The sequence below is a fragment of the Thunnus maccoyii genome, chromosome 6 (genome assembly GCF_910596095.1).
Source record: "Thunnus maccoyii chromosome 6, fThuMac1.1, whole genome shotgun sequence".
In the NCBI taxonomy this organism is placed as follows: Eukaryota; Metazoa; Chordata; class Actinopteri; order Scombriformes; family Scombridae; genus Thunnus; species Thunnus maccoyii.
Window position 1 is genome coordinate 4,739,816 of NC_056538.1, and position 112,260 is coordinate 4,852,075.

At 39.6% G+C, this 112,260-nt stretch overlaps 1 protein-coding gene across 2 annotated transcripts; it reads left to right on the forward strand.

The window, feature by feature from the left end:
- Positions 1-2,840: 2,840 nt before the first annotated feature.
- On the forward strand, positions 2,841-98,775 carry sorl1 (sortilin-related receptor, L(DLR class) A repeats containing). Of its 2 annotated transcripts, none has more exons than XM_042413562.1 (48): positions 2,841-3,217; positions 23,393-23,509; positions 27,198-27,332; positions 30,989-31,150; positions 32,141-32,208; positions 41,612-41,792; positions 57,188-57,289; positions 58,290-58,459; positions 60,728-60,920; positions 62,526-62,643; positions 67,382-67,455; positions 68,927-69,015; positions 69,626-69,804; positions 70,993-71,179; positions 72,285-72,413; positions 73,076-73,161; positions 73,956-74,128; positions 74,392-74,523; positions 75,427-75,518; positions 76,602-76,848; positions 76,992-77,130; positions 77,249-77,422; positions 77,549-77,662; positions 77,778-77,900; positions 79,479-79,598; positions 79,940-80,065; positions 80,678-80,788; positions 82,353-82,484; positions 83,135-83,266; positions 83,424-83,558; positions 83,818-83,970; positions 84,828-85,007; positions 85,332-85,460; positions 85,681-85,807; positions 86,051-86,220; positions 86,806-86,918; positions 87,816-87,920; positions 88,073-88,139; positions 88,378-88,460; positions 88,560-88,650; positions 88,764-88,954; positions 89,375-89,494; positions 91,182-91,346; positions 91,698-91,872; positions 92,129-92,235; positions 92,636-92,828; positions 92,941-93,153; positions 94,700-98,775. In XM_042413562.1, exons 1-48 carry the CDS (start codon positions 2,897-2,899, stop codon positions 94,765-94,767), a joined length of 6,711 nt encoding a protein of 2,236 aa, XP_042269496.1. In that variant the 5' UTR covers positions 2,841-2,896; the 3' UTR covers positions 94,768-98,775. The 2 variants fall into 2 exon arrangements, with proteins under 2 accessions (XP_042269496.1, XP_042269497.1); XM_042413563.1 differs by having other exon boundaries at positions 84,831-85,007.
- Positions 98,776-112,260: the final 13,485 nt, after the last annotated feature.

The following is a 112,260-nucleotide window of genomic DNA, read 5'->3' on the forward strand; positions in this document are numbered from 1 at the left end:
GATCTCAAAATTGTTTGATTTTGTGTCATTTTTATATCAGTATTTAACAGTGGCATAATTTATGCCTAGAGCGCTCAATTTTCCCTATCCCCATGCTCATTTTACCCCTACCTTGGGGCAAGGTGTGCCATAGGACTAATTTTTTTTGATGGGTCATTGTTCTAAAACCATAATAATTAGATAGTTTGTTTTAATTTCCATGGGTACACAACAACCTGAGGTATATATAGTCACTATTATTTGAAACAAATACACTTATTTTGTGGTAAAATCATCAAATGTAAAATTGGCTCATGTTACCCCGTTCTCCCCTAATGTAATACTGTAATAGGGGATGCATCATACAGCATTGCATCATATAGCATTTGCAATCAAATTATGTTGTGTTTTTAATCTCAAACACAAATAAAGGTGATTAAATATATTATGCTAGAACCGTGTTTATGTGTAAATTCTCAGAAGTTCTGTTCAGTCTTGCAAAGGGGTGCAATGTTGTTTTTACATTGGAAATACAGTATGACCTGCTACCCGGATAGATTTAGCAGATGGTTGGGTTGCTTGTGTCTCCAGCTGTTACATACCATATAGGTCAGCAAGAGCAAGTAAAAAGCTGGCCACCTGCTCTCATTAGCAGGTGGGAAACTGTTGACATCCATACATTTGCTCACTCACAGGCCTGCTGTGGTGTTAGCTTAGTAATAATTGCTGAGGAGGTTCTGAGAAAGACTGTCAAACTAGCACTCTGAGATGAGGTAATAACTAGTTAATTTCTATTGTCTTCCTTAATTATTGTATTCAAATAAATGACTGCATTAAGGATGTGAGCATCATATACTGTAGGTATATATAGGTTTTTAACACTGCTGGAAAAAAGCTAGATCAATAGGTCAACACCACATAGATAGTTGATAGACTGTCCTGTATATCATTAAAGGACTGGTTTACAATTTTTCAAATCTGTCTTAAAACAACAGTCAGGAGCCAAAATTAACATTGAAATAGGCATTTCTTGCTATAATTATTCCTCCTGTTCATACTGACCATAAGAAAATCCCTTCATATTGCACTTACAATGTACGTGATGAGGGACAAAATCCACAGTCCTCCTCCTGTGAAAAAATGTATTTAAAAATGTAACTGAATATGAAGCTCCAGCCATCCAAATTAAGTTGATAAGTTCATTTAAAGTATTGCCAATTGATGCACAAAAACAACAAAATACTGAAAATATAAATATGCAAGTCAAGGTCCAAAGGTCATGGTAAAGAACCAAACTGAATTCAACAAGTTACATTTTAAACCATAGTGAAAACCTACTCTATGGCTTATACATTCTACCCGGTGGTGTTGTAAAACAGACCTTTTTTCCCTGTGGAAGTGGGAGTCCAATCAATATCCAACTAATTCAAAGATTTAGCATGAAGGAATCAGAGTCTTGGAGGATGTTTATGAATGCGATCCCTGAAGAAAACAATCAATGAGAATAAAGTATCAATCAATCACCAAGTATAGAAAATGTAGAGAATGAGTCTTGGTGGTGTTGTTGCATGGAACATGTGGAGGGTTTGACTTAACACATCGAATATAAAAATGACTTAAAGGGAAAAAAATCTTTAGAAATGATTGCATGTCACAGAGCATTGGAGTATCTAAGGAAGTTGAGCAATGAGTTAAAAGTGACATTGCTTTTAAGATAATTTGAAGCTATTAGGAAGCCATGATAAGAGTTTTCTGCAAATTACTGTTGCTCCTTATCAGCATTTAAACATTTCACACCCATGAGACCAGTCAGACCTGCAAGACTTGCATACATTTGCAAGGACTTGTTTATGAAGACTTGTGGACTGTAGAGATTTTGCCATATTTTTTGTAGCTATCCCTTTAACCTCTCTGGTGCTAGTAAGCCGTTGGCAATGTTGCAAATCAATGAGCAGGACTGTTTTATAGCAATATATTTTGCTTCAATCTGATGAAGTACTTTCATTTAATTTGCTGGATTAGACAAAAACCTTAACCACAAATTCATGTCTAGATATTTGATCCTATTAAAAATTTCTAAATTAATTTACCATAGAATCTGCTATGTCATGGTGTATATGGCACTGTGATTTTGATAAAAAATTACATATATTGTGATAGAGGATTTTATCCATATCACTAAACCCTAGTTGGACTTAAAACTTTTCTAAAACAGTTCTGTTTTCTTGTTAGAAGTCTCATATTTAGACTGATAATGATTATTATAATAATAAATTAAATGTTTAAGCATGCTCTGCAAATGCTCAGTTGTGGTAAGATTCTATAATAATAATAATTCTATATTATATAATAGAATAATGCTAATTCTATATAATATAAACAGCATCCTAATATTTTGATATTAGATTGATATATCATATTTCTTATGATAGTTTCAGTTTATTGTAGCTGAGGGTTGGTAAGAGTTTTGTGTATGATACATTAATTTAACTAAACAAAATTTTCCATTTTTTTCACATAATGATGCCATCAGTTTGTAAAGTGAGCATTATGATATAGTATTCTTTTTTCTGTATGTTGCTAGGCCTGGTGATACAAGATATATTTGTTGATAACGTGGAGTTATTGGTTTGATATTGTGTTTTCGTCTGGTTTTGTGTGACTGCTGCTGTTTTTTTTAATGTATTTATTCATGTTTATTTTTATGGTCGTTACTGTGTGTTCCTCTGGTGCGTTTGTCTCTTAATAAAAAAGACATTATTGTGTGGCGCATCGGAGGCTTGTTAACTGCCTTTGTGTGCAGAAGACTAGTTCTTCCCGACATTCCCATGGCTTGTGAATGCAGCATCAGCGGCATCGCTGCCAGTAGAAGGAGCTGCTCAGTCTTACCTAACCCCAAAGCCAAACATACACAAACATGGCGATATCACAAGCAAGCAGGATGCAGTCTTCTCTTCGGTGTTCGTTTTATTTATTGGTCCTCTGGGTTGCAGGAATAAATTCGTCGACTCTTCGTCTTCACCCGGAGCAGCGCTACATGCTGCCGCAAAATAGAGGATATTTCACGATAGACGCAAATGGGGATTTACCGGACGGGGATGGAGGAGGCGCCGCGGCTTCAGCGCTGCGACTGGCCGCTCGTAGCGCTGTTGAAGGCGGATGGGACTCCGGCGCCCCTCCGCTGCATCGAAGCCGCCGGAGTGCTGGAGAATCGACCATGCCAAAGGTGTACGGACAGGTAATGTAGTAGCATCCCAGTGGTCCTGCTCACTTAAATCTGAACATTGTGTATCACCTCAGACTGCCCTTAACTGGCAAGGATGTCTTGGGGAAATAACGCAAAGCCCACTGTTGTTTTCTAAGTCACATCATTTCTTGCACCTTATGCTGAAGTAGCCCTGCTTGTGTTCACTGTGGTATGAGGAGAAAGGCACGCCAAGTGCCCTGTTTAACCTCAAAACAACATGTCCAGTGAACAGAGCCGAAAACGTTTTATGAGTCAGTCGGTCCACTTGGTGTTTTCGACGTAGCTATAACGTTACACTCCACCAAACACGTATTCAAATGAATGTCAAGTCATAAACCTGGTTTCCCGTTTTGAGGGGTTGATAGCAACCTGTGTGTGGCAGCTCCGAAAGTAGATAGAAATTACAGGAAAAAAGTATGAAATTACAGTTGCAGCTTAGATTGAATTCATGCCGAAGTTATTAGAAGACCCTTAAGATTCCCAGAAACGTTTGATGTTTTGTGTTTGTGTGTATGTCCGCCGATTAAGAATGAAACCAATAATGCGAGGTGAGGTGCAAATGGTTGTAGCTGTTGTCGTTTATTCGCTGTCTTCAGAGGAAGTCGTGGTGAAATCGAATTTGCAAAGTTCATGTTAAGGTTTTCAGGCAACGACCTCACAGATGCAAAGTAGCCCTAATTAAGCTGTTATGGCAAACTTCATTCAAATAAATGGCAATTTAGTGGACTTGCCCGTCGTCAAATACATAACACAATACATAACACAAAATGACTTGTAAGACATTTTAGGAGACATTAGCAGTTAAGTGCTAGTTTAGCAAACAGTGACAACACATACCTGCTTTTCACCTCCATCATATCCCCATCAACCAATCCAAATTCTACTGTAGGTTGGTAAATTAGGTCTAAATTGAATTCAGCTAAATACTTTCACTTATTTGGAAAAAAGTCAATGTTGAAATTTTCAAACACGCAATGCCAACATGAAATAGCCAGATTTTAAAAGGGGTTTGGGATGGAGGTCTCTTCACACATGACAGAACACAACATATCGGTGCTAGCTCCAGGTCACTAACCCCATTCTGTCTAGATTTGAAAGCAAATATTTATACCTCTGTATCAGTCTAGCAGCTGCTACATTCATTTGTCAGGACTCTATCCTAAATTGGCCTCATTTGAACATATTACACTCTCATGTAAATACACACGCTTGGTTGGATATAATTGCATTTTTCTTTTTTGGGGGGGAAACCCAGGCTAGATGTCAGTTATTCTTCTCCTCTTTGTCTGTGTTCAGTATGATTCAGTATTTATTGATGAAGAGCAGTCAGACACCGGTGTTGGTTTACAGGATTGGTGTATGATTATTGGCAGCGACGCAGTCATTAGTGCTGCTACAACATAGTCATTCATTACAAAGACATTTCATCCAGTAGTCTGACATTGTTCACCGTGCTGGTGCTCTCTCCGAGCCTCCCGGCATTATGAAGCTATCAAACGCAGAAAACACCCTGATTGAAGAGGTGTAATGAAGCATCTCAGAACAAACTGCAACAATCTCGATGAAACATGATTGCCTGAGAAAACATTTCATCCCCAAGTGGAGAAAGAAAGTGAGAGTTAGGGCAGTATCAAAGTGAAACTTGACAGAAGACTGAACTGAACTGGGAACCTGTAAGTTGTAAACCGTAAGCACAAATTGGCTGGAATTGAAAATGGAAATGGATCTGTAGAGGCTTGACTGGATATTGGGCCACCTGAGGGCCACCTGAGGGCCACCCATGGGCCAGATGAGCAACACAGTTAATGGTAGAGGCCCGTAGAGAACGATAACACAACGTTTACATCCCTAGAAGCAGATGCAAAACTTCACATGCAAGACCTGTGTGAAAACAGGTGATAAAATCATAGACCACTGATTAGAGAATACAGACAGGAAAGAAAAAAGTGAGCTTCAGGGAGGAGGAGAAGTAAGCAGAAGGGAAGTGTTTTCTCTCTGTCATCTGTCACCAGTCTAACGCAGCCTGCTGTCTCACAGCCTGCTGATTGCTTCTTCCTTGTCTGGTGACACCCACAGTCCAAACACAGCAAACAGGACAAATAGCCTCCAGAGTGTGTGAGCGGGATCAGGTTTCGTCACAAAGATGGAACCAGAAGAGGTTGTTAGTAAATGCGTAGCTGGTCAGGTGCTGCTTGTTGTCATCCCTGTTGGCTTGTAATGGTATGACTGGACTTATTAAGAAGCTCGAGCAGGAGCTGTAATCAGAGATAATGGCCCAGTCTGATTGGAGTATAGTTTGCATTCTTAATCATGCATCCATTGACCTGTAATCTGTGGGTAACTGACCTGGTGTGGGGCTCGATAAGGATGTGCGTCTCCATCACTGAGGATGATGGGATATACATCTTGATGCATTGACAACAATCCGATACATTGAAGATACATATCAATCTAAATATCAAATTATTGGTCACATTTCTAAATGATAAAGGCATAGGGCTTCTGATAATAATTATATATAAATAAATCGGATTTTAAGGATGCAAAAATGTTAGAAATGATGCATCGTTGTTTGGCTAAGTAGGCATATTTTTCATACATCAGTGCTCATTGTGTCACCATGTGTGGTTGTGAGCACAGAGTTTGCAGTTTATTGTCAGTCCAACCAAAGTCTATGTCTGTACAAATATGTCTGTGGTTGAAGGTGTGCAGGGCTCCTTCCTGAATGATCTACAACTATGCTCTTTTTCACTGTCTCAAGTGTCTCTCCAAATAGCGTTGGGTTGGTTTCCTGTTTTGCTGGTCTGGTCTGGTGTATGAGCTTAAACTGGTTTGATTTTATGCGAACCGACTTCACTGGCATTTGTCATTATGAGACGTTCTGGCAAATTAAAAAGTAGCTGAATTCAGCAACCTGTGCTGACAGTGCTAAATCGAACTTGTATTGCATTAACTATCGGACCAACTGATCGTGGACCTGGATAGACAGTGGGGCAGACTCAGAGTAGATATGTCTGCCCTGATAAAGATGTCCATCCAGCCTGTTCAATCCTCGGTAGACTCGCTTTGCAAACAAATAAATTCTTCTTCGACCACAAAGAAGTGTTGACAGTAAAATCGCTGTGTTCCCCGAAGCCCCCGAAACTCGAGAGAGCACACCACACACTCTATGAGCTCTTCTCTTGGGCATCTGGTGCATCTCTGGTCTCTTTTTCTTCATCCTTCATCTCTCTTTTCTGTTCTTGAATGTACTGTAGCGACAAAGTCTTTCTCAGCTGTTAACAGACTGTTATGCTACCTGGCTAGCTAGCGAGCTGTACCCAGCATGCCGTTCAGTTGTGTAATTTTGTAAATGTGCAATTATTGGTGTTACAAATTGTTTATGTGTCACAAATAGTTGTGTGCCATGATGTTTTGCCCTGTTAAAGAGAGTTAGTTGTGGGTTATTAATTGTTGTGTTATAAAGTTTTAACTGTTAGTAAGAAGAGTATGTAGTTAATAGAGGTCTCAATACACTCTGCATAGCGTTCTGGAACGTTCTTTGTGGGTCTTATTATTATGCTCCATTTGGGAACGGTCGAGTCATGTGTGACACCTAGTGGTGAAATTTGTTATAACTGGTCATTTCCTGTATTTTGCTTTAAACACAAAATATGTAATTTCAGCCACTAGGGGTCTCTCAGTCAAAACAATAACAAAAGACGACGTGTGATGATGGTGTGAAGTAGCGTGGGATCATGGGAGATGTTGTCTTCATTGTTAAACAACCAGCTTCTCTGAGATAGGATTACTTCAGTGTTCATTGTTCAGGTCTCCTCCTCTCCAAAACAAACAGATCAGATGATTAAAACAGGTAAAAACACTGAATAAAGCAGTTTCACATTAAAAATCGGTGTTTCTCTGAAGCTGTTTGGCGGAAAGAGGACATCTGGAACGGGCTGCTAGCCGAGCGGCTGCTAGCCGAGCGGCTGCTAACGGCTACCCAGCTTGTTTCTCTGATAACTTAAGATCCAGATGTCCGATGACTAAAATCCTTCATCTGGCTAAAAGATATAGATAAATATGACCAAGATCTAAAACTTTATCATAAAAATGTGGCTTAAAACTGAATAAAAGTCAATTTATAACAGTTTCTGGTGGCAACCACAACAGCAACGTGTTATCTTATATGCGTTTACTCTTTGGTGCAAGTGGTGAGCAACCACAATGCCGCTGGTGCATGCATCTTTGGTAGAGGGGGTATGGCGCCATTGACAGGCGACCAGGTGAAACGGACCGTTACTTTGATCAAAATTACAGATTTGTCTGGGTTTGGAAATTGTTGGAAACATTTGTGATAATGTACGTACACAGCTCAACAAAATATATAACATAGGTCTAGTTGTTTTCAGACATTTTAATGCAGAACAGTTACATGTTATAGCTTTAATATCAAACCAGTTTGAAAATGTATATATCAGGCCAAATCTGTCTCCAAGTCGTATTTACGGCTTTGAAGGGCTCTTACAGGGATGGAGAATAAATTAACTGGTAGCCTGACACTGGACACTGAAACAGCCATCACCAGGGCAACCAATGGACGTCTTGCTCGCCCTGCTCTTGTTATCAGTTTTGTTCACATATGAAGATAAAGAGTTTGTTCCCTCTCTCTGAGGGGAATGTTTTTACTGGAATTCTGTTATATCTGAAGTGGACTGGAGGAGAACATAGTTGTTTAAGTACTGTCTCCCAAACAAGGCAAAAGAAACCCATCTGATATTACTTTAGATATATACCCAACTGATATTCTGGTTTCCAAATTCAATAAGAGTTGCTCTTTTTGCACCATTGATCCGGAACCATTACCTCTTGTATTTTATGAATGTAGTTGAGTAACTGTAACATGATGTTAATTTACTATATGTGAAATGTATATTTCATGTCATCACCCTGTCATTAAATGTGTTTCCATCCACCTGTTTTTATTCACAGTCTCAATTTGTGCTCATACATGAAGTGATGAAAGATAACGGCAGATTAATACATCAGATCTGTGTGGGGCGATGAGGAGACTGTAATGTTTCTCAAATTAATACATGAAATGAAACAAACATAAATGTTATATTTCCATCATGTTTTCTACATTGTTTGAGGTTTGACTGGAACTCTTTTAATGACGTCGTCTTGTTGCGCTCTCTTCTTCTTCAGTGGTATAATGGCCTCTGACTGGAAAATGCACAACCGGCTGTTTATCTTTATGACCCAACTCCAAATATTCATGTAATGGTCCTTGATGAAAACACATATTCATTTGAATTTTCTTTTGCTAATTTTCTGGAAATTTTGTTAAAATTTGCGTTTCATTTGGATGGATACTGAGCTTATATTAGTAAAGTATATTGTTTTTATTGGACAACGACAATATGCTCATGAACAAAATGACTAAAAGTGAAGAGTCACACGACAGTTTTAACTTGGAAAATTATGATTACTGCTAATAATAACACATTCTGTACTTGTTTTTCCATGATCGATTAATTGTTTAATCAACTAATTGTTAAAAATCATTTTAAAATGCCATCCAGAGTTTGTTGAAGCCCACATTAATGTCTTCAATTTGTTCGACCAACAGTCCAAAACCCAAAAATATTCAATTTACTGTCATACAAAAAAGAAAAGCAGCAAATCCTGAGATGAAACCAGACAATGTTTGGCATTTTTGCTTGAAAATGAAACAATTAATGGATTATCAAAGCAGTTGTCCATGAATATTTGACTTATTATTGTTCACTAGAACGTGGAAAAATCCTCACCTTTGAGAACTGGAACCAGTGAAGGTTTGGCTGTTTTGCTTGTTGAATCACTTAAAAGATTAAACTATTATCAAAATTATTGTAGGTTATCTTATAGTGAATTGATTAATCTATTAATGGACTATGAATTGTTTCAGAACTCTGACTATCCCCCATTTATATCAGCTAGGATAAAGTTCACCAGCAGCACAAATTACAGCCTTTAAAATGACCACAGAGTTGAATCAACATCTCTCTGACACAGTGTCAGTACAAACTCAAAATGATATACTCAATAAGGCTGTTGTATAATGTACAACATTGTAAAGTTGATTGAAAATCTCCTTTAGGTAAAATTTACTGTTCTATAATATCAGGTGATTAGTCACGTTGAATTCATTAGTTTTTTAGTTGATTAGCTGGCTGTTAACACCTGGTGGTCAGCGGTGTAGAATGATTGGTTCAGAGGCTCAGTTCGTTCTGAGAAGTCTCCTAATGACAAGTTAAACAGTTTTAAATCCTCATATCTGCTGTTCTTTCACCAGCTGCTGCTGCTGCTGTTGTTCTGTGACAGTGTCACTGCTATTTCTGGTCTCCTGATGATACAATTAGCCCTCTTAATCATCATGTGCTCGTGTAGTGTGGAGTGTAACAGTAAGAAGCTTCACAGTGTGTTTACTGTGATTAGTGGTGAACACACGGGGATGATGACAGTGACAGTGTTGGGAATCTCATGATTTGATTTGATTCTGATTCTTGGTGTCATAATTGATTCGGAAGTGATTCTTGATTGGATAAATAGAAAAAGGAGGCACTATTTTCAGGCTCTTACTACAGTGCACTGTGTGTCAAACCAGTAAAGGTGATATGAAACATGATGGGCAGTTCAGCTAACGGGTCATGATGAGGATCATTGTCTGACTGAACAAAATAGAAGAAGAAAGGCGTGCGGGTGTACGCAACCTTTTAAATCCTGAAACTAAAGTTGAATTCGCTGACCACCACAGGAGGTTGTGTGTGTTTGAGAGTTATTAATGTTCCGTCCCCAGCAGTGGAGGATACACTCTCTGCTGCAGCAGTGCAACACAAGTGCAGGTCTTTAGAAATGAAAAGGACTATTGACCTAGTTATTGTTGTAAAGTGCTGGAGTTTAGGCACACCACTTCACTAACATTAACCTCTGGTTGATGTATTCACAAAATACCCTAGTCTGTAAATCCAAAATGTGTCAGAATGCTAGCCGTCACTGAAAGATGAACGCTAGATTACACCGTTTCCAAACCCTTTTCTGTTCCGTCAGCACAAACACAAGAACTGCTTTTTGGAATCGATTCTAAATCATATCAAATCAAATTTCATGATGATTCCCCTCGACACATAGTGCCAATGCTGGAAAGCATGTGTCATGTGTAGTGTTGGAATAAATCATTTGAACATGTTATCAGTAAACCTCACGTATCAGTAAAAGAGATCTTGTCGTTAAACATGGTTTGGAGTTGTGCACACACACCAGTGATGTGTTTGGTGAGTGTGTTGACTGGGCTGACAAGTGACAACCACAATGACTGAACAATTTTCAGAGTGACCCAATAATAAAATGCCACACTACTGAGAGATCATGTTTGCAAAGTTCAGTTTACATCAGTGATCAGTGTGTACTACCAACGTTTCTGAGATAAAAAGAACAACACACCAAACACCAGATCTTTCTCTGTGGAGTGTGTGCAACCATGCATATGTGTTTGCAGTCACCTTTGAGTGAATTCACACTGCATTTAAGCCAATGAAAAGCCCAACTGAATGACACTAAATCACCTGGAGTCAGAGCAGTGTTTACAGCCGCATCGATCCCACACACACACACACACACTCCGCATCCTCAAACCACCAGACACACTTCCACACACCTTCATAACGCACTCCACGCATCTTTACCTGTAATGCTTGCATGCTAATACCGACTCTAGAAACCTCCTCAAAATTCATCACTGACTCTCGCTCTTAACACCCTGAGATCTGGCTGGAGGCACAACAGTTGACTGTGTGTGTGTGTGTGTGTGTGTGTGTGTGTGTGTGTGTGTGTGTGTATGTATGGTAAAGCAGCACTTAGCTCCAGTATGAAAACATCTTAATTCGTTTTTGTCTGGTTGAGTTTGTGCAGCTGCTGTCAGGACGTTTCAAGCAGAGCATTCTTTATATGGAATGACTTTACACCACTTCACATTCAGCCTTGAAGATAAATTTGAATCTAATATTTATCGTTTCCTATCGAGTGCCTCCATCCTATGCAGTAACAAGGTTTGCGTTCGGACCTTGTAAACATTCAGTTTCATGTCGACAAATGCGTTGCTCAATTTTGTTTTTTTTGAAGATCTTATCATGCTGTCTCAGTCGGTCAACACATCAGTAAAGGTTAACCTGACAAAGAAACCAAACAGGGAGGTCTGCTGTAGAGGTCTGCACGTAGCGGACGAACACAGTGGCTCAATTATGCTCTCTCTGTAGCTAGGAATACGCTGGTAGCTAACAGCGAAGGATAACTTGCACATGCAAACAGGAAAGCAGCTAGCGCCTGGTGAGAGCGGCGCAAGCCTCCATTGCCTGCCAGTCCTGCAGGGATGATGTCATTGTTTGAGACCGGCTGTGCCGCTGATGCTCTCCTGGCCACGATGCATGCATACGCCCCCCACCTCACCCCCCCTTTACCCCCCCACCCCCACCACCACCACCACCTCACTCTTGCCGTTGAATAATGGAGAGCTCAGAAGTGAAGAGAGGGGAGGGAGGAAGGGGATTTTAGGCTAGATGCCCAAGCGTATTGTTGCTCTGTTCCACTCCTTGGTAGTACCAGACACAGAGTCCCAACTCCTCCTCGCTACCAATAGGATATCAAAGCGCTAGAAGGGTGGGAAGGAAGGAGAGGAATGCAGCAGATAATTAAAGTGGTTTCTGTGTTCGCTGTAAAGCCTGAGCTCTGAAGTTAAATCAAGTGTCATTTTATTGATGCTAATGCAGCAATCTGCCTTTTTTTTCCTGTTTTCCTGTTGTAAGATCCTTGTTTACAGGCAATTCCAGAAAAAAAAGAGAACCTGCCTGAGAGCAGGTTGAATGACCTCACTTTGCTGGCAGATATTTTATCTTCTTCTATCTATCTTCTTTATCTCTTCTGAGTTACTGCATGTGCTCTTCCAACAACCCGAGCTACTCTCTGGAGAGACTGTACATGGGCCTAAACTTGGTGAAGGAATTCATCCACTGCTGGCTTATCGGGAGAGGTTGGGTTAATGGCATTGTCTGGAGTTTATTCAAACCTTAGCTGTGTTAGTATTCTCACTTACACGGCTAATCCTTTGCAAAGATGTGTGGCCTGCACTTGTCTGGTCTGGATGACTAATGCTGCAAGAGCCTGGTTTGTTCTGTCACATCTGGGCTTGTATCAGACTCTTTTTTTTAACACTTTCTCATGGTATTTAATGTGCTTTGTGAATACTAAACTGGAAATTGCACTATTCCCTTCCTAAATAATCAATATACAGTAGCCTACATTGATTGCATAACCGGTAAAGATGCTTTTTAAGTGTTGTCAGGCTGCCAGTTGAAAGCCCTGCAGCTAGAAAAGACCAGAGGCGTTTTATTTGGATCCACACACAAATAAGGAATGCAGCCAGTTTCTCGGTGGCATGTAATGGCTTGTTGGTGAAAGGAAAAGCTTCATTTTGCCTGCTTGGGATGTGACACAAATGAGCATGTGAAGGGACAACACATGGCTTTCGAAGTGATTCAGAGGATGGTTGTGAGGTGTGATATGACATAAAGGCACCGAACACTTCTCTGGTTGAGTAATCGTCCGGGAAATCAGCTCAAAGTCCAGCTCACAGACGTCATTTCAGGACAGATGATTCTACGTTAGCTTGTATTTTGTCATCCTGTTTCAGGCTGTATTTCTGTCATTTGTCTTGTTCTATTCTGTACATTCAACATCTATTGCATGTCTATCTGTCCTGGGAGAGGGATCCCTCCTCTGTTGCTCTTCCTGAGGTTTCTTCCATTTTTTTCCCCTGGTTAAAAGTTTTTTCGGGGGGAATTTTTCCTCACTTGAATCAAGGGACAGAGGATGTTGTGTTGCTTTACAGATTGTAAAGCAAATTTGTGACTTGTGATATTGGGTTATACAAATAAAATGGACTTGACTGTGTTCTCTCCAGGTGTGAAGGTCACTTGTGGGCTGGTGGTTAACTGACCCTAAAGGCCGAACCACACCAGGCTTTAGAAGAGTATTCCAAAGATTTAAACATTTGACGCACAAAACGTTGTTGGACGAGATGGACAGTAAAAAAAAAAAAAAAAAAAAAAAAAAAAAAAAGCAAAATCAATACAGCTTGGTACAAATACGTCTTGAATTAAACGTGTGAACTGAGCCAAGTGACAGTTAGCAAGCTTGGGCTGGGCTAGCTAGCGTGTTAGCAGCTAGTACGCCAGCTACAGTAGTTCACCAGCTAGCCCTGTGAGTAGCCACTACGTCACCAAGCTTCTAGCTACCTATTTCTACTGCGACCGGCCTTTAAAACAAAGAAAAAAGTAACGCCTGTACATTGTCTCCAAACCACAAGATGACACTGCATCAGTTAACAATGCATCGATTAAATCCTCATCACATCAGCAAAGATGTATCAACTTATTTGACCCTACAATGAAACAGTTGGTACATCTCAAAAATACTGGCCCCAAGCTTGTACATTGTGTTAACTCCCAGTACGTTTTAATCAGCCTGTTGTATGGCCAAAACCTCGGTTTTGTCTAGTGACAAGTCCTATAAAGTTAATTCAAACAATATGACTGTGTCCTCAGCAATGTTGACAAAAAGAGAGAAAGGCATCATTACTTTGTGAATTCTACTATGAATGGAAAGTAAGAAAAAAAAGCAAAACATGGAGCCAGATGTCTGGAAGATGCAGACAATATGATCTGTGTGTTCTGCTGCAATGTTCAGTTTTATATCACAGCAGTCTCAGTCAGGACTACAGTTTCAGCCACAATATGTAAAATATACTCCAGTAATATTACATAAAAAAAAAGGATCTTCTGACAGCAGTCATGTGGGAAATTGGATCAAACTGCTCAAACTGCAGACAGCTGACTACAATTTCTGACATGTCAGAAATCCAACCGATCGTCCAACAGCCAGTTCATTCAGCTGATTAAACAGGCGTCATGACCCCCCCCCCCCCCCCCCCCCCCAAACTGAAAATTAGTCGGGGGGGTGATCAGTTCGGGGCTAAAATTGGGCTTAATCCATACAGGGTCTGCTAGACCTTTCATCTGTACTCAGACAGAACATTTATAACAATGTACAGATAATTAAATTAATTCATTAATATTATACTGACAATAATAATGATGATAACATCGTGTTAGGAGTAATAGCAAAAATAAAGATTAATGATCATAAAAACCGACAAAGGTAAAGTAATATCACTATTTTCAATGTTTAAATTCTTTCCTGTGAACTGCAGAGTGTTTGTGTTCCTGTTGTTGAATGACATCAGCTCTGCATGCGTTTCTGAGAAATATGTTGGTCATAATGGCCGTAACTAAAATTCTTCTTCTTGTGCTAACCGGACGGATACACCCCCATTTACACCGTCATACAGTCCTTTTTAAAGTGAGGAAAAACCACAAGCTCATCAAAGGCTCTCTTGCTAACAAGCTCCTTGTTAACTGCACTTGCGTTGCACTGCTCCTGCACCACTTGGCACCGTTATCAACTGCCTTTAAAGTCCAATTTAATTAGATTTTTTTTTCACTTTGCTAATGAGACATCTTGTGTCTTTTTTCAGGAAATAGAATCAGTGACCAAAAAGGGGAAAAAAAAGTTCTCAGCCTCCTTAGATGAAATATAAAATTTCACGCCTTTACTTGAAGAGTTTACCAACTTTTATGTAAACAGTGTCACGGCTCTTGTCAATCAGATGTAATTGTCTTTTTAATTAGAGAGAACTTATTCACATGTAGCTAATCTTTTTTTTTTTTAGTTTGAAGCACATTTGACCACTTTTCTTGAGAAAAGTACACTTGCTAATATCATAAGGCATATGGAGCAGTTAGATGGCTGCTGCTCTTCAAACTTCAAAAATATTCAGAATATGTTAAGAATGGTCATTTTAGATGTAAAATGCCAGATTCTCTGTTAACACTACTGCTAACAAAACACTGTCTGTCCTTTGACAGACTAAGAACAAGTTAGTTTGCATTGTGTCTCTGTCCCTCTGTGGCTCAGCTGTCACTTAACTGTTGTGCAGGCCAAAGGGATATTTCTGGAAATATCTCCAAAAACGTTTTTTTCTTTAGAATGCATATTGACTGAAAATCACTTTGACATGATTTTAGACTTTGAAAAGGTAAGGGAACTCATCTTACGGCTACTTTCAGTTGTACACAATAATAAAATGTCATAGTACCTTTCAGCTATTTATATACAGACAAATAAAGAGATAAAATAACAGATGGTAGAGGAAGCACTGCTTAACTTGTTGAGCCACTTTTCTAAAAGTCTTTATGGCCTTTTTCTAAATTGCCTTTCTGGCATTTTCAGCTCTTTTTTTAGGGCCTCAGCTTTAACACAAGAGCCAGTGTTTCATTTCATCACATTTCACCTGCTCAGACTTCTCTGTAAAAGTAGTGCATATAAAACAGCTGTCCATCAAAATGACATCTGTTACAAGAGACAAGTAAGAAAGTTCAATCCATCCTCCATCCTTATTCAGTCAGTGGACTCAACACCAGTATTGGAATCTTAGATGCTCGATCATCCGAGATGCAATATCATCTTCATCATAGATGCGATACTGAGGATCCCTAAAGAAGCACAAGAAAGCCTTCATAAATTGTCCTTCTGCTCTTTAAACTTACAGTCCACTACAGCATCTGCTGTGTAAATCACTTGTCCTGTGTTCTCCTTTACATTACCCGTCTACATATATGGAGTTCTTCTTTTGATACAGCAAATTAAATCTTGCATAAAGCGATAACATGTTGTTCTATCATAGGCAGAGCAGACGGTCACACTTAGCCTGATTGCATCCTGCTACACAACACAAGAGCCACAGACTCTGAACAACAACCCACATTAGCTTTCCTGATAAAGTCTCCTTCTTATCTAACTTACAAACATGAACACGCGTCTTTCCTGCAGCTTAGCTTGTTTAACGAGCCACCAAACAAACATTCATGTTGGTTTGGTTGTCGCTCTTCAGAATCCCTGTTAGCGTCACACTGTTCGTCCATGGCTTGTAGCTACAGCAGTTTGTTTACGTTGTCTTCATTCTTCACTCTGGTAGCCTGCCAGCTGCTGTCAATCAAACACAGACACCCACACAACCCTCCAGTCAGCTGAGACAAAAAGGCGCATTTCTGCACTTTTTAGAGGCCAGACTGGAAATTAATCTGCAACTATTTTAATAACCGATTCATCATTTTGAGACATTTTTTTAAGGCATATTACAGCTTCTCTAATATGAATATTTGCTGGTTTCATTTATCTTCTGTAATTGTAATGGAATATCTTTGGATTTTGGATTTTACGTTGTAAAAAAACAAGGCATTTGAAGACGTCACCTTGGAAACAGGCAGTGTTTATGCCTTTGGAAGTGATACTAATGTGGTATTTCAGTATCCTGAACACATTGTAAAATATTCACTAATCAAACACAGTATAGTCTTATTCAGAAAACAAAAAATATAAGCAAAACATTTCATCAGTGAGTTTATCATTGATTTTACCCAGCAGAAAAGTCAACTGAAATAATAATTAACGGCAGCTTTTAGTATTGCATTAAGTATTTGAGCAGGATGTGGCGGTGCAGATATAAATCTAGCTTGCCTCACACCACTGAGGGAGTAGGGGACTATTAAGATGGCGATAAGCTCACTGTTCCAGTCTGTTGACTCCTCAAGGTCTGACTGAGGAGCGACCCATCATAAAAAGAGAGAAATCCTTCTCCTCTGCTCCTTCTGACTAAGTCTCTCGGTTTGCTGAGTCCTGTCTGCTCCGTCAGGTATGAAGGGTTCGTACAAGATAGCTTCCGGTGAGGCGGAATGCATTATGCGTCTGTGTGTGTGTGTGTGTGTGTGTGTGTGAAGGAGACAGACAGACAGACAGACAGACAGACAACCGTGGCAGTACAGTAGCCTTGTTGTCTGTCTGCGATACGCTTGACTCCACCCCCGCTCCCTCCCCAGCCCCCCTACTCCCCAAGTGACCACAAAGCTGTCATAGAGATTGATGGATGGGAGCAGATAAGGAACACCTCTCTGTCACTTACAGAGCCACCTTTGGACTACCCGCCATGTTGAAGTGCAGTGTGAGAGGTGGAAATATCATAGAGAACACTCAGTAGGTGTGGTATATATATATATATATAGTCGTATTGGTCAGAGGGTGTGCATTATTTTCAGATTACCACATAGTTCCAGCATAGCAGCATCATCGCTGCTCTGAATTCATATCCAAAGGTGACTGATATCATATAAACCATGAAACAATATACATTTTGTTAATTTAGTTGCACAAATAACAAGAAACATAGTGCATTAAAGGAGTAAATATGATTTGTGCTGGTGAGATTTAAAAAAAAAAAGAACCCAAAGTGGCTTGTAAAGACAAAAATAACATGCAAGAAAAAACAATAACATCTACAATCGAAGTTTATCAAGGAAGAGAAAAATATGTATACATAGCACAACACACAGAAAAAATAGAAGAAAAAAAAAGATCACAGCATACTATACAACGGCTAGAAAATACTAGGAAACAGACCGAAGTCCACAACATAGAAAACAGAGCTGCAACAGTTATTTTCAATGTCAATTAATCTGTTATTTTCTCAATTAATCAACTAGTTGTTTGGTCTATAGAATGTCAGAAAATGGTGAAACATGTTGTTCACTGTTTCCCAAATGTCTTGTGTTGTCCAGACCAACAGTCCACAACCCAAAGATATTCAGTTTACTGTCATAGAAGACTATAGAAACCAGATAATGTTCACATTTGAGAAGCTGGAATCATTTGGCCATTTTTTTTGTAAAAAATGACTCCAAACACTTAATTGATTATTAAAATAGTTGCTGATTAAATTAAAAAAAAAAATGAAAATGTATTTCTTTTTTTCTTCTTTTTTTTAAAAGTGAATTTTAAATTTAACAAACACATACACACCCATCAACAACAACAGAACAACATACCTACATTAAGCCTAAATTGACAGTTTTTGAGAGGGAGATTGTGTTGCAATATGCTGAGATCCCCACACTCTTGTATCTGACAGAGATCAAACACGTGAAATATATATTTATATTGGAAATGAATGAGTCAGCTGTCAGAAATGTTACCATCCTGTTTATGGTGTGGGCTCTATCTTTAACATCTCTGTGTGTACAGTAACAGACCAGCAGTTGGGAATGTTGCAAATGAACAAGCAGGAATGTTTTATGGTTTTATCTGATCTCTGTATCAACGTGATGAAATACTTTGATTTGATCAGTTATTTCATCAGCCACAAACAGACATCTCCGTCTGGCTGTTTTATCAAGAAACTATTTTTGAATTGATTTTCCAGAAAATTTCTCATATCACAGTATAAAATGACATTATTCTACTCTAACCCATTTATTTATGAAAACTACACTTTCCCATATCAAGGAAGCAGGGCCAAAAAAAGATAAGTTAGTATTTTTAAGTGTACATTTTCATCCTTTTGAAAAAGTTCAGAGTGCAGACTGCCATAGCGATGCATTCAGGTGCAGTCATACAGAGTAAAAATGAATTCCCTTATTGTATTGTATGTTATTGTATTGTATTGAACCTCCTGCTCCAGTGTCAAAACACTGCAGGCACATTCTAGTAAAAGACTGAAGCTGTACGTGTTGGAGGTGTCAATAATGATGTCTGCATGTCTCTGGTGAGTTTCAATACGTAAGCGACCACAGAAACGTTGCAAAGTGAGGGTCACTCAGCCAGAATCTAAAGAAATGAACACCTGGGCATCCACGACATGAAAACACTTGTAAAATCCTAATCATGCGTGTTTGAAAGCATGTGCGAGGAAGTTAATGGAAAGGTCAGTTAAGCCTGTGAGTTGTGAGGCCAAACCACAAAGGCTTAGAGTAGCAGGCTGTGGAGCTTTTAACAAAGATGCTGCCTTTTTCTCCGCACAAATGCCCATCGTCATGGTTGCAGTAGCCCCCTGTTCAGTATCCTTGTCTCCAGTTTGAGCCGCTACCTGTCAACAGAGCAGCCATCAGGCATGGACGCATTAACTACAAGGCCCCTCTCAGCATTAACTCTGCCGCAATTTACTGCAACCCAGCAAATTGTTTTTATCTTCACAGTCATCATCATTTTCTAGATTCAGCTGTGTCAGTCTGTGGAGCTGCTGGTACCCTTTCAGTCCACAAACAGCGCAGCCAATGAGGCCTAAAATGCAGAGATTTACTGCCGCAACACCTCGGCCTGAGAGACAGCCCTGAATTTTTTTTTTTTATTTTTTTTTTTTTTTACTGAGGCAGCCCTGAGGGAGGCAGACTGAGGAAGATGGAGAGGAGGAGCAGAAGGCTGATGACTAAAGCAAGAGATGGAAAAGCAAGTTGTCTATCATTGAAGCTGGCTTCTTGACAGTGGCTCATAGTCGTCCCATTGTTGGAAGTTAAATGAGGAAAAGGTTATATTTGTGCCTTGCTGGCGACACAGAGTCTAGTTCTGCAGGATGTTGGCTTTGCTGTTTTCTGGCGACGACTTCAGCATCACGTTAAAGGAAAAATCCACACTCGGGCCTTCTTACTCTTATATATCATCAGTCTGTGATGTCCAATGCTTTCCAGGAGCTATTTTGTAATAAAGTGTTGTAATTTTCTCAGTAGCGCACCACTTAATGATTTCCTACATTTCCCAGGATTCCCCACCACCTTAACCAAAACACAATATGTGTTGTTGCTGCATTGGTTTATAGATTTTTGAGGCCACTGTGGGTGGAGAGATATTAGTGTCTCTGCTTTTTCTTCGATGCATTTCTCCTTGTAAGATCACTGTTGAACGTTGGTGCAGCGTGGTGAATCCATTCACCCTGATGTAACAGGCCCAGTACACGCTGCACTTGCCAGCAGCTGTTCTGAACTGCTGATATGTTTCAGACGGGATATTTTATTAAACTGCAGCTTCTTGCGCGATCAAAATACCAATGTTTTGGCACTGTCACCCACATCATTGTTGCAATAGTAAGTAGTATAAGGCAGAACTGGGTCGAGGGTTGTCTCTGATCACAGCTGACAGAAATAGCAAAGATATTTGTTGTTTACTCCACAGTGTGAGCCACCAGGAAAGTGCAGAGAAAAGCCTTTGAAGCAAAAAAAAAAAAAAAAAAAGAGCCCTTTCTGAGGCCTGCCCCTCGCAGGATCATCAATAAAAGATAAGAGAAGGAAAGCAGCACGGAGATGAGATGGCAAGGCAGTGACAATGAAAAAGATGAAATAGCCTATTTCTTTTCATTGAACTATGTGCCTGATGGGAGGTGCACCGAGGGGAATTAGTGTGTGTTACAGCAAGTCATTGCTTTACCCACCCTATACATGGAAATAGACATGCTGCACCTCCACACATGTACACATGGTCTAAGCTGGATCAGCCAGGTGTTCATGTGGTTGAAGGATGCTGATGATATTCTTTATTTTTTTTTTTTATTGTCAACAGTTTGATCCCACTAACAAGTATTGTGTGAGTATCAAAGCCTGATATATCTTATTCCTCTGTCCATTGAGCTCCATTGTTGTCCAAAAACTATTAAAACACGTCATAGCTCCACTCTGCTGCACTTGGTGACATGTTCCTTCATCACCATGAACACAGACACTGTAGTTTATTTTGGCTCAGTTCCACACAGACTGTCCTGCTGCTGTAAATACTGACTAGTGTATTTATATTATTCCGTGACTGAAAATAGTCCCCAACTAAAGCACTGTTTACTTGAATTGAGTAATGTTTGCTAAAAACTACAGTGCCCAGCTGTTTTAGGAAATTACTGAGCCCAGCATTTGTGATGGTTTTCAAAAAAAGTACATTTTCAGTGTCACAGACAGGCTAGGAAAGTACTGAGAGGCAGACTAACATGTTTTTTTGTCTTTCTAATAGATTTATTGACAGTAAGAAAAATATAGAAAAAATTTCAGCCTTATTTTTGAAGACTGTGATCGCAGTAACTGTAATGACATAAAACAAAACACTTAAAGATTAGTAATTTAACACTGAAATAAAAGATTTTTGGCCATTTAGAGGCAGCAGAACAAGATGAAAACACAACAGCAGCGTAATATCACCATGTAAAGCTGTTTTGGAAGCTGCTGCAAAATTAGCATTCATGTGGAGTCATGCTTTATTTAAGCTATTATTTTTTCTGTGAGTGATCTTTTACAGAGAAGAGGTTTTATAAAGAAAAAAACACTTTTTAAGGAAATTTAAAACTGCATCAATCAGTTTTTCCAGCCACTTAGTGGCCAAACAATAAACTGGAAATTACACACATTTTACACGACGCATGGCTAATGTGTTAGCAAACAATTTACTATTTACACATCACACAAACATAACCAACATTAACATTCATTTGGAGTTGTTTCTGGCCACTCATAAAAGTCACTCTTCTTTTAGCTCTGGCTTGGTCTCTGCAAATGAGTGAAATATCTGGCTCTTTAGCGGCTAAATGCTTCACCATGCTTACTAGCTAGTAGCTAACTGTGTTTGGCGCTGGACAGGTCGTGTATAGTGGGTTTATCAGAGCTTTTTGCCTGAAAACAACTGCCTGTTAATTCTGGATATGAGAATAATGAGAGTGGAGCTTTTGAGCCAGAAAACCAAAAATAACAAGCTAAAAGTCTCTAAAATGCTCTATAGAGCTCAGGGGAACTGCAGTGTAGAATTCTGTGTGAATTTGTCACTATTATCAGCTCCTTAGTTCCAACCCCTAATTCATATAGGAATATTGTCTAGTGCAGCTTTAACCTTGTTTCTCATTATTTAGACTATGAACACAATATTAGTTGAGTCATGGTATATAATTTGTCTTTTGGTTGTCTCTGTCATAGAGGCTCTGCAGCTTGAGGTTATCTCAGGTCATAGCCTTGTGTGTTAGCATACCATGGCAAGTTGTCATGAAAGCTCCGAGGGCTGGTTCAGTTCCTTGAGTGCTGTTGGTCATTGTCTGTCTGTCTACATTGTTCGAGTTTGACAGTCAGGCCATTGAAACCAGAGAGTTAGTGCGTCTTTAGTTTCAAAAATGAAAGAAGTGAAATGAGCTTGACTCGGTGCCTGGTTCTAAATCACTACTGTCTTCCAAGGTTTATGGCTGAGGTTTTATGTGAAGACACAAGTCATTTTTTGTCTGCTGTAGCCTCAGATTCAAGCCATATGTTGAGCTGATGACTAGTCTACATTCATTCTAGTGACTGTCAGCAGATCAGGCTGATTTGTTTCACTCATTCTTTTCCCTAAAGTGTGAAACATATTCACACTGATAATAAGAATGGGTAACAATGCACATGTCACTGCTCTTTATTGTAGCAGCCTCACTTTAACACCAAGAGGTCATCGTGACATATCTAATTTTATATGACAATAACAATATACAGTATATGATGGAATACATTTTCGGGAAATTCAATAAAGCATCATGGATATGGTAACCAGATGGTAAATGGCACTAAGCCATATAAATCAATAATGTAATACCTTAAAAGTCTAGTGTGTAGAATTTAGTGGCATCCAGCAGAACAGAATTGGGGGATGGGGAGGGGGGTATATTCAGTTGGTTACAATCTACAACCTCACCGCTAGCTGCCACTAAACATTACACACAGGACCTTTAATATCAGTAAATAATTGTGTATTGTGGAGATTACCAATAATGCCTTCAAAGGGTGAGCAAGGGTGCATTTTATTGCTTATGAATTTAACTTCTCACTTGTAGATGGTTTCATTTCTTCTTTCAAATATTACATAGTCTGGTGAATCAACAGAAGATGACCCTGTGCACAGCTGTGAACCATTCAGTTGCAAGGGTGCTGAACCAGTAGCAATATAAGCATAGAAATTTCAGCAAACATCAGGAATGTCTATATTATCTTTCTTAGTTCAGTCTTAAGCCCATAAAACAATGGGAGTGGGTCAATGATCAGTCACCTTTAATCCCTCTGTTTGCTATGTCAGTATTTTGTCTTTTTCTATTGCTATGACTCAGTATCTCTGTTGCAACATTTAATTTGTCATCAGTCAGAAGAGAGAATCTGCAAAGTGTTTCATCCTGCCTTTGTCTCCATGGTATTCATCCTTTGTTTAACCTGTTTCATCCTGCAGGCCAACCTGAATGACTCTCATAACCAGATGGTTGTCCACTGGGCTGGAGAGAAGAGCAATGTCATCGTAGCCTTGGCCCGGGACAGCGCAGGAGCCACCGGGCCCAAAACCAGCTCTGTAAGTAAGACTTATAGCAAAGCTAAAACTAGCATGGTTGTGGCATTTTATAGTATGTGTGTGTTCACACTTGTTTAACATGTTTCTAGTGATGTTATAACTGTTGAGCTACACATTAATCGCTCCATCTGCTACACTGACATAAAAAACAAATACACACACACAGTCAGAAAAAAGATGACAGCCTCAAGCATAGTCATTGAACATAACATGTCTGTTCTTTCTCTTTCTGTTTGAACTTCCCTACCTGGCTTACTGTTCACTTCACCAGCTTTCTGAACTTATCTGACTTGGGAAGTTAAGAGACAGACTTACTTATGAAGAGTTCTGAGACCAATACCGATACTGATATTGAAGCTATTTTGCCTGATAACCAAGATTCTCAATTTTGACAATTTCCCTGCTAAAAATTCCCAAATTCCACAAGAATCCAGTGTTTCATCAGTATTGATCAATTAAAAAGGTAATGATATTATTATTTGTAATGTGGACCCAAACGCAGACATAGACGAGGAGTGAGATGAATGAAGAGGGTTTATTGCCAAGATAGTGGGGAATGGAGGTGGATTGAGCAGGGAGGAAACTGGCTGAGGCAGAGGGCTGGAGGGTGATATGAATGAGGAAGAATGGCGTGGGCTGGCAGAAGATAGCAGGTGGTAAGTGGGTTGGAGAGCGAGCAGGCAGGTAGGCAGGCAAGCAGACGAATTAGGATCCTGGAGCGCGAGAAAGGGAGATAACAAAAGAGAGATAGCAGTCAGCGAGGAACACAAACACGGTAGGAAATAAGTGAATGGGTTGGACGAGAGCAAAACAAAGATGGAGGACAGCTGGTTCTCTCCCTACGGCGTTCATGCAGGCGATTAACTTAATGGCCGAGGAAATTAATTCGTCTAGGCTGCCTGACTCATCCCAGGCAGCTAGCTCATCTTAAACTGAGTCACTAAGCCCGCTTATGAAAACCCCCTGAAGCGACTACCCAGACCCCACCGCTAAAGTCCCGAACTCAACTGAATACTCTGCTACACTGTAGAAGCCCTGACGAAGTGACGAAAAACGCTTGCTAGCATCTTTACCCCTGACAGGATGACATAAGATGAACTAATGGAAGGTGAACTATCTCAGATTGCTGCTCCCCGAGCTTTAGCCCTCCCCATAACCAGTCCCACAGCTATTTTGGACTTATCTGTGTAGTATGTCTGTGACTGTTGCTCAAACATAAGGGAACACTGGAGTAAAAAGGACCTGCACGTCCCCAGATTTCCATTGTAGTGCTCTGGCACAGGAACGTGAGGCTCTCTTGGCAGGTAAGCTGGCATAACGGGAGGTTGAGGTTGAGATAGATGATGAATGATAAGTGGGGACAGGGTTGTGCTGGCTCTCGATCAGTGACACACTGGCTGTGTGTCCCCATAATATCTCCACAACTTCTCGGAGAACTTGGTCATGCTGACCCACGAGGGTTCCCTGGTTGGCGAGGGCATGACGGAGGTTGTCTCTGGCATGGCGGAGATCATTTGTGGCAAGGTGGATGTCATCCAAGTCTGCTGGGTCCATGTTTGGCCAGATCATTCTGTTATGATTTGTAATGTGGACTCAAACGCAGACACAGACTAGGAGTGAGATGAATGAAGAGGGTTTATTGCAAGGGTAGCGTGGAACGGAGGTGGAACGAGCAGGGAGGAAGCTGGCTGAGGCAGAGGGCTGGAGGGTGATGAATGAGGGAGAATGGCGTGGGCTGGCAGAAGATAGCAGGTGGTAAGTGTGTTGGAGAGCAGGCAGGCAGACGAGTTAGGATCCTGGAGTACGGGAAAGAGAGATAGCAGTTAGTGAGGAACTCAATACTATAACAAAAGAGAGGCCTGAAGCGTTAACTATCACTGTGGCTGAAACAATGATCTGGCCAACAGTGGGTGATGATCCGGAGTAGATATACTGCAGGATGATGAGCTTAATGGAAGGCAGGTGTGTGCAATCAGCTTGAAACCTGGAGCCAGGAGAGTCAGGGAAGGAGCGCCACGCCCTCGCCACACAGATCCACACAGACAAAAGGGGTGTGTTCCAATACTACCATACTATTTAATATGCCAGAAAAAGATTAAGTATGTCCCAATACTGGTTGAATTTTTCAGTATGCAAGCCAGCATGCTTCTCTGGCTACTCTATCCCACAATCCTCTGCACATTGGAAGATGCGTCACGTTGACTGAGCCGCCGAGAGGGAACAGACCAATGACAGCACAATGATGGAAGCTGCAATGACAGATGAAGTAGTGTATCCCAGTTGTATGCATACAGCGTGCATACTGCGTGCAACAGTATGTACTTTGTAAGGGCAGCTGCAGCACGTACTAAAAGTAAAAAGTAGAAGTATGCGATTCGGAACGCAGCAAGAGATACAGACAAGGAAACAAAAGAGAAACCAGAGGCACGTCTGTAGCTGTGACAAATACTGTATCAGCCATCATGTAAGAGGTTGACAACACCATTTAGACAAAATCAGATTTTTAATTTCAGCCCATTATCAGCCCACAGTAGCAGCCCATCACATAATGGTCAAATTATAACATGTCTTTTCTTTTTACAACCACACAGAGTTCTAATTAGACCATTAAAACTTAGAAGAAAAATTATATTTTTAAATCACCCTTATCTCTCACATACACCCACAACCATGAAGCCAGATGTATTGAGTCAGTGGAAGTTTTTAAATGTGTACTGGTCTCTTGGGGGATGTGATTGAGGGGATACTTAAGCTTTTTTTTGTTAATTACAGATTAATGTGATTTAAATCCAATGTCCAAAGCCTAAATGAGAGAAAATATGTGTGCTTATACCATGGTCTTTGTGAATACTCTTTTCTTATTGGCTGGCAGGTGTGCGTTAAAACCGTTTATTGCACTAGGTAGTTCGGCTCAAGTTTAATCACTGTTCTAAATTCATCCGCTACCCAACCTGTAACTGTAGCAACATTTAAAGAGCATAGCTGTCAAAGCTTACTCGGTATGAAGTTTTGAAGAATTGGACACAGCAGAGGAAAAAGAGATGAAGAAGAAAAGAAAGAAACCAAGCAGAAAACAAGTAACCGACACCCGAAGAGCTTAAAATGATAGAAGAAGAGAAGGATGAGATTAATACAAGAAAGGCAACAAAATGGGCAGTTAATACACTGAGAGACTTTCTCTACCAAAAAGAATAGAACACTGATTTGGAGACATACTCTGTTGTTATGCTTAATGACACCTTATGTGACATTTAGCCTATGTCTCGGTTCAGGTTGGCGGTGAGTACAGTGTAGCAAGTTGTCATGACAACAGTTAAGCTTTTGCTTCATAAGCTTTTGATTTTAAGTGTAAAACTTTAACTCAAAATTTGCAAATGCTTTTGTTTTATATTGTTGGCAAATGACCATGATAGAAGTGGGTTAATCAACTTTTCAGTGTTAGTTAAACGGTTTTAAGGCACTTTGTGGATGCACCAGTTCTGTTCCTCCACGTCATGCCTTAAAACCATTAAACAACTTGTTGATTATCCCTTACATATATTCTTTTGCATCAGGAGTATGTCTGTGTATTTTCTTGTCCAGCTAAGTAACATTCTATAATCCGGAGCCATGGTTTTTGCCCAGTTACCATGAACCACAAGGTGCACTGTAGCCGCTGATTACTTCCTCCTCTTCTCTTTGGCTCCAGGTTTATGTGTCCTATGACTACGGTACCGCCTTCACGCTCGTCTCAGACAAGTTCCAACTGTCAGGCGCCAAGGCTAAGGACGGCAGCAAGCAGGTCATCTCCCAGTTCTACCACAGCCCTGCAGACAACAGGAGGGTAAGTCACAACCAGTGCCTAGTGCCTCACAGATGAAGGTGTGCAGTATGGTCACATGCTCCAGGATACAAATGAACATAATTGCTCCAAGGCAATTAAGAACAGGTTATGAAAATGAGGTAAAATGTACAGAAGAGGAGTCTCTGTAGAAAAGAGTGGAAATATCAGGTCAACTGCATGAGCACAGAACATACTGTATGTAACACTAGGGACAGGAGGTGATATGGGAGGGGGGAATGAATCAAGCCCATATGGGACTTTGGATTGTTGATGCCTTGTATAAATAAATTCATGAAGCTCATTCAAGGATGATCAATGGAAATGTTTCATGTGGTGCTACTTGCTGCACTTCTAACAGCCCGCACAGCTGTAGTGAAAATGATGATAATCAAGTCCAGATCAGTTCAAAGACCAAGTTGAGAAAAAGAGGTAGAGACCAAGTAAAAGTGGGAAATGAACCAAGAACTTATTACAGATGAGAGGTAAAGAAATCTCAGGGCTGACCATCCATCCCTCCAGGTCTTTGGACTTCATAGCTTTGGTTTCACGCACTGTTCAACCATTCGACATGCACTTCAGTTGAAGCATACAAGCGCCTTAAATGAGACATGATAATTGGGCATATTAAACTTGTTGATATTTGCTCAAATGAAGCAAAGATACAATAATGGAGAAAACTGCAAAGTCATTGCAGTACAGGCACCAAAGTTTTTCTAAATCCGGACCAGATTTTCAAGGGCTTACCTACAGTGGGGTAATGGCTTGTGGTCCTGTTGACTATTGTTTATTATATTCAATGTAAGTGCTACAATTAAAAATATTTATCATATAATTATTAGATTGAATGGCCCACTATTGCAAAGGTCAAGGATCAAGATCAAAATCCTTCCAAGGTGGATTAATGTTGCTCTAAGGGCAACAAGTAATGCTTCTCACATACTTAATAGGCATTAAATCCAGGTATTTCATTACTTTGCTGTATTATCATTTGATAAAAGGATTCATAGTTTATCTACTTAGTTGCTGTGTGCCAGGAACAGCAGGGAACACAGCAGTGATGTTAAAAGCACAGTCCCAGCCTGTGGAGAGGGCACATGGCTTCACAAGGCTGACGGACTGTCAGGGGGTCATTAGTCTGGCTCAGGTGGGTTCAGTAAGAGATGAGGTACAGCAAAGGAGGGGGGAGTGGATAAGGGGAAGCGGACAGAGATGAAGTGATTGTACTGGACAAATATAGGTTAGCTAGAAAGACATACAAAGAGCAGGATCTTCTGTGGGGTTCTTCACAATATCAGAGCTCTAGGAATCCCATTATTAAGAGAATAAAACTTCACCGTGCATGCTGAGTAAAAAAGGTTTTTACACCCTTGCAATCCAGACCTTTAGAAGAATATAAGCTGTATCATATTTCAAGTACTTCTAAATGGAACTTGCTTTAAAAGTTTATTTCTTCCTCCAGATTTTCATCTTCTGCTACTTCCTATTTTAACTTTTAAAGTCTATTTTTCTGAATGTGTTTGCCAAGCTTTGAATACAGATGAAACTAGATGTGCTCAGATACCTGTTCTTGTTTTGAGGCTTGTGCCAAACTAACCAGATGTGTAGCCTTTATATGAGAGAATTGTGCTTGATGTAGTGAGTTATCATTATCCCACAGGTAACTGTTTAAATTCCTTATCATGGTGAAGCCAGATACTCAGTGGATGGGGTTTGCTTGGTTGCTTGATGTAGGACATGAGATGCAGTTGCTTCTTAAATTTAGTCATCAAAGTGTTCACATACTGTAGATACCAAGAGTGATGTTTGTGTCTATAGCTGTTAAGCATTTTGCTTGAACGTCATATCAGTAAGTTGTCAGCACATATCAAAATGAGATTCTAACCTTATTGTATTTATTTTAACAATTGAGACATTTCATTTTGTACATTTCCGCAGCTGCAGACAAACATTATTGTTGAATGTTATAACGAAGGATTAACAGTCTGGCATGCTTAAAATGAACTAGTTTGTACATTGTGTTGTCCAACCATGTCTAAAGACAAGTGTTTTAGACACTGCTAGACAATCAGACCTGCAACATTTGTCTTAAGTGTACTGAGGCATTTATGATTACATGATGTGGTATTGTTCATATGCTGATCATGACAAAGTAAAATGAATCAAAGACCAGTAGAAATACTATTTTTGGTATATATTAATTGAATCAGCATTGGCTGATACTGAGACATGATATCAGAGATTTTTGAAAGTGTACCAAGCAAGTAAGTAGACAAGCCCTCTTTTATTCAAACATGCACAGATTTTAACAAAGTGCTGATACAAAAATAGATATTCTAGTTGAGGAAATAGAACCTTTTCTAACTCTCAGCTCCTGGTTTTGTTCCTGCTTCTTGGTATATTGTTATTATTCAGTATACTGCACTCATCTGAACACTTGAACAGACTCCGTTCCCAGTAGGACTGAATTAGCAAAGCTCCATTGTACATTAGTGATCTGGCACCTCAGCTTTCCAACACACTGCACTCAGCTATCACTGAAGCACATAGAAGCACTGGCAGACATTTGCTTCAGTTACTTGTGTTTTTTTTTTTTGCAAATGATGGCGGTTAATGGAATAATCATACACTGTGACAGAGTTAGACTCAGACAGTGTCTCAAATGAATCAGCACAAAAGCTCTAACTTGAGATATACAAGTGGGGTCCAAATGCGTTTCAGTTTTAAAGAGGTTCATCAAAAAATCTAATTTTGTTGCGGAGACACAAATGTTCCCTTATGTTTCCAATGCAGCATTTACACAATACAACAATTGTCATAAGTTTCAAAGGAATTAAAGGATCCCTCCACCAATTTTACACTTCCAGGTCAGTTGATGTGTCATGGGTAGTACTATGCAACCCAATGATGTCATAGTGATATCATCAGGATTATCTCAGCTTGGGTTTAGTGATTACACATTTATTACAGAAAGTTACAAACTGGGGGTGTGGAGTTTGAAACGCTTGAGTAATTACAAGGTAGGAAGGGTTTAACAAAAAGATGTCACTGGTAGCTTTGTGGAAAATGTAGGATTCAGTGTTTGTGGAGGTTGACCCATATTTGGGACGAAAAGTCAGAATATTTCTGCCTCTGCTGCATCGAGTTTGACCATTCTTTTCTTAATCTATCTCTTGTAAGTCCCCCAGACTCTATGGAAAGGTCATACTAAATTGCAGGAGTATCCCTTGAAAGACTACATAACTACTCAGTAGAGAGTTTTAATTTAGTATCAGTCATAATTTCTGGATAACAGGTGATAAAAATGCTCCTAGTGGATATTATATTTCGCTATTTCTTCTGATGGTGTATCATGAGATTCCATTTTTCATCAGTGCAGCTATACTGTGCCTTGCTCCCACAGGATTGAGAGGTTATTGGGAATATAGTTACATAGTAGTACATCAAAGGGAAGTGAGAAAAGTGGGATTAGCACAGTACAATTATATAATCAAACTTTGTAATGGAGTTCGGGAATGCATGGTATATTACTCTATATTTCCTTTCCAAAAATATTTTTTCCTAGAATTTGTAAAATGAGGTTTATATTTATGATTTAAAAATTGCTTTTCTTACATCCAAATATTTTCTGCTAAATGATGTGTTTTCTTCTTCCTCAGTATCTTTTCGTCGACTCCACCAACAACTACCTGTGGAACACCTTCGACTTCTGTAAGAGCGTCCAGGGCTTCTCCCTCCCCTTTAAACCGACAGACCTGCTGCTCCACAGCAGAAGATCCAACCTGGTGCTCGGCTACGACAGCTCTCACCCAAACAAACAGGTAAAAGCTTGCTCCACCTGCAACGTCTGTGTTATCTTCACAGGGTGTGTAGTCCAATCATTGTTTTACGATATGATCTCATGTGTGAAACCACAAGAATGGCGCAGGCATATTTGGCATAAAACCTGATTTGAATCTATTTATTCAGCTTGAAACTCTGTGAAAAGCTGTGCTAGCCTTTGCTTTTTAGTCAGTTCTTGTACAGTAGATAGAGATTTCTCTTCCAGTGGTCATATCATCAGACTTCTCTATTGTACAAAATGATTTTAGCTGCCATGAGAACTATATTTTTACATACAAGTACTTCAAGTACAACTATAAACAAGATCTGCAACGATGAGTTGTTGATTAATCAATCAACACAAAATTAATCAAGAACTAGTTTTGTGATCCGTTAATGGTTTTAGTCATTTTTAAAAGCAAAAATGCCAAATTTGCTGTTTGCAGCTTCTCAGTTGTGAAGATATTGTGCTTTTCTTTGTCAAACATAATAATAAACTCAATATATTTTGGTTTTGGACTGTTTGACGGACATGGGAAATTATAACTAATATTTATAATTATTTTCTGATTTTTTTTTGACAAAACCATAAATTGTCCTATTATAAACATATGTAAAATCATGAAGTATGCTGTAATACTTCATACTAATCCCTATTCAAATTCTTATTTCCATAGATCAAATAGGAAAAATGCTTCCAGTTAAACATTTTCAGCAGTTGTCTGATGTAGTACTTTATGTACAGCATATGCTAACCAATAGCAGAAGCTTGGGGTTTTTTGCATGAAAGCTCTTTTTTTTGTTTCCTTGTCTTGAGTTCCAGCACAATAGCTGCTAAACGGCTCTCCAGTGTTCTCCTTGTCACATGTGCAGGAGCCAAAACGAAAGGAATGAGCTTGACCTACATTTTTACAGTGCACCATCCCCCCCTCTTCTTCTTCTTTTCATCCCCCTCCTTGACACCCTCTTCTCCCCTCCTGCCTCTGTAGCTGTGGAAATCAGACGACTTTGGGGAGACATGGGTGTTGATCCAAGAGCACGTGAAGACCTACTTTTGGTAAGATAACCAGCATCTCGGCTCATGACAAGTACACTACGCACTGTAGAGAATATATACTGTAAACAAGAAATGTCCTGAATGCTGTGCTGCATTCAATGGTGTATGTGGGGAACAGGAGATATTGCACAGGGCTTCATTGTCATCACATAAAGATCAGAGATGAGAATGAGGTGGCTGCTAAATATTTGGAGTAGAACATCAAACAACAGTTTCACATTAAAACATTTTTTGGCATGCACAGTCAATCAAGCAGAGCTGATTCTCTTCACATTAGACATAATTCCACCAATTCCTCGTCCAAAAATTCTCAAAAGCTCAACCACTCCTCTCTCTTGTCATAACTAAACAAAGGTATAACCGATTAATGTGCTTGCCAAATTTCAAACAAGTCTTGAGCTGCAGTTCAGACGATGAAGTTTTCCAGAAAGATGAGAGCTGGAAATGGATGCTAATATTTCAATATAAAATATAATATCATACTCTAATATTGTTAAATACGACAGGGAGTGATTACTTGTAGGGTTTTCATTGACAATACATCATTTTTTGTGGCATCAACCATGAATTTAAATGTCATAATAACAGCTCCTCGACACCTTTTCTTTCTCTTTTTTTGGTTATTGCGGGCGTTCCCATCTCACGTAAAGGCAACACTGACTAGATTCTGTTAACGTTGGTGACAGACTGTGTTTGTCTTTTAGGAAGGGCAAGTCAATAGGTTCATTTTTTGAGTTAGTGAACAGGACCAGACCTGAGGGCTGAAGGAGTTCATGTTTACTTTCACTTTGTCAGTATGTATGGGTGTGTAAGCTGTTCGCTAGACTTGGAGGATTAACAAATGGTCATGCATTTGAGTGTTGGTTCATGTCATGGCAGCCCTCAAACGTGTATCTTATGCATATTTTATGCTCTACGATGCCTGCTGTAACTGCCAGCAGTACTGTGGTTGATGCAGTAAACAATCTTTTGGAAAACATTTTTAGCCACATGTTTAGTTACCAACATCAATGCTCTGCTCAGTGGGAAAATCTATCTCCAGCACACAACCCCTCTCTGGATCGTGTAAAGAATGGACTAAATACCAGGAGAACAGGAAAAGTAGAAACATCTTATTAATTTATTAAACGAGGACAGGAGTTACAAAGAAGTTGTGATTTATACAAGCTGTACCTTGCATCTCCTGTAGTCTTTAGGTGGCATCACAGAGGTTGGGTAGAGACTTAGTTTTGGCAGCTGAGGAGATCAAAAGTAATCCAGATTCATTTGGGTCACAGAGAGAACCCATCCCCTCTGTGTGCTGTTTATATTTCATTGGTGCATTACTTATGAAATAAATGTCAACGCCGAACATCAGTGGGTGAAACCCTCGAGTGATAGCTTGCATCCAGTTCAACCTGGCAACTCACACTTCTCATTAGTGTGCAAGATGGCAAACAACAAAGGCAGTGGTGTAGATAGTATCATGTGTGAAACTCCAATTTCTATCATTGTAGTTTAATTGGAAAAAACCATGCAACCATGTGATCTATGAACATGAATGAGAGATGCTTCTTGTCTACCAACTATCTTAAGCATCATTACCAATACAACACCAATCTGATAGTTGGCTACTGGGATTTTTGTAGACTTCAGGTGTTCAACAAATTTTTGGCTATGTTACTCATGCAACTTTGACCGCAGGATCACTTTTTTATTCACCTCAAAACAGCCAAAATGCATTGCTGTACCTTAGCTGTAAGCTACCTAGTAATGCAAAGCACTGACTGTGTCTGAGGGAGTGTGTGTCTGTGTGTTTGTGTTCAGTTCAGCCTCTGACTGAACTCAGAACTCACCAGGAACTCTCTTTCCCCCCCAGTCTCTCTCCTTCTCCTCTCTGTACATTCATGAAATGCATTCATAAAGCGCTGTGATGTGCACAAGTTTTTGTAGTTTTTGAAACATTTTCAACTTGCGCGGATGCGAATTTGTGTCTATTCACATGGTCCGGTGCAAATTCGTGTCTTTACATTGAGTTCGTATGTAATTGCAACACATGAAAAATCCGCTTTGCACACCATCCACACTACAAAGAAAAGCAAAACTTTACAGTGCCAGTTGCACATTTTTTTTTTAAATATTTTCTAAGACTGTTTAATCAGATTCAGTGTAATGAGAGTGGTTGGCTAGTTTTTGGAGGCGGGAGACAGCCCTTGCCTATAGTCTTTGTGGTGTGTTTAGGTACATCTTTCAACAGAAAGCGGGAGGTGACATGAGGCAACACATCAGCACTTGCTCTTTGAAATCAGCTTGGTGTATCAGGGCTCTTAAGGTGTTTATTAAATGTTTATTGGCCCGTGTCTTGCCCTGGCTTGTTGACTCTACATCTTGTTACCCAGGCAGAAAGTTTATCGACAGGTAAAGGATAAATGAAAGACTGAGATGGTTCTTAACATCTTGTACTCTCTACTCTCTACTTGATTTTGCTCCTAAAGGTGTTTATTGATATGATAGATATCTGTACTGAATCTTGTATTCAGTTTGTGGATGATAACTTACAGATATCTCTCCAAATGATTCTTTATGACAAGCTGCCCCTGGAGTTTAGGAAGGATAAATGGTGGTTTTGGAAAGATGACAAAATACAGTTTGAATCATCTGGTATTTATATTATTATAAGTAGAGCATCGATGATTAGTCGACTAATTGATCATGTGCCAACTATTAAATTCATATAAATTCATCAAAATTATTTTCATAATTTATTCATCATTTTAAGAAAAAAAACAACTGTTGTGGATAAAACAAGACATCACCTTGGATTTTGCGAAACAGTGATCGACATTTTTCACCATTTTCTGGCATTTTATGGACCAAACAACTAATCGATCAATTGAAAAATAATCAACAGATTAATCGATAATGAAAATAATCATTAGTTGCAGTCCTAATTATAAAGCATGTGAAGTATCAATGTGCACACTTTTATGTGGCCTTACAGCGTCTAGTTTGTCCTCATGACGCAGGTAATTGCTCTGATTGTGTTTGAATAATTTACTTTTTACAAAACACACACTCACTGCAGTCAGTCTCTGTTGCATTTGTATTAAAACATAAATAGATCAGTAACATTGCCTCTGAACAAGAGAAAAGATTACTTTCTGCTGTGAATCAAAATAGTTGATTTATAATCTGCTTTAACCGAAAGTAGCCTTTTTTTTTTTTTTAAAGCCTTCTGAGCTCCACCACCACCGTCAACAGCCAGACAATGAAATCAGTGATTGCATATCCCTTTCCTGTGCCAAATGCTTCAGCAGTCTGAGTCTCTTACTGTAAATTTAAATGAAAGCAGTCGGTGTACAGGGCAGTGCTTGAGACTATAAAAATCATGGGTTGAGGGAAATGAGGAAACAGCAACGAACAACACAGTCAGACCTCTCTGATGTCTTCTAGTTGATAAATGAGATTAATTAGATGAATAAATGTCTCCTGCATCTCCTCCTGTGGTTCGTGTGGTTGCTAGATGGAAGCTCCTTTTAGACTGATCACATGGAGCTGCAGGTCACCCTCACTGTTTCTCCACAGTGAAGCTAAATTACTTTTTGCGCAGAACACAGGCTTCTGTCACTGATAACAAGATAATAGACACAGTGTCTTCACACACCCACCTACACATCTCACCCAGATCGTGTTCACTATATTGCAAAATCGAAGGCTGCCTGATTTGAGAACTGATAGAGTGGAAAGTAACTACAGGAAGTAGTTGTTATATGAGAACATCAGTGTTTATATCTGATAGCCAGCACTTCCTCATTCTTAGGAAATAATGCGTAGCAAAATGTAAAACAGAACAAACTAGTAAAGGATCCCTTACACTAAAAAATGCAAGTGTGCATGTTAATTATTTGCATGTGAGATATTGTATAGGAGTTGTGGTCAAAGTTTAAGCACTCAAAACAGTTGCAGTGACAGTTGAAGTTGAGGCATTAAAAGGGTTTAGGTGTCATATGAAGTGAAGAGCTGAGAGCAAATTAAATCAGCGTAATTGTGAAAGAATTTGAGACATATGTTTCAAGTTTAAGCCCTGCAGGCCATTGAATTGTCAGTTTGTAAGTAAAAACTGAAAGCAAGTGAACTGTGAACTTAATTCTTACGAGGTGAGAGCAGCTAAAATGTTGGTCATTGTCTTAGCAGTGAAAGCAGTTGGAATTGAATTTGATGAGGAAGCTCTGAAAGCAGTTGAACTGTTGGTTGAAGTGTAAGAGATGAAAGCAACTTAAATGTCAATTGAATTGTAAACAATAAAAACGAATCAACATTCAACTGAAGTTGAAGCAAGGACGAAACTAAAACCATTGATTCAATGACCTTTTTTTCCATAAACAGATTCTTTCTCCCAATAAAAAGTCTATTTGCGACTTAGAGAGCAGAATTCATTTCTAAACACTTACTCTCTCCTGCGACTCTACGTTTGAGTATATGCTCTCAAATGTCATTATTAATTGATGAAAACTAGCTTCAATCTATTTAATGAATTCAGGAAGCTTGGTCAGCTAATTTATTCGTATAATCAGGGAGGAAAAATATGTGCCTCTACTAATATGATAGAAGCTTTTTACTATACATCAGACCTTTGTTAGTGAATTATGGCTAATTATTAATGTCAGCAGACATAATTAACCCCCTCCTCACATTTGTCATCTAACTGTATTGTTAGATTAAGTGAAAGTGGGTACCAAGTCAACCAAGTTATCTCCAACATTTATCCATGCCTTCACACAACAGTCAGTCCAAACTTTAGAATTCAGAAAGATTTCCTACCACCGAGGTAGATGATGTTGATAAATGCCTTTAGCTTACTACATAACTCATCTTAGCATGATCATTTAAAGCAAGACGGCGTAACTTTAAAAAAAAGGAAATACCACCTTCTTCCTCTTACAATACAAGTGAATTCATAAACAAAAATAGCATCCTTGCTCAATTCATAACCCAGGGGTATTGCTGCTACAACCTTACTTGGTCTGTTAGGACCAGTAGGGGCTAATGTTAACAAACCATGGTACTGTAGATATTAACTGACAGTATTCAGGCAAATTTTGCTTTAGTTCTAATTTGTGCGGACACATCTTCCCTTCATTTCAAGCTACCCAGAGGGCACTGGCATCCACTTGCGTCCTTGAAACACGTATAAAATTTTGTCTGAATACAGTTTATGGCTCGGAGTCTTCTTCCAGCAACAAAACCCGCTGTGTTCTTTCAATGTTCTTCATAATCTACCAAGTATCCTGTCCATAGCTACCTGTAATCACTGAACTAAGCCTTTAGTTTTATCATCCTTGATTCATAGATTTCTTGATTAATTTAACTATTGATGTTTTTTTGTGGCTAACCAGTTAGACATGATAAAGTCTGTAAAAGCTACACCACTGCCAAGAGAAACTGCAAATTATCTGAGGACAAAAGCAGCACAAAAAAGGATTGGTCTTAAACTCTACCCAATTTGGATCTAATCCTGTTTGTTCTGGCTTTAGCAAGAGGCACTACTGTTGTGCTGCAGATCAGTCTAGGCCTCGAAAGCCAGAGAGACTCAAGCTGTACTCTCAGCCTGCTGCTGGATGCATTCAAAACCAACCCCCTATCTGATGGGTCTGTCCCCCACCCAACTCCTAATCCTCTGTGATCTCACTGCTAGGAGACAGACTGAGTGGCAAAATCCTCTGTGTATACAATGAGAAGTGTACAATCTTTTTTTCCATATGGATTACAGACAGTGATACAAATCCTACAGAAAGAGAGATTTCAAATGCACTGAGAGAAACAAAGGGAACAGGAAGAATAAGAGTCAGGGCACATGTGGACTAAATGTCACTGCAAGAGAAAGGAAAAGAGCAAATCCGTCAATGTTGACTAGAAGTTAACACCTTTTGAATGATGATAGTGTTTCCCTAGGTTGACTGCTTTGGCTGTTTAGCATTGTCAGGTTAGGCTAACCATTTGTTGCTGACTTTGGGGCTAACCCTCCTCACTTTTCCAGCAGTTGGAGAAACAACAGACGAGACTTTTCTTGGTCTTGAGAAACTGCACCATTTATTAACTGACACACTGTAGTCCGTACTGTACATTTACTGCCAGACATTCATCGTCAATTTTCTGCCGCTCGCTCTCTCATTTAACCACTCACTCGCTTACGCACTGCCCTATTCCTTAAAAGGAGTTACGCTACCAGGAGTTTCCCAGGCAACAACACAGAGGTTAACTCACGTTTCGAAACAGTGCCACTCAGAGGCTCCCAAACACTATTGATTTTCGAATGAATAGATATTTGGTGTTATTTTGGCATTTAAAAAAATATTTTTTGGCCTGGCGGTGGTTCTTGTTGGCAAGGTAGCCTGTACAATTAAAGGGGAAACACTGGATGATAGACATACTGACATGTACTATTTATCAGGAATTGTAAACATTTGGTCTGATCTTCAATCCAAAAAGGGTGGAATTGTCCTTCAAAAAGATTTCAGGGAAACCCTAACTGAATGACAAGCAGAACTGGTAGAAAATGCCAAAATGGGGAGGAAGGGTGTTAAGGAAGTGTTCAGAAGGGTTTAATTAATTCAAAGGAAAGGGGACAGAGCCTGACTCTCCATGCACTCTCATCCCAGACAGTGTCCATCAGTTGAACAGGGACCTTTGAAAGAATGCCACAGAGGCAGAGTCCAGCCGAGACACTGCTCTCTCTGTTTAGCTCTCGAGACTCCGGAGGAAAACACACTGATTTGGAAGGCAGACGATAAGACGCAGTCAACCTCCTTCATTCATTCCAGCTGACTCTCCGTGCCACGGTTTCTGAACACCCTTTGCTGTCCACTTATGGCCACAAATAGTTTGACCACGCTTTTTTTCAAGGTTGACACACAGACAGATATTTTCAGTTTGAACATGCTGATGGTCTGTGTTTTGTGCTGACATTTATTATGTTGAAATTTGGCCATTTTTATAGGGGGAAAAAATGATAAGGATTCTTTGTCTGAGTCAAAAAGCCTTTGAAACAGCTCAGTGAAAGCCAGAATAATTCTGTTATTTTAGGTGGTGCAGCAGTCTCCCAAGGCAAAATTCACTACATGTTTTTCAGACTGACACCTATGAAGATGTTGAGTTAAGTTCTCTGAAGGAAAACTATGTTCTAGGATAGACTGGATACTATCGCAGAGTCTTCAGTTCATATCACCTACATGTTTCTGAGGGGGAAATGGGGCAACCATTGGAAACCCACAAGAACACAGAAAGGACATGCAATCGGCACACAGAAGGAACAGAGATTAGATTTATATAACTGTAAAACGTTGTTACTGTGAGGTGACAGTGCACTGATAATCATGAAATGTGTTTGACTGGCTGTGACAGAAAATGCAGACAGCTGGCCCATATCCGACTTTATCCACTGAGAGTGCAGTGCTCCGGTTGGTCTGTCACTCTGTCAATAGGCTGGCTTAAACCACTTTGGCACTGATGGGTTGAAAGATCAGGATAGCCTCAAAGGACCCATATTGGGACTTTTTGACCCTTAGCAGCAGTGACAGGCATTGATGATTTGGTGTCCGACCCCCTTCCCCCACCCCCCGTCATATGAAACCTACTCAAATCTGGCATATTGTGCATTCAATGCATGGAGAGACTAAGATACTGTTGTTTGATATTCTATTGCTCAAAAATCTGAAAAGATATCTGAAGACCTAGACAAATAAACCAAAATTACAGTATCTGCATGGAGAGACACCACTACAAGGAAGGGGTAAAATATGTTTGTTTTTAGTCATTTAGGTGAACCGATCTTTTAAAGTGATTAAAAGGGGAGAGGCTGCAGTGTAAAAACTTCAACTCTGAGAAGTCTGTGAAGTGTAAAACTACAGCAGTCCTCTTAATTTGGAAACGCTCATATTATTCCTGTTGCTGTGAGATGCTGCAGGTATTTAATCTACTGAAAGAAAAGCAACGCATTGATGCCCTAGGCAGTTGCCTATGTCGCTTATTCTATGGACTGCCACTGCTCAGCAGGCATTTACACCAAAAGCGGCACTGTGTTAAAAATACAAAAGAGGCCGTGTAGGTGGTAGAGTGCTTACATGTGTTTGATTGGCTAATGCAGTGTATCGCGGGTTGACGGCACAATGCATTGCAGCAGAAGTCGAACAGGGTTCAACCTTTTTGCTGTACAAGCCTGCATTTTTCCGAACTGAGCTGTGCTAACATATTTGACCCTTTGAAATGAATAAGGGGGCTGCGTTTATTTCTCACAGTGCTAATGTCGGTCTGAACAACACCTTAAGGCTTGGTCAAGCCAGCATTTAAAATGGTGGAATTTCGTTGTAAAATCTGTTCTTTCCAGTGAATTTCGGTGAACTTTGGTGACACAATTCCTGCCATTGACAAAAAGCAAGCTGTCTTGACAGTGCTGACCTTTGTGATGGAAAATTTGAGCATTCAACCTATTCAGTCAGAGGATACTAACTGCTCCACAAAAGAGGCATGGTTTTCAGTTATGAGATGGGAGTCGATGGTACAAATACATCTTTTGAATCAAATGTGTGAACTTATTGTCCCATTTGAAACTGAGCTAACGAATTCCCTAGCACAAAGAACATTTACCCTCTTGAATAACTTTTTTATGTATGTGTTATCCTGAGAACAAAATGCACCCTGTATAGACAAAATAGAAAGCTAGGACAGCTATGGAGTCCAACTAACATGTTCCCAGCTGTTAGCTTGCTAGCTACAGTAGCTCACCAACTACATCACCAAGCCTCTAGCACCACACATTTTATCAAGACGCGTGAATATCTCTGTGGCCTCTATGACAAATGTATGCAAAATAACAAAATAATCAAATTTATGTTCAGTGCAATTTGTCAGTTTTTCATTACAATTTGGAATCATCAATTTTGACAACAGAATTTTGTTAAAACAATTGCATGATATGATCATATCGTCACATGATTCCTCTAAAAGTCAATATAAAACAATGTTGAAGTATTGCCCAGCCATAACCTCAATAAAAAAGACATCAATGAGAGTGGATAACATTATTTATAGTGAATTGAGACAGCTACAGAGAAGCATTTTAGTGATGAGACATCCTGTCTAACATGCACATAAAATGCTGGGCCATTTATTGGATGATATATTGGATGACTGAATAATAATTTATGGGACTCCATTAAGTGACCTCTAAAAATACAGTTTTGGTAGAAAGTAATAGAATTTCAGTACTGTGCAATACTGTATGTATATCATTGCAGGAATAATTGGCTAACAAATTGATCTCTTGTTCTCCCATCTTTGTGTGTCTTTCCTCACCTGCTCTCACTTCTTCATCCACCTTGAACTCTTTCTCTCTAATCCACCCTCCATCACCTCTCATTTCCTCCAGGGGCGTGGAACCCTATGACCCCCCCACCACAGTGCTGGTCCAGAGACATGAGCCTCAGGGTGTCTCCACTATACTCAGCAGCACCGACTTCTTCCAGAGTGAACTGAACCGCAGAGTGATCCTGGAGCAGGTGGACAGCTTTCAGCTCAGAGACAAATACATGTTCGCCACCACCACAAGGGTAAGCGAGCTGGGGGAGGGGCAGCTGAATGCTCAACAGCATTCTTAACACTTTAACATTTTCATTGAAGTTTGGAAGTGATGGAAGGAAAAAGTGGAAGTTAAATCTCAGATACTACTGATCTTACCTTAAATAAATGTAGTCTGGTGAAGTGTCTCACTATTGTGTTATTTTTGGCCTGCATTTGTTTTATTTATTTATTGCCTGCAGTTGTTTTCTGGCATATAAAAATGATTACATTTGACATTTTTGAGACTTGGATTAGTAGGTGACTAAGAAATAATAAAAGACTAAGATTAAGGTAGTTAAGACTGAGATTAGATTAGATTTATCCATCATGAAAAAATGATTAGTTGCAGCCCCAAATCAAAATATTGTACGGTGAAAGTTACTAAGTCCTATAGTGTAAAGTAATAGTTCAATATTTGGGGAAATGGCATATTTGCTTTATACTAAGCCTAGCTTAGTATAAAGACTGGCAGCTAGCCTGGCTCTGTCCTAACACAAAAAATACACCCACCAACACCTCTAAAGCTCACCTCTTAACACACTGTATATCTCTTGTTTAATCCGTTTCACAAACAGAAATGTAAAACTGTAACTGTGCTCACCGAATGCATCTAGCAACCCATGTATTGCCAAAAATGCTGCACAAAACCTCTAAAACTATAAGATGTTCTGATTTTGTTTGTGTATGGATTAAACAAACAAGATGCAACATGTTAATTAGTGAACTTCAGAGGTGTTTGATAGGCATATTTTTGAAATATGAAGAGAATCTGGCTAGCTGTTTCCCCTTGCCTCCAGTTTTTAGGCTAATCCCCTATTTAAGTTCCTCTTTATGAAGTAAAAATGTATAAAAATTAGGTCTCTGTATGTTTTATTGACATGACAAACTTGTTATAATGTGGTTCTGCATTTGAAATATGTCCCCGACCCTAACTTGACCTATTCACACATATTTAAACATCTTAAGTCAACTGATTACATTATTTAGTCACTCTGTTTAGTTTTTGAAACCAAGCTTTTGAAACTAAAAAACTTCCCTATCTTTGAGAATAGTTAGCACAGCTGAACAGCATTCGCTGTTATTGACAGAAGCAGTTTGGTCAAGTGAGGCCTTTTTATACTTGTCAAAGCCTGAATAAAATAAGAGAATGAATGCTACAGTACTTAGAGCAGTATGAATAAAGCCCAACATACTGCTTTGCAAAATAATAAAGCTTGAAAGTAAAGGTTGTAGGATTAGGACAAAATTAAAAAGAATTGTTTTATTTTTTGTTCGTTCACTTTGTTTGGTCAGCCCCTCTGCAGTTTCCCCATGGTTCAATGGATCAATATAATTTCCCACATAAAAGTCTTTAGTAAAACAGTACCAAGCACCAGTACACAGACATTTAATTTGGCAACCGAAAGTCGCCATTTCGCTCCTAAAGTGCACCTGCATACATTTTTAAGACCTGTTTGTAAGCCTGCACTGTAATACGTAGTGAACCAATGTATTGTAGCCAGTTTCCCACCTCAGCATAATGTGCTGAGTATAACAGACATTAGATCAGTATTTGGCTGGCGGTAAAGTGGATCGCTGTATGTTTGTCATTGTTAGTCTCCAGTGTTTGTGTTGTGGAAGCCTCAGTTAGGCAGCAGACAAACAGACAGCAGTGCAGATGGTGAATATGATTTGGATCTCATCTCCTCTCTTGTTTCACAAGCTGCCTTGGACAGATTTACTTTCCTCCGCGTCACGTCAGCTTCGGTGTGGGCTGACGGCAGCCTGTAGCTGCTGTGTGTTAACAACAGTTGATTGTAAAGAGTGATCAGCTGTGAAGGATTTGTCTGATCTGATAATTGATATCATATGGTTCATCATACTAAGTCAATGCTCCCTGTTGTAGTTCAAATCAGAAGGGAGAGCAGGGAATTACATTAGCGCTCACTACTATGTGAGCGCCTATTAGCATACTTCTTACATTTCGCTTCCACTCAACTGTATGTCAGCGGACATGCTATTTTTCTACATTATAAATTTAAATGGAATGCTACGCTACAATGCTACAAATATACATTGACATGAACAAATGAAACTACTGTAGTTTTGTTGCCATCTGTTCTGCTATTTGCAAATAATAATTTGATTTAATAAAAGGCAGCGGCAAAGCAGACCTGTCCCACACAAACTGAGAGGTCTGGGTGGTTCATAACATAGCAGCAGATCAGAAATGTACTTTGGCCCTGAACCATTCAGTGCTTTATAAACCAACAGTGGTATTTTAAAATCAGTTCTTTGACAGACAAGAAGCCAGTGTAAAGACCTCAGGACTGGACTGATGTGATCCATTCTCTAAATCTTAGTAAGGACTCAAGCAGCAGTGTTCTAAATCAACTGCAGCTGTCTGGTTGATTTTTTAGGGAGACCTGTGAAGACAGCGTTACAGTGGTCAATTCTGCTGAAGATAAATGCATGGACAAGTTTTTCCAAATCCTGCTGAGACATGAGTCCTTTAATCCTTGATATATTATACAAGTGATAGTAGGCTAACCTTGTAATTGTCTTAATATGGCTGTTGAAATTTAGGTCTGAGTCCATGACTACACCAAGATTTCTGGCTTGGTTTGTGTTTTTTTTTTAACATAACCGATTGAAGCTGAGTGCTGACTTTTAATTGTTCTTCCTTGGCTCCAAAGACAATTACTTCAGTGTTGGCTTTGTTTAACTGAAGAAAATTCTGGCGCATCCAATCGTTGATTTGTCCAATGCACTTACTCAGTGCTTGTATTGGACCATAGCCCCCTGGTGATATGGTTATGTAAATTTGTGTGTCGTCTGCATAATTATGCTAACATATTTTGTTGTTTTCCATAATCTGAGCCAGTTGAAGCATTTAGATGTTGAACAGAAGAGGACCCAGAATGGAGCCTTGGGGAACTCCACTGGTCATTTTTGTCTGCTCAGATGTGTAATTACCTATAGACACAAAGTAGTCCCTGTCCTTTAAGTAGGGCTCAAACCAATTTAGTACCGTGCCAGAAAGTCCCACCCAGCTTTCCAGTCAGTCTAGTAATATGTTTAGGTCGACTGTGTCGAATGCAGCAGTGAGATCCAGTAATACTGACTGAAATTCTGCCACTCTCTTTGTGTAAGTGGATGCCATTGAAGGCCTTAACAAGAGCGGTGTCAGTGCTGTGATGTGGTTGAAATCCTGACTGGAGAACATCAAAACAGTTGTTTACTGCCAAGAAGTTGTTCAGCTGTTGAAAAACAGCTTTTTCAATTATATAGTCCTATAATTGTTAGTGAGGTGTCTAGATTGTTCTTTTTTAAGAGTGGCTTAAACTGCAGTTTTCAGGGCCTGTGGGAAGACACCTGAGAAAAGAGACATGTTTACAATTTGTTTACAATTTGTTACGACTAAAAATGATAGCTCTATACACTACATAAATGTGTTGTCATCTGTTGATGCAGATGCATGATGTGTATAGTATGGTGCAATACAGTGTGCAAAGCAAGTAGGTGGTGTTAAGCACTGGGCTAATGAAGTCAAAACAACACAGTGCTGTCTTAATAATTCCCAGTGGCTAATGTGGTCAAAACTAATGAGCAATGCTCATTCCCAATTACTCATGTGATCCAATAAGACACAGAGGTTGACCTGAAACTGCTGAGAAACCAGGGGTGGTTTTCTGTTCTGAAAATGTTATTCTAAGTATCAGTAATTTAGCTAGTGTCGCTAAATGTGAGCAACAGTGAATTGGCCTGATTTTGTACGTGCAGATTAATTTCTTTTCTTCTATGAAGTTAAAGTAAGACAGCGACTAAAATCAGTTATAAGGTTCAGCCCAGGTGAAACAAAAGGTCATATGTTGTCCATATGATTGTACAATTTCCTGAAATTTCTCACTTGTTTAATGTAAATGAAAACAAACCTAGTTACCCCCTAAACATACTAAGGGGCGCATTTTACCCCCTCTCAGATGTTCCTGGCTCAAACACTGCATGTGAGCTCAGATAAATGCAGCTTAACACCATCACATGTAAATACTGCAGACACAAGTAAAAAGGATGTGAAAGAGGAAGTGCATTATCTCTACAGAGTGTTTGACTGACGAAGATGCAGGAAGTTGTTAAGTAGTACATCGGTTTAAACAACAACACTTTCACAACAGGACATTGCTGCACAGTAAATGAACATTTGCATACAAGTTTGAAAGCTGTTTTGAACTGATATCAGAAATAACTTTATTTCACTAAATAATAAGTGACGACAACATCACCAATACTGTGCACACTGTGTGAGAAAGACAATTCAGATCATAGTTTGCACTCATTCTAACAATATCCCTCCACTTACAGAACAGATGGAACCACAGTGTTAAATTATATCAAATCCAAAAATGTATGCAGATTGGAGAACAAAACCTTCTCAAATTAGTCTTTGACCTAATACTGATCCATCTGGGGCTTGCTGACATGGAAAAGACAGAGACTTTGAGGACAAAAAGGCTGAAAAATATTGCCATCACTTGGCCCTCTTGTTTGGGTTATCTTTCTGAAGTTTTCCTCAGAGATCGTCATTTCTAGAACAGTTCATTAGTGCGTGTGATGAAGGAAGTCAGAGGAAACAACAAACATTACTGATTTCCAGATAAGCTCAGAGGCACTTTCATGTTGATTTACCAGATGTGGGAGCAATAGTGCCAAACAAACTGTAATTTTACAAGTACCAAAACAGCTTTTCCTGCTAAATTCTGGTTCTTATTATGTGAACATCATTCTCAGCTAAAACAGTTTTCAGCAAGACGTTGCATTAAAAGAGTTATGTAACTGTTATGAGAAAACAAAAAATTCTGAGGCCTGGTCAGACTGGAAGTGGTGTTAATTACAGGCATTTGGTCAGTGTATGTGTTCATTTGACAGCTTTAGAGTTGGACTGATTTCAAAACCTTCCATTAACTGAAGCTGTTTTCTTGATCTTCTGCTCTTTCTTCTCATCTCTGGTCAGAAGTTATACAGTTGTATGAGTTAGTTATATGAGTTATACAATCTTGGGTTGAGTGCTAATTTTTCTTCAAAATAACACATTTTTAAACCCTTTGCCTCAATTCATGCCACCTAGATCTGTTCACATTCACTTCTGCTTTTCCATTGACGTTGCATACAATTGTCCCACCTCTGAAATGTGTTGTGTGTACAGTCTGAACAAACTTTTACAGTTACTACACCATCTAGACCAAAGAATGTAGACTTTTATTCCAATGGAAGAACAACAGGAGAATTCATTAAGTAGTTTTCCTATTTCTGGTTGAAATAAACATACAGTGGCAGAAAGGCTGAGTATATTTTATATTTTTCATATTGTCAACAAATCCCATGGAAACACTATTATTGCATTTGTGGCTAAAGTCTAATACAGGTTATTCCTTCTGTGCCATAGAGTTCCATCATAGTCCAAAAACACATTAAAAACACATCAGTGAGCCACACTGTTGCACTGTGTGACGTGCTCCTTCATTATCATGAACATGGTCACCATAATTTATTTAGTCAATCCCACATACACCGTCCTGCTGCTTTAAATTCACTGAGCACCAAATGTGTATTAATCCACAGTTGAAAAGAGTTCCCATGAAATGCACTATTTGCTGTTGTTTTGGTAAATTTGCTAAAAACTACAATACCTAGCTATTTCAAGGAAATTAGTGAGACTTTTTAAAAGTCAAACAATGTATTTGTGAGTTTAAAGATTTAGGTCTTCAGTAGGAGCCAATGGATTTAGGACTGACAGCCACCGACAAGGTAGGGGATAGGAGTACTAGAGATGGACGAACACATTGTTGGTTTTGGTCAGTAAGAAAAATAGAAAATATCACCAGCTTTTTCCTTCTTAAAACACACACTGACAACAGGGTTTGCCCACAGTTGTTGTGATTGACCTGTCTGTGACCTCCCTCCACACTGAGCTCTGACCCTGACCTCCAGAGCTGATTAGACCAGTCAGACATACCAGTGCAGCCCTCAGCACAGTCACTGCCCCTGGGGCTTGTACAGAGATGGTTATGGAGGAAAGGGAATGGAACAGATACAGACTGACCTGTCACAAAGCATCAGCACTCTTACACTGCTCACTTACAGTACAGAGCCATCTATATTTTCAGCCATGCTCATTAGCTATGAAAAGAATGATTCTTCTAGTCTAGTCTCAGTTACTTTCTCTCCTCTTCTGTCTTTAGTTTGCACTAATAGGATTAGAATAATGAAATATCACAAGTGCTTTTGGCAGTGCCAAGCTGCTTAAGCTAATTAAAGAGCCAGAAATGGAGAGTTTTATCTAACAATAGGGATCCTGAGGAATAGAGTGCTAATCGGACCTTAAAGACCCCCAGCCTTTGGTCTCAGCGAGCAGACCCAGGCAAGATAACTGGCTTAGCAGATGTAATGGGGATGTCGATAAGGCCCATCCCTTCTCTTCCCAGTTATCTGTTAGCCATATTCCTGCTAATTTAGATCACAGATCCTCTGCAAAGAGAGTCTGAGGCAGAGAGAGACGAAAACAGGAAGTGGAGATTTGTAGAAGGAAGGATTCCTCCCATCAAAGTACAACATACTTTCTAGTGGTTTTGAAGCCCCTTGGTGAAAGTTCTCTAAACAGTTCAGTTTGGTAAATACATAAGAGACTGGAACATTTTTGGCAATGTCCTCTTTTGTAAAGTAAGCTGTTGTTTAGAAATACATTTTCTCACAGTATTTAGAGGAAGATAATGGGGGAAGTGCTTAATATCTACCATCCCATTCTGAAGTAATCAAAAGGTTAGGAGGTTAGGCAGTATCTAGGGTATTATTTAACGCTACGGACAGGGGGGATATTCCCCTCTCACTTTCCAAAATCCCCAAATCTCGCCACACCTAATTTTACACTTTGAGTTTGAATCTCTGTAAACAGTGCTGTAATACAGATGAAAGAAACTCTGAGTTGATAAAAATGCAAATATTCTCAACTTGGTCATTTGTACTTGTAATGTGCTCACAGCTAAAAGCTTTACAAGCAACAGCAAACTTTTTATTTATTATTTGTTGTCCTGGGTTGTGCCTCTCAGGCTTCATAAAAGTTACCACCTGATTGATGGAGCTTGTTGGGGCAGTATGCACACTAAGAGGATGATCTGCAGACACTACTTACAGCTAAAAATGTCTCTGCATGTTTTTTGATATAAAAATCATTTAATCTATACTTTGATTTATACGTGACAATGTGTGATTATAATATTATCATAAAAAGAAACTAGAATTGAACATCAATCAGTAAAGGTCTGTTCTTTTTTTAAAGATACAAATACAACATTATCTATCATTAAACCTGCAATTATTTATGTTTTTGACCACTAGATAGTAACAATCTGTACACATGATATCAACACATATAAAGTTGTTGTGGTGAACATGTTAGCAAACAGTTACTTGTTCACACATTCAGCAGGCATTGAGCAAAATAAGCATCCAATTTGAGAGGTGTTTCAGTCAATCTGATGAATGTAAGTGTAATTTTCACTCTCCTTTCGCTCTGTGTTGCTCTCCACCAGCTATTTAGAAGAATCTCTGGCTTTTTTAGCTGCTAAATGCTCCACTATGTTCACCAGCTAATCGCTAACTTTGTCTGCCTGCCGTTTGATGCTGGGCAGGGAGCATTTTATCAGGGCTTTCTTACTAAAAACAGAGAGCTGACTGCTGCGACTGGAAAAGACAGTGATGAGAGCAGTGAGAGTGAACCAACACAATAAAGTTGTGAGCTGTAAAACCAAAACAATGAGCTGAAAGACACTAAAAATCTCCATAGAGCTGTGGGGGACTGAAGGGGAACAATTACTGAGAGCATCTTTAAATATCTATCAATGAAACTGAATGTGTTTGTTAAACCTCAGGGATACACACATAGTGTTTTGGTTAGTTAAACTGGATGTTATTTGCTAGGTTGATATCAATGTATATAAATCCAGGGAATGGTATCCACACTCTTTTATTCGGTGTTGGGGTATGTATGTCAGACCGGAGATGAAGTGTGCTGCCACATGCACATTTCAAGATTCTCAAGCATTAGACAACATCGGAATGACTTCACTTTGATGTTTTACTTTGAAACTGAGGTTGATTTCTGAAAACTCATCATATCCCTGAATAATATCCGTCTTGAATCTAAAAGCAGTTCTTTGGGCAGATATGGAGAGTTCAGCCTCAAACATGAGATATGCTGTAGCCTGAGTGCTGAACCGCATAACAGGCTTAAACGCAGTGTTAGTTTGACAGGGTAGAGGAGAAAACACAGTAAATGGTATAGTAAAAGACACATTATCTTTTAATTATGTGTTAAATTTACAACCGCATACCAGATCCCAAGAGAGACAAGAAAACCATCTGGACTACTACTTCTAGCATGACAAAGGACAGAAATGCTTAACATAAAGCCATCTACATAAGCACCTGAGATCCTCTTGAACCGAGAAAATGCAGATGTAAAAGAAAAGACATGTTGGCTTTACAATGTATTACAAGCCTATCTGAATAACAGCATTGCCTCAGGAGCATTGGGCCAGTGGGTCATGAATATGTAACAGATGAAACATAGGCTGGTATAGAGCAGAGAGGCAGCCTCATTGCCAAAACTGTAAAGCAACATAATGGTCTGATAGGATGCAACTGTACAGCAGTTGGGTAAAACAAGCACTTTGCCTCAGAGAATTGGGCTTGTGACATTTTGCAGCTTGTTTCGGTGTCAGTGCAGGTCCCTTTCATTTTATTAAAATGTCAGCCTTAAAAAGTCGAGGCAACGGTGAACATGCACTCTTCCTCCAGGCCAGTCATTAACAAATGTCACCTTGTTGCTGTTCACTATGTGGGAGTGGAACTCTCACTCTGTGGCCTTTTGGGTTACAAGGAAATATCGAAGATGCACTTACATTTGAGTGTAGGTATGTTCATACATAAATCCAGGAAAACATATGATTCAGTTTGATTCAGAACAAACGGCTAATATTGTTGCAGATGTTATGTTTGAGTAATCCTCGAAAGTGTGTCGACACAAAGATATCTTTCTGATTTTTTTCAGAAGCTTCCAATGTATGAGTGCTTTCTTGCTGCAAAAAGAAATTTGACATATTATGGCCATGTAAACACACACACAAACATGTTAGCAAGCAGCAGCTGTAACGTTAGCATTTATTTTGTTCACCTAACGATTGTAAGTCGATAACTGTGTCTCAAATCACATACTTCTGTTAGTACACTTTCGTGTAGTACACTGTGTACAATATGCTTACCATCCTATACTTATGATTACTATACTTACTACGCTATACTTACTGGCATAGTGCGTGAATTTCAACAGGGTGGTGTTGTCTCAAATCAAACACGGCTGTTGTGAACTTAATGGAAATGACGATCGCAAATTAGCATTAGCTAGTGTTAGCATTCGCATTATCGTTCGCTCTACCAAATCATTACAGACTAAATTAAACCAATAAACATACTGATGTCAACAGTATAGTGGTGCTTAGTGCTACAAAACACATGTATAACTTACATTTGTATAATGCGGTGATGTTCACCGCACTTATGTCCTCGGCCGCCATTTCCAGTTTGAAAAGTGGTCCCTCCCCCTCTGCTACGTAGCCAAGATGGCGACCATTGAGGACGAGAATTGTCCATAGTTCCACACTCAACTTTCTGACCGTTTTGAGTGCACCATCCGCATACTCATAGTGCACTGCATTTTTCCACACTTCTCAGTGTGAACGCACTTATGCACTCAAAATGTTAAGTGTTAGTACAGAAGTACACAATTTGAGACACAGCACAATATTCACTCTCCTTTCAGCTCTGTTTTGGTCTCCAGCAACTCTTGAGAAAAATGTCTGGCTCGTTTGCTGCTAAATGTTCACCAGCTAGTCGCTAACTTTGTCTTTCTTCTGATTGGTGCTATTGTTGGAAGTTGTTGAGATTTTGAGCAAAAAAAGTAAAAGTTGCTGGCCAGAAAACCAAAACAAGGAGCTAAAACAGGTTAAAAAAAGTTGCAGACTTGGTGTAAATTCTTTGTGGGTCTGTCTAGTGGTAGCTTTCTTGTGATGCATTCTCATTTGGAGTAATAAAAGAAATGACTAGTGCAGCTTTAATTGTTAGAAAGTCTGATGTTTTAGATATATTTTTGAAGTATTAGTAACTGTAGATTCATCACATTTTATGTCCATATTATCTTTATTACTCACGTGTCTTTTTGCCACCCGGGCTGAGCTGATCTGAGGCCCAAGAACCACATCTCAATTCAGGAATTTGTGAGTTTAGAGAGGATCAGTTTGAGAGAACATGAGCACAGTGTGGAATGTGTGGCTCACTTACAGTTGCCATTGCAGTGCAATTTGTGGTTTCAGTGGAAAAATATATCATCACTATGCCACTTACATGTGAAAACACATAGTAGACATTCTCCTGTCCAATTTTCCCTCTTGACTCACAAAGTCAACTGACCTAAAAACCTTGATATAAGTATTTATAGGGTGAAGGAGTAGAATAAAACTCAAAGCTCCACACCCACAATTACAAATGATAGTGGATTTCCTTCCAATCTTAATTTTCTACACATGACTGCTGTAACTGTTTGTTTGTATGGGCCCTTTAATGAGAGTCTTTCTATCTTGTTATCATTCTGTGTACTATATATATATATATATATATATATATATATATATATATATATATATATATATATATATATATATATATATCTGTTCTTCACCTCCATCACCTCTTTTGTCTCAGTGTTGCTGCTGCTTTGCTTTCGTGTCACACCATACAGTCAATGTCGGCACCATGGTAGATAAATCAATAGACTGAATGGAAAAGGCTGAAATGCTCTGCTGGAGGCTGGGGATGCTCAGGCACTCAAGGATACACGCAAATCCTCACACATACACACACACACACACACACACACACACACACACACACACACACACACACACACACACACACACACACAAACCTCACTGTAGGCTCAAACAAGATTTTTGAAAGCCAACATTGATATGTTTCAACAGCTAATTTTGTGTCTTTCAGTAACTTTATATTGTACATTTTATTGCAAAAACTGCAGAAAAAACCTTCTCCATAATGACTGTTTGTACTATTTCTAATAATTATAGTTATTAGTTAATCAGAGATATTTCTAGTAGAGATCATATCTGTATATGAGTAGGGTTGGGTTCTGAAAGTTGGTTCTGGTTTGGATCTGGTTCCCAGACAGAAAAATACTTGGATATGCTAACAAATCTCTTAATGAACCTTTTTATCTCTCCTTGCTCTTTTTTACAAGCCAGGAACAACGTAGGTAACTTAAGCAGGCCTCTAATTTTTAGTGTCACTCTTGCAGGTTAAAATGACACACATCGCAGACGCCATATTATATCAGTTGTAGCTTTTTCATCTTAATACCTAAGTTCATGAAAATGAAACCTCATTCGCTTTCTTGCTGAGAGTAAGACAAGAAGTTTGATACCACTCATGTATGGTGGTTTAACATAAAGCATGAGCCAGCAGACTGTTAGCTTAGCTTAGCATGACCAGCAGAAACAGGGGGGAAACGGATTGTTGGGCATTGTTGGAGGGTAACAGAATCTGTCTACCAGCACCTCTAAAGGTGACTAATGAACATGTTATATCTTGTTTGTCTAAGTCTCCCTGTAATTATGCTAAGCTAACTGGTTTCTGGGTGTGGGTTCATTTACAGCACAGATATGAGAGTGGTATCAGTCCTCTTATCTAATTTCCACCAAGAAAGCACGTTTAATTTTCAGGTTGGGTCTCCAGGTTGTGAACATTAATTAGATAACCACTAAAAGCTGTAGTGTTTCTGCCATCTCAGCTGATAAAAGATGATCCCAGATCTATGAATCTTTGAGTTGTAGTTATTTATAACTGGTTACTTGCAAATGTTGAAAGCTAAACCTAAGTAGATGCAACATGGGATTGGATTCAGTAAACATATTTGATGCTGTATTCATGCTATCAAACTCCAACTCTAAAATTCTGAGGCACTAAATGCTTGATATAGTATGCGATTATTAATAAATGTCTAGTATCAGCCCTTTTTATCGTCCAACCAGGGTATTAATCTAATTGTGAGATCCCAGACAGAATGAATAGTTGATGTGCAGCTCTGCTCTCTGAATTCCCGTCTGACTTCTTTGTTCGGCTTCAATTTATAGCTTTCTAAAGCTGGCCTCCTGCTAGCTCCTCTCTCCTGATCTTTCTCTGTTTAACTCCCTGCTGGCCTTTTTCTGCCTCCCTCTCCTTCTTTCTTCGTCTTGTTTCCTCATTTTTCTTTGTATCTTTTTCTCTCTCTCTCTCACTCTCTCTCTCTCTCTCTCTCTCTCTCTCTAGAGAGTGTTGGTTTTAAAGCCTCAAACAGGGTGGTCCAAACTAATCCAAAGTAAAATAATGAAGCTGCTGAGCTCTCTGTAAGTTTGATCTAAGCCACAATCACAAGCTAAATTTACAGCTGGGAGAGCAAGGGATGAGATGGAAATGCAAAAAGAATGAGGAGTAAACTGTGAAGACAGTGTAATTAGGAGCAGAGTAGAGTCTTTATAAGCACAGAGGGCTGGTTTATTTATATATATATATTATATATATTACCAAGAATAAAGCACACGCCTTTCGTCTCTTCCTATGGATATAGATTAGAAGAAAAGTCAGCAGTGATATAAACAGTATTTAATGTGGCTAGATGATGTTTCAGTTTAAATATCTAGAACAGACAAAGGTACAGACTAAAGGGTTTAGGTGGGAAGGCTATAACATAGTTTTTTTTTGCAGTCATAGACATACAGAGATAAGACACTTTAGAGCAGATATTTTCAAACTGTGAGACGTGCCTCCTCAGGGGGGCCCGAGTGAGATGAAGGAGAGCCCGGTGGGAGAGATGTGAGGCATGAGCCGCAATACGCAGCATAACTTGTACCACTTCTTTGAGTCATAACTCAGTGAAATCTGAACACAAAGACATGATACACATATTTTTAGATTCAGTGTAACTTATACTTCCTGAGGATATCATCATCTCCGTACACATCGTGAACAAACATCCATAAATTTGCTTAGAAATCATGGAAAAAAATATGCTTCCCCTCACCTCAGAACTCACCTGAGAATCTTCACGTTTTTAAGTTTTCTTCAGTATCAAAGTAATCCAGTCATAGCTGTGTGTTCATCCATGGCTACACGTTTAATGGTCAGTTATGTCTGACAGTGTCAGACCTTGAAAACCCCCTGGCTTAAAGAGTTAAGTTCCACTTTGGCAGCCTGTAGTGAAACTGGAATAATTTACAAATATTTGAGTCAGACATGGTAGCAGTGAAGCGCACACTCCTCTGCACTAAACTAGTTCTCTGTGGTTGATAAACAGGAGAAACAAGCAGCTTCAGCCATCATTCATCACCAGGGAGTCCAGCTGTGTCTGAGAGGAGAGTTTCTTTTCTCTGTTTTTGAGGAAATGGTTTAATATTTCAGGCTGAGATCTCGAATCCTCCCTCTGTGTTAAAAGTGAAGATCTCCGGCACTGAAAATGCATCAGAAACACTTTTTAAAAAAACTGTTTTTTAAAAATGTGACTGACAGGTGTCACAGCAACAGTAGAGGTGAGCCAAAACTATTTAACTGATGAAACCAAGTCAAAGAATCTCTTGGGTTTTCATTTCAAGACCTTTACTTCATTTAACTTAATTTCACAAAAAAATAGTTTGCTTGATACTGAGTCCACATATTTTTAAAGGGGTACTCCGCTTATTTAGCACTGCGCTTCCATAAAGTTGGCTGGCTCTTACACTTCCCATGATGCAATCAACAGCATCTTTTCATTTTGTCATCTCCAAGCCTAAAACAAGATAACTGATAACAGACTTCTCTCTAGAGCCACAGAAAACATCATACAACTGTTTTCACAGGCTTGAGTTCAACTACCCATGCCGTATAAACTTACCTTTAAAACAAGCCCAGCATTTCACTCATTATAAAATTGTCAATTCATTTTTTTTGCTACATTATTGATGTTAGATAGACCATACCCTTAAAGTCAATTCTATAAAATTCCTCTGACAAGGTCTCGCTTCTTTAAATAAAAAACATAAATAGGGCTGAAACTAACAGTTATTTCATTATTAATTAATCTGTTGAATCTTCTTGATTCATCGATTAGTTGTTTGGTTTATAAAATGTCATGTTTTGTCCTGTCAGTCCACAATCTAAAGATACTCAGTTTATTATTATCAAAACGTCTCAGAGTTGGAATCAACTAATTGATAAATTGACTAATTATTGTAGTTATTTTTTGCAGGGACCAGAAAATAACAGATAAAAAGCTAGATTTGTTGTTGTTGTCTATAGAATTTGATGCACATACTGTATGTCTGAGAAGCAAAAAAACTAGATAACTAGACATAGAATTTTAGTGTGTTTTGCTGCTATATTGGCAGTTGACACAGGCATAGATTCCCAGAAGCACACATTATTCAGTGATAGCACAGCATCTCTTCTATCCAGTGTGTGTGTATCACTCTACATACACTATATATGTATTTATGTACCGTATGTCATTATCACTGTTCGCTTCTTTCAAATGAAAATCTGATTGGTAAGAGCCGGTGATCACATCTAGAGTATATCCCCAGGACTCTGATCAGAAGACGCCTCTGTTCTCTCTTCTCCCTCTTTCACTTTCACACACACACACACTCTCTCTCTCTCAGACACACACACACACACACACACACACACACACACACATACACACACACGTTCACTCAGAAATGAGATATACTCAAGTCCTCCACTCTGTCTGGTGTGCATGCTTGTAATTCATAAAAGATCAGAGCTCTGCTCCTTACCAGCAGCCAGCTTCATAATGTCTCTCTCTCTCTCTCTCTGTCCCTCTCTCTCTCTCCCTCTCTCTCTCTCTTTCTCTCATACTCACACACAGATTTTTGTACCCCACCAGGAGTCTTTTTGAATCTGGATGTTTAATGTTTTCTGACTCAGCTGTTGAGCTCTGTACTAAGGGGAATATTAAGACAAGAAAAACATCATCAGGACAGCCCAGATAACCGAAGCCTCTCCTCCTTTTTTTCACAACCTCACCGCTGCGTGGACAGCACTGTCCGGCTTGCCACATACCACATGAGACAGCAGTGACCTCTACTCGGTCAATTCTGCATTAGAGCTGTGAGAAACAAAACTTCACAGCGTGTAACTAGGCTGGATATCTCCGAGCGGTTTTTTGGGTTTGACGTACAGTAAATGATGAGCAGCTGAATGAACTGTGCTGTCTCTCTCTCTCTCTCTGTGTCTTCTGTCTCTCCAGAAACTGTTTGGCAGCCATGAACCATCATCTGTTCAGCTCTGGGTCTCCTACAACCGCCAGCCGATGAAAGCTGCCCAGTTTATGACCCGCCATCCAATCACAGTGAGTCTGCTTTTTTTTTTTGTATGGACTGGAGTAAATGATTCATGAAGTATGAAAGCCCAATCAGTAGACTAATTGATTAATTGGTTTTAAAGATTCATAATCTTGTTTACTCTTTGATGAGATAGTTCCTGATTTAAAGAAAAACATTGCCAGTTTGAGACTGTACTGTTCTTGTAGGGCTGCTTGTGTTTTGACAGCATTTAACATTTTAGTACTTAGGCTTAATTGTCTGTTTTTTGGCGAAATCGTCAAAAAATGTGTTCCATTAGAAAAGGGTTATAGAAGAAAAACACGTTTATACATCATTTCTTTAATAAGGTATGAAAGAAAATATTATTTTGTTATCAGTAACAAAACTCAGTATTTTTTTATGGTGTATACACAGACAATATGGTAAACATAGCACGTAAGCATGGTCTTCAGTGCTCTATTAGTGTCTTCATAGAACGTACTGAGTGTAGATCACCTGTGTTTTGGCAGCGCTCAGAGTTCAACACACAACACACTGTAAGATCTGTGTAAGACAGAAGAAAACAGACTTGAAAGCTGTGACCTGAAATATGCTTGGGCTACAGCTACATGTGTAAAGCCTGTGCAGACAGCTGTGTTAGTTAAAATAGAAGCGTATCTGTTCCGTCAGATCGCTGAAGAATGCGGTTGAAGCAGCTCATGTGTCGGTAGGTGTACAGTATTATGCAACATTAAGATGGCGATGGATTATCCGAAATAAGTAGAAGAATAACAGCAGAACAACAGTATGGTTCCCATTTCTAAAAATACATGACACGACTGATTTTAATGGATGAACCACCTGCAGTACACTGCTCCTCACAGCTTACAAGTTCATGCTTAAATGTCTCATATCAAGTCTTTTCACATTTTGTCCAGCCGTGCGTCGTGTCCTCATCTAATCAGACAGTAGGTCAGTGAACTAAAGATGACTTCCCCTTTCTCTCTCTCTTTCTCTCTCTGTCTCTCTCTCTCCCTCGCCTAACAGGAGTACTACATAGCGGACGCATCTGAGGATCAAGTGTTCGTGTGTGTGAACCACCTGAACAACGTCACACACCTGTACATCTCAGACACGCAGGGCCTGTCCTTCTCTCTGTCGCTGGAGAATGTTCTGTATTACAGTCCCGAGGGCTCCGGCAGCAACACGCTCATCAGGTACAACACACACACACACACACACTCTCACTATCTGACATTTATCAAAAAAAATGTGTTAGGCTGGTTGGGGACAGCCAGTGTTTAGTCACAGCATACTGAATGTTTTCATGGCTGTAGAGTAAACACTCAATTGTTTGAACTCATCATGTCTTTAGGACGTACTTATTTAAAAGCACTAAGTGTCACCTTTGGGTTAGCCTCTTTTGTTTGCTGTTCAACTGCCATAACTGTCAGATCCACAGAGATGGCATCACAGCGGAGTGAGTTAATCATCCAGTCAAACGTTTTGCTTATTTGCAAGCTTAGTGCACATCACAGGAAGGCTGGTTTTCTTTACTACATATACAACTGCTGAATTCCAGGTTGCATCAATGTGCAGTCTTGTGAAGATCAAGGTTCAACATAATTCAAGCAGTTTATTATTTAACACAATTTTTACGTTTTCTAATATAGATGAACTTTTTTGAGCAGTGAACTTCTATTTATTACTTGTCTCATAAAATAAAACAGTTCTAGTCATTTTCTCAACAGTTAATCACACACTGATAGATGAACTAGCTTAAAAAAGTTGGGTGCAAAGCGCCACGTAGTGGATGAAATGAACAGAAGCTTTTATTTTAAAATGCTTGTGTGTACAAGAACGATTGACTTAAGACACGTCGTTGAATAAAAAAAAAGCTCAGTATAAAAGCAGACTGTTGAAGGTGTGGCCAATCACTTTGCAAGATCATGATCTGCTCTTATAGGAGGATCCTACACTTACTCTCTAAAAACTCTATATAACTCTGTATTTTAACACCTGTCTTGGTGAATTTGCATAATAAACGACCCTATTTAGGGCCCAGACTGCAAGTTGGGGAAAGAAGCCATAAAGTCATATTGGAATTAATTACAGCTGCTTGCATCCACAATCTCATTCTTTTAGTCATTACCAAAAGTTGGATAGTAGGTTGGTGAGTATATCTGTCAAATAAATGTTGTGGACAAACATGTATATTATTTGCCTTTGAAATGTTGCAGGTAGAAGTATAAAGTAGTATATGACTGTGAATTATTCCAGAATCAGTTTCATTAGCAAAACCATGTTTAAATACATAAACATTCGTACTGAGTTGAGCTCAGCATTAAGCCTGAAAGTTCATTCTTGACTTTGAGCAGTTAGAAAGTAGTTTGACAGTAGCTCAGTCGCCGGCATGTCAACAGAGGCCTCTCTATTGGCCCTTAATGATCAAAAGGTTCCAAGAACCGTGAACTCAAAAACTGAACTAGGAACTGTTGTTCTTTGTACTTCCTGTTGAGTGGCTCTGATGTTTTAATTCAATTTAATACATCATAAAGAGGGGAAATGCAGAAGAGGCAAAGGAGACTGAAACCACTAACAACTGAGCAAACTCAATGAAGCCGGGTGCATGTGATATGCTTAAAAGTGAACAAATTGGGACTGTTTTGTCAAACGTGTATGTCCAAGATTAGGAATAACTTCATGCTTCATGTATAAGTAGCTGAGTAAGCAGTTGCTTTCCTCCGCTTGCCTTCATATTAGTAACACATCACACAGTCACGCAAATGGTACCATAGCATAGCATATAACGAGTTCAGCATGCAACCCTGTGTGTACCTCTTGTACAGATTAAGCACAATAGCACAGTAGTAATTGAGTAGTTCCCATAGCAACCCCAGGCACTGACAGGAAGACCTCCAGTTCTTATTACAAATGTTTGATACCACTGATGACACAAAGGCTTTGCAAGCACAGATGTGTAATACTTCCTTATTTAATAAGAGACAATTTATTGATCAGAGAATAGAGCTCTGAGCTCCGTATTCATTGTTTTTCTGCTCAGTCTTCTCTGTAATCACATCAGGAAGAGCAGTTGCACTGTTGGCTCAGGTGTTTGCCTGCCAATGATTCTCTCTGTCTGTCTGACACATTGGCTTTTGCTAATTTAATTAGCCATGGATCCCTGTGCCTTGTTCAGTGTTAGTAAAGATTCTGTTGTTTTTGTTGTAAAATTGTAAATGCACTTTTAAAATGCTGATGTATATATTTCAGCCGTGTTTGCCCTTCTGTGTTGTCTTGGCAAATAAATAAGAACCTACACAGAGAAAACAGCAATTAAAAAAAGATTTATACAAGAAATGAATCAGCAAAATGTTTTCTTGGCCGTAGCAGGGCTGGAATTACCACAGAAAGTATCAATTGCTTCACACTGTCGCACATAGACAAAAACTCACTGTGGTGGGATGAATCTCTGTGTGTTGTAGGTACTTCGCCAATGAGCCTTTTGCAGACCTGCACCGCGTGGAAGGGCTGCGAGGCGTCTTCATCGCCACGCTCGTCAACGGCTCAGTCAGCGAAGACAACATGCGATCCGTCATCACTTTCGACAAGGGAGGGACGTGGGAGCTGCTTCAGGCGCCCACGGCCGACAGCCTGGGAGGAACTGTAGACTGCCAGGTACACAGACCAACCCACACCTTTCATCATCCCAGATTTCTGTTTGGCGACATCAGTATTGGTTCATTGTTGTCATCCATTCCTATAATGGTGGATATGATTACTACTGTACTACTGACTCAGTAGTAGAGTATCTTGTTTTGACCCAGCTCTACTTCCTAATAATGTGGAGATGTTGTAGAGAAGTATGTGGATTGGAAGTAGTAACTATGCTGAAGTGATTGGTTGAAATTGATCAGTTGATTAAGAGAAAGTTAATCAGCAACAATTTTGATAACTATCTAACTAATTATTTTAAATCAATGGAAAAATTAAATTGAATGGTGTACAAATCCAGTTGCAGCCTCTCCAATGTGAGAATTTTCTTCTTGTTTCTGTAAATGGAATATCTGAATTCTGGACTGGACACAAGACTGGATTACATTCAGGGCAAAGCAGTCAACTGCTCCAGTATGCCAGACCCTGAGCATCCCCAAAAGCCAGAGTTTTACTGGGCATCAATTGGATTTGGCAATTTGATTCATTACTGAGTCAGACTAATTAAACATTAGTTAGAGACTTGGCACCACTGACCACTTGGCGGGTCCTGCAATATTTGCTAATCCCTTGGCCATGTCCTGTAGATCGAGTTTTAAGAGCTTTTTTAAAATTTTACTTTGTGTTCACTTGATGCATATTCCTAATGAAGTTTTGTTTAATCAAATAAGAACAGATTGGACTGATAATTAGAGGTGAGTGGGTACATACACACAGATGGCAGTAGGTTGGGGGTCAGTACTGACTCAACTGCATATTTTTGCCACAGGGCCTCTAACAGGTTAATCTGGCCTTGGTTGGACAAAAAAAAGCAATTTATAGCTCTCGGAAATCGTGATGGGCATTTTATACTACTTCTGTACTACAACTGCTGCTTTTTATTTGCAAAATAATTCTTGATAAATATAAAAAGAGATAAATCAAAAATTCTAGTAGTTACATCTTAGTTCCAGATGTGGTGTTTCAAGGAGGATTTGACTGGTTGAAGCAGCCAGTATTCTGTGCTCATATCCAATATCCACAAGTTTAAAGCAAATCTTACAATTAAGGGATTGCCAAAGATTTTTATTTTCAGCATTTTTTAGCATTACAGGGCATTTATTTATTATTTATTATTTATTATTTCCTGTTGAAAGTAATTTCAAAAATTTGCTTTTAATAATGACAATTCTTACAGACAGGATGATGCAAGTCCTATTGCAAGTTTTACAAACTGACTTGTAGTTGACAGTATGAAGGGTAACCCTCATTGTGATAGAGGTGGACAACCTTGACTGTTTTAAAATTTGATCTTTAATAATATTCCAATATCAGCCCAGTATTTTTGCAAACCAATAACTCTAACATTACTTTCTATTTCTAGCACATACTTTCTCTGTTTAGTAGTAGATCTAAGTACTAGACCCACTTTACTTCACATTCTGGTGTACATGTAAGTGGATAAGCACACAGAATAGGAAGCTTAGGGTTGGAGAGTGGAAACTTTTCACAATGTAACTTGTTAGCAAAGCAGAGAGAAGAATACTAACAACTGAACACCATCATCTGACTCTCCTCCCCTCCCTTCAGCTCAGTAAAGGTTGCTCTCTCCACCTGGCCCAGCGCTGGAGCCAGCTGTTCAACATCCAACTGAGGAGGATGCCCATTTTATCAAAGGACTCTGCACCAGGACTCATAATGGCCACAGGTGGGAAAACACTACTCAATTATGACTAGAAATCTCTAGAATCTGTGTGATGAACAGAAACACAATCTTAAAAAGATTCAGTAATTTGGCAAGAGTTGTTGTGAGCATCCTTTAGACAAGATAGATGAAGAGAATTTGGGTGCCATCTGTTGAAAAATGGTCTCACTGATCCTGTGCAAGGCAAGCTTCTCATTTTTCAGCAACTTCCACTTCATAACACAGATAAGTCATATGCAGGAAACCTGCAATACAAACCAACACCTTCCTTTGTGGTGCTAGAGCTGCCTTTCTGTCTCTTTCACTAAATGGCCACTTCCTGTATTACCCAAAACACAGGAAACGTGGTTGCAGAGAAGTTGCTAGACACATCTTGCTTGGTATTTCAGTGTTTTGAAATACAGAAAATTCTGAAAATAAACAAACTGTTTCATCATTCAGCAGAAAGATGAATTCATCAGAATGAAGTGGAATGAGTTTCTGCCTGCAGTTTGAAGCCTCTTTGCTTCTTCACAGCTGGTGGAAAACATTGATTTGTTGGTGCTCTCCATTGTCTAGGAGACTGCTTCCCCTGCACCCAGTCAGTCCCTCTAATTAAATTCTTAATAGATAATGGGCATGGAGAGAGAGAGAGTGAGAGAGGAGGAAAGACTGGCAATCGGCGGCACCATTCGCTTCGTTATCGCTCTCAAACAGATGGGCTAATTACTGCCGCATCACCCAGCGGGCACTCGACAGGTCAAACACACTAATGAATACAGGCAGGCATGTACATACACAAACTACACAGGCATGTTTACATACAGAACAACCTGAGTAAACGGCTCATATATATGTTGCTTTAGGGGACAGTTGGGTAAGATGAGCCAATTTTTACATAACCTCTAGGTAAGGAAAATGAGACAGAGGTAGAATGAAAACATCTACTTTTATTTCAGGATGTCTCCTATCAAATGAAAGTGACAGAATGCATTGATGACAAAGTGACCTAAAAATGTCCTCTCTAAAAAAAAGTGTTCCTGTGGCTCAACTTGCCCCAGGTTAGGAGGAAGTTCATTGGAGTGGGTGGGTAAATTGAGCCATCTGGGAGTAAACTGACCATCTGACTTTTTAAGACCGCTGAACAATTAAAAACTACTATTCAGAATTCCATTCAGGTTGCAAGGGAATATGAATTGTTGCTCCCTCCTTGCAGTTCCTCCACTCTTTAGAGGTTGAGGTAGCTTCTTCATCTCATCACTCAGTGGGAAAGATCATCATTTTCCTCAAATGCAAAGGTGGTGCCAGCCACCTTGAATGCTGAAGACCTTCCCAAAGCTGTTGCTTCAGGCATACGACAGGAGGGATGGTGATGCGCCATAAAATTCTTGAACCCATTTGGACCTAAAACCTTGACTATAATTCATTCTGTCATGGTGCTGCATTAAGCTGCACGGTATAAGTTAATCTAAGCTGACCTAATGAGTCATGTAATTTCTTGCACACCCTACCAACTAAACCCTTCTCTTTCCAGTTGTCGGGGACAGGAATGTTGTTTCTTTCTGCCGATGCCAATGCCAGTTCACATGATTTCTTTGGAGTAAGGCCATGGAACTGGTCAGCCAGCTTCTTGATATGGTCTGCAAGCTCTACCTCCTCTGTGAGGACCTTCTTTGCTTCTGCTGTTCCACTGTACACTACTGTTTTTACTTCCTTTACCTCCTTTTTTTTATGACCTGTCAGTACCTCTGTCTCTTGCCACCGATCTGATGGATTTTCCATTCTTGACACCATTGGCTGCTCGCTGTTGAGCCTCGGTTTGTTTTTCTCTTGTAGGTTCTTGGCATGATGGCTTCTCTACAATGAACCATTACCTCAGTTTACCCCATAGCTACCAAAAAAACAGCCTAGCTTAGCAATTCAAGCTAATCTTTAGCGAAGTGATTCACATGCAACTGTTGAATACAGTTGAAAGGAAATTTCTCTCAAGACAAGAGTGTAGAAACCAACAAAACATCAAGGCAAAACATAATAACATAACCCAAAGAATAAAAAAGTCAAGAGAAAACAAAAAATTATAAGACAAAACATGAAAACATAAGACAAACCATAGAAATATCAGACACAACAAACATAAGACAAAACAAAGAAACGTCAGTCAAAACTTAAAAACAGCACAAAACAAAGAAACATAAGACAACACAGAAACATCAGACAAAACATAGAAATATCAGACAAAATATAGAAACATCAGTCAAAATAGGAACATCAGACAAAACAAAAAAACTTCAGGACAAAACATACAGTAGAAACATCAGACAAAACATAGAGACATCGGTAGAAAACAAGGAATCATCAGTCAAAACTTAAAAACAGCACACAACAAAGAAACATCAAGACAAAACACAGAAACGTCAGACAAAACAGAGACATCAGTCAAAACACAGAAACACTAGTCAAAACTTAAAAACAGCGCAGTTCAACTTTATGACTTTACACGGCTACACATTTTTAAACCAAAACACAGAGCCAATACTAACCATTTATCAAAATTCAATGTCAACAATGTCAAACCTTGAAATGATTGATAATTTGTTGTAATTATATCCACAAATGCACAAATACTTGATATTTCACCTTGATACCTTTTTGGGTAAATGTCTGTAGCACAAGTATTGTAAACTGTTATGTCAAACCGTACTCAGAGATGCTAATCACATTCTGCCTGAGTTTGCAGATGCCCAATAAAACATTAAATCTACAAGTTTATAATGTGTCAGCACTACTGTAGGACTGATCATCATTACGCTGGTTGAGTTTCCCCCCCAATTAGATTTGGATGAGACACTTGAGTGAAATTCTGCATAGTAGACAAAGGAATTTGTTAACGATACATCATTGTCCTCTTCCTCTTCTATGTATATTATTATTGTTGCCATCATAGTCATTCTGGCTGTCAAAGAAAACACTCCTCCACCTGTCCATAAAATCTCTCAAAAACACTAACATGCTTTGGCATGAGATTGCACAAGTTTAAAAGATATTCAGTTTTGGCAGAACATATTCACTGTCAGTGGTTGCACTCCAAAAATATCAGTGTGTCTTTAAACACTGATACTGATAGAACTCCACTACACATACACGTACACAAAGACAGTATATTGATGCGTGCCAGTTTCATATCTGCACAGTCGCAGAGGGGAACATTTGTTTATTGTCTGGAGTCTCTGGCTCCTTGTGTGATGATATTTAATGAAAGTCATTAGTCTGTTTTACACGGAGACGAGGTGTAATTCATTTCAGAGGAATTGTTACAGCCCTCGACAGACACGGCGAGCATCTCATATTAATCTGCTCTTCTTGAAGTCATTCACCCTGAAATGTGATTTGATAAACATGATTGATTTCTGCAGATGTAAGCAGGTGTCTGTCTGCTCTCAAGTGTCAAAGGCAGACTCTACTGGTATTAATCATCCAGTCCATAAATTCCATTGTTCTTGACAGAAAGAGGGGTGTGTGTGTGTATGTTTGTGTGTGAGGAGAGAGTTTGTCTGCAGGAGGAGGAAGTCTTTTTTCTAGCTTGACATTCACAGCCTTACCTTCTCTGTAACTCTGAATCCCTACAGATGATATAAAACAAACAAACAAGATAAAAAGCATCTCCTTTCTGCCTCACCTTCATCTATGTGGCAAAATCAACTCTACCTCAACGCTCAGACTCACCATCTTCAAAATCTCTATTCTACACTCACACAATAGTTATTTTAACATCTCATTCCTCTTAACTTTGTAGTGTGAATATCTTTACCCGTATGTTGCTTTTCATTCAAGTTTTTAAATGTGCAGATAACAAAATATGAGCAAAAGAAACAAGACTGAGACTGCTAACGTCATTATGCTAACATACTCAAAGCGTCAAAGCTAACATGCTGGTGTTTAACAGGCATAATGTTTAGCATGTTAGCATGCTAACATTTGCTAATAAGAACTAAACATATACCAAAGTATTAGACAAAAGTTAAGTAAGTTACATTTTTTCCCGCTAACACTAGATTAAAAGAATCCAAAAGATGCTAGTGAATCTCCCGACTTTCCCTCCACCACCACTAGCAGTTCAAATTTTTGAAGTATCGCAACATCTACCAGATGGATTGGCCCAAAATTTGGTACAGACATTAACGTTCCCTGCAGAATAAATTGTTGGTGATGACATAAAATCTCACAATAGGCTTCACATGTTGACGTCCTCAGACACACGAAGAGAAAAAACTATGTAATACTGCCACTTTAATGCTTTAAACACTTTAATGCTCACATCATATTAAAACTCCTTTGGTGATGGTTACCAAAGACCTTTACTCAGACACCACTCTGGCCAATTTTTACATTTTACTTCACCAGAACGGCTAAGATCAAAAACAGACAGTGGACCTTAACTCTTAACTCTTTAGTGTTATGGAAAAACAAGTGAAAAATGTGTATGGCAAAGTCCACTTTTGTTTTCAGTGTGTTTGATTTCAGCATGTTTCTTTGTGATTTCTGTGAGCAGATCATTCCTGGTGATCTGCCGTATTAAATAACAACTTACTGAGTGCGGACAAAGGCCACATGCATGAAAAGATACAGAATGCTATGGTTTGAGTTCTCGAGTTACAGATTTTCCATATGTGAAAGCGAGAGAAGTCTATTCAGGGAAAACCCCTGTAATGTATGTGTGCATGTGTGCGTGTGTGTAAAATGCCTTTTTGTCCTCTGATTGCAGGATCTGTAGGCAGGAACCTGGCCAACAAACCCAATGTGTATGTATCCAGCAGTGCTGGAGCCCGGTGGAGAGAGGTCAGTGCAAAATCTGACACAGATGACAAGAAAAACACAGCTTGTAAAACCGAGTCCCAAGCAGCTTTTCTATCAATTTAAACATGCCACAGTGAATTTCATTCCAGTGCCTGTAAATGTAGCCAAGCATGATGGACTTATCTGCACTATGTGACCTTCTCTGTAGTTGTAAAAACAGGCCCAGAAATAACTAAATATGATCATCAGTTCAGTCTGTAGTTTCTATGGTTTATTGACTTGTAATTATTATTTGAAACACAGACCATGTTACATTGAAACAGTTGTTGCAGGGCAATGAATGTGCCTCAAAGATTGTGCTACTAAACCTTTACAAAGGTGGTGGTTTTTAAAGCTGCATTGATTGATTTTTGGGCTCTTGAGGGCAGCAGAACAAGCTGGACTCAACATCTGACATATCACCTTTATAAAGTTGTTTTGGTGGAAATGTTAGACAACAGTTGCCTATTTGCATGAATGTAAGTACATCGACTCCTGTGGATCATATCTGTCTCTTTAGCTGCTAAATGCTCCACTGTGTTCACCAGCTAGTTGCTAACTAAAATGTTGATTAATGCAGCTTTAGATTATTTTAAAGAGGCCATATTATGCCCCTTTTCCACAAGCTAACACAGTTCCCTGGGGTCTTAATAAAATGTACTTGACATGCTTTGGTCAAAATACCACATGGATCAAGCACCACAGCAGCCTTCTCATCCTGTCTGAACAGCCCTGTTCAAAAAGGCTGGTTTGAGTGTAAATAAACTTGGATTTTGCTGTGATTTAATTGCAATAAATGGATCAAAAGGATGCCAAAATAACTACATCAAGATGTCGATTTGTAAAAAGCTTGAATTCATCTTTTGTCTGATCTGATCACACAACAACAAGCAAACAACTGTTAAAATGCTTATTTTCTGAATGGAGTTCAGGTCGATCAGAGCTATACTAACATTGTAGCTGCTCCATCCACACTCAAAATAACGTCATCTAAAGGCATAAATACAGCAGCGACAAGATGTTTATTACTGATGACAGCAGCTGAGGTGGTGGCAGCGGCTCTGTCCTCTGGTCCAATGACTGTTACTTAGAGACTGTGCTGCTGTGTGTGCGATGTGAACCATTGTGCGGCACGTGTATAAATTTGACTGGCAAAAAAACAGATATATGAGACTGGCAGAGGCCGGTCAACGGTCATCAGCTGAAAACCGTCCATTTATGATCGGTACATCTCTACTCCTATCTAATCAACACGCTCTCCTTCCTTAATTGATATTCCATTGGTTTACTCACTGCAGCATCCTGTTTCAACAGGAACTGTATCACATAAAAAATAAAGGTACCATTTCATGAGGTCATTAAGATGTTTTTAGACTTCCTCCAATTAAATTGAAGCTTGCATTCACCAACGAGCTGAATCATCTTTTGCACAGTTTGTTCTGATAGTTCACTGACGATGCTTCCTGTACTCCAGGCATTGGCAGGCCCTCATTTCTACACATGGGGTGACCACGGTGGTATCCTGATGGCTATCGCACAAGGAGGCGCCACCACGCATCTCAAGTAAGTCCAAGTGACCTGATTGAATGCTCCTCCAGGACAGGAAATAAATCTTGATTTAAGCTTAGAAGCTAAATCTGTCATTCAGTTGGTTCCACCTTAACAAAATAGCCTCAGACATAAAACCCAGAGAGGCTTTTGACTGGAAGGTTTCCATTTGAAATCACCAAACAACATGAGGAAATCTGCAGAGTGGAGCACATAAATGCTACCTGCCCCAGTGGATGTGGCCATTAGTCAGCAGGAGCAGATTGTGTGAATGTGAAGCAGCTTGTTTTGTTGGGGAAAAAGCAAATAAACCTTCCCTCAGTAGACACCTCTGTGCCAACCGCAACAATACAAACCACTCATATACATGTACCGTATTATAAAGAAAGTAAAGAATTCAACTCTTATCCTGGTGACTCAGTAATCTGGTTTTCACTCGAGGCTTGATCCCATATAATTCCTACACTGTAGTGTTTTTTCAGATGTCCTTATCTTTCCTCTTGCTGTTGCCCAATCACAGAATTACTGGCTAGACGAAAGGACATTCTAGTAACTGTTTTAACGAAAGGGAACAGTTAGACAAATCCAAGTTGGATGGCTAAAAAGTTGTTCATGTCCTTATCAGGTTCAGCACCAACGAAGGTGAGACATGGACCGACTTTCAGTTCTCAGACAGGGAGGTGTACGTTTACCAGCTGCTGACAGAGCCCGGGGAGAAGAGTACCATCTTCACCATCTTTGGCTCGTATGCCGACCAGAGACACAGCTGGCTCATCCTGCAGGTCAACACCTCCGATGTTCTGGGTAGGTTGTTAAGCGAGAAGGAAGTTCAGAGGGTACAAGAGGAGTAGAGAGCTTTTAACTGATGGACCAAGTTAGAGATCCTCAGCGCTTAGCAACAACAGCTCACAATAGTTATTTATATGTTCATAGCTCAGCTGCATTTCTCAACAGAAGGTCTCATCCATGTGGAGTTTCTATATTTTGAGCTGATTATTTATCATTGCTACATTAATATAGTGTTATATAGTTAACTTATATAACTTGCATAATTAGTAATAATAGTATGTGGCTAATTTGCATTTCATGGTAAAACATTTGTAAGATTTTACTCAACCTATTAACTAAATTAAGTCACATTAGACATTAGCTACTGTTGCTAAAAAGCTTGTTGGCCTTTTAGCAACAGTAGCTAACAAAACCTAAAAGCAGCAGTTTGTTGGGGTTAACTGAGATGACTATTATTAGTTAGCTACACCTAACTTTGAGAAGACACTACCACTAAATGAACAACAGTTTACTGAATCACTGAATCACATAAACTCAGGAATTAATGTCTTTTTTTAGAGCATATCATTAGCTTAGCATGTAGGGTTGTAGCATCCACCAGTAATTATACAGAAATGTGTGGTCATGTAAAAAAAGTAAATGAAGCTAAAAATAATTTAAAAAAAATACAAGGAGACTGCTTTACCAAAGATTAAAGTTGTATAATCAAAATAGCCTGTTTGTTATAAGGTTCTTAAGTAGGCTAAGTGTCAGATTTGTACTGCAGAGGCTAAGTGTCATGCTAAGTAAGAACATACTTGAGTAAAAGGTAGAAACTCATTGAGATGTAGAAGCACACAAACAAGCTAGCTACATTAATTAAATGAGTCACAATAAATATAATTACCTCACATTTGGCAGTCATGGTTGTCAGTATGATGGGAGTGTAATGGAGAATTTGCTGTGTACAAATTATGGCTGAATATTTAATAATGAGGCTAGAAGAGGAGAGAATGTATTCTCAGGTGTTTTCAAAAGTTGTGAACCTGTTTATTAAAGCTGCCAGATGGAGTGTTTCATCACTTTAAATTCAGCTAAAAGCTTAGAGGAGAAATAATTGGAGGGAAAATTGACAAATAGACCACCAGGAACATTAGCAAGTAGCTTTTAGTTCCACGTCACTGTCAAATATCTGTGATGTTTCTTTTCTTTTTTCTCCTTCAGGTGTGCCCTGTTCTGAGGCTGACTACAAGCGCTGGTCTCCGTCAGATGAACATGGAAATGAGTGTCTGTTGGGCAGAGAGATAACGTTTAAGAGACGAACTCCTCATGCGACATGTTTCAACGGAGAGGACTTTGACCGGCCCGTCACCATCTCTAACTGCTCCTGCACACGCCAGGACTATGAATGGTGAGGGACCCACACATGCACAAAACATTCAATTTACATCACCATAATAGCAAAAATGTTTATATCTAAATTCAGAAATACCTCACTTATGTTATGAATATATTCAGTATTTGATGTTCTTTTGCTGTGACACTGTAGATGAAGCTCAGGTGTGTCCTATTTCATTTCATTATACATGAGATGTCTCCTGAACTGCTTTGGAGTCCCCCTGTAACAAATTAATTTGATTGGAAAATATGTATTTTTTATCTTTTTAACACAAAACTAATTGTGACCCAACAAGACTAGTCTACAGCCATGCTAGCAGCTTTGTCAAGGTATACTTGGACACAGTGGTGCTCTGAGCTAAATGCTAATGTCAGCATGCTCATGTGAGAAAGCTAATATGTTGATGCTAAGAAGGTATTAGGTTAACCATCTTAATTTAAAGTGTTAGCATGCTAACATTTGCTAATTAGCACTGAACGCAAAGTATAGCAGAGGCTGAAAGGAATGTGATTAGTTTAGCAGGTATTTGTTCATAAACCAAATGTTAACTTAGCGTGTGCCTAATTTCATGATAATCCATTCAATAGTTGTCGAGGCATTTTACTCTGAACTATAAATGTCAACATAGTAGAGCTACAGGAGAAGTTAGGGCATCACCAGTCTGGGGTATTTATCCTCTGGCAGCCACAAATGTACACAAAATGTGCACAAAAATCCATGGCAATCCATCTAGTAGTTGTTAAGATATTTCAGTCTGTAGTGTAAGTTCAACTGTTAAATGGGTTAATAGCTCTTCAAGACAAAGCAGATACTCCCACACTGTCATAAAAGTTTAAAATTTCAATCTATATTTATTATCTTTAGTGTAGGTAGCTGTCATATCTGCAGTAGATGATACTGACTGGCTGATACCTGACTCTTAATTAAATTTCATTTCTGGCAAACCAACACATTGGTCTAAGCCCACTCTGCACATTTTTACTGCTCCTGGAGCTCCCATCACAACTCATAATGAGTCTGTTTTAAAATGCAGATCAGGTGCTGCCATTAATCAGAAGAGGGCAGAAGCTAACTGGCTTTTTTTTTTTCTTCTCCCAACCTGTCTTCCTTCTCGCAGTGACTACGGCTTCAAGCTGAGTGAAGACTTAGCTCTGCAGGTGTGTGTGCCTGACCCTGAGTTCTTAGGTGACCTCTATGCTCCTCCAGTACCATGTCCTGTCGGCACCACCTACCGCCGCAGCAAAGGGTAAACTGCTATTATCTGACTTTACAGTGCAGAAATGCAGCCTGGGATTTTTTTGTGTGGTTTATTAGCATAATGTCAGCATCTGCAGCACTAATGTATTCAGATTTACATGCATTTTTCTTATGGTAAGCTTATGGTTTGCTTTTTTTCTTGGTTGAACTTATGTCAGTCAGGCTTTGTCAAATATTTTCATGTTATAGACCTCTAAACTGCTATACAGTGGGCCCCATAACTCTATCAAATCTAGTCCCATGGACCAGTTGTGTGGAAATTTTAGTTTCTATATTTTTATTTATTTTTGTTCTTAACTAATCTGTAGAATTAGTACATCAACCATAGCAAGATAACAAAGGTAATTATTAAACTTAATAAATCTAATCTAAATCTAAATAAATGTAATTTTAAAAGAGCTCAAATACATGAGCTGAACCCTCTGAACCAGGTGCTTATAACATAATAATTATGACCTACAGTCATCAGCTTTTATTATTTTAATCAGTGTTCATTACTTGAGAATTCCTCAGAGTGCAAACCAGCCTGTCTTCTGTTTGGTTGAGAAGCTACTGTAAGAATTGATGTTGCTGTCATTATACCAGTTTGGTGAGAGCACCACCAAGTGTCCAACGGAGGAAAACTCATGATTTTTTTCCTTCCTTCTGCAGCTACAGGAAGGTACCAGGAGACAGCTGTAGTGGAGGAGATGTGGAGTCCAGACTGGATGGAGAGATCCTGCCCTGTCCTGTTGGAGGTAAACCTACACTTCATTAAATCATTAAAGAATACATTTGATTTCCACTTTTAACACTGCATGTTACAGTATGTCTCAGAAATTGTTTTTAATATTCTGTGATATTGAGATATTAATATTAGCTTTTACTGCTTAGCCTGTGTACTTATGTAGACTGAATGTGTAGTTGTGCAGTGGAGTCTACTAAAAAGGATAGTCCTTTTTGCTAAAATCAAGCATTTGGGGGTATACATCATATGCATCTGAGTGAGATTTAGTGTTGATGTGTTTTTTAGTTGTTTAGAGACTGGAATACCTGATGGCTGCTCAGCCACACACCCTAAACATCCAAAAACATGCCTCAAATTACTTCCTGAAGAAATGGATTTCATCATACTGTCATATAATAACAGAGTTATAGAATGCACCAAAAACACTGTAGTGGAGAATCAAGCTGAAATTGGAATGGAGTTAGTTTGAATTTTGTTCATTTGTACATTTTAAATTCAAACATATGATAAGAGTAACATGAAAAGTATTGTGCAGGAGGAAAAAGCCCCAAAATGGCTTATACATTACTTCTACCTCAAGACAAAGATATACTTCATAAAGGTTCTATAACATGAAAAGTATCACAAAATTATAAAACAGATTCTTTTTAGCAACACCATCACTTTGGTCCAGACTGAAATATCTGGACAACTGTCGTATGGATTTAAATGTTATACAGATATTCATGACCTGCTGAGCATGAAGCCTGCTGACTTGTGATCCCCTGACTTTCTTTCCTTCTTCTGTCTTCTGTGTTCTTGCAGAGAGTAACGAGTTCATCTTGTATGCGGTGAGAAGCTCCATCCACCGCTACGACCTGGCCACAGGCACCGACCAGGCCCTGCCTCTGGCTGGCCTCAGGCAGGCTGTGGCTCTGGACTTTGACTATGACAGGAACTGTCTCTACTGGGCTGACATCTCACTGGACACCATACAGGTTAGTGAGTAATTCCTCTTGGACACAGCCAAATAAACAGTCGGGTGCTTTGAGAGATTGTTTACAGTGTCTGAACACAAATGAAGCAGGGCTTGTTAATGTGAGTGCACGACTCAAGAGGAGCTTGTTTATCGGACACATTGTTGCTAAAGTTTTTGCTCAATTGTGAAATAAACATAACAGCTCAGCGTTAAGCACCACAGAAGTCTCATTTTTCAAAAAATGTTTATTTGCCTGACTCTTTCTCTCTCTCTCTCCTGCAGCGTCTGTGTCTGAACGGCAGCACAGGGCAGGAGGTCGTTGTGAGGAAAGACCTGCAGAACGTGGAGGCTCTGACCTTTGACCCCATCAGTAGACTGCTCTACTGGGTTGACGCTGGAGCGCAAAAGATTGAGGTATAGAAGAGAACTTATACATCACTCAGTAGTGTGTGTGAAGCATGCTCGTTAGCTGTCGGAAGCTAGCATGTTGGAAGCTGATGGTGTTAGCTGGTGATATTACAGACAGAGGTGTAGGCTGTGTAGCTGAAGAAGATTGTTTGGTTTATTTATAAGTCTAGTGGAACCAGATTTACAGTGATGGTGGTGAGACTACTGAGTGGGCCATGGCATTCAGTTGAAGTTGCCTGTCAAGCCAGTCAGGCCAGCCTATGTAGGTTAGCATACACAGATACAATATAGAGGTAAGACCAGGTCAAGTTGCCAAGAATCTGCTTGGGTGAGGATAGGATCCAAAGGCAGATAAAGGTATGTTAGGTGAGGGATACAGAATGGTGTCACCTCTCATAGTATAGACAGCACAGCCTGATACCCACTGCGGGGCCTAATGATTGGTCGAAATATAATTTCACATGAATACTGGGCTTCCATAGGAATGCTCACCCAATGTTTGGCAGACTTCACTGTGTACTGATAACTGAACATGGAGTGTGTAAGACTCGGAGTACTACCAATCCAGATGTGTTTACTGCTGTGGACACATCTATTGCTAAATGTAAAAACTACGGTATTGCAAATACTAACATACCCATGTTTTGTAATGTGTTTGTGTGTTGGAGACATCTGCTTCTTAAAATACATTACTGTTTGTTCTAAAACTTTAAGATTCTTAATCTACAGTTTTTCACAGAAATCTATAATCTGTTAAATCTGAAATTGTCACATTTTTATTCATGTCTTGATTTTTTTTTTAATTTGTTCACTTTTTACGCGATTAAAAAGGTTCTAAAAAGTCTTAAATTGAACTTGATGAATAATGCCTATGATGTCTTATGAAACATTTCACTGTTGTGTTTGAAGGTTTCTAACCCCGACGGGGACCTGCGTCACACCCTGCTCAACTCCTCTATCCTGGAACATCCCCGAGCTCTTGTTCTACTGCCTGAAGAGAGGTAACTCCTGCACACACACACACACACACACACACACACACACACACACACACACACACACACACATATTTGTAAGTCTATTCCTGTGTCATCATCATCATTGCATCACCAAAAAATAAAACACAGGATTGAAACCTGCTATCACTCCAAAATTGGTTGACTGGTCTTTTATTAAGCAAAACAATATTTTAAAAAAACACTAAAATTAAGTTCATGCTTTCTGAGGCTATTAAAGGTTTGAATACATCAGTACTTTTTGAGATCATGTAATTACAATGAATTTAAAAAGTACAAAATGCAATTTTTTTAAAAAACTAAAAGCCAAACAAGAAATAAAAGTTCACTTGTGCGGATGTATCATTCACATGGATGTGGTCAGAAAATGATGGATTGAGGCTTTAAACCTAAACCTCCAGTAATTGTAACGTTAACTCTCAAACACCCATATGAGGAAGTGATGACCAGACAATCTGTCCACAATGAGCTGAATTCTGAGAAACTCCTAAAGTCCACACCCAAATGCACCACAAAAGATTTGGTTCCTCTTCTGCAAACTTTTTTCCGCTTTTATTTAAGATGAGGTCAGCTAATCAACATTACCACAATGTTATATTCATTTTTTCCTTAGTTAAATTTGTTTTTCCCCTACTCCCTTTTGTCTGGGTAAGAATATAAGTCTATTTCTGCCTTAATGCACTCGCTTCTGCTTTCTCTCCTGTCTGTTATCCTGTCTTCTAGGCCATTTTACAGCCACGTCCTCTGCATGGAGGCATCAGTGTCTCCTAACCTAATTTGTGAACTGAAAAAATCCACGATTGATGTACAATATCATACATTCATCCAGTATATCTTAACAGATTTCCACCCATCTATAAAAAAAATTTTAATTCAAAAATATTTTTTTCTTAGTCCTATTTGTTGTTTTTTGTTCAAATGTACCTAAAATAGGATGTTTAGCTCATCAAATTGTGATTTTGGTCCCATACCAATAATAAAACAGTACAGTGATTTTAGATTAAGTGTGAATTTAGTGAAAAAATTCCTGTTAAATTCATCCTTTATCCCTCCACAAATGTCCCGCAGTCTGATGTTCTGGACTGACTGGGGAGACCGAGCAGCCGGTGTTTACCGGAGCTACATGGATGGAACCAACGTGTCCTGCATTGTGTCGGAGGGCGTCCGCTGGCCCAATGGGATCACAGCTGACGACCACTGGCTGTACTGGACCGAAGCCTACAGCGACCGCATTGAGAGGGCCGACTTCACCGGGGGCCAGCGGAGCGTTCTCATGGAGGGGCTGCCCCACCCGTACGCCATTGCTGTCTTCAAGGTGAGACCATATATTTACCTGTCTTCACATTTTCCTCCGGTCTCCTATATGGAAAAAGGTGGATTACATTTTGAAGTATGTTGAATGTGCAATTCCTTCCTAAGAATCTGTTTTCACAAGCTTTTGTTGTACGCTGCTTTAAGAACGACCTGTACTGGGACGACTGGTCCAGAATGGGGATCTTTAAAGCTCCAAAAGCTGGCTCCCAGAACAATGAGCTGATTGTTGGCAGGCTGTCTGGAGTCATGGACCTTAAGATCTTCTATAAAGGGAAGAACAGAGGTGAGGAACAGAGATTGCAGGTAACAGAATACCTGCAAATAGTACTGTTTGGAGTATCAAAACTGTAAATGAACACTTAACTATGATCAAACTGATGTCTTGAACTGTCTTCCACCAGGCCATAACGCCTGTGCCGACCAGCCATGCAGCCTGCTGTGTCTGCCTCAGCCTGGACACCGGCACACCTGCGTTTGCCCAGACGGCACCCCGACTATAACCATGCCCAACGGAGAGCTGCAGTGCCAGTGTCCTACCGGATACCAGCTCCAAAACAACACTTGTGTCAAGACTGGTGAGGCGAAAGTACACACTGTAGAATAATGATGATCTAGTGCTGTAAGATATATGATCTTTATCTCAGAGGGGGGACTACCTGATTCATTAGTGGTTCATGTGATCTTTCTTTTCCTCCAATCAGAGCACAGCTGTTTGCCTAACCAGTACCGCTGCTCCAACGGCCGCTGCATCAGCAGCATCTGGAAGTGTGACAGCGACAACGACTGTGGAGACATGAGTGATGAACAGGAGTGTCGTGAGTTTTCATCCGTATCACTCCTCTCACAATGTAGATGCATCAAGAAGCTGTTGCTATACATTAAAAAAACCAAAAACTGCACACTCTTATTTGTGCCTGTTGGTGTCCTCAGCCACTACGACCTGTGACCCATCCAACCAGTTTCGCTGCGTGGCTTCAGGTTCCTGCATCCCCCTGGCCTTCAAATGTGACCACGAAGACGACTGTGGAGACAACAGTGATGAGGAGCACTGTGGTAAGATGTGCCGCCGCTTATCTTCTAAACCCCAGCGAATGTTTGGAGAGAATATTGCATAATAATTCTGATTAATTTCAACCTGATGTATTTCCCATAAATATGGCCATGTGACTAATGAGAGTCAGACGTCATGTTAATGCTGCACCAATCAGATTCATCATAGAGATTCACAGAGACAAGGACTCATGCAATATTTTGCGTGTGGGGGAAGGCTACTGAGCCTCCTTACAGCTTTGCAAATAAGCGTGATTTTTACATGAATCATTTCAAAGATTTGACATTTCAGACTGAAAGTATTAACACAGAAACTAGCCACCGAGGATAGCCATTATGGCTAACTGCATAGGAACCCATATCCAGGGTAACTTGCTTCTATAACTACAACTTGTCTCTATAACGAAGCTGGTGATCGCCAAGTTAGCACGACTCACAGAGTCACAACAGCCATGTTTATGGGAAATGTGTCAGATTGAAGTAAAGCAGAATTTTCCTTTAATGCTGACAAATGTACACTTTGTTCACATGAAGTTGTACAGATAAGAATAAGCAATAAAAGTGAAGGGCAAGATGCATTTAATTAAGACAATTCCATCCAAAACTTAAAACAAAATAAAAAAACTAAAGAAGTTAAACTAAAAGGCGTTTTAAGAAAAGCTGTGAAAGATAAAAAGTGATGGTCAGTAATATGAGGCTTAATTAATGTGTTATGATCTGTACATTTGACACCATGGACAATCCCTTGGCAGCTTTCTCACTGCGCTTCAGGAGCGCTGGGAGGTACTCAAAAACCCCAAAATTATAATAATCTTAGTGAGAGGAAATAAAAGTGTAAATGACCATTATGTCAGCTAAACATAGGTTCAATTTTCTCAGAAACTCAACTGCAGAAAGCACATGTACACAGTCTTTTTAACTTACTGTCAGATAATGCTCCAAAGATCTAAGGAACTGCATCATTTTAGGCCGTCGCCCTGAGCACTGTGGATAATAGCCAGGGACACTGTAAATAGCAGAAATTCAATAGCAGAAAGTGGAGGTCCCTGTGAGTCAGCACAGGTCATTTCTAGCTTACCACAGTAATATTTGGTTGTCACAATATATTTTAAGAAGAGACTTAGAGTCTACAGCTGTGGCTCTGTGTGGCTGTACTTGAGCTAAATGCTCACATCAGCATGCTAACATGCTCACAGAGAGGAAAAGCGAGAGATTCACCAATGTGTTTACAATGTGTCCTCTGGGGACCTTGAATATCTGTTGTAAATTTCATGGCCATCCATCTGATAGTTGTGGAGATATTTCAGTCTTGACCAAGTAGTGGAGAGATGTCCAGACATTGCCATCCCTAGAGCCACGTTGCTAACATTAAAAATATACACAACAAAGGGATGTGTTAGTTTGGTACCGTGTAGATTTCGTGTGTGACATTTATTGGAATCTAAAACACAATCTGAAACTAATGTATAATGTTAAAAGAAATCCGTATTAAAATGTCTGTGGCTCTAACAACTCTTTATACTTTTATACTTTACTTTGTTTTTTGCAAACACTAACTGTATTGTTGATGTGTTTCTCAAGAGTCTCACCAATGTGGTCCCGGAGAGTTTACATGTGCAAGAGGTGTCTGTATCCGTGAAGCGTGGCGCTGTGATGGAGACAATGACTGCAGAGACTGGTCGGATGAGGCCAACTGCACAGGTAACAACTGTGTTAATGACTGTGTGATACACTATGTAAAACACTGTGGAGTACAGATACAAGATACTGTATGTCCCACTGGAATTATACTGTAATCTCATAAGATTTAAGAGGTAACCGCTGCATTATATGTCAGCACAGAAATGACACAATTGTATCATGATTTATGTACGTACTGTAATGCAGCTCCACAATCTTGAACATGATTATCAATGGTAAAGATTTATATTATATTTGCCCAGTCTTTATCAGCATGAAGTGTGTGATGCAGTTAGAATCATTTTAGATTAGCACTTCTCTCTCCCTACTGTCAGCCTCTCCAACTCTGTGTTTGTTCCTAGTGGGCCACCATACATGTGAGGCCAGTAGTTTCCAGTGCCACACAGGTCACTGCATACCGCAGCGCTGGATGTGTGACGGCGATGACGACTGCCAGGATGACTCGGATGAAGATCCTCGATATTGCGGTAACTCTAAAAATTCCCGAACATTTACTTAGATCTCATTGTAATAAAAAACTCAACCAACCAGTTAAGCTGAATGTAGTCCTGGTTAAAGTACTGAATTATCTAGTTTACAATCCTCTTATCAGATATGAGCGCAGTGTGAAATCTACACTTGGCCTTGTATCATTATTGGACATGGTAGTATGCATGCTGTTTATTATCATGCATTCACACACTGCATAGGTGGTGATTTGACACTCTTGTGGGCTAAAAGAAAAGGACTGTCAAAAAAAAAAGTAGACCCCATGGAACCATATATTAGACTTACTGTCTAGTGTAAGTATTGTTATCAGACTATTTGGTAATAAGACATTGGGCCTCATGGAAGAACTTTTTCATATTCTTATCCTTAACCTCTCTTTCTTTTTTTCAGGTTGGTTTGCTCAGTTTCTCTTAATTTAATAAACTTGTCATAAATTGCTCATTTCAGGCTGATGAATGTCACCTGTTTATGAGATTTTATTAAATAAAATATGCTGAAATATACCAATAAAATATTTTAAAAAATATATAAAAAGCAGCATTTCTCTGTCATCAGTGATGTGTTATTGACATTGTTCTACATGTTTCCAGAGGGAACTCGATGCAAAGGCTTCCTCTGCTCCAATGACACCTGCCTGCCAGCCACCGCCCACTGTAACGGCATCCAGGAGTGTCCAGACGGTGCTGATGAGCACAACTGTGGTGAGTGACGCAGTGAAAGTACCAGAATGCACAGTAACAAGTACCAACTTCTGTATATATATATATATGTACAGTTGTCTTCAAAATAATAGCAGTCCCACATCACTAGCAAGATAAATCACTGTATTTGTGAGAATTTGAACTTCTACACTGCAAGTAAGTTTCTAGAAGGTTTAGTAAAGGTAAAGAAAACCAACAGCCCCAACAGGCATGACGTGCATTTACTGAAAGGGGCGTGTTCAAAAAAACAGCAGTGCCGAGTTCAATTAGTGAGGTCATTGATTATGTGAAAAAAATAGGTGTTTAACAGGCGGCCCTTATTTAAGGATCAAGGCAACTGACGCTGCATATGCTGGCTGTGCATTTGTCCTTGATTAACAGAGTAAAATGGGTCGTTCAAGACACTGTTCAGAAGAAGAGCGTTCTTTGATTAAGAAATTAATAAAAGAGGGGAAAACCTATAAAGAAGTGCAGAAAATGATAGGCTGTTCAGCCTGTGAGTACTGTAACAATCAGACGACATCTATGTGAAGCCAAGCTACCAGCAAGAAGCCCCCGCAAAGTCCCGTTGTTAAAAAAAAATACATGTGCTGAAGCGGTTACAATTTGCCAAAGAACACATTGACTGGCCTAAAAAGAAATGGCGTAATATTTTGTGGACTGATGAGAGTAAGATTGTTCTTTTCGGGTCTAAGGGCCACAGACAGTTTGTCAGATGTCCTGCAAACACTGAATTCAAGCCACAGTGCACAGTGAAGACGGTGAAGCATGGTGGTGCAAACATCATGATATGGGGATGTTTCTCGTACTATGGTGTTGGTCCTATTTATCGCATACCAGGGATCATGGATCAGTTTGAGTACATCAGAATACTGGAAGAAGTCATGTTGCCGTATGCTGAATAAGAAATGCCCTTGAAATGGGTGTTTCAACAAGACAATGACCCCAAACACACCAGCAAGCGAGCAAAATCATGGTTCCAGACAAACAGAATTCAAGTAATGGAGTGGCCAGCACAATCCCCGGACCTTAATCCCATAGAAAACTTGTGGGCTGACATAAAAAATGCTGTTCATGAGGCAAAACCAAGAAATGCAGAGGAATTGTGGAACGTAGTACAATTGTCCTGGGCTGCAATACCTGTTGACCGGTGCCAGAAGTTGGTCAACTCCATGTACCACAGATGTGAAGCAGTTATCAGAAATCGTGGTTATGCAACTAAATATTAGTTTATGATTCTCAGGAAAGTTGAATCTTCAAGCATTTCTTAGTTTATACAGTACATTTTTGAGTTTGTAAAGAAAGATGTCAACACTGCTATTTTTTTGAACATTATATTTCTTGACTTTCTGTAAAATATTATCAAATTCAATTGCTTTTTCTTGCTTTGAAATAGAATGTGCAGTGTCCCCAATGCATTTGTGTTTATTAAAATACAATTTATTTGAAGCATTTTGGGGTTTACTCACCTTTTTAAACACACTGCTATTATTATGAACATAACTGTATATATATATATATATCTAATAATGCGTCGCTCTGCATCTTGTTATTTCACCCGTAGATCCCCTGTGTACTCGCTACATGGAGTTTGTATGTAAGAACCGAGCCCAGTGTCTGTTTCAGTCCCTGGTTTGTGATGGGATCAAACACTGTGAAGACGGCTCTGACGAGGACGCTGAATATGCTGGATGTGGTGAGGAACACTCGCATGACTGCACTGTATCACTGTGTCGAAGCGCTCCATCGATTACATTTCTCTCTTATCCTTTAGTTCCTGGTCTTAGCGCTTTATGATGCTTAGAAAACTATAGAAAGATGTCATTCCGCAGAAAGTTTTAGGCTTGCAGGTGCCCTGCAGCGGTATCGCTCAAAACTGTAAATCAACCAACAAAGAGGTTTTTGAGATAAGAGGCGCTGACAGAACCCCACAGACGAAACACAGTTCACAAGAAAAGGAGTGTTTATTTTGGACTTTACCTGTTTCTCACACACCTGTGCACACTAACAGTGACTTATTAAGTCATTCTTGTGTGTCAACAGAGCATGGTGATGTGGATCTGTCATAGCAGAAACAACCTATAACGGCTGCTCCATTGGTGCCAAACTAGTTCTGTAATATCAGTTAGATCATGTTTATCTGTCATTCCTTTATGTGCTAAACCTAACGCCTCTGGATTCTAATCCGAAGCATATGAAACATTACACATCAGATCCTGTAGTTTATATCCTGTGTTTATGATACATATACGAGGGGAAAATCATAAAATGTTTGTGCCATTCGTACATTAAATAGAATATCGTATTATTTCTGATGGTTTAACGTCCCTGCCGGTTTTCTGTCAGCCACACCGTCTGAGTTTGGCAAAACGTGCGACAAATTCACCTTCCAGTGTGCCAACGGAGTGTGTGTGAGCTTGGAGTGGAAGTGTGACGGCATGGACGACTGTGGGGACTACTCTGATGAAGCCAACTGCGGTGAGGAGGAAGAGTACACACAGTAACACACACTTACTGTTAATTATTAAACTATGTGGGGGGGTGTAAACACACTGAATGATAGTGTTACTGTGCTTTTTGTTTTGACATATGAGGAAGAAGAGAAACGTTGAAACTTTTGCTCTGTGTGTCACAGCTGCTCCCACTGAGGTCCCAGGCTGCTCCAGGTATTTCCAGTACGAGTGTAGAAACGGACGTTGCATTCCAACTTGGTGGAAGTGTGACGGAGAGAACGACTGTGGGGACTGGTCTGATGAGGCCCAGTGTACAGGTACACTCACTGAATGTTATTTTGGCTTTCAGCAGCAACAGCACACTCTAGTTCACAATTATAACATTGCTTCTGATAATCAGCAACAGCAAACTCCCTCATTTTTCTTGCTTAGATATATTCTAACTTCCCTCATGGGACGTCCTAGAGGTCCAGTGAGCTAAGACACAATCAATGCTTTATGATGCTTAGAAAAAACTTCCCAATGTTTCCATATTTCTTTCATATCAAGATTTAATATGAATCTTCTCTCTTGCAGGTGGTGTTACTCCTCACACTGTGGCCCCTGGTCCCTCTACCTGTGCCCCCAACCGCTTCCACTGTGGCTCTGGAGCCTGTATCATCAACACCTGGGTGTGTGACGGCTACGCTGACTGTCCTGACGGCAGCGATGAGCTGGGATGTCCCACAGGTACAACCTATCTGTTGATTTCATAATGTGTTTTTTTTTTTTTTATTCCTTGGCGCCAGTGACAGCCGTGGACAGATATGATATCTCAGGAACACCGTAAGGGAATCTCTTCAAATTTGGCATAAACGTCCACTTGGACTTAAGAATGAACTGATTTGATTTTGGTGGTCAAAGGTCACTGTGACATCACAAAACATGTTTTTGGCTATAACTCAAGAATTCCTAACGCTAATTATGACAAAGTTTCACTCAAATGTCTTATAGGATAAAATGATGAAGCGATGACATTTTATATCCAAAAGGTCAAAGGTCAACTTCACTGTGACATCATAATGTTCTGCGAAAACACTTTTCTGGCCATTATTCAATACTCAGAAACAGAAGGGGAGATTGTGACTGAACTGTGGTGATTGTTTAGATCTTCTGTGCTGCCGGGTTGAAGATGTGTGAAGCATCCATGTTTTAGTATTTGTAGCTTCTTTGCAGCAACATCCATATCTGAAACGTTGGCAATGCATGTTGAACACATACAAAGAAAATACACTTGATACCTTTCATTAAATTCCTTCAAAGTCTTCACTACAAATATTATGAGTCTGGACAGACGTGGATGTAAACTGCAGCTTGACTGGTTAGCGGAGGCTTACAACCACGAGTTGTTATTTCTGGTTTTTCCAGAAAAGCATTACTGGTTCATTAATTAACAAGTAAGCGTATAACAGACATGCATGCTCAAGCAGTCTTAATGTTTGCTCTAGGTTTGTACATTCTCTTAAAGAGAACTAGAGAAAAGAGAAACACAAATAATAGATTTAAAATGAGAATCCCCACAGTAATAACATGTATCTCTCCGACAGCAGCTAATGGCTCTGTGACAGTGGCTCCAGAACCCACCCAGGCCCCGCCTCCCCCGCCATCCCCTGGCCGTTGCAGTCGGGGTCAGTTCCTGTGCCGCAAACCCCCCCACTGCATCCCTGACTGGCAGCGCTGCGACGGCCATCTCCACTGCCAGGACGGCTCTGATGAAGCCCACTGCCGTGAGTCTCTGCACACCGTACACCTGTGATACCACACAAGACAGGAGACAAGCAGAGCAAAGACTAAATGCAGAAAGATCTGCTCTGGTTTTGTTGGCTAACAGGCAAAATTGCAACATTATTAAAACATTTCATAAAATAAAATGTATGTCCTGATGACACAGGAGGCCCGTTATTTTGTACACACAGTAAAAAATCCAAATAGTTTCTTTTTCAAATCTTTTTTTTTTCTTCATTGTATACAGAAATGGTGGCCGTGTTGCATGTTCAGATGTAGGAAATGCAATAACAAAACCAATTGTCTAAAACCTTTTTTCTCTGCAGCCACCCGTGGGCCTCTGTTCTGTGTGAACGGGACTCGCTGTGCTGACGGTGAGGCCTGTGTGCTGGACAGCGAGAGGTGTGACGGCTTCCTGGACTGCTCCGACCACAGCGACGAGGACGACTGCACCTGTAGGTTCCCACTCTCACATAGAATTATCTAATGATTACAGAAGAGTTAGAATCTATTTACTTGATCATTTTAGCCCTTAAAAATTACAAGTGAGTCACCAGCTCTGTACTGTAGTTTGAAAGCAGTGCGATACTGCCACCTGCTGGTTGTTAGTGTTCATTTCAGGCTGTGTGTTATATACAATTCAACTGAGCCATCCAAATCTCCCCTTTCTCACAGTGGACACCCTAGCCTATAAAGTGCAGAACCTCCAGTGGACACCAGACTTCTTGGGTGCCATCACTCTGACATGGTCTCGTCCCAAAAACCTTCCTCCGGACTCCTGCTACTTCCTCATCTACTACAGGTGAGCCTGCACACCCACAGTAGTGTTTTACTGATAGATTGGGCAATGTCGATATCAGACCAGACACATTGCAGTTGTCCTACTGACACTGCAATACACAGTTGATATGATTATTATCAATAAAAAAAAGGTTTAGCTTTTCCATTCTGCCTAGAATATCATTCTGCGTAAAACAGAAATACACTTGGCACAGAGCCATATCAACACTCTGCTATCCTGATGTCTCTTATCTTTTGTTTTCAGGCTCGTGGGCACTCAGCAGTGGACGATCATGGACACTCACAGCAATAAGACCAGCTACAAACTCACCGTGCTGAAACCAGACACCACCTATCATGTCAAAGTGCTCACCCAGTGCCTCAGCAAGCTGCACAAGACCAACGAGGTGATCACAGTCAGGACGCCGGAGGGAGGTGAGTATCATAGGATCGACTTACAGGTTGATGCACTGATACTAAATAACATCAATGTTATCAACTCTCTAGACTTCACAAACTTGTTGTAAAACGCTTATTTCAGCCTGATGAATGTCTTTAAATTGTCACATAAAGTTACCTGTCCTGCTCCGTTTGTGGGCAAGTTTCATTCACAAAAATGTCACCAAAGAGTAAAAAGCAGAATTTGAAGTTGCGGAGCTTCAAGACCTGTTGTCAGACATGCAGAATCACTATATAGCGTGATTTAATTCCAGGTAGTATCAGAACATCAGCACATCATCATCATCATGATGTGCATTTATAATTTATAATATTTGTCTGTAAGCAAAGAGTAAGGTGAAATAGAGTGTACAAAAAACAGCTGAAATTCATCGAATATTAATTATTGTAGTGAAGTTATAGTGTGTTTAGCTAGTAAGAACACTGTGGGCTGCTTGTAAAGCATTTCATATTTTATTACCTATAGTCACTGCCTCATCCAAAACATATCATCCAATCTTCTCATTTGTATTGTGTGTGTGTGTGTGTGTGTGTGTGTGTGTGTGTGTGTGTGCTCTGCAGTGCCTGACCCCCCCAGGAACCTGCAGCTGTCTTGTGATAACGGTGAGGACGGGACGGTGGAAGTTTCCTGGAGCCCTCCTGACAAAGGACACGGCCTCATCAGAGAGTACATTGTGAGTTCATTTTCTCTGCGAAACATCAAGCAGCTCATTTTCAGGGCAGAAGAATTAAAGAAACAAACAAGAAACAGAAGAAGACTGGACTCCCTGCCAGTCTCCATGTCTTATTTTAACATTATTGGTTTCAGAATTGGAAATCATATTAATTACAAGAAAAAGCAGAAACGTTTTGTTCTTCCTCTGGTATAAGTTAAACTTTCATCCTGTTAATAGCAGATTGTTTAAAGAGAGAAAATCACTTAATGAATGTTTATCCTCCTTCAGTAAACAACAAGGATCATAGTCTAGATAATTATTCCACATAGAGTATGACAGTTACTTTGACAATGATGTGTTAGTAGTTAATATGTGTTAATATGTGACAAGTTTTATTGATACTTTATGATCAGTACTGTTTTATTACTGTGCAAAACAAAGAATACATTCAGAGCAGGATTAGATTTTTTTTATTTTATTTCTAGAGCAGCAACAGCAGTGTCATGTTATAAACTCAATAATATCTCCCTGGAAACAATTTTGCATTTTTGATTTTTAAGATATGTGGTTAAATAGCCTAAACAGTTACATACAGTCAGCTTTTGTTTTAGCAATAACATAACAATCTGCTGTTAGCCTAACGAACGAGCTATGGCTAAAACATAATGGCAGTGGATGGAAAACTGGGGGCAAAGTGATAAAATATTACTTAACTGCAAATATGCTTGTTAAGCAGATGTTTTAGTGCTTATTCTTATCAGCTTTTTGTTCATCAAGGTTTAATTGCACTTTCAGTAACAAACATAGTTGTTGTTAGCTTAAAACCAGTAAAATGTAGCATATCTTTCACTTCACATGGTCTCAGTGTCTACGCTGCCTCTCTGCGACTTTGTGTGTGTGTGTGTTTCATGTCAGGTTGAGTACAGTGAGCGAGGGGCTCTTGATTGGACGTCACAGAGAAGCACCACAACCAGCACTGAGGTGAAGGAGCTGCAACCAGAGACTCTGTACAGGTTCAGGGTAAGATACACACACACAAAGTATTCTTCGTGCCACTCACTTCACCATGGTGTTTCCCCACAATCAATGACAGTTATTATTCCAGGTGTGACATCATCATATTGAGCGTATTCAGTTTAAATGTTGATAGTTGCTCTGATGATATCTCTCAGGTGGCAGCAGTGACCAGTCGGGGTGTGGGGAACTGGACTGAGGTTAAATCCATCACCCCTCAGAAAGGTAAGATGATCTTCCCACAGTGTCACACTCACATGAAAGCCCACGCGCACACACACACACACACACACACACACACACACACACACACACACACACACACACAAACACTCCAGTTTGAAACGTTTTCCAAGACTGCCCCCTACTGCTGTTTACAAAGTATTGCAGGAGGAGGTTTAGAAGATTATTTTTGCAGCACAGTATAACTCTCTTCCACTTTGACCCGCTCCCTGTGCTGCAGCTCTGCCACCTCCCTCTGTGATCGCTGACAGCATCACCAGCGACTCCATGAGCCTCTCATTCAGCTTCAACTCCCAGTACGAGGTAAGAGCCTCTCTCAAAAACACATCTCTTGAGTTTATCTAAACAGCTAATATCTAAACATGACGGATGGGTCTCCTGTATATTTCTCTTTTTTGCAAGGTGAAACAGTACGTAGTGATTCTTTCCTGGCAGTTTGACACCCACGTGAAGGAGAACAAGAACTACACAGTCAGCAAGAAGATCCTCAAAGGTACAGTTTATGCGTGATGTGTCTCGAATTCAAGTGAGACGGACATTTATTCATCTGCAACTGTCACCGATCGTCACTTTAGCGGTAATTCGAGGTGTGTTGTCCATTTCTAGCTGTGAACCTGACAGCAGGGACGGTGTATGAGGTGGCAGTGTGGGCTCACACCAGTATAGGGGACAGTCCCACAGCCCTGTCCCATCATCAGACCATTGGCGTCCAGCCAGACCGGCCCCTCATCAAAGCCCGGGCCCTCAACCAGACCGCTGTGGACTGCAGCTGGACCATCACCGGGCCCCCTGCTGAGGTACAACACTCACCAGACACACACAGCTCACATTATTATGTCTTTATGATTCCTGGGCTACATGATGGCAGATCATTTGATGTTTGATTGATCAGTATGGACTTTCAGGGCAGATAACAATAATTAATAAGAAACTATTGTGACTGATACTGATATGATAAACAATAATTACAAGTGTCTGGAAAAATGTGAAGAGGACAATGAAGACTATTTTTCTAATTAGAAAGAATGTAACCATTTGTAGAATAAAGAGGACATTAATTTATTTAATTTTATTAATATGTAGACTTTACTTGAAGTCCTTCTACCTAGCGTTTCTAAGTAGTATATAAACAGTTTATGAATGGTTTATAACACACTATAATGTAGTTATAAGCAGATATAAGATATATTTTTTATGTGATGTGTGTGTGTTTGTAGGCGTATGGGGTGTTTTACGCCACCTCCTTCCTGGATCTATACCGCCGTCCTCGTATGGTCCGCACCTCTTCTCTCAGCCTGACAGTCATCGTGGACAGTGATGAACAGTATCTCTTCCTGGTGAGTCTTTTTGAGATCCTTCCAACTTCCTCTAAAGTCTTTACAGATGATTTCACTCAACTTAAATCCTGATGCTATCAGTGTGGAAATGTCCTGATCCTGTTCTTTTTTTTGTCTGTTATTATAACATTTGAGTGCTATTTTTGTATTTTACCGAAGAGCTTCTTTGCAGTTATCTGCAGTAAAGCTGAAATCATTCCAGTGTTAAGTCAGGAGGGACATGCGGGCAGATGTCTAGACTCCCGTATGACTCAAGTGAAACCAGTCACATCTTTCATACAATCCCAAGGTGTTTTCACACCGAAAAGTTTTTTTTGGCAGTAAACCATATTTGTTACAGCTGAAAAGTCTGTGTGAGGATAATGTGGAGGGGAAATTGAGGACTAAATTATCCACAATGGGAGCCACGGTCGGCTGCACAGCAGATGAGGTGGCATCAAAGCTAGAGAAGTAAATTTAAAATCAGCCTCTTGATTACGCTTGACCACAGATACAACATGAGCTCTAATTCTGTCTAATTCTGTCTTCACGCATACACAGCAAAACTTGTGTGAGAAGGAAGGAACAAAGGAAAAAGAGTGAGGGAGATGCTCTTTAGTCCTAGTGTCTGTCATTACCTTTAGCAGAATTCACAATATAGTGGTTCTCAGTCACTGTTTCTGTTTCTGTTGTCAGATAATGGAATGAACATGATGTTATCCAGCAATCCTTACCGAGCTGCTGGTAAAAATCATTATTTTCTGATCACAACATCATCTAACAGTGTAAACAACACCACAGGTTAATAACAGCTGTGTGACTGATTGCCTAAATCTGCATTTAAAATGAGTGATGACACAGAAAGTTACAGGTGACAAAGGGTTGTCATATACAAGTACAGCCACAAAGCATCTGTTACCACATCTAAACGCGCTGCAAATGTGTATCTAGGCAATGAAAAAATGTTGGCAACAACAAACAACGATGCAGCTGTGACAGAGCTGTAGTGCAACACAGCTGGATCCAGCGGACATGAGGAGAAGGTTAAAGCCATATGCTGCCATTATTCTGCAATTATATTTAAAGGTGCAGTGTGTAGAATTTAGTGGCATTTAGCGGAACGGACTTGGCAGAAATGGAATATAAAATTCATAAGTTTATTTTAATTAGTGTATAATCCCCTCAAAATAAGAATCATTGTGTTTTCATTACCTTAGAATGAGCCCTTTATATCTACATAGGGAGCAGGTCCTCTTCCACAGAGCCCATCATGTTGCACCGCCATGTTTCTACAGTAGCCCAGAATGGACAATGGCTCTAGAGAGGGCCTTTCTGTGTTTTTTGTGAGTTTTGCGTTCACTGTAGGTTCTCATACAAGCTTGGAAGTGGAGGGGGAGAGGGTGGTATTCAGTTGCAATCTGTAACCTCGCTGCTAGATGGCACTAAATCCTACACACTGGTTCTTTAATGTCTTTAGATTTGGTTGTGATCATGTGAAAGTGTTTCTTTCCAGGCGTCCAGTTGTTTAGTTTATGTTCATGTTGTTTATGGGCAGGCAGAGAAGACTTATCATGGGACATTTCCATATTTGTAGTAAGAGATTAGTCCAGTATTGTGTTGGTATAATCACCTGATTCTACTAACTAATGCATTATTCCAGAAGTTCTTGTCTTTGTTTTTATGACTTATCTTTGTGTTTTGTCTTCAGGTGCGAGCTGTTGCTCCCTTCTTGGGTCCCCCCTCTTTATACACTGTGGTGAAAATGATTCCCAACGAGAGGCTGCCACCCAGAAACCTCCATCGTGTGCGAATAGACAAGACGCAGGCCACGCTGAAGTGGCAGCCGCCCTACGACGCCCCAAACGCACCTCTGGTACGACTTTGTCTCATGTTACTGTGATGATGATGATGATAAATAGATTACAATACACATCAGTAATGTAATCAGGAGGGTGTGTGTCATGATGCCTGCTGGGGCTTGTGTTTACTCCTTTTGAAGTGTAGTGTATTTTCAGTGTTTACATTGCACTTAACGTGAGTGTTCATGGTTTACATTCAGTTTTGTCAGTCACAGTAATAAGTATCTGACCAATACATAATCTAATTATTTGTTATTAGACTTCACAGTTTGTATCAGTATCATGCACCTGTAAAAACCGAATCTGTTCATAGATCTAACCATTCTTCAAATATTGGTATCACATGTGTTTTTGTGTCTTTGTAGACATATGCGATCCATGTGAGGGACGTGATCCGTAAGGTGGAGCGGGACTACAAGCTGACCACCCAGAACAACACAGTGGAGTACCTGCTGAAAGGCCTGGAGCCTGGAGGACGGTACAGCATCTCTGTCCGCCTGCGCAACATGAGCAAGGAGGCCAGCTTCACTCTGAGCACAGGTACACAGACAGACATCTATCATACATACATACGAGTGAAACCAATAGTTGATTAATGACTCTTTGACTTTTATGTATCTCATAAACTGAACACCTCAGTATGCATTATCACATATAGTATGCATTTGTAACTGTGGTCTTTTAGTAAGATATTAAGCTCCCATCATACTTTAGTATCACCAATCACTTTACGTAAACTCTACATGTCGTTACAAAGGAATAAAATAATTTACTAAATATTTCCCCTCTGCTGCAGTTCCTCTTCAGGCTCCTGAGGCCCTGAAGATTTTGACGGAGAAAGACCACGTGTTCCTGTTCTGGAAGAGTCTGGCTGTCAGAGAGAAGGGTTTCAATGAGAGCAGGGTGAGATACAAGTGACGGTGTTTCAGCTTCCTTTTTCTGCCCCTCTTCAATGTTTTCTTATATTCTATTAGCAGGTTCATTTTTTGAGGGTTTTGTTCAACAGTCTTCCCGAAAAGCTGAAACATGATCATGATAAATGACACGAGGAATGCATAGCTCTACTTCATAAGAGTTTTCTAGGCCTAACACTCATGAGAGATTCAATAATGTAATGCTAAGAAAATAATTCAATCTTTTACAAGTGCTCATATTTTATCAGCAAGTAGCAGAAACCCAGCCTGTGAATATACTACAGTCCACTAACAGCCCAAAAGAAGCATTTCTCATAATTCTACATTTACATTCTGTGGTTTGGTGCTGTTTATATCCTCCATTCACGTTCATGGCATGCTGTTTACAGGGGTATGAAGTACATGTGTATGACAGTGTGACCAACCAGACAGCCTTCCTGGGAAACACCACAGAGACCTACTTCCGCATCAGCAGCCTGATGTTGGGACACAACTACACCTTCTCTGTGCAGGCCCGCTGCCTGCTCAACGGCCAGCTGTGTGGAGAGCCCGCCCTGCTGCTCTATAACCAGCTGACAGCAGGTACTGGAGCTCACACACACACACACAGTTTTGAAACATGAATGAAAATGATACGGATTTGAAAGAAAGTGTAAAATGAATATTGAACACGGACTTGATTCCACGTGTCCAGGTGCCAGTGATGCCTCCCGCGGTGAGGGCCACTCGGGGGACATGGCAGCAGTGGTGGTCCCGGTCCTCTTCCTGCTGCTGCTCGGAGTGTGCGGCGGCTTGGTGGCTCTCTACCTCCGACACCGCCGACTGCAGAACAATTTTACCGCCTTTGCCAACTCCCATTACAACTCCCGATTGGGCTCTGCCATCTTCTCCTCTGGGGACGAACTGGGTGAGACAATTATAATATTTATGTAGATGTACACAGCTTTGGGTTGTCCTGGTGTTAAGTGGACGCTCCAGCAAAGGCGATTTACATGATTCATGAGTGGGAGGTCTGAGGTCCTTGTCACTGCATTGGCAGTTCCTAGTGCTCGTTCAGGGTGTCTGTTCAGTGTTGAGGCACACTTTCACTGACCAGCACAGAAAACTGTGATTTCTGGGAATAAAAATAGGAAGAATTTGTTAAGAGGAGAATTTCTCAGTGCTCCTTTTCATCTCTGTCTTGTATGGGTCCACATATTTAAGAATTGCTGCTTTCTGAAACAAAGAGTTTATCACTCAAGACACTCAACACAGAGCAGAAATGTTGTTTTATGGTACCAATTTCCATGCAGGCAGTCAGTGTAAATCACTGTGAAAATGAGACTCGAGTCTTTTAAGATTATGTTTCTCATGGTCAGCTTGAATCTTAATTGCTATAAAAAGGATTTGATATATTGCTGAACACTTAAATCACCCTCTCAAAACCAGGAATGGCAGTATCTCAGAGGAGCTCTGAAAATGATAAGATTGAACCCATATCATCAGTTTCAGGAGCCGACTCTTCACATACATTAAACAGTATTATCCCTTTGGTCACTTCAGGTTTGACAATTAATGGTAATTAATGAGGTTAGGGTTAAAATATTTAAGCAGTATTGAGTTTCACTACAGCACTACAGCAATAGTCTAATCAAAGCAAAAAAAGAAACTACTCACATCTTGTGAGAAATCTATAGTCCCACCTGCCAAAATGAGATCGGATGACTTAACTGATACCCTGCACTGGGAAAAGATGCAATATGTATTTTCTCAATTTGGACATGATGGATATGTTTTGGACAAGCTGAAAATACAGCAGTGCCATATTATCACCTTATTAAGTTGAACATATCTACACATAATATAACAGACACAGAACAACATTCATTTTGAGTTCATGTTTTTGTCAACCTAATGAATTTATTTCCAAAATTCACTCCCTCTTTTTGCTGTTTAGGTCTCCAACAACTTTTTTTAACTGATAAAACTGATATGTTGCTATGTTCACAAGCTAGTTGTTTACTTTATCAGAGCTTTTTTGCTATAAAAATAAATGAAACAGTCATCTGCTGCAGCTGGAAACAGGGTTGATGAAAAGCAAGTTAGGTGGCTGAAAAACCTGAACAATGAGCTGAAAGACACTAAAATGTTTGTGTGAAAACTGTGGGTTTGACATTATGAGTGACCTCTTTTTTTTTTTTATGTTGTTGTATTGTATTTATTGGGATAATGTACAGTTTTAAACATAAATGTTAACATTTGATGTACTGAACGTAGCTTTAAAGCTAATTTTCATCTGCAGTCCCTTACAAATTAAATATATAACAGCACAATAACAAAAAACACACAGGACATATTGTGCAAAATACAAAGCTACACACAATAGCACATCATCACATTGATTAGTGCTGCTTTAACCCTTACAGCAAAGACATTTTTGTAAATGTTCCTCTCTCCCCCTCCGTTCTCTCCAGGTGATGACGATGAAGATGCTCCCATGATCAGCGGTTTCTCAGACGATGTTCCCATGGTCATTGCGTAGCAAGACGTCCCTCCATTACCTATCTCCTTCTTCCCTTCTCCCCTTCTCTTCCTCCCCTCCCACTCCCCTTTACTTCCTATCAATGGCGCGGTACGATGGAGTGAAGAGCAAATAGGCAGACACTTTGCCGTCATCCCAAATCAGTCGATGGGAAACCACCCGATTAGCAGGAAAGATGAAGAAAAATGGAAAAGTGTAAAGAGAGAAAGAGATATTTTTCAAATATACAATGCACTTTTTTTGGATGCGCAATAACTTATTTTTTATAATATTAAATATATATATATATGGGGTCAAAAAAGGACTAGGAGGAAGAGGTGGACACTGAAGCAAACTGTGAAGGATTTGAGTTTGTTGAGCGCGCCAGGGAAAGAGAGACCCTATTTGTAATGCAAACTCACTATCCATTGGAGTGGTTCATTGCTTAAAGCCAAAATAAGCATCCAGAGACTGGAATATAGAATGCAAAAAACACACACATACACACGTAGAAAAAAAATCAAACTATTATATAGACATATGCTGTATACAATATGTACAAAGAAAATATGGAAGCATTAATAGTTACATATTTTGGTAATAGTACAGTGTGTACTATAGCAGTGTATGTAACATTGGTGCCCAGTGTGAGGCAGTTGGAAGAGTTAACTGTGGATCATTTATCATAATTTACAGAATCTGAATTGTTTGTGTCTTTGATCACGCTATTGATTACTGTAAACACATTAACAAAGTCTTTGACACTCAGCGCAACCAAACAGATCAGTGATTGGATTGACTAGTGGCACTATGTAGTGTCCTCATAGATACACTTTTATTTTCCACCACCAGCACACGGTTGTATGTCTGTATGTAGAGGAAACACACGTACCAAGATACGAGAATATTCCTGGCCTTTGAGGGGAAACCAATTCCTCTCAGCATCACCAAGATCATCTGAACTGTTTGTAAATATTGGCTTTTAATATGTCCTCTCCTTGTAATGCTGCACCATATCATTCCGTAAAATGTGTATTTAGTTTTTCTTTTTAAATCATTCAGGACCATGAAATTATCGTCCCCAGCATTTTGCCATAGCTGTAGTTGAAGAGGAAGTGTGTTTGGGGTTCTCAGGGAACTGTGTCGGAGCGGACACCCGCGCAGCACCACCATCACCATCATGGCTTAGGCAGCACTGTCGATCTACTGTTGAATAGGTACAGAAACCTTTGAAGAGGTACTGGATCAGCTGTGGGTGAAATGACTGGCAGACGCAGATTATTGTCAGTAGTTGTGATGAAGAGTCAGGTTCAGGCTCAGTGTCTGGTTAAGATAAAAATTTGAAGGGTCAATTCGCCCAAAGTTACAAAACAACATGTTTTCACATACCTGAAGAAGTAGTCATGCAGAGTCTTGGTTTTATTTTCACAGGTTTTCAGATATTTATCTTTGACATTTTAATAGCAAGACCTCTGTTTTTACAGAAACAGTGTCACTGTTACTCTAATAATCCACAGATCTCACTATGATAAGTTTTTATTAGAAGAACAATTTTCTGCAGAGGAAATAATACTTCCTCTGCAGGTTATCCAGAGTAAGAAGCCAAATTTATTAGTGTAACCTTGTGATATTAAGTGCGCTGGAAGATTTATGACTACTGTACTTATAGGGCTATAAGTGGCAAGCTTCTGTGGCTGGCGAGTTAACCAGTAACATGTTAGCTAGCTGGTAAAATGCTAGCAACAGTCAGCACCACAACCACCATAACAGCCTGCCCAATAGCTAGCAAGCCAGCTAACTCCTAGCTAATAGCAAGCTAGTGAGGTGGGTCGCTAACCGAACAATAAGTTGACACACCAAATCTCTTTTTAATTCCCTGAATTATGTAAAATTGCATTACTGCAATATAGCTTCCGCCATTATGGATTCTCCAGGTCCCTGTTTTTACTCTTAAAAAGAAGAAAAAGAAAATTTACAGATTGTTTTTCCAGTGATAGAGTACAACATTTTCAGTATGTGAATAAAATACAATTATGTTACAATTACAATTAGCGTGTCACAAATTTTTTTTTTAAGAACAATCTTTTTGTTCTCTCAAATGTCAGCACTGTCAAAATAATTCGTGATTGGTCAACAGTATTAATTTGCAAGTTCATCAAAGTATAACTACACAATACAGTGTGGATTTTTGGGCTGCAAATAACAGATGTTTTCAGTTAATCTCTTTCATTATTTCAGATTAAAATGTCTGAAATTAGTGAGAAATGCCAATCAAAATGTTCCCAAGGTGACGTCTTCAAATATCTCATTTTTTCCAACCAACAGTACAAAAAAGTGATATTAAAAAAAGCAGTAAATCACATCTTAGAGAATGTTTGCCAACTTCGTAAATCACTTAAACGATTAATAAAACAGCAAAATATTTCACAATTAATTTACTTTTGATCAACTAATGGATAAATCAACACTAGTGAATTTCTTTTGCCTCCATTCATTCATTGCAGCTCTTTAATTAATAAATTGATTTCCGTACACTTTCAGAAAATTCATGTTGGTGTTGAATATTTGTTAAAGTAAATTTTCAATATTAAACCCCATAAACAGAATTATATCTACCGCCATTGTGGTCGGATGGAGGCTGAAATCTCAAAACCTGAATAAATAAACAAAACAATCTGCATGGCTACATATCAACAGAGGTGGAGTGAGATGATTTTTCTTTTTTCTTACTCGGTTTGTCCCTTTAAGGACAGTGAGACCAATTTGAATCCGTACCAGTTGATAGGACAGAGATATTAACCTGTGAGGATATTTTCTCTCTGTCTGTATGTACAGAAGCTCATTGTTGCACGTCTGTAAATGTGTCAATGTAGAAACCATATTTGGGCGTCATTGTCTTTGTTCTGCTCCCGCCCCTCCCTCACCTGACTCTGTACTGTAGTCCATAACTGAAATTTTGTGTTTTGCCTCTCGGCTTGAGCCATTTGAACTGATGGTGTCTGCTTGCTATTGACCTTGTTTTTGTTTTTGTTTGTAAAGATGTCTTCATGAATGTATTTTATATCTGTACTTTTTAAGGTATTGTCCCAGCTCATTATGCTACCACCACCTGTGAAGTTGATGCGCACTCTTGTTTGCCCTAGCTACAGTGAATTTGTAAAGCACCCATCCCATCGTGGAAAACACATGCCTTTTTTTTGTTACTCTGTAGACTGGCTTCTGAAGAAATATCCTTAGAGCCCAATTTATTAGCCCAGAGCAACAGACCAAACCATTTATTTGTCTGGTGGAGCCCAAATATTCTCCAGCCCAAATATTTCTTTCATCATCATGGCTCTTATCCCAGATTATAAAACGGTGTCTGGTCTGACATTTAAGGTTTCCTCCAGACTTTTGCTTGATTTGATGGAGCTCCTTGCCCTGTTCATGAGGTACTTTGATCTGTTTTCTTGGCCTTAAAACTGATTATTCTGGCATCGATGCTGTTTTTGCTCTGTGGAGTTTCTCTGTTTTTCTGATGTTTGTTTCTGTTTTGCCACATAATGCCTTATTAGAACACATTGGGTTTCTATGTAATGTACTGTTTGTATGATAGAAAAGTGCACACGCATGCATACACACACACACAAACACACACACACTATACCCATACACGAGGATGAGGAGGAAGTTACTGTTAGGGCATTTGGTTAATTTTGTCACATCACTGCTCCTTTCTGCGTCGGCTGCTGCAGCCACACGTGGTGTGTACGCCAGCCTCTTTTTAGTCAGGTTTTTACATGTGTACAAAGTATGATTATTGGTTATAATGTGACCGTTTGCTCCTCACTTAATGTCGACTCTTGTCAAATAGTTTGCTTCAAAATGTCGTTTGGCACAGAGTTTGATCATGTTGGACTTGGCCATGTTTGAAGATATTAATGTCTTGCTCGCTTATCTCAGAGGTTGCAAGAAAATGAGATGTTTGGAGAAACAGTGTGAGGTGTTTTAAAAACCACTTATACTGAAATAAAGTTGCTGAAAATCAAACTCGACTGTCCCTTTCTTTTATTCTGTAAATTAAGGTTTTCCCTGTATTGTAAAAGACAATAAGAGATGTGGAAGTAAAATGAATTTAGGTTGTACCCATACAACAGGCTTGGTGTTATTTGGAATCCTCTGTTTTTACCAACTGACTAAACCAGACAGACTTCACCCAACTAAACCTGACACTTTATGAAAACTATGTCATGAGAAGGGTAAGATGTAATACACTGCTCTTTAAAAATGGTAACACTTTATATTTGAAACTCATTGATGGGCAAAAGGACTCCATTTTCATCTGATCTGGTCACACTTTATGTACACCACAGCTTCCCCCCATGTGAGCATCATCATCATGTCATGGCAAAAGTAAGAGATGCAAGCCAATATCAAGTGAACAGCTCCCTCAAGTGGATAAAAGATGCAATGATGAATTCAAAAATAAAAGCAACTCAAGATTAGATTCATGATTTAATTTGAAAGTGCCAGACACAATAAGGGAAGACAGATAATCTGTGTATAAGAGCTGTGTTTCACCCAACTGGACTGCACAATAGATTTCTCATTTTGTTATTATTATTATTGTTATCGTCATTATTTTAGCTTTATGTCGTAAATTTTGATGAGATAAACTCATCAAAAAAAAAAAAATTGTATCCTCAGACACATTTTATACTTCAACAAAATACAAAATTGTCTTTAACTCTAGATAAAAGCAGAATAAGATGTCATCACTTTTTTAATGTTGTTGTTTATATTGTTTTATCATGCCGAAAATGTTTCTGGAGAAATGTCTATAAGTTGAAAAAAACGCTCCAACATCACATTCATTGATTTCTGGGGGCAGCAGAACAATGTGAAAACCTGAATACACAACACTGACATATAAAATTGTTTTGGCCAATGTGTTAGCAAACAGTTTCCTAATTCCACATTAAACAGAGACCAACGCAACATTAATTTGGAAAAGAATATCTGGCTCTTTAGCTGCTAAATGCTCCACTGTTAACCAGCTAGTTGCTTTCTTTGTCTGTCTGCTGCTGGGTGCTGGGCAGGTGGTGTTTGGGTTTATCAGAGCAACCTAATGACCTACAAGTTGCAGGCTTGAAAAAAAACAAAACAATGAGCTTAGACACTAAAACGCTCTAAAGTTGAGGGAAACTGCAGAGTTGAGTGATAATTCTAAGTAGATTTGTTGGTACTAGTAACACCCCTCACATTACACATAATCATTTGATCCACTGTTAATATGAAAATATTGATAAGTGCAGATTTAAAGCCATTTTTAGGACTGGAAACAGTATTGCCAGGGGGCTAAAAGGATTGTTGAACAACACCAGTGACTCAGTGATGGCTTGGTTAGTTTCTGGCTCTCAAAACTAACTTTCCAATCTATTCTCTGTTTTAGAACAAAGAGGTGTCTGTATTCATGCCTGTCATTGAAGTGCAGTTATACAGTACATGACTGTCCAAGATGTTAACAACTGACAAGCCTATCACTTTGAATAGATTCATTTCGTAGTCACTGCACAGAGCTCAAACGGGTTGTGTGTGTGTGTACTGTTGAACTATTGAACCAAGACAACTTCAGACCTTTATACACCAAGTAACTAGTTTCTCTTTATAATGTATTAACCTTCTCCTTTTACTTAAGGCATCTATGAAAAGGATGACACCAGCAGTTCGTAATGCAGGCTTTGTTATGATCTGTAGTCTTTTGGTCTGATGACATCATCAGGGTAACTTTTTCAGACTTGAAAAAGCTCCTCCAGAGCCACAGATGACATTATACAACTGTTTTCACAGGCTGAGTCCTCATCACAAGTAAACTGATCTTAATGTGGAAAATCAATTGACTGTCCCTTTGATATAAACTTTTTTCATTTGAGTATGAATGAATGTATTTGATTTCACTACACATTTTCCAGTCATTTTAAAGCAATAAAATACTTTCACATTCTAAAGTACTGAGTTGCAATTAATTCATCTAAAGAAATTCAACCTGACAGTGTTGGCTTAAAAGTGTTAATTTGGAAACACATAAAGAATATAAGTTTAACTTTTGACAGGTGTCCTGCAGAATATTATTCTGTCATGTACTGCTGGGGGCAGCACCTTATCAACCTGACAACGTACAGTCTTACTGAGTGTTGGTTGATGATGAGTGGGAGGTGGAGAATGTGTATTTGTATTTGTTGAGGTGGGATTTGGGGTTTGAAGGTGGAGGTCAGGGGCCGTAGATAAACAGCCCTATCCTGTCCTGGTCAGGAACTGAATGTTACTGAAGAACTCACACAGAGCGCAGTGTTGGGTAAAATTAGCTAACCTAAAAACAGTTCTCTCCTTTGTAGCCCAGTTTAGTCGACATGGAAGTCTTCGGCAAGCCTTCTGTTACTGCTGGTCATTGTTGGAGCTGTGTTCGGCCCCTCAGATGGGCCTCAGGTTGCCGAGGAACAAGGATCCACTTTGGACAGCAGTATTTACAGAGCTGAGAGTCAGAGCCAACACAGACATGTCTGTGTCAGAAACAGCCACCAGGGGGCAGGAGTGACTCTGCAGCAGATTTGTCATATCAGGTGACGTTTCATTAAAGATGCATTTCATTCAGTCTGCTGGATCTGTGTCATTTTACTACTGTCTGCAGCTCACTGTTTATGCGCTATAAGTTTATAAGAGTAAGTTTTAGATGTTCTATTTATGACCTGAGTTTGTAATCAGAACACTTGCTTTGAAAAATGTAAAATGGACTTTAGAGTGACTGTGAATCAGCACATCTGCAGGCCAGTATCATAGATGAGACTTTTGCACTTAACTGACCTGCAGAAGATTGTGTTACATCACCAGATGTTTGCTGGAGAAGAGATGAGACCAACAACAGTAAAGAGAGTTAATGTGATAGCATCCAACCATTACTTGAATGTACACATACACATGTACCTCAGTATATGTACACATGCCCTAACTGCCGAACTGGTTTTTGTTGATCCACTGTTACAACTCTAAGCTTGTCATTTTGTATTTATATTTGTTGAACCCTTAAAAAAGATGAGGCACAATGTCCATCTTCTTTTTGACAACTTTTATTTAAAGGCTTGGTTCAGTTACAAAGCATGTTTTAAGTCACTTTCGGCCTGCTACCTTGTTTCTAGCTGCACACGCTTTTTTTTCAGACCTTTTCTTAAAGTGGCAGCGCTCAAACAAATGCAACCATGTCTAATAACAAAATATGGCACCATTATAGCCATGTGATGTCTAGCAGAAGTATTAATAGAATTACGACACACACACACACACACACACACATATATATATATATATATATATATATATATATATATATATAGTAATTCTATTAAATTCTATTAATACTTCTGTTTATATGCTAGACATAACATGCTATAATGTGTGTGTATATATATATATATATATATATATATATATATATATACATATATATATATATATATATATATATCTTTTTGTCAGTTGAATTTTTTTCTAGGTTACAGTACCCTCCCCAACTACAAACGGGAGGAAAAAAGAAAAAAGAGAAAATATTGGCATGACTTTTTTTCTTCTTCAGTGTCTCTTATGCTACCTCTGACAATTAACGCATCAACTATAAACATAAAAACTAAAAAAATGGGTGGCATACATTAACAATTACACTACTGAGTACTTCCCAGACTACAAAGCATGATCACAGGAAAAATAGCAAAATATCTTACTCCTGTTTTGGGGTATTGACTTACTTATTGGTACACTTGTTGGTATTGGCACTGCTTTACTGATGTGTATGTAGGTTGTCCTCAGCTTGGCTTTCATCCTGAGTAGGTTCCATTTCCTCCTGAGCCTGACTCCTCTCATTCTGGTCAGGTGTCTCAATCTCAGTTTCCACTCTCAGATGCTGCTTTGCTCTGGCAACTGCTGGGGGTGGATGTGCTAGCCCACCCTTGGTGAAGTGCTTCCTATGAGGGGCTCACAGGCTGAAGCCCCCTCATCACTTGGACAGGCTAGTGGGTCCACCTTTTGAACCTCTGGATCAGGCAGATCTAGAGGTGCTGTCAATCAAGATAGTGCTCCTCTTAGCCCTGGCATTGGCAAAGAGGGCGGGCAACTTGTGTGCATTATCAGTGCACCCCTCCGACTTTTCTCTCAGTGATAAGGAGGTCAGTGGAACCGACCCCATCGACCAAATCTGGCCTTCAGGTCTAAGGTCATCACCTGCTCATTCAGGTAAAGGGTTATTCGCTTGAGGGCTTTCTTTCCCCCTCCTCACACCAACAGGAAGGAGGAGCATCTTTACACTTTGTGTCCTGTGTGCGTGCTCAGATGTTATGTGGAGCGCACAGCAGCCCTCAGGAAGGACCGGTGGTCAGACTCAGGTAAGCTTTTTCCATATACATGTGCTGGCTTAGCTTGACTTGATTTGACTCAGCACATCAACCCAGTGTGGCAGGGTTATGTATCTTCATTACAAAAGGGCTACCTGCTTGAAGGTGTGTCTTTAACGGATGACGCACTTGTCTTGAGTCGAAAAGCAGCTGTATACATCATGGCTGTGACTAGTGGTCAAAGTAACAGCTGTAAAATGGTGGATAAACACAGTTAATTTCCTGTAAGTTTTTCACAATAAAAGGCTTCTGTTAGTTTGTTAATGGAAAGCTTTTAATATGAGCAGCAGCAGCAGGAAATGTGTTTTCATCAACAGTAACTTAACGCAGCTCTGAGTGATCCAATGTGAGTGATCAGGAAACAGTAAAATAAAGCAAATATCTGAAAGTAAAAACAAACTTCAAACCACAGAGATTCAGTTAGAAGCTACAGAAGTACTGAGTGCTGAACACACAATGACTCTTAAAAATGTCTTTCTCTCTGGTCTTCAGCACAGACATGAGTTGAGTCTCACAATACACACTGAGAGGGAGAAGGGGAGTCATCACGTGTTGGCCACTGTTGGCGAGACATCACCGCAACCTGCTTGGAGACAGTAAGGGCATGCTTTGGCCTGACTCCGGAGATGGTCCATCGCGGCATGACTTGGCACAACTCAGCACATCTAAACTGGTAATGGAAATGCAAATCATCGTGGGATGGTTTGGCTCAGTGCAGCCAATAGTGCCAATGGAAAAACCCTAAGGGAGCCTCTTTGTCTGCATAACGGCTCGCTCACTGGATTTGTGATGCGATCTGCAGGAGTTATGAGACGGCAGGTTGCCCTCCTCCAGAGGGTCCGAGGGCACACTCAGGGGCATCACACCTTCGATGGCATTGTTCAGGGGTGTCATATCTTTTCTCAGGGTGCCAAGGCAGTGTCTTGGAGGGTAAACCAATGGCAAAGCCTGTTAGAGGGCTATGCATGTACTCATAGTACTGGAGTTACATCCCGGTAACTACTATGTCTCATCTCTGATGCTTGGATCCTGCAGGTAAGGCTTAATATCTGCCCTAATCATATCCAGTCTGTCACTACCATCTGTAAGAACTGATGCGTTGTCAGATCCAAAGAGAACTTTCTGCCTGAGGTCCCCTGTACACACTAAAAACTGAACAGGTGTTTCTTTTAGATCTTGGACAGCACAGGTCAAGGCATGATAAAGCTCAGTAACATCTTTTTCTATGAAATGGGTTTTCAGGACTCAAGGAACTCATTGTCAGCCCAGGCCTACTTTCCAGGTAACTTTTCAGTTTAACCTCTGGTGCAATGGACTGGATGACAGCTTTGACAATTTCACCATCATAGCCTTTCTTTAGCCCCCGTTCAATATGTTTTTCAAGGCTGTTAAAATTCAATTTGTCTTTTTGGCCACCTTCCCCTATTTTACCAACAATCCTGAAATCCTTTCAGTACACTGGATAAAGATTCACCTGACTTCTGACTTGAGCTAGCTCTCTATCTGGCTCTGATACATTGTCATTGTCATTTACTTTCACTCCACCACTGTCTTCCATATCTCTCAAGCCATCAATACATTGGTAGCCAAAAGCACAGAAAGTCCTTGATAACATCTTCACTTTCCCGATGTTGCAAGATAACCCGTCTTAGTCATGAAGACTTTGGTTTAAGTCCCAATTCTTCACTTAAAGTATTTAGGTCTTCAAGTGATAAAGTCACTGATTTCCCCTCAATATCAGCTATTACTGATTCCCACTCAGTCTCCATATTTTTTCATATGTGACTTACATCCCAAGGTGAAAAAAGTGGATCCACTTCAGATCATTTTCTGTTCTGTCATGTCTTGCATTGCCACAGTGCTGGAACTAACTTCATGAGCTAACGTTGCTAGCTAGCTATTCTCCTTTATGCGGGGCACCTCTGTTCAAAAACCAAGGCTGCATTCAAAACCACCTATTATACTAGCAGTACGTACTGATTTGGCCAAAATGTAGCATGTAGTATGCAGTATGCAAACAAAAGCAAAACCTGCAGTATGCCAAAAATACCCAGATGTTGTACTGATTCAGAAAAAATCTCCAGTATGCATCCAACCAGGCAACCGTCGCCTACTGTGTCCCACAATGCAAAGCACTGGAATGGTCACAACAACTGGTCATTTTTGAAATGGCACACAGCAACATGACGGAGATTTTGAGCCAGGTTATAAACTGTTGTATTTTTTGCTTTTGGACTGTTAATTTTTCACTTTATTAAGTTTTAATATTTTTTCAGGTGAGAAAGTAACCATTTAGATTCTCAATATGCAGTCAGTTTATCCAAATAATGTCTGTTTGGAAATTTCTCACAGATGTGAGGAGCCACTGGCTAGGTGAGATCGGCTGTTTATTTTGACCTCTGCTTTCCAAACCTGGAAACTGGCTAAGCCTGGCCTAGCATACTGCTAATTAAATTGATTTAACAGTTTCATACTGCATACTACTATGAAAAGCAGTATGCACATGAAGTACATGCTGCATACTGCATTCTACGGCAGTATGCAATAGGCGGTTCCAAATACAGCCAAAGAGGTTCATTCCTCTTTGTAAACTGCACAGAAACACTGATTTATGTTACACCCTTAAAACGGATGAGGATCAACATCCATCTTCTTTTTGACAACTTTTATTTAAGACTTGGTTAAGTTACAGCATGTTTTAAATCTTCAGCCTACTACCTTGTTTATAACAGCACACACACTTTTTTTCAAAACTTCTCTTAAAGGAGAAGCGTTCCAATAAATACAACCTCCTCTAATAACAAAATATGGCAACATATGGCATTGTAGCCATGTGATGTTGAGCATATAAACAGAAGTATTAATAGAATAACAAAATATATATATATATATATAAGTCTAATGTACACAGAAATCCAAAGCAATGCCTTTGTCAGTTGTTTTTTTTCTAGGGTGCAATATATTAGTACACTGAATGTTTGGCTTAAGATTATGTAATAATGGAGGTCTCATATTAACACCCCCAATATTTCAGTTTATATTGTGCTGAAATGGTGCATATTGTATTGTCAAACAAATTTCCAATTTACAGTGTAATTTTGTTGAATGAATCAGGCACCAATAAAATGTTTACTAGTACTTACATGTAGGTACAGTGAAGGAAAACAAGACTATGAAAGTGAGTAAACAACTGGGCAACTTAGAGGTGAGGAGAAATAAATTATACTGTATTTATTTTTTTGTAAATACTGGGCACCTATGGGGTAACAAAATTTGGGGAAAATGGAGTTAACAATGCTGATATTCTGCTGATGCTATGAATTAATTAAGGTATAACGTATTTCACAGTTATGATATGCTAACAAAAATGTGGGGGTACAGTAAGGGAACAAAAGGAGCTTTGGGAAAATCTCTCGAAACTCAGATGAAGAAGTAACAGAACATTTGTTATATAATTTTTGTCACTCAGGTGTCAACTCTGTCAAAGTTACCTTTTAAACAACTTCAAAGCCTCCACAGCCACATGCTCCATCTTCTGTGTTTAACATGTGTAGAAAAAAGAAATGAGACAATGTCATTTAACAAGCAGCCAGGCTACAGTTTGGATGTATTTACTGACCATTAACAGCCCACCAAGCTAGCATGTACTGAACCAGTTTGTCCACTGAGACCAAACTGATATCAACCCTCCATCAAACTACCAGTAAGGCAGCAAACATGGCAACCCCCAGCAATGTAGTTTTGGGGTAGGAAGCTCAAAGAAAAAGTCTATAATAATGAGGGATTTTTCAATCATGGAGTACAGCAACGTATTTATAGGTGGCTTAAAAGCTTAAACGCTAGCCCACTTGGCGATTAGACTACCAGCTTATGTTCTTTATAGATTATAGTGCAGGTGCTGGTCCTTATAGTAATGGATGAAGTGTAATATAAACAAACACTTTTGCCTTTTGCTCATGGCAGTTATTAGGTAAGGTTGCCCCCCAAGAAATCTGGTGTCTGTGAGATATAGTTGTTATTGAGAAGAACCCTGATCAGCTTTTATGTCACAATATAGCTACAATATTTTCACCATGTCTACACTTAAATACCACTAGGAAAAATTTTTTTAGTAGCCTACTTGATTCATACAATGAAATTGTACTGTAAATTGTGGGCTGTATTATAAAGTGTTAGTGAAAGTGTTCTTTCAACTTTATGGCTTGAGCATGGAAATTCATTCTTGACCTCTGGTATGCAAGGTATGCAGTATGTAACAAAATGATCTAAGCTCGAACTTACTAGCTTTTAACAGCATCTCATGGTGTTCACTCAGTGAATGGCGTTGGGTCAGGTGTCAGTATTGAAAGGACCATGAGCAAGAGACTGAATGAATGCAAAAAAGAGACAAGATTAGCTGTCTATGAACACCAGACCTAAACCATACAGCACTGATGGGGCAGAGGTTATCGACCAGGAGTCAGTACACAGCTAGAAAAAGATCAAGGTAGACATTCACATCAAACATGAAAAGCATCTTATAAAACAGACAGGGGTCATAATTTCCCCCCAGTGCACCTGTTGTTACATGACTGAAGTTCAACACATAGCTCACGTGATGACAACCAGCTTCATTTACTGAAGAAAAGGTGAGATAACGTTGAAAGATTTGAAAGTTACTGAGCTTAGAGGATGTTTGGCTGGACTGGCCATGGACCAGCCCTATAACCCCAAATGTCTGTCCGTCATTGACTGAGTGATGAAGTTACACCATTGGTCAGCCGGCCAAGTGTTAGAGTTTCCCCATCAGCTGTTGCGCGTTCAAAAAGAATTGGCACAACAGTTTTCTATTATGTCCTCAGGGGGCGTTTAAAGTGGTCCCACTCATTGACTGCAGCTCATTCTAAATTTATTGCATGCTAGAGCGCCCTGCAGCCAAGCCAGCAGATGTCCTACCTCAGTCTGCACCTGGACTCCCACGCCATGACTGCATGACTGTTGGAGGAGCGTCTAGAGGTGTTGTAACAGGTGACCCAGCACATGAGGTCCACGGCCTGGGTGCCGGTGGGGAGCATCATGTCGCTCCTTTTGATGATGTCAGCAGTTCACCCAGTGGTGCACCTGGGGCTGCTCTGCTACACATGAGAAACCTCCAACATTGGTTCACGCAGCTTCCATGCGCAGAGAGGCATGAGTGAGAGCACACAGTTACAGCACCCCAAATAAAAATCACTCTAACAGTCAAAAAAAACAAGAGACATCCACAGATAGAAACGGATGAAAGTGCAAGGGGAGGTAACAGATAATTAATTAAATACTAATTGAAAATTGCAGATGAACAATTAATATCCAGGAATTCTCGTTATAGACACTACCACTGACTATCCCTGTAACAAACTGGCCACAATTTCACACACTGACCATACAAGGTCCAGCCATACACTAGGTTTTGACCTAGTCTTGTGTATGGTCATTTTGGAGTCTGTAGTCTGTGGTGCTGTTGAATTGTGTTATGCCAAGAGGTGTTTCTAATATCTGCTCTACCCTCATTGACATAGACTGAGTGGACAATAGCTAGCTGTACCTAAGAATGGGCATCTTGGTTAAAATTCTCTAGTTGGATTGGCTAACACAGGCAGTAAAATCATTGGGAAACCTCAAACTAGAAACAAAGCTAAGTGTACTTTAAAAGATAGCACACACCCTCAACATGACCAGTTTATATTGCTGCCACGTGGGAGGTGCTTTTTGATTATTTTGGGGGAAAAAAGCATATTTATATAAAGACATTCATTCTCACTGTAATTTGAATCTCAAACCTGAAATTACTATTTTAATAAGATGGCTATATTGTAGGCTGACAAAGTGTTTGAAGTTGAAGACAAATGTACAGCTGTAGTCCATAATGAAGTGTTGTGAGTATAGTGTACACACACACTTTTTTGTGATTGTTGCAGTTAAAAATGTTTTATTTTCTCAAAAAAAAAAAAAAGGTGTAATTTTTTTGTGGTAAAATTTCTGGAATTGGCAAAAGATTTAGTTAATTGTCGTTTTCTTGTGTATTTGCATACATAAAAAATTAAATACAGCTTGTTACAGCACTGTAACAAGAAACAATAAAGAAGAAAAATCACCTTAAAAACGATAAAAACATATATCCCAAGAGAAAAACAAAAAAAGGACGAACAATTTACAGTACAGTGCATTAAAGTACATTTAGAGATTAAATGCAAGGTATGGACATTAAATTTATGATGATATACTGATGTCAAAATCTTCCTAGTAGCACCTTTAATGTGGAGAAATCGCAGGGATTTTGCAAAATTGCAAGCCCCTGCAAATATTACAGAGATTGGATGAATTTTGCATCAAATAATGCAATCGCAAGATTGCGATTTCCTGGAGGGACTACTAAGTAACTTTAGGTTAGTCGCATCAGGATACAGAGGGCTGCTTTCTAATGCAGGCACTAGTCAAAGGTCAGGAGGGGTCAGACTGTAGCACGAACACACACACACACGCACCATAACAACAACAACAAACTACTCTTCTCACTTTCCACAGGTCAAGAGGTGGTCAAGAGGTTCCTGGCTCTTTCTGATTGGCCCAAGGTCAAAGGTGAACAGACTTGAGGTGGACAGTGCAAAGTCAAGAACAGGTGGAAGCCTACGAGAGAGAGACACAAGAACAACAGAGACGAGTCGGAGCAGAGGAGAACAAAGCAGAGAGTGCTCAGCCTGACAAAGCCTGACAGTCCTCAGAGCGTTGCTTTACCATCATGCTCCACTAAAGGACAATTGCCACCACAGTAAAGGAGGATTACCATAGTTTGAACAAAAGCTCAGCCGGGGCACGTGCTTTTCTACACTCAGCTGATATGGAGAACATATGGAGTGGTAGAGGTGGCTGAATTCCTTCTCCTCCTTTACAAAACAGTGTACCATAATGATATGGTATGCTAAATTCTGGCAGATGTATCAATTTCTTATGTGTTTGGAATCCTTTTAACATCCAGTGTTCATGCATTTCTTATTAACCTAAGACCTATCAGAGGTTGGTTATTGGTACTCTTATTATACAAGAATATCAAGGAAAGATTTCATAATTATAGCACTTTAAAGCAGATTTTAAAAAAAACAGCAGGTAATCACATTTTTAGTAAACATGGAATTATATGATTTTCTGGCTGAACTGAATCTTTGAGCTTTTTCATATGCAATGGATAAAAAATTCTGATACAAATAAATTTGAAATGCAGCTTTTCTTATTAATCAAGGATATAGTTTCTATTGGTTTATGATAACATTTTAACATCCCTGTCTCAAAGTAATTGTGTTTTCATACGACTAATTTGCAACAGCAAATATGTTTTAATGTAATGTAATGTAATGTCGCCGGGATTACATTTTGATGAGAAAAAGATACTAATAAACACAAGTGTCAAGTTACAGAATCTTGACACTTATCACTCAGTAAAATGTTCACTGACAACATGATTTGTTTTCCTCCACTGTCCACTTTTGCACTGTTAAATCCATAGCAACTGAAGTATTAATACATTTTTGATGGTGATATTTAAGCACCTGTAGTGCTTGGAAATTGAAGTACTAAAATTGTGAAATTTTATTAAAAGATGGTGGTATTTTGAAAAAGTCAACAGTGAATAGATGCACAAGACTGAACAAGTTTACCTTCATGACGTTGAACCAAAACCACAATCTTTCCTTAAAGTCCCCCTCCATTTAAAAATGTGTTTTGCTTATTATTACTTCACTTGAATATTTGAGCTTCACTGTGCAGAATGATCTATGTGCAGAGTTTGATTTCACATTCATCTGCTGAGGAGGAAAACTTTGTCTGTGCTCACATTAAATCTGAGTTTAAGGAGTGTACCTACAAGAACTGTTGCATCACAGCTTGTTTGGAGCCAGTGATGGTCCAATATTCAATTTATACAAGTGTGATGTGGAAACTTGAAGCCTTGAGTGCACATACACTGAGAATGGACTCAGTCAAGTAAGAGACATCTTGTGTCCTCATCTTTTGAAACTAAAAATATTTGCATAATCAAAGATTCTGGATTTTTCGATGAAGGAATTTTTACCCAGTTAACTGTGGAAAATCCATAACAGACACAAATTATTATTTGTCTTAAAACATGTCTGTAGGGGATCTTTGACCGTAAGTGCTTTTGTAGCCTAAACCTAACCACACAGTAGTACTCGGTATCCCAGTCTCTGGAGTCAAAGACCTGCACTTGGAACACCCACCATTCTCCCCGACCACGTTCCTACAACTTCTGTCATGGTACAATGACGTCGCGCTCCCTTGACTGGAAACATGTTGCCAGTGAGCATAATCCAGGTAGCAATTATGTTTGCTTTGATTCATATTGGAGAAAATAAATTAATAGTACATACACATAGTTTCTGGGAGACTTCATTGCATTTTAATCATCAATTTAACAGCTGAGATCCTGAGAAACTTGAGCTGTCTGGAAATCAGACAGGTTGGAAAGAAACACAGTTTAATACATTTATTGGTTTAGATTAGGAACCCGATTAGAAGCTCCTATGTGTTGTTCTGGAGTACACAACACACAATGTATTTGGTTGCTTAATTTGGAGAACTTGTTGAAAATAAAAGGTGAACAGATCTGCTGTATATACCATATATATGTGTGCCTACAGTTTTAGAATGCACCAGACATCTCTGGTGGCTTCATCCAGTTCAGATTATACGGTTGAAGTGGGGACTTGTTTAATCTGTTTCATCGATTTGCCCTCATGAACTCGACTCAAGGGATGTCACTATGCCACACTTTTCAGCGTTAATGGTGGTTGGTTCCTTTCAAGCATGAATTTGGAACATTTTTGTCCATTTTAACATTTCAGTGATTTACATTTAAAAAACAGACTGTAACAAAGCCTGCCAACAGCTTTAGCTGTGCTGGAAGGCTTTTTGCTTTGAGCAGGAGCAGGGTGGTCGTCCATGGGTGCAGAGTGAAATTAGTTTGCAGATGATTGCTCAGCGTTTTGTCAGACTGCTCGTTATCATTTTTATCTCTACGCCAAAGGCTGCTGCCTTGGTCAGCTTCTAGCTAGTAAAATTGATTCTC

Coding starts and splice junctions, on each gene's coding strand:
- sorl1 (XM_042413562.1), top strand. CDS start 2,897: ATGGCGATATCACAAGCAAGCAGGATGCAGTCTTCTCTTCGGTGTTCG. Junction 23,510..27,197: donor CCGGGCCCAAAACCAGCTCT/GTAAGTAAGACT, acceptor CTTTGGCTCCAG/GTTTATGTGTCCTATGACTA. Junction 82,485..83,134: donor CGCTGAATATGCTGGATGTG/GTGAGGAACACT, acceptor GTTTTCTGTCAG/CCACACCGTCTGAGTTTGGC.